We start from the raw sequence: 121,896 nt of genomic DNA, 5'->3' as shown, positions 1-121,896 counted from the left end.
AGCGATCCTCCTGCCTCAGCCTCCCAAGTAGCTGGGACTACAGGTACCCTCCACCATGCCTGGCTAATTTTTCTATTTTTTAGTAGAGACGGGGTCTCCTCTTGCTCAGGCTGGTCTCAAACTGCTGGACTCAAGTAATCTTCCTACCTCGGCCTCCCAGAGTGCTAGGATTACAGGCGTGAGCCCAGCCTAGGGTCTGCAATCTTGACTGTGTCCCTGAACCTCAGGAGCAGGTTCTTAGGCTTTAATATCCCTGCGAGTCATCTCCTTCCCATTGCAGTAGGCCAGACAACTACCAACTAACTCCTCTAATAATTTTTTCATTTCCTCCAATAGAAGACTCGTTCCATAAGAGCAAGGACTTTGTCTCCTTGGCTTCTGTGTGCCTGAAGTCTAAAACAGACCTTGACACAAAGTACCTCAGAAAGAAAAGAAACTTTTTATCTGAAGAATTCCAGCCTCCTTAAATAATCGGTCCCAGAGAGGCATTGAAATGTGACAGGAGTTTTCTCACTCCCCCCTGGAGCTAAGCAATCAGCTCTTTTTTTTTTTTTTTTTTTTTTTCTAATTTTTTTTTTTTTTTTTTGCTGTTTATTTGAGCACTTGGGTGCAGAAGGGTGGAGGCTGAAAAAGGCGTCCACTAGTAATCAGCTCTTGAAGCCACTTGCTATGTGAGCTCTAGAGTGACAGATGCCAAGTAGCCATAAATTCACCTAACAATGCCCGCCTCCCCCCCTCCCCACACCATAACTCACCACACTGTAGTTCAAAACTGGCCAATCACCAGTCAATGTTATTTCTGGAAACCAATGAGAATTCCTGTCAAACAACTTTGTATCCGCCCACTCTTGGCTGCCTTTTGCCTTTAAAACCCTGCTTGTAACAAAAGCTGAACGGAGCGCCTCCCAAGGCAACTTGGAAGTGTTTCTGGGCAGCTGTCCTCACTTTGGCTCAAGTTAACTCTTTAAAATTATATTTTGTGCCTCGGCTTCTTGTTTGGATTGATATACCTGCAGAGTAAACCCTGTTGCAGGAATTAACCGCAACGTTGAAATGCATGCAAATACCATCAGTGTGCTCTTGTGCACGTGTGCACACGTGCACAAGCATTTGTAGATGAAGAGTTTTCTGGGCCGTACGGCCATCAGAGCAGCAGTATAAAAAGGGGACATGTAATATCAGCACGGGATGAGACCTCACCTCGGTGGAGCTGCAGGAACAAGAGAAGCCGGGAGGTACTTCTTTGGGTCTGCCCAGCCACACATTAAGATATGGATCTGATGTGTGTCTGATGTTTTTAAAACCAACCAAACAAAAAAGCCTGAGGCCCACTTGTATTCAGCTTGGAGACAAACTGTAAGGCCTCACCTGCTCTCACCTGGCCCTCCCTCTTCTGGTCCGGCTCGCTGGAGTCTCTTTTATGGCTTATTCAGGATGCCCCTGGTGTCATTTGAGCCTAATTTTACCCACACAGTGGTTTAGGAGATGGAGGGGGCGTTGCCTGGGGTTTTCCTCCTGCACTGGCTCTGGGGGTGTCCCCCAGAGCCGGGCTAGGCTGAGAAGGCATCTGTGTCGGTCAGGAGAGCCAGGCAGCAGGGAGAGCCTTTGGTGGCAGCTGAACAACAGTGGCACTGAGGTCTCAGTGACCAGTCGGGGACCAGGAGGGCTTCAGCTCCTTGGACCTAAGCAGTCTTAGGTCTGGGTGTATCAGTCAGGGTCACTCAAGCTGGGTAATTCGAGGAGAGTTTAATAACGGGATGATTTACAGTGGGATGGGCCAAAGGTAGGGAAGCCACACGGGGAACTGCAATATCTGGGCCAGAAACCGGCCCTGAAGGAGCCCGAGGAAGGAAAGGAGAGAGCGAGGGAGCCCCGTGGAGGGGCTCCCTCTGTGCAGCAGTAACCCCGTCAGTCCTGGGCCAGGCATACTCGGGCCTCACTCACCTCCTGCCCTTTCTCTGCTGCCTAATCCAGCCGGAAGCAAAGGACAAGGGAGCTCACCGATGTGTGCCCTTAGGTCACCGTCCTGGGGCACAGAGCAGGGTGGGAAAGTGGACCTAAAGGGGCAACAGAAGATTCTAGCAAAATAGAGTAAAGGAAATAACAGTGTGCAGAGCCATCCGGAGCAAATCCTGGTCCTGAACGTGTATGTGTCTGCATGTGTGTGTGTGTGTGTGTGTGTGTGTAAGAGGGGTGTTGAGTGTCATGATGCATTCTTCTTCCTCTGGAGGTGCGGGCTGTATCCCTGTCCACAGTCCCCTCATGCACAAGGTGAGGAGTCAAGATCCTCATCCTTGAACGTTCTTCCTCATCCTGAATATCTCCTTCACTCACAGGTGGGTGCCTGAAATTCTCTCATTTCAGCTTTTCTCTTTTAGCTAAATGTTCTGAAAACTGCAAACGTGCCCTTGGCATCCGTGACACTGCAAGTGTGAAGGGAAGGAGATGAATGTTGACTGACCTCCTGCCCTGTGCCTGCACTGTGCAGGAGGTTTTACGCAGACGGAACCATTGAAATGTGCCCGACCTTATAAAACAAGTTTTTTTTTTTTTTTAGACAGGGTCTTACTCTGTCACCCAGGCTGGAGTGCAGTGGCACAATCATTGCTCACTGCAGCCTCAAACTCCTGGGCTCAAGCAATTGATCCTCCTGCCTCAGCCTCCCAATTAGCTAGGACTACAGGTGTGCACCACCAAGCCCAGCTAATTTAAAAAATTTTTTAGGGACAGGGTCTTACTCTGTCACCCAGGCTGGAGTGCAGTGGCACAATCATTGCTCACTGCAGCCTCAAACTCCTGGGCTCAAGCAATTGATCCTCCTGCCTCAGCCTCCCAATTAGCTAGGACTACAGGTGTGCACCACCAAGCCCAGCTAATTTAAAAAATTTTTTAGGGACAGGGTCTTACTCTGTCACCCAGGCTGGAGTGCAGTGGCACAATCATTGCTCACTGCAGCCTCAAACTCCTGGGCTCAAGCAATTGATCCTCCTGCCTCAGCCTCCCAATTAGCTAGGACTACAGGTGTGCACCACCAAGCCCAGCTAATTTAAAAAATTTTTTAGGGACAGGGTCTTGCTATGTTGCCCAAGCTGGTCTCAAATTCCTGGCCTCAGCCTCCCCAAATGCTGGGATTATAGGCATGAGCCACTGCTCCCAGCAAGACAAGCATTATTATTCTCATTTCATATGTGAGGAAAATGATATTGGGGGTGGGAGCTAAGTCTGTCCACGCCCAAAGCCTGAATTTGAATACTTGTGTAACGTACTTAGTCCAAAGCCCACCCACTCAACCACTACTCCAGAGAGTCCCACACTTCTGTGTGTGTCTGTGTTTTTTTTTGAGACAGAGTCTCACTCTGTCACCTGGGATAGAGTGCCATGGTGTCAGCCTAGCTCACAGCAATCTCAAACTACTGGGCTCAGCCTCCTGAGTAGCTGGAATTACAGGCGTGTACCACCACACCTGGCTAATTTTTTCTATTTTTCAGTTGCCTGGCTAATTTTTTCTATTTTTAGTAGAGACGGGGTCTCCTTCTTGTTCAGGCTGGTCTCAAACTCCTGAGCTCAAGTGATCCTCCCACCTCAATCTCCCAGAGTGCTAGGATAACAGGCGTGAGCCATGTGCCCGGCCAGAAAAACCATGTTAGGAAGAAAGGACACAGTGGACGCAAGCCTAGTGTGTGAGCCTGATTGGCTGCTATAGCAAAATATTATAGAGTGAGTGGCTTCAACAACGGACATTGATTTTTCACAGCTCTGGAGGCGGGAAAGTCCAGGATAAAGGTGCGGGCAGGCTCGGTTGCTGCGGAGGGTCCTCTTCCTGGCTTGCAGACAGTGGCCTTCTCTCTGTGTCCTCATATGGCTGAGGACACAAAGCTCTGTGTCTCGTTCTCCTTTTATAAGAGCACTAACACCATTGCTGGCCCCGCCCTCATGACCTCATCTATTAACAAATCTAATCACCCCAAAGGCGCCACCTCCCGATACCTTCCCGTTGGGGTTGGGGCTTCAGTGTAATGAATTTGGGGAGGACGCAGACAGCCGGTCCATAGTGGAGATACAGGAACCTCGAGGACTTCAGCCAAGGGCAGGACCCCTTGCTGCCCTGGGTGGTGACAGGGCCCACCTGCCAAGCCCCTAGGAAGGGCTCCAGGATAACTGCGTCCCTTTTCCCTTCCCCTGACGCCACCGGACTGGCATTGAGTCTTCCAGCCTCCCTGGCTGTCACAGAAAGCACCATCAGCAGTGACATACTGGGAAAGACCTCAAAGCGGATGGGGCGGTGTTAACTCCACGTTTTGCGACAAAAGGTCCTGGACTCAAAATCCACTTACGATGCCCGTGCCCTTCACAGATCACTGTGAAATCCAACTTTCTCGCGTGTGCGATGGAGGTCACAGCCCTACATAAAACGTGCAGCACCGCCACGGGGGACCTGCGGTGCAGGTAACAGCCTGCCGCGAGGTTCCGGGCCCGGGCTGCTCCCGCGGCCCCTCCTGGCCTTCCCTGGCGGTGCAAAATGTGACACTTACCGGGGACTAGCCTCTGGCCCTGAGCCCCGGGTCAGGGGTCCGCGTGCACACAGGAGAAAACGCGCGGACAAATAAAAACGAAGAAAGACGTGGGGTGCGATGGGAAGGGGTGGCTGGAGTTTGCTCCTGGGGAGCCGTCCGGGGCGTGGGAAGTGCCGGGTCCCCAAGGTTCGCCCGCGCGGGTGAACGGGTCTCCGCGGCGCCGGCGCGCCCTCCAGTGGCGCCCGCAGGTTTTGCTTCGGGATTTTTTTTCTTTTTGGTGAAACCAGTGCGTTTGGCAACCCGTCGGTCCTTTCATTCGCTCAGTAAGTGTTCACTGAGAGTATTCTTCGCCAGGGGGTCTTCTTAGGCGCTGGGGATACAGCCGTGAACGAAGCGCGCCTAATCCCTGGAGTGTTCTTTCTCTCGACTAACTCTACGCCCCGGTAGTAACTCCCACGTGGACCCCTGAAGACTGGGATTTGCTCCTTCTTTTGTGTTGCCCAAAACGGCAATTGAAACTGTCACGCACAGGGCCCAAATGACATACATCTAGAGCATCTTGTAATACTGGTGCGAATTTGAGGATTGAGGCTTTTGGTTCAATTTTAAGCAACTTACTGTGTCTTAGTGATCTTTACTAGAGATTCTGATTCTGATTTTCATATGACTTTTAGATTTTTTTTTTTTTTTTTTTTTTTTTTTTTGAGACAGAGTCTCATTCTGTTGCCCAGGCTAGAGTGAGTGCCGTGGCGTCAGCCTAGCTCACAGCAACCTCAAACTCCTGAGCTCAAGCGATCCTACTGTCTCAGCCTCCCGAGTAGCTGGGACTACAGGCATGCACCACCATGCCCGGCTAATTTTTTCTCTCTATATATATTTTTTAGCTGTCCATATAATTTCTTTCTATTTTTAGTAGAGATGGGGTCTCGCTCTTGCTCAGGCTGGTCTCGAACTCCTGAGCTCAAACGATCCGCCCACCTCGGCCTCCCAGAGTGCTAGGATTACAGGCGTGAGCCACCGCGCCCGGCCATGACTTTTAGATTTGTTGGTGAGTGCATTTACCACTTCCAGGGGTTCCTCTAGTGCTGTGCTGTCCAATACAGCAGCCAAAAGGGACTTATACCTATTTTCATTTAAACTCATTACAATTAAATCAAATTTAAAACTCAGTTCCTTGGTCAGACTATTCATATTTCCAGTGTCCGATACCCACATGACTAGTGGGTATCTCATTGCACAGCACAGATATATACACACTATTTCCATCACAGAACGCTCTATGGGACAAGGCTGTGAGCTGGGGTGAGGACCCGGCGGGGGGGGGGGGGGGGGAGTCCTGGTAGGTCAGTGTGGAGGTGTAATTCATCCGCTCTGTTCTTCTCACCTGCAGTTTGGAAAGTGGCCTCTAGCCGGGGCCATAAGGAAAACAGAACTTCCTAGTCTGTTAGTCCTGTTGGGAGTCTGCTGTCTCTGCGTTCCCCTTTAGCCTAATCTCTCATCCAAGTGCCCATCAGAACCACACAGGGAGCTGGTCCCCAAGCTAATGGCCCTGTGGTTGCTTCTTCCTTGGGGGATTTTGAAGCCAAAGCTTTGCCCCTCTGTCCCCTTGGCCCTGGGTTGCCAGCTCTGCTCTTGCTTTCTGCCCTTGCTGGTTCTGATTTTGGGCTAGAAGGGACATGGGGTGATCTTCTTATCTGATTGAGGCCTTGTCCACAGAGGAGCATTTTATCTCTTATGAGACAGCGAGTGGGCAATGAATGCATCTTCCTGACGGTGTCTGAAAAGTTGGGAGTTTCCATATCTTAAGCCACTACCTTTTACTTCAGCAGCAGAGAAAGCCGGACTGAGCAACCTTCCCATCTCTGCTGCTGACTAGCTCTGGGACCTCGGGCAAGCCATTAATTGCATTCCCAGGCCTCAGTTTCTTCGTATGTGTTGAGGGATGTGGGACCTGGTGATTTCCAAGGTCTTTTGTAATTCTAGTTTCTGTAACTTGGCCCAAAGCCTTTGTGACCTGGGGGACAAAAAGGTTGAGATGAAGATAAAATAGATATTCTCCCCAAAGAGAAATTTCCAAGCTTGGATGGTTTCACTGGAGAATTCAAATACTCAAAGAAAAATAAACACCAATTTTACACAAACTCTTCCAGAAGAGAGAGGAGGGAACATTTCTCAACTCATTCTATGAGGCCAATATTATCTTGATACCAAAACCAGACAAAGACAGTACGAAAAAAGAAAACTATAGACCAATATCTTTCATGAACTTAGATGCAAAATCCTCGATAAAATATTAGCAAGTTGAACCATTAATATCAAATAATTATAAATATAATATAAACACAAAAAGACTTATATAGCATGACCAAGTAAGATTTATTTCAGGCTGGGTGTGGTGGCTCATGCCTATAATCCCAGCACTCTGGGAGGCCAAGACAAGAGGATTGTTTGAGCTCAGGAGTTCAAGACCAGCCTGAGTAAGAGCAAGACCCCAACTCTATTCAAAAAACAAACAAACAAACAACAACAAAAAAGATTTATTTCAGATATATAGTTTGGCTCAACATTCAAAAGTCCATCATATCCAGTGGTCAATAAAGCTTAGATATGAAAAAAAAAAAAAGCCCACTGTATCACGTTAAAGAAGAAAAATCATGTAATCCTATCAATTGGTACAAAAAAGCATTTGACAAATATAGCACACATTCACAGTAAAAACTCTCAGCAAGTTAGGAATAGCTGAGCACGGTGGTGCATACTTGTCTCAGCTACTTGGGAGGCTGAGGCTGGAGGATCACTTGGGCCCAGGAGTTTGAGGCCAGCCTGGGCAACATAGCCAGACCCTGTCTCTAAAACAACAACAACAACAAGAACAAAAACACTATAGCTAACATCAAAATTAATGGTGAAAACCTGAATGCTTTCTCCCTAAGATTGGGAAGAAGGCAAGGAGACCTGCTCTCTCCACTCTTATTCACCCTACTACTGGAAGTTCTAGCCACTGCAATAAGGCAAGAAAAATAAAAGACACAAATAAAGTAGAAAGGAAGAAATAAAACTGCCCTGATTTGTAGATGACATGATTGTTTCTAGAGAAAATGCCAAGAATATACCAAAAACCTCCTTCTATAACTAATATGTGAGTTCAATCAATCAGGTTACAAGATATAAGATCAACACACAAAAGTCAATCACATTTCTGTATACTAAAAACAAGCTTGTGGAAACTGAAATTTTCCATTTCAATTGGTTCAAAGAAAATGAAATACTTAAGTGGAAACGTAACAAAATGTGCATAGGATCTGTATCCTGAAAATTACAAAAATGCTGATGAAATAAATCAAAGAAGATCTAAGTAAATGGAGAGATATACTGTGGTCATGGATTGGAAGCCTCAATGCAGTAAAGATGTCAATTCTCCCCAAATTGATCTATAAGTTTAAAGTAATTCCTATCAGAATCCTGCAAGGTATTTTGTAGGCATTGACAAACTTATTATAAAATTTATATAGAAAAGTACAGGCTCTAGAAACACTAAAACAATCTTGGGGGAAAAAGAAAGATAAGAGTGGGAGAAGGCCGGGCAGGGTGGCTCAGACCTGTAATCCTAGCACTCTGGGAGGCCGAGGTGGGCAGATCGTTTGAGCTCAGGAGTTCGAGACCAGCCTGAGCAAGAGCGAGACCCCATCTCTACTAAAAATAGAAAGAAATTATATGGACAGCTAAAAATATATATAGAAAAAATTAGCCGGGCATGGTGGCGCATGCCTGTAGTCCCAGCTACTCGGGAGGCTGAGACAGTAGGATCGCTTGAGCTCAGGAGTTTGAGGTTGCTGTGAGCTAGGCTGATGCCACGGCACTCACTCTAGCCTGGGCAACAGAGTGAGACTCTGTCTCAAAAAAAAAAAAAAAAAAAAAAAGAGTGGGAGGAATTACCCTACTTTATTTATTTACTTATTTTTTGAGACAGAGTCTCACTCTGTTGCCCTGGCTAGAGTGCCATGATGTCAGCCTAGCTCACAGCAACCTCAAATTCCTGGGCTCAAGCAATCCTCCTGCCTCAGCCTCCCGAGTAGCTGGAACTACAGGCATGTGCCACCATGCCCGGCTAATTTTTCTATATATATCTTTAGCTGTCCATATACTTTCTTTCTATTTTTAGTAGAGACAAGGTCTCACTCTTGCTCAGGCTGGTCTCAAACTCCTGAGCTCAAACGATCCGCCCGCCTCGGCCTCCCAGAGTGCTAGGATTAAGGACATGAGCCACCCCGCCCGGCGTTGCCTTTAGTATGAATAAGATGAGTTAATGAGTGTTCTCACTTTTTGGACAGGGACTCAATTATCTACCACAACATGGGGGGTTGGTGGGGGCATTATTCCATCTTCTACTTGCTTGCGTATCTCACCAGGCCCAGGAAGGGGTTCTGTAGCCAGTGTATTGGGTTCTTTGGCCGACAGGCAACAGACTGGGATGAATGTCCTTGTCCTACCCTTCTCCCGGCCTCTTGTTCCCACCAGGCATCTTGTCTCCCAGCAACTCAACATCCCAGCTGGCGGCCTCAGTAGCTTTGCTTCCCTGAGCGTCCAGCTGTTGAGCCCATTACCCAGGGCTGGACAGGAAGAGCCCGAAGCCTCTTGAATAGCGATGACATCAGGAGGGCCCTCCTTCCCCCAGCCAAGCTCTGCTCTGGAGCCAGCGGGGGCCACCAGACATCCCCATCCTGCCGGCATTTCCTCTTCCAGTGCTCCAGGGCTCATTACAGGGTGGAGGGCTTGGGTGGGGTTAGGAGAAATGGAAGCAGTGGCCGGAATGAAAAGCGGGTACCAGTGACCGTTTGGTCCAGGCTGGAGGCATTTCATCTTTGTATTGGGGAGGTGGAAGAGGTCCTGGCAAGATTACATGGGAGGGATTTCCCTCCTTCAGCCTATGGAGAGGCCCTCAGACACTAGAAGTGGCTACAAAGACAGCCCCTTGGCCTGTGGGGTGGAGGGTTCCCCATTCCTTGGGCCCCACTGTATCTCCCTGGTGGCCATGCATGACGTCTGAGGACTCTCCCTGCAGGCTCAGAGATCCCTCGCTCCCACCACCGCATCCTGGAATGCCTTCCTGGCTCCCGGGGTCTCAAATGGCATCGTGACATTGGAATCACTTTCTGATCTGGGGGCAGATGTGAGCCCAGGCATGGGAGGGGAGGGCAAGGTAAGCCAAGCCAAGCGAAGAAGCCCAGGGAGGAAGGGAGCCCTGATGAAGTGTGACAGGTCAAGCAAGGCCTGGGTGGCCATGGGTGCTGTCCTGGCCCGGCACAGCACGGGAGCCAAGCGGGCGTCTCCTCACAGCTCTGCCCTCTGCCCGTGTTCTCCATGGCTTCACTGCCACTGCCCTATGGGGTCCCTGGTCTATGCCTCCAGGGCACCGTCCCCATTGGGCAGCCTAGAGAAGAGGCCCAGTAAACATCTGAGCAGTTGGTGGCATCCAGGCAGCCGTCCCTCCAGCTCTCTCACAGCCCTCACTGGGGCCCCAGAAGACGGCCCTGGGACAGCTCGTACCTCGATCTACCATCCCCTCTCCCCTGCCAGGCCCTCGTCCCTCCTGCTCAGGGGACAGTCCCTGGAGATGATGTCCCCCAGCAGGAGAGGGTTGCATAAATTGTCCACCAGCATGAATTATGGGAAGCATGGGGCTGGCTCTGGGGCTGTCAGGAGGGAAGTTTCTATTTCTTGCCCTTTTTTTAAATGAAAAAAACAAATACTTAGGACACTAAGAAAAATGGGGGGAGGGTTGCAGAGAGGAAGGGGGAGTTTGGAAGGAAGCCAAGAAGTATCAACTCTCCTCTTGGCTGCTGCATTCCTAAGGCTGGACTCATCCTAGTCACTCCCAATGGCAAACAGCAGATGTGGAGCACTGTGGGCAGCCTCGGAGACTCCAGATGGACCACTCCACGCGAGTGGACCTCTTGGAGGTTCTGGCTGCAGCCACGCTAAGGAACTTGGGCACACTCCACTCATTCCCTGAGAACCCTGAAACTCCCCAGGAGGCCTCCAATAGGCCCAGGTTTCCCTGGCGAGACTGGCCAACCACAAACAGGTCCCCCACTGGCCTCCAAGGCATTGGACATATAAACACCAACGTAGCTGATAAAGGTTTAACGTTCTGTAAACAACCCTGGCGGAATGAGTAGGTTAGTCTGCCGCGTTCAGATCCATCCTGGGAACCTCCCAGCCTTAAGAGGCTGTTTGGCCACAAGCTCCGCCTGTGCCTCAGCCGTGGTGGTGACAAAGCAGCCACAGTACGAGTGTGGCTGCGTTCCAACAAAACTTCATGTATGCACACTTAAATTTGAATTTCATGTAATTTTTATGTGTCATGAAATACTACTTTTTATTTATTTATTTATTTATTTTACTTTTTTTTAGAGACGGGGTCTCGCTCTTGCTCAGGCTGGTCTTGAACTCCTGACCTCAAACAATCCACTAGCCTTGGCCTCCCAGAGTGCTAGGATTACAGGTGTGAGCCACTTTGCCCAGCCCCAGATGATATTTTTAATTTGGTTTTTTTTTTTTCAACTCTTTAAAACTGTAAAAACTGGGCCGGGCACGGTAGCTCATGCCTGTAATCCTAGCACTTGGGAGGCTGAGGCGGGTGGATCATTTGAGCTCAGGAGTTCGAGACCAACCTGAGCAAGAGCGAGACCCCATCTTTACTAAAATAGAAAGAAATTAGCTGGCCAACTAAAAATATGTAGAAAAAATTAGCCGGGCATGGTGGCACATGCCTGTAGTCCCAGCTACTCGGGAGGCTGAGGCAGGAGGGTCACTTGAGCCCAGGAGTTTGAAGTTGCTGTGAGCTAGGCTGACGCCACGGCACTCTAGCCTGGGCAACAGAGTGAGACTCTGTCTCAAGAAAATAAATAAATAAATAAATAAAACATAAAAGCCTTGCCAATCTGCTTATCCTCTCCATGATGTCTTTTTTTTTTTTTTTTTTTTTTTTTTGAGACAGAGTCTCACTCTGTTGCCCAGGCTAGAGTGAGTGCCGTGGCGTGAGCCTAGCTCACAGCAACCTCAAACTCCTGAGCTCAAGCGATCCTCCTGTCTCAGCCTCCCGAGTAGCTGGGACTACAGGCATGCACCACCATGCCCGGCTAATTTTTTCTATATATATATTTTTAGCTGTCCATATAATTTCTTTCTATTTTTAGTAGAGATGGGGTCTCGCTCTTGCTCAGGCTGGTCTCGAACTCCTGAGCTCAAACGATCCGCCCACCTCGGCCTCCCAGAGTGCTAGGATTACAGGCGTGAGCCACCGCGCCCGGCCTCCATGATGTCTTTGTTAGAAAAGTAAAAGTGCTGAAGCAGCCCAGGTTTGAAACGGGAAAACTCGTGGAGTTACGGTGAAGGTGATGGTTCTGGAAAAGCTATTGGGGACGAGACAGGCGCTAAAGTTGAAAGAGCTGATGGATATGAACCACCAGTTCAAGAATGTGCTTAAAATTCAGACTTTTAATAATGACAAAGAAAGAGTCATACGTGTAAAAAAATGCATAACTAAAAAATAAACTGCACTTGCAGCTACGACAGGTCAGCCGAGCGTTCAGGACACCCGGCCTTACGTTCCTTCCCCTCATTTTTCCAAAAATGGTTTTTGTTTCAAAATTTCATGCAAGAATCCTGGTCCAGTTAGTCGCATTTCAATGGTTCTGCTTATCGCACAAGGCATCACCCCGCAAGCTTCTCTGAGGGACTGTCCCTCCCCTCTGTCAGCGGGCTCATTTTCCCAAACACACCCCACACTTGGCTGCAGAAGGAAGTTTCTCCCATTCTCCTCGAGAGCATCTGGGGTCCTCAAATGTTGTATCCACTGGACAAACCCTTCTCAGGAAAGGTTTCTGTAAAGCCACTCACCGGAAGGTGTGACTGACCGAGGGACATTCCCTTTCAGAATCTTTTCATTGTAATATGAGATCAAATCTTCAGTAAAAAGCATGGATTTATAATGATGAAATTTATAAGGAGGGAGGTGCTGGTGGGCCTGGATCCTGGGGCAGGTCCAGTGGGGACAGAGGACGTGGTTCCAGGAAGCCCGTCGGGGGGTAGCTGGCCTTGGGAACGAGAAACCTTTCCAGACGGAGATGATGTGAGCTGGAGGAAGGGGTCAATTTTGTCAAATTCAAAATGAGAGGTGAACACCAAAGTGTAATGAGGACCAATGGGCCAGGCATGGTGGCTCACGCCTGTAATCTTAGCCCTTTTGGGGGCTAAGGTGGGAAGATCACTGCTGGGCAGGAGTTCGAGACCAGCCTGGGCAACATAGAGAGATCCCTTCGCTACAAAAAAAAAAAAAAAAAAAAAAAACAAAAAAGCTGGGCATGGTGGCATGTACCTGTAGTCCCAGCTACTTGGGAGGCTCAAGTAGGAGGATCACTTGAGCCCACACGTTCAAGGCTGCAGTGAGCTCTGATTGTGAGCCTGCATTCCAGCCTGGGTGACAGATCGAGACCCTGTCTCCAAAACCAACCAACCAATTACAAAGGTAACGAGGATCAAGTCTGTGAGTCTGGATGCTGAGTGGACGAAGGTGAGGCACCCACGACCGCGGCTGAGGGCGGTGAGTAAGTATCGCGGGGCCCGTCTGCCGAGGTGCCTGGCATACGGCACAAGGCAGGCGAGGCAGCCGAAGAAACCCCCCCATCTAGAGCGCCTGCATTACTGAGCACACCGGTCCTACCATCTGGGATGGCATTTCACCTTCTGTGCCTTTCCAAGTCCTACTCGAGTGTTAACACCCAACTCCAGTTCCCCCGATTTTCTGACCCTCCCCTCTGGCAGTGACTTCTCCTTCCTTGGACTCCTACTGTCCCTGACACTCACCTCCTTCCTCCTGCCCTAGTGGCTTGGCAGTTATTTCCCTGTGTTTAGGTCTCATCTTCTGGAGTGGAATCTGTTTGAAGGTGGCCGCAGTGTCTGACACCCCTTGGGACTCCCAGCACCTAGCCTGGTGCCAGCACACAGCTGTGTCCAGCAAGCGCTGACCGGTGAGTGAATCACTGACACAACGGGACAACGGGGCAGGCATTCTTTCTCAGTCCTTTTTTTCTTCCAAAAAAAGGACTCGCCTGAGGAGTTTCCCCGGGACGAAGGACAGTCCAACGGCACGGACAGCTGGCTAGCAGTGACTGGCTCCCTCTGAGCGAGCAGGGGGTGCGCTGGGTTTAATTTTAAGCTGTTGTGCCTTTCAGGCTTTAAAAGGACTTTCCCACGACAGACTCGAGACCTGCAGTTCTGTGCCATTAGCGCCACGACTCGGAGATGAGTGGTGAGAGACGCAGCCAAGTGTGCCGGCCCCTGACCTGGTTCTGCTTCTGCAGCGGGGCTGGAGCTCTCTGCAGCCACGTGGTCCGTGCCTCACTCTCAGCTCAGCAGCTGGAGTGTGCCCCCGTGGGGGACAGTCGCTGGCCTTTTGCATGGAGGTGTGGGCTTGCATCTGTGCGTGGGTGGGCTCGGGCTGGGTGTGCTTGACTGTGCGGGTGGCCGTGATGACTGTCTTGGTGGGGAGGAAGGGTGTACCTCTGAGTGTCTGAGTTTCTGTTGTGTGTGTGCACACCTCTCTGAGTCTGTGGGACTCTGATCGTGTGTGTACTTACATGCAGGCGTGTACGTGTTATGTGTGTGTCACACGTGTGCTCATCTGTGTGTGTGTGCCCAAATGTGAGAGCTCTCTCATATGAGTTTCTGCCTTGCTGGACACGTACATCTTCCACCCAACGTGAATGGAAGCAGCTCTGCATTGGTTCCCAAGGACAATGGCTCCTTCTTGTCCCCTGACCCCAACCCTGGCACCACATGAAACAGACTCCAGTGGGTTCATTGGTTCCTCCTTCTCCCTCCTGAGAAGGGGATGATGGACTAGGGGAGGGGCACACTGTCCCCAGCTGGGACTCTTCTCCATAATGTCATTTCTTCTTGATGCTCTGTGGTCCTGGTAGGGCCTCTGGGAACCACAGGAGCCCTGAGCCTTGAATGTCCATGGCATCATTTGAAATATTTTAATGGGGTCTGAATGGCAAAAATGGAAGCCCCTTCTCAGAAAGCCAGGGCCGCCTTCTGCTGCCCACCGCCCCCCGCCCGCCCCCAGCCTCCCAAGAGAGAGCTGGCATTCCCAGCACTGTTTACAACCTTCCCTGCTTGACTCCTGTCCCCACCCCTTCCAGGACCTGCCCACTCTGGGCCTGCAGATAAACTGTGCCCCATAAACAAAATCATCCTTCCTGCTCACGGCCCCAGCTCTGAATCCCACCCCCTCTTCACTCTCCGGCACTGCTGGACTAACCCTTTCACGTCCTTCAGGGGACCCGGAGGCCGGAGGCCATTCGAATTCCAGGAAGTGGAGGCCAATGTTGATGACTTGCTCTCTGTCTCCAGCCCTCCCTGCACCTCCTCCTCCCGCCCCTCCACTCCCAAACTCCTCTCCAGCAGAGAAGGTAGAACAAACCTCCAGTAAAGGCCAGAGAAGAAAAGGGCCAGGCTGGGGACCCGGGAGAAATGGCTTTTCTTCCTGGCCTCATCACTCCCTGTCTTCTGTGACCCTGAACAAGTGTCCTCGCTAAATCTTAATAGCCCTATTTGTAGTAGAGAAATGGTAACCTTCATCGACTCCTGCTGCTAATGTCTTGCAGAGCACCCACGAAGCGACATTTTCACAGGGACTGCTGGGGACAGACTCAGCAGGAGAGAGGCAGGAGGTGTGACTCAGGCCACTGCTGTCTCCTTCGGGCTCTGAGGGCCGGGGTTGGGAAGACAGAACTAGGGGTGAGAAATGGCCTGTCTGTTCATGGGGGCTGGGTTGAAGGTACAGCAGGCTCTCCTCAAAGATGTCACCTTGGCATCCCCAAGAGATGCCCTTCTTTGCTTTCTTTCCCTTCTCTGTGATGGGATAAACCCACCTGCCCAATATCTGTGCCTAAAGCTGCCAACCCCAGGATGTGTGGGGCTCCCATGGGGGAACAGAGCCAACCCTCTTTATGGGGCTGGGAGCTCCCTACGGAGGGGCAGGGACTGGGTCCTTGTCACCTCTCTATGAGCATGCCCAACGTGGGGCTGGCCCAAGGCTGGGGGCCCCAGGGTGCCGTGCCCCCACAGGCCAGGTCCCCCGTGATGGTTGGGACTGAGTGGCAGACCAGAGGGTGGCACCTCCTCCTCTTCCTCCTGTGTCCTCTTCATCACGAGAGGGGAAGACAGTCCCATCCTGACCAGAAAGCACGATGCCCTGCCTCCTCTTGGGGTTGGAAAACAAAAGTGGCATTTTTCCCATGACTTCTTCAAAAACAGGAAACGCTTCCCCTCTCCCCCACTGTGGCCTCTCCTGCTGGCATCTGGCCCTTGCCCGCGTCATTCACTCATTCTTTCCTGAGGGGCTTGTGGCCATCCCCAAGCGTTTGTGGGGCTCCGCTGCCCTCCTCTTGGCAGCCCGGAAAGCTCCTCGCTCCTTCTTTTTTTTTTTTTTTTAGACTTTATTTTATTTATTTATTTTTTTATTTCAGCATATTATGGGACTACAAATGTTTCTTGATTGGTGCCGTCTCACCGGCCAGGCCCTGGCGTCCCTGCTGGGGCAGGACCATCCTCCCTGCCTTGCCTGCTTTCTCTCCCTGTCCCCGCACCCGCTTGTGCATCCCAGGGGAGGAGGCTGGAGTTGCTCCAGCTCAAGTGCCAGCCTCTTTCTGAGCCAGTGGCTGCAACCAAATCAGCGAGCAGTGTCCCGGGGTGACTCGAAAAGTGATGCTGGGCACTTATCTGTGGGTTGGGGGGTCCCCTTCCTGCTTCCCCCACCGCTTGATCCCTACCCTGCCTCCTGGGACAGGGCGCCTGGCTGGACAGAGGGCTGAGCGTCCTGTCTGGGCTGTTGGTGGGACGCGAGCCCTTTCCCAGCCCCTTGGAGTAGCGTCTCCGCTAGTGAAGGATTTCAATGATCATTCAGAGACGAGAACAAGGATTTCTCTTTCTGCTGCAGGAGGGAAGGAAACTTTTCTTGGTCCCTTTTCTTCCATTTATGAACAGGAACTGAAAGAGAAGGCACAGCTAGAAAACGCCCCCTGCCCATCTCGTCTCTCCCAGGACAAGGCTCTTTCTTGTCCCAGGCCAACCCTTATGCATCAAGGTACCTTTGGTTTCCCCTTCAAGTCCTCTGGGTCTGGCCGTGGGAAGCAGATGAGATGTGGGTGGAGTTTGCTCTGCCACGTTATAGGAGACCAGGAGAGTCTTAGGGGCTTCTTGTCAGCTCTGATAGGTTTCTCCTCTCTGCCCGCTGGGGAGATGGTGGTCCATGCTGGGCACCCCTAGGAGGACAGACCAGACGGCAGCAGCAGCCCCAGCCTGGCTAGGAGTGCGGGAGTGTTCTGGAATGGGAGCCGGCTCCTGGACACCGGTGTTCCTGTTAGAAATGAACCTTTACTGCGTGATCGTGGACAAGCCTCCGTCTCCTCTCCGGGTGGCAGGTTAATCTGTAGAATGTTGGTGCTGGATCTGGTCTTTAAGGCCCTTGTTAGCTGGTGTGGTATGCCCCTGCCACCCTGTCCCCCTAGACTGATTGGGACAAAAGGAGAAACAGCAAACATCAAACCAGCTGTTTGGAGGCTACACATATACACACAATTTCAAAAAACTGAACGGATGGTTACCGTGGGCAACAGGGAAGACAGATGGGGTAAAGGGGCAGGAAAAACTTCCACCTAGTTTCTGCTCCCTTCAAGAACTTAATTTTTTTAGAGATAGAGTCTTCTTCTGTTGCCCAGGCAGTGGGCACGATCATAGCTCCCTGCAATCTTGAACTTACGAGCTCAGGTGATCCTCCTGCCTCAGCCTCCTGATAGCTGGGACTACAGACACGCACTGCCACACCTGGCAAATTTTTCTTATTTTTTGTAGAGATGGAGTCTCACTATGTTGCCCAGGCTAGTCTTGAACTCCTGATCTCAAGTGGTCCTCCTGCCTCAGCTTCCCAAAGTGCTGGGATTACACGTGTGTGCCACTGCACCAGGCTTCCTTCAAGAACTCTGAAGCAGGAGGGGTGACGGAATATAACCACCTCTAACACATGTAGTCTTGGACAAGGTACCACAAGGCCATGGTCATCTGAACTCCCCCAGGCTTCTTCATGCCATGTCACGTAAACACATACACAGACACACACACACATATGCACCCTGTCATGATGCTCGTAGGACCACAAGCTGCACCCAGCAAGGGAGGGAGAACTCTTCCCTGCTATTAGAACTGCCCATCAGGCTCTGTGGCCACGTATTCTACATGACAGCCCGCTTTCTCCCTGACACATAACCCTTGGAGGCCCCAACACATAAACAGCAGCCTGGGGGCCTGAACTTGGTAGATTCAGAGGCCCACATTCACTGCCGGTTTCCAAGGGCACAGACAGAGGTCATCTGGGGACAAGGGGCCAGTGTGGTGCTCTCTCTGGGCAGCGCATACGTCTGTCCAGACTTGGATGACCTCCACAGACAGCGGTATTAATTCCCCCTAGGCTGGTCACCAGGACGACTTCCCAGAGCAGTAGGCCACTTGCCTCCGCCCTGCTGCTGGCCACCAAGAATGATGGTGACAGTGTAAATGGGTACATCACCCAGGGAGGGCCATTGGGCAATATCTTTCAAATCTGCAAATGCATATACCTTATAATGTGGAATTCTATTTGTAGAATATACTTACACACACGTGAATGACATGTGTCCACAAGTTATTCATCGCAATATCATCTGTTAGTAAGGAAGGGAAGTAAGCTAGACATTCATCCTTAGCTGATTGGTTTCATAGACTGTGATATATGCATATGATGGAATACTAAAAACGGGACGTTTTTGTGTATTGATCTGGTAGAATCACAGATATGCATTAATAGTTAAAATAAGCAAGGTGCAGAATTTGGGTGTATTTTACTATTATTTATGTAGAAAGAAAGGACAAAAGAATATATATTTTTTATTGACTTGTATGTACCTAAAATATGACTAGAAGGATAAATAAAAGACTAATGGTAGTTACCTGTTCCCAGAGGAAATTTGGGATGAAAGCAACTGTCTGTTACATGCATTTTATATATTTTGATGAACAATGTGAATGTATTATATTATATTTATTTATTTATGTTTTGAGACAGAGTCTCCCTCTGTTGCCCAGGCTAAAGTGCTGTGGCATCAGCCTAGCTCACAGCAACCTCAAACTCCTGGGCTCAAGTGATCCTCCAGCCTCAGCCTCCCGAGTAGCTGGGACTACAGGTGTGCACCACCATGCCTGGCTAATTTTTTCTATTTTTGGTTGCCTGGTGGTTTTTTTTTCCCTATTGTTAGTAGAGACGGGGTCTCACTCTTGCTTAGGCTGGTCTCGAACTCTTGAGCTCAAGAGATCCTCCTGGCTCAGCCTCCCAGAATGCTAGGATTACAAGCGTGAGCAACCACACCCAACCTGAATGTATTATCTACTCAGAAAATTAGGTTAGGCTGGGTGTAGTGGCTCATACCTATAATACCAACATTTTGGGGGGCTAAGGAGGGAAGATCGCTTGAGGCCGGAGTTCAAGATCAGCCTAGGCAACACAGTGAGACCCGTCTCTACAAAAAAAATTGTTAAAAATTAGCCAGGTGTGGTGACATGGGCCTGTAGTCCCAGCTACTCAGCAGGCTGGGGTGGGAGGATCCCTTGAGTCCAGGAGTTTGAGGTTTCAGTGAGCTAAGATCGGGCCACTGCACTCCAGCTTGAGCAACAGAACAAGATCATGTCTTTGAAAAAAAAAATTAAGTTAAAAAAGCACAAAATCACAAAAAAAGGAAGAATAATCCCATAGACCAAGTGGCAAAAGAGAGAGCCCTTCATCCTGTCAGCTGGGCAGGGGACAACCAGACCGAGGAAGGAGAGGAGGAGTTGGGGGCGCAGAGGAGGAAGGAAAGAAGGAAGCCAGGTGCCTCCAGCTCTGCGTGCTCATAAAAGCCTTCGCGAGCCGGTGTCTGGAATTTCTCTTCCCACGGTGTCATTTGGTTACGGGCCTAATCATTCCCTACACTTAGGCATGCTTATGTGGTTTGGGAAATCTTGTCTTTTTTGAAATGTAAACATTTTTACACATGTCCTTCAAAAAACTAGGTCACCCCTAAAGCAACGACATCCTTTGAAGTTGCTTGATTTCCCGGCACCTCTTCCCTTCTCCAGCCAACTCTGATATCCTGGAAGAAGACTGCTCAGTCCCATGTATTTGTTTTAAAGATTGATTTTTGAGAATCTTATGACACTGCTTTAAGAGAACTGGCAACACCCTAGGGTGTTACAAAACCCAACTTGGGAGAGACTGCCTTTGATCAGCAAGGAGCCACAGCCAAGACTCGGGCCCAGTGGGGGCCTGCACCACTTTGGCATGACTTGAGGGGGACAGGGGTGGGGGAGAGGCCAGAGGCTGCCTCTTTACCTCCACCCACCTGGCATTTCCACGGATCTGAAGGCCTGCTCGGGGTACTTCCTGGGCATGGGAGGCATCTGCTTGAGAGCCCCTGACACACCCTGCTCATGGCTGAGTGGCTGGGTCCCTGGGAGATGGAGCTGGTTCTTTTTCCTCAGGGATAATTTTAGGTTCTTACTTCTCCAGTCTTCCTAACTCCCAACCCCTGGCTCAGCCTCCCAGAGGGATTGCTTAGACCAGTGACTATACAGCGTTCTTTTGAAATATGGAGCTGTTCAAAAGCGGCTTGCTAGGGCATGGCCCTGGAGGCATTTTCCATGAGCATTTTTTTCCCCCCTTTGGTCCCCTCGTTTCAGGGGAGGAGGCGAGACAGCTCAAGGACCAGGTCCTGATGGGCCCTAATGAAGGTATCATACCTTCCTGCCCCTCACCTTGAACCCTGGGCTTATTTCCCAGCTTCACACCCAATCTGAGAGGAGCTGGGTTAGCCATTGGGAGGGCTTGGGTTGGCAGAACTAAGCCTGTTAGGTGTGGGTGAGGAAAGGGAGAAGGGAAGGGGGCTCTGGCTTGTCAGGTGAGGGGGGCCTCTGACCAGGCTGTGGAGAGGCTTCAGCAGAGTTAGAACACCAGGCCTGGCAGTCCACACACTCAAGATGAACCTGTGAGTTCCTCAACTCAGTGCCTTCTAGCTTTTAAAGGTTCACCAATAAAATCTTTGAGGAAGTGGAGAAACTTTACCATGGTGGGGGGGATGGTGATGGAAGATTCGTGGGCAGGTGACGGTGGGCAAGTCTCAACCTCAAATCCGCTCATCCATTTTTAACGTCTTTATGACAGAAGAACTTTAAGGGAAGGGGTCTGTCCAAAAAACTGGTAGGCCGGCAGGTGGGGGAAGGGGTTGTGCAGGGCGGGGGAAGATGGAGGAATCCATTCGCTCTGGCATCACAGGTGACCTAAGGCAAGATCCAAACGCAAATGGACAAGCAAGGAAAAAAACTCCCGAAACGTGGGAAATTTCTTCCATAGCTGTTCTTAAAAAGAACAGAAAACTGGAGGAGAAAAGAGGGTAAGTGAAATGGAAGAAGGGAAAGGGAGGAATCTCACTGGGAGGAGGTCTTGGAAGGGGAGGGGGGTCAGTCTGCCCACCACTATTTTGTTTAAAATACCTTAGCCCAGGGCCAGGGCAGATGAGGGGCGACTACCACTACGGTGCACGGTTCTGCTTGAGCCGGGAGCGTCACCTTTTCCTCTGACTTGATAAAGGGTGGGGTGCAAGTGTTCGCTCTTCCCCTTGCCCCAGTGTTGCTGCTGGACCTTCTGAGAAAGCAGGCGCAGGGCTCCAGGAAACCAGTGCCAAGGGAGTGCTGTGCTGAGCCCACAGGCCTGGCCGTGGGAGGGGTGGACAGATCGCGGCAGAGGAGTCGGGGCATCTGCTACTCCAGCTTTGGCTAAAGGAAAAGTCGAGCATCCATCCTGCCTCCCTCTCCAACCTCCGATTCCCCTCCCGAGGCCTCTCCATTGGGACTATTGGCCGCTGCCCCTTTAAGCACGGCCACTCCTCCCCCCCCCAGAGCGGTGGCAGCAAGGGAGTGGGGAGGGGGTAGGCTGAGCGTCCGCATCCCTTCAACCGGGGAAGATGGCCCAGGCTGGGGGATTCGCTCCCACGCCCCGACACCCCCTCCCCTGAGCCCGGTGATCTGGGAGACTCCCTCCCTCTGTCCCTCCCGCCCCACGCGCGACACGGGGATGGCTCCGTGGCCTCACGGGAACAGGTCTCTGGCCTCGTGGCCAGACGCCCCTACCCTGGCGCCCAATACCGCCAACACGAGTGGGCTGCCAGGGGTGCCGTGGGCGGTGGCGCTGGCCGGGGCGCTGCTGGCGCTGGCGGTGCTGGCCACCGTGGGAGGCAACCTGCTGGTAATCGTGGCCATTGCCCGGACGCCGAGACTCCAGACCATGACCAACGTGTTCGTGACTTCGCTGGCTGCAGCCGACCTGGTAGTGGGACTCCTGGTAGTGCCACCGGGGGCCACCTTAGCGCTGACTGGCCACTGGCTGTTGGGCGCCACTGGTTGCGAGTTGTGGACCTCGGTGGACGTGCTGTGTGTGACCGCTAGCATCGAAACCCTGTGCGCTCTGGCCGTGGACCGCTATCTGGCCGTGACCAACCCGCTGCGCTACGGCGCGCTGGTCACCAAGCGCCGCGCCCGAGCAGCAGTGCTCCTGGTGTGGCTCGTATCCGCCGCGGTGTCGTTTGCGCCCATCATGAGCCAGTGGTGGCGCGTAGGGGCCGACGCCGAGGCGCAGCGTTGCCACTCCAACCCGCGCTGCTGCGCCTTCGCCTCCAACATGCCCTACGTGCTGCTCTCCTCCTCCGTGTCCTTCTACCTTCCACTTCTGGTGATGCTCTTCGTCTATGCGAAAGTGTTCGTCGTGGCTACGCGCCAGCTGCGCGTGCTGCGCGGGGAGCTGGGCCGCTTTCCGCCAGAGGAGTCTCCGCCGGCTGCGTCGCGCTGTGGGTCCCCCGCCCCGGCGGGGACGTGCGCCTCGCCCGAGGGAGTGCCCTCCTGCGGCCGGCGGTCCGCGCGCCTGCTGCCTCTCCGGGAACACCGGGCCCTGCGCACCCTGGGGCTCATCATGGGCACATTCACTCTCTGCTGGTTGCCCTTCTTCCTGGCCAACGTGCTGCGCGCCCTCGGGGGCCCCTCTCTAGTCCCCAGCCCGGCATTCCTTGCCCTTAACTGGCTAGGCTATGCCAACTCCGCCTTCAACCCGCTCATCTACTGCCGCAGCCCGGACTTTCGCAGCGCCTTCCGCCGTCTCCTGTGTCGCCGCCGGCGGGAGGAGCCCCGCGCCGCCGCCTCCCCGGCCCGCGTCCCCTCTCGCGCCCCCGCAGCCCTGAGCAGCCCCGCGCAGTCCAGGCAGTGCCCGCCGCTCGACGGGTAGGTCACCCGGGCGAAGGGACCGGCGGCGCAGGGTCGGGAAGCATTCCGTGTCTCCCTGGGTTGACTTTTTGAATTTGGGGGTTGCTAGGAGAAGGTGAGGGACGGCCCTGCCTGGAGAGAACAGGGAACGGGGGTATGGAACCCAAACGGGATCCGTCCACCGGGGTTCAAACAAAGGAGGGCGGCAGGCTGTGCTTCACCCTCGGACCCAAAGGTGCCCCGCGGGAAGGAACGTGCTGCCGCGCCCCAGGCCTGTGTCCTGCCGGATCGGCTGTAGTTTTGGTTTTCTGGCTCAGTTCTTTGGTCGCCTAGATTTCTTGCGGTCACTAGACCCGGCTCTCGCACTGGAAGAGAAGGCTAGTGGCTATCCTACCCCTTCGGCCTCGGTTCTGGTTTCTCTCCAAGGTTTGATGGCTATGAAGGTGACAATCCACTTCGGGTGTGAAGGACAGACAAGAGCAGGGGCCCCTGTGAGTGCGAATTTGTGCCCCGCCCGGGCTGGGTTGGAGTCGGGAGGTGGGATTTTTGTGGCTGGGTGGTGCCCCGATGAGTTCCAGGGTCCTTGATCCCTGCCCTTCTGGCCAGCTTTCCTGTTCTCACCCTCTGCTCCTTCACCCCAAGGTATGTTCTCTCCATTTTCAGGGCTTCCCGGGGAGTCTCTTAGGCCTGAAGGACAAGAAGCAACAAGCTCCATTGACCCAGAACCTTCGGAAAGCCTCGGGCCTCTGTACAGAATGAGCCCGGAATTCCCCAGCTGTAAACTCCGGCCTCCAGAGCTTGACGGATGGACGGTGGCATGCGAAGGGCATCCCTACCAAGTGGGTTTCACCACCCTCTCCCTCTCTCTTTCTGAGAAGAGTTTTCTACCCCTGGACTTCACTGCTACCTTGGAAGTAGTGCTCAGCTGCCCTGGAGCAGCCGGGCTGGCTTTGGTAGGGGCACCTGTCACCTTGTGCACTTGTGTGCTTCATGCTCAGGGCAGAAAGAGCACCCTGGTTCCTTACTGCTGCTGCCCAGACCCTGATGAGCCACTCGGGGTTCGCTAGGCGCTGTGGCCCAGGCGGAGAGCAGCAGGCTAGAGAAGGTCAAGGTCTGGGGTTTGTCCTGGGCTCCCTCTGCAAAACCAGCCCCTCTCACTCTAGCCACGGAACAGCTCCGATCTACCTCACAGCAGTGCCAGGAAGACGTCTTCAGGGTTTGGGGGGACTCCAGGGTTCATAGGAAGGTGAACCATTAGAACGGATCCCTTATTTTCCTTTTAAAATCAAATTAATAAATATTGCTGAATGCAGTTTATCCTTTGCCCTCTTTTCTCTCCATTTGTTTTCTTTTCATAATCCACTTATTCCCTTCCCTTCGGTTTAGAGCTGGCTTTTGACAGAGGCCATAAATTATGACTAATCTTTGCCCCTTTCTTCCTAATCCTCATCAAACAAAAAATGGACAGTCTGTTTGGATGGAAGCGAGTGAGCTTGGGCCTTTGACCCTCCTGCTTCCCCACCCTTTCTGCAACTCCTGGACACCAGTTGCAAGTGAGCAGAAAAGCCGTGCCACCCGCAGGACGTCAGCAGGGTTCCCACGGTGGCCAGACTCAGGGCACGGGGCATTTGCCATCTCCCATGCTATAAACCAGTGGTGGATTCGTAAGGGCCCATTGCCACCAGGAACTAGTTTTGTTCAATGCCTTATGTGTGTGTGTGTGTGTGTGTGTGTGCGTGTAGGCACAGAGTATTGTTTGTATTGGGCAAATGTCTCATGTTATAAATATATTCTGATGTTTCCCAGCCTCTGCATAACTTCTACCGTTCCACTCAGGCTTCCTGTGCTGCCGAAATCCGCATTATCCTCTTGAAGTAAAACTGGAGTTACAGGTTTGAGCCTGTCGATACTTTTTTCCCCTTATTTTAATTTTTTTTATGAACCTTGTTTCTTTCCTATGGAAAGAAAATTTCTATGGAAATTACTGGATCATTTTGTGGGTTCTTGTCTACACTCCATGAGCAAAGACCATTGTCCAGGCTGATTTACGGGATACCTGGTAAATCGCAAAGGTTGCACTATATCACTCCTGTGATACAGTACACAAAGCATTGGCGAGGTTCCGGAGCTCCGGAATTACAGACCTTTGATCTGCTCTCAGGACAGGCTTGGTGGATTTCCACATATGGGTGTTCCCTGTGAATTGGACCTGTCTGTGCTGCCCTCTTTACTCCAGGAGCCCAGGTTTTATTTCTTAGGATGTTTGCGTACCATAGATGACTCTCTCTTTTTCAACCCTAAGCCAGTGCAAGATCTCCCGTGTTTGAGGTGTGGAAGTTTTCTTGGCAAGGACTCGATCTTTGAACTGTGGCTCTTAGTAGAGGAGGGAGTTCTTGCTTGATAATAAAGAGAGCCTCCTCTCCCTATTTCTGGAAGTTTTCCCAACATCACTGAGCAAAGTTGGCCAGTAAGTCCTCTGGTTTGTACGATTGTCCTTGAACGTTGTCCAGAGCTCATACTGCCGGGGTCTTGCTCCACGCGCTCCCGTGTGCCAGCTGTCAGACTCCTTTGGAATGTTTAGACTTGTACCGGGGTTGTGGATTCCATCTGCGGATTGTCACCCGTGCCTCTGACAGATGGAGAGGCAGTCCCTGTGTCATTGCTCCAGCAGCTTGCGGCCAGGTGTCAAGCTGAGGGAGATTTACACCCGTGGATGGGAGCTTTTGCTAGCACAGGGCTGAGTGCTCCAACTGCGCAAGACAAACAGCCATCCTTTGCACCCCAGGGTGTGAAGACGCACAGACCAGTGAGAACAGAACCCCTGGCCTCCCCGAGTCCGCTAGGGGGAGCTGGGCATGCAGCACATGACAGGGAAAAGGGGGCTGAGTTGGAGAGAGACCGGGTTTTTCAGAGATCTACCCTCCGCACCAGGTGGGCTAAGGAGGAGGTTGCCGGACTCTCCGGGGTCGGTTCCACTGGGACTGGAGGTGAGTCCGGGCCGTGATCCTCGCGGGCCACCCCTGGCTGTAATTCCACACCGGCCCCATCCCTCGACCCGTACGGAGTAGGGACAGCTTCTGCCCTCTGTGCTGTCAGGGTGCCCACGTGGTCCTGGGGCCCCGGGAGAGGCTAGGAAATAGGGCTCCTCTCTGTTTCTCCCCTAAAAGCCAAAGACCCAGGCCCCTCTCAGGCCTCTCGGCGGACTGTGTCTGCGCGCGTGCCCGTCGGAGGCGGGAAGCCGGAGCCGCTGGGGACCCCGCCGGGCACGGGGACCCCGCCGGGCGCCGAGCCCCGGGCGCCGCCCGCTCCGCGCGGTCGGAGCCGCCGGGCACGACGCGCACCGGCTTAATTCGCAGAAACCGCCGGAGGCCATCTGGTCTGGCATCGCTCGTCCCTTTTTGAGATCAAAGGAAATCAAACCGCTTCTCTCAGTTTCCTGGTCTGTAAGATAAACAGACAATAAACCTGTCGGTCCTTTCTCCCCGTGGAAGGGGCGGGGGCGGGGCTTCGCGTCTTCGGCGCCAGCGCGCCCCCTGGTGGCCGTGCGAGGCGCGGCAGGCGTGTCGTCAGTATTGTCGCTAGACCGGCAGCCAGAACTGCAGTTTCCGTGAGGCCCGGGCTGTCAGGGCTGGAAGAGACCACAGAAAAAATTTGCTCCAATCCTTTGATAAAATGGACGAAGAAACTGATTTCTAGAGAGGCGTAATGAGTACTCAAAATGACTTCAGTCATTGAAAGGCAGCAGTGTGCTAAATTTAGAGCACAGAATTCAGGGAGGGAAACACAAGTAAAAAGGAAGGAAGGAAATGACCATTTATGGAGCACTTGCTGTATGCCAAGCACTGTAAGAGGTGCTCGACAAATGCTGTGATATGTAATAGTGACAACAAATAAAAAACAGAGCCTCATAGAGATCAGATAGCTTGCTGGTGTTGATTCAAACCTGGTCTACCAGCATCCAAAGTTCATTTTCTTTTCTCTAAAGCACTGCTGATAATCAGTTATGTGACACTGAGCAAGTTATTTAGCCTCTCTGGCCTTTTGTTTGCCTGAGAATCAAATGGAGGTTATGTTATTGCTCTATGTAGCTCATGCGACTGGTTTTGAAGACCCAGAGAGATAGTGTGTGTGAAGGTGGTTTGCAAACTGAAAGGGCTCCTTCAGTGCAAACGGTGGCATCAGAGTCTGGGGCTAGAATGAGTCCCCGGTCTCCTGGTGTTGATCCCTGGGTGGCCCTTCTTCTGTGGACAGCTTGGGTCTTGGATTCACATGTCTTTGGTCACTGTGGGCATGTCCTGCCTGGTCCTTCTTCTGCAGGTCTGTACCCACCTCAAACTAACCCCTTTGGTTTTCTGTCCCTGTCACTATACTCCTCTGCCTCTGCTCTATTAATATTTCCATGCTCAGACTCTGGGCTGGCCTGTGCCCCATATTTTGGTCCTGGTTTGGATCACCCCACCATTGCTGATGCAGCATTTGCAATGAGATAAGTTTTGAGGTTGGGTAGAATGTTTATAACAGAGAGCACTTCTAGGTGCCAGGACCTTATGGTCCATCACTGTAGGGGTTCATGGGAACAGAGCCCTAAGGAACCAGAAAGGGGAGGGAGGGCATATAAATTTGCTAGGGCTGCCATGACAAATTACCACAAACCGAATAGTTTAAAGTAATCAACATTTATTCTGTCATAGTTCTTTGGACTAGAAGTCCAAAAGGAAGGTGTTGGCAGGGTGGTGCTCTCTCTGAAGGCTCTAGGGGAGGATTCCTTCCTTGCCTCTCCCAGTTCTCTGGTGGTTGCTGGCAATCCTTGGCACTGTTTGGCTTGTAGCTATATCTCTCCAACTTTTCCCCCTGCCTGTGTCCAGATTTCTGTCTTCTTATAAGGGCATCAGTCATCGGATAGGGCCCAACCTAATCCAGTATGACCTCACTTTAACTTGATTACATTTGCAAAGACCCCATTTCCAAATAAGGTCACATTCACAAGTTCTGGGGGTTAAGATTTCAACATATCTTTCAGGGAAACACAGTTCAACCCCTAACAGAGAGTACAACGGGGAGGGGGCACCATTACTCCTGTCCTTTCCCTCTTATTCCTGCTGCTTCAAACTGACATTTTCAAGGCTCTATTTCATCCTATCATGAGCCAGGAGAATGCTGGGGGTCTTTCCATTCCTGGGTTTCCATTTCTGGGCCTTTCTTCCCAACTCCCTGGGTCTAGATTTGAGAGGCCATGAAAAAGTCAGACCTTGTAATTTTTGTCCCCTGGGAGTAGAAGTTGCTATCCACTCTCCATTCTTCCCATCTTCTTTTGGTAATAGGACCCTTAAATTTCAGCTGGACACATGACCTCCTGGTTGAAAACACTTTGCAGCCTCGCTTGCAGTTAGGTGTGGCCGTACAACTAAGTGCCAGCCAACTCCAGCGTGCTGCTTCCAGGCCTGCTGCGAAAGGGAAAGGGGATATCTTTCCCATCAACTTCCACTCTTCCCATGGGCAGGAATGCAGGTGTGATGGTGAGAACTGAAGCAGCCACTTTAGGTCATGAGACAGCAACCATGTGTTGGAGATGGCAGAAAAACTAGATAGAAGAAGTCTGGATCTCTGGTGGCCACCATTGCATCCCTGGACTGCTTATGTCTGAGACCCTTAAATGAAAGAGAAATAAACTTCTATCTTGTTTAAGCCACAGTTATAATATTTTGGCCTTATTTATTTATTTACAGTAGCTGACCCAAACAAATACATCAGCAAAGGGACGGTAAAGAAGGCTATACCTTCTTTAGGGAGATGCACAGACATCTCCTGGGTTCTGTGATCAATGTAGTTTGGGTTAATCCAGCCGTAAAACTGCCATACTCTGGTACCTCTCAGGGTACCTCTGATGTATGGGAACGGACATCTCTGTAGAGTCTGAGCTCTTGCTGCACCTGAGACCACCAAGTCCATCTCCTTGACGTTGATTCTCATGGGGATAATTATCAGTGAGGTTCCCGAGGTTGCCAAAACAAATCACCACAATCTTGGTGGATTAAAACAACAGAAATTTTTTCCCCGCACAGTTCTGGAGGCCAGAGTTCTGAAATCAAGGTGTCAACAGGGCTGGTTTGTTCCGGAGGCTCTGAAGGAGACTGTCTCCTGCCTCTTTCCTGGCTTCTGGGGGCTCTGGCAATCCTTGACGTTCCTGGGCTCATAGACATGTCACTCCAGTCTTTACTCTGCTTTCACATGGCTTCCCGTCCTCCACCGTGTCCCTGTGTGTCTTTTCCTTTCTGTCTCTTGTAAAGATACCTGTCATTGGATTTGGAGCCCTCTGTAATCCAGGATGATCTCCTCTCGAGATCCTTACCTTAATTACATCTGCAAAGACCTTTCTTGCAAATAAGGTCACATTATATATTTTTTTCTTTTTTATGAGACAGGGTCTCACTCTGTCTCCTTGGCTAGAGTGCAGTGGTGTCATCATAGCTCACAGCAACCTCAAACTCCTGGGCTCAAGCGATCCTCCTGCCTCAGCCTCTCAAGTAGCTGGGACTACAGGTGTGCACCACCATGCCTGGCTAATCTTTCTATTTTTGGTAGAGACGCAGTGTCACTCTTGCTCAGGCTGGTCTTGAACTCCTGACCTCAAAGGATCCTCCTGCCTTGGCCTCCCAGAGTGCTGGGATTACAGGTGTGAGCCACTGCACCCAGCCCCAAATAAGGTCACATTCTGAGATTCCAGGTGGACATATCCTTTTTGGGGGGCGGGAGGTGCCATTCAACCCCCTATAGTGAGAGACACTTGTGAGCCTTTTAAATGAGAGTTCTGGTCTCCTAAGTTTATCATCCACTCCAATCACCGCTCAGAGAAGGCATGGTCTCTCTAGAAGCTCTTGGACTCTGTGGTGGGCAGAATTCTGAGAGGACCTCCAATGACCCATGTCCTTGCATAGTCTCTACCTGTTGAATGTGGGTGGGACCTGTAACTCGTGTCTAACCAGTAGAATATAACAAAGGGTTGGAATGCTACTCCTGCAATTATTATATACGGCAGAAAGGCAGGGATGCTGAAGATGTTATTAAGGTTCCTAATCAGTTGACTTTAGGTTAACAAAAAGGGAGATTATCCTGAGTGGGCTGGCTTTAATCAGCTGAGCCCTTTAAAAGAGAATCTAGAAGTCAGAGACAGGAGTCAGAAGACACTCCTGCTGGCCTAGAGGAAGCTGGCCATCATGACTTGTACAACTACAAGGAAATGGATTCTGCCAACAACCATGGGACCTTTGGAGAAGACCCTGAGCCTCAGGTGAGACCACAGCCCTGGCCAACATTTTTTTTTATTTTTTTGAGACAGAGTCTCACTCTGTTGCCCGGGCTAGAGTGCCGTGGCATCTGCCTAGCTCACAGCAACCTCAAACTCCTGGGCTCAAGCAATCCTACTGCCTCAGCCTCCCGAGTAGCTGGGACTACAGGCATGCGCCACCATGCCTGGCTAATATTTTCTCTCTATATATATTTTTAGATGGCCAAATCATTTCTTTCTATTTTTAGTAGAGACGGGGGGGGTGTCACTTTTGCTCAGGCTGGTGTCGAACTCCTGACCTTGAGTGATCCTCCTGCCTCGGCCTCCCAGAGTGCTAGGATTACAGGCGTGAGCCACTGCGCCCGGCCTATGCTGCATTTAATCATAGAACTCTTTACTAAAATAACCATGGAAGAAAACAGTGCTTTCTTTCTATTCCTTTTTAAATCCAGGGCACTTTGCACAATGAAAATTTATCCCTGGACCTGCGTTGCCGTGTGATCTGGGGATATCACTTCTGCAGGGGAAGCCCCACCTGGCCATGGCTGCCTGGCCCGCCCTGTCTTCCAAGCCGCCGCTGGTTGTTTGGGACTGAGCCACTTGGGGCTAGAGAAACGGGGAAGTGCCTGGGAATTCCTTGTCCTCCCCTGCCCCTGCCCCCTCCTCCTGCCCACTCTCTCAGGGCATTGTCTTCAAGTACCATGGAATGTCCCCTTGAGGATGGCCACCACAAAGACTGGGATTTGTGAGGTTCTGTTGCTGTGGCAACCGGTTATCCAGAGTCTCTGCATTGGAGCTGCCAAGGTCCTGGGAAGAGGCAGGACTGTGTGGCCGAGGCTTGGAGGAGGACGTCCAGGCGGAAGTGGGGACGAACACAAGCCTGGGGACATCATCTTAACTCTGCTTTCAGCTTAGTTATGCCCACACTTTCAGTGTTCATGGATGTGCCCCTCGCCCACAAGCTGGAAGGCAGCTTGTTAAAGACGTACAAACAAGACGATTGCCCTGACAAGCTGTTCCTGGCCTATAGAGGTAGATGCCTCGCAGTTCTGGGGGATAAGACTGAAGCTATCATGGTAACTGCGCGGGGACGACAGTGTCCCCCTGCTGCGAGGGAACGGGGCAGCCCAGGCCTCTGCAGGTGGAGAGATGTTTTCCTGTTAAAGAATAGCCCAGTGGGGAAAAGAGCAGAGACGGTCCTAGGTCATTCCCTGCCCTCTGCCCTTTTCTGGGGGCTCTCAGAGATTTGGTAAGAGCTTTGCCCTCTTCTACAGGTCCATGCTTGGGGGCCTGCACGGGCACCCCACTTTCTTCAGCCTCTTCCCCTCTCTCTCTCTTCATGTTCCTGAACCCAGAATAGTTCCCCAAACTGACTCTTCTGATACGCGACCAGCCTCATCCCCGTGAAAGTCACTGTTACCTTTACTTAGTTTCATCTTTCTATAAACTCCCATTTTGTCTATAATTTTTAACCTATAAAGTGGCATAGGTTTCCATTATCTTTTTATTTATTTATTTATTTATTTATTTTTTTGAGACAGAGTCTTGCTTTGTTGCCCAGGCTAGAGTGAGTGCTGTGGCGTCAGCCTAGCTCACAGCAACCTCAAACTCCTGGGCTTAAGTGATCCTACTGCCTCAACCTGCTGAGTAGCTGGGACTACAGGCATGTGCCACCATGCCTGTCTAATTTTTTCTATATATATTTTTAGTTGTCCATATAATTTCTTTCTATTTTTAGTAGAGACGGGGCTCTTGCTCTTGCTCAGGCTGGTCTGGAACTCCTGACCTCGAGCGATCCACCTGCCTTTGGCCTCCCAGAGTGCTGGGATTACAGGCGTGAGCCACCGCGCCTGGCCTGCATTATCTTTTAAAAAAAGACAAAAATTATATGCGTTCACTAATAGCACATTGTTTTTATAAAGGAAAAAAAAGAACAGGAGAGTTGTCTTTTCATAGGCAACTTTCCTAAAGCCCCAAGGAACCCAGGACAGACTTGGGCAGTCTGCAGGGCCCAGACGCGGGGGCCCCAAGGCCTGGCATCTGGAGCTCCTTCTGTGGCTTCCCTCACAGCGTGCATGACCAGAGAAGGCTGCCCCTGGGTTTCTGTCGTGGTGCGCAAGACCCAGCTGCAGATTTCACAGGATCCCTCCTTGAACTATGAGTACTTGCCCACGATGGGCATGAAATCATTCATCCAGGCATCTTTGGAACTCCTCTTTGGAAAACACAGCCCAGCCATTATGGAGAACAGGGTGAGAGGAAGGCCCCTCCCCCTTTCACCCCAACACAGGGAGTCGAGGTTCGAGTCTGCACAGCCTTAAGGGACCTCGGAGGGCCCCCTGGCATTGACAAAAGGGACACCTGAGGCCGAGAGAGTCCACAGCTTTAGCCCTTGAAGGGCAGAACCAGGACCAGAACCCAAATCCAGTTCCATTTGCACCAGTAGCTCACCCGACGGATTTAAAAGCTCTTTCAAGAAAAGAATGATCTGAATGAAAGGTGGTGTATTACCATTACTCTTCTAAAGCGTCATTATTTCTGTCTGTTGCTGATAGGCAGGGGGTGTGCACACTGTTGGTGACAATGGCGCCTTCCAGCTCGGGGCTCGGTTTCTCAGAACTTGGCGCAGGGACGCTAATGTAGTCTACATCATCTCTTCTCAGCCAGGTGCGTGACACACAAGACGAGGGCAGCCCCGGCCCCTGTTCCTAATTCCCACTCCACATGCCGTCTTCCCTGCTGTCCCTCAAGCCCTGTCATGAGAGGAATGGCAGACAAGCCGAGCTCTGCTGTCCTTTTCCTCTTGTTGTCCCAGTGGCTCTCACCCCCATGCCAGTATCTCTGTCTCCGTCTCTCATCTGTCCTCTTTCCGTGTACCAGCTGCGGGAGGCTTTGTTCCTACAGAGCCGCATGGACTCGTCTTCCAGGACATGGGCTTCACGGTTTATGAATGCTCCGTCTGGGACCCCAAGAAGCTGTGCATGGACCCCAACATACTCTTCAGTGTGGTGGAGGTAGAGGGCCCCGCTCAGGTCGTCTCCCCAGACCTCAGTCTGATTTTCCTTTCCTCCCTGGCACCTCTCTGGTCATCCGAGGCCTTTCCTGCGTTCGGGTTTCCCTTTTGTAGGAGCCAACATGGAGAAGCACGTCTCCCCCAAATCCCCCAGTGCCCCTACCACGTGGCAGGGGAGGTTTCCCTGATGAGACAGTCTCTACCTGCAGCAGATCCCACGCGGCTGTGTCCTTGTGATTGGGAACATTGTCGACTGCAAGTTGACGCTAAGTCAGTGGGCAAAGCTCATGTCCGCCCTGAAGGTGCGCCCAGCCTCCCTCCTGACTGGCCTGCCTCTCCCGCCAACTCTCCCTCCGACCGGCCTCAGACCTTTCTCGTTCTCTTTTCTCCCCCAGAGCAAGCAGATATTCCCATTTTTTGACATTCCCTGTCAAGGTTTACACAATGGCGACTTGGAAGAAGACACTAGAATCTTACGCTACTTTGCGTCTGGAGGTTTTGAGTTCTTCTGCAGCCAGTCTCTGTCCAGGAGTTTTGGCATTTATGGTATGGTATGGGCAGATGGAGAAGGGAGGCGGTCCACGGCCAGGCCCAGATGACGCTTTTGATGTCTCTTAGCTTCTGGAGGGAGCTGAGGGCCCCAAAGAGAGCACAGCGTAGGAGGAGGAGCACTGAGCTAGGAGCTGGGTTCTCTAACCAAAATTAGCCACCAAACCAACTCTGCTTAAATTGTGCCACCCCTTGGGCCTCTGTTTCCCCAAGTATAAAGTGAGAGGGAGCTGGGCAGGGTGGCGTGCACCTGCAGTTGGGAGGGTGAGGTGGGAGGATCCCTTGAGGAGTTCAAGGCCAGCCTGGGGACGTAGAACATAGTGAGACCCTGTCTCTAAAAATAAAGGGTGAGAGAGTAGGATTTAGTGACCTTTTTGGTTCCTTCTTCAAGACTCTTACTTATGGGTACGTTTTCTGGAAGAAGAGCCTCTGGCAGCTTCCTGGGGCTGCCCCGGCTGGGACGGGGTGAGGCCCCCAGTTCAATGCCCTCTCCTGTAAGGTTGGAGGTAGCGGTCCAGGTGAAGGAGGCCCTGGTAATGGAGGAGGAGGAGGAGGAGGCTGAGGCCGTGTCCCCAATGCTGCAGATGAAGGAGTGAGCATCCTAGTGGTGGTGGCACTCAACAACCAGCACCTGCTGTGCGTCCTCTCCCAGCTGATGAGTTTCGCCCAGGCCCTGTGGCTAAACCCTCCCACCAGGGGTGCCCGCATCATCACCTCCATCCTCTGCAACTGTGCTCTGCTGGAAGAATGGTGAGGGTGAAGGCTGGCACAGGACGGGAGGGGCAGAGTCCCTGGACTCCCGCCAACTTGCTGATTGGCGGGATTCAGCTGGGCGCTTCTCTACCCGCCCACGTAGCCTCCGCTCCATTCAGTCATGGATTCATTCATCCACATTTGCTGAGGACCTACTGTGTCCCAGTGGCAGTGGCCATGCCAAGGGTTGCTCTACCCTGGGGGCAAGAGTGATGGGACGTTGGTTTTGGACACAGGCCAGTGAGTGATCTGAACTCTTCCAGATTGCGGGAGGAGGCTAGAAAGCGTAGGGGCTGCTACTCCGGTACAAGCTGCCTGGGAGCCTGCTTGGCTGGCTTTACTCAATAGGGATCAAACCTCCCTCCCACTCACAACCATCCCAGAGCCTGGGTTCCACTGGGTGCCAGCAGGCACTCTGCTGGGAGCCTCCAAAGCTGACAAGGGTAGGGCGGCAGTGAGGGAGGTGTGAGAGCAGGGGCACCCTGCACCCTCATTTCTTTCTGTCCTTCTTCGTAGGAAGCAGAGTCTAAAGGAAGTTGTGGAGAACATCATGCTCACCAAGGAGAAGGTGAAGGAGAAGCTCCGGCTCCTGGGAACCCCTGGCTCCTGGGATCACATCACCGAGCACAACGGCACCCATGGCTACCTTGGGCTCACCTGTAAGTGTCTGACCCTTGACTTCTCCGACTAGGGATCAACCCTAAGCTTAGCTCCAGGTTTTGCTTATTTCCTCTGTTTTAAAGAAAAACCCTTCTGAACCCCCTGAAGTGCTGACACTCCCCGTCCCTCACAAACCTGCCTGGGCTGGAGGGGAATCAGAGGAGGCCGTCCCAGGACCTGAGACCCTGGGATGATCACAGCCCAACAGGTGGAATACATGGTCAAGAAGAAGCACATCTACCTCCCCAAGAATGGCCGGATTAACTTCACCTGTATCAATGCCAGCAACATAGATTATATCACCCAGGGCATCAGCGAAGCTGTCTTCTTCACAAGGGGTCAGGAGAACAGTCTTCCGAAAGAAAAAAAACCCTGATTGGAATAAAAGTTTTAGTCTTTGTGAAAATCCTGTTTTGATTATTCATTGCTACAATTCATTTCTTTACAAAACACTCTTTCCATTTATTATGAAGCCATGGTCTGGCCTCAGTAAAGAGAAAGAGAAAAAAACGCCCATAGAAGGAGGCAGCGTCTACCTTTATTGGCCGTGTCATGTTTATTGAGCATGTACTACGTTAAGGCCCTGAACTGGGCATGGAAGGGAGTTCAAAACCAGTCCAGTCCAGTCCTTTTTCCCCAGATACTTATAGTCTCGCTGGGAGACAAGCCTTAAGTCACATTGAAACAATTAAGTAACATTTCAAGACCTAATGTGATAAAATTCACAATGGATTATGTAGTCAGAAATGTTTCAGGAATGTAGACAAGAAATAGCTCAAAGTGGGCCAGAATAGCTTGGGAAAGGTAGGAGGAGGTAGGACTTGATTCGGACGTTGCTGGATGGCCGGGATTGGGATAAGAGCTGGAAGGGACGTGGAAGGACATCCTAGAGCAGAGAGCAACCTGAGCAAGTGTCACTGGCACAAGAATAGAAAACAAATATTTGTGGGGTATCTGCTAATACGTGGAACGCTGTCAACCGAGAGGCATAAGACACTCCTGCTGCCCCAGCGGTGCCTCCACCCCTGCTGCGGAGACACAACTGGTAGGGGGGAAGGAAACACTCGCTCTTCCCTCTCTACTGCGACTCGCAATTCTGACGCCAGGTGTGTGGGGTTTTCCCACAACTCAATTCAGTTCTCCAGGGGACACCAGCTGGGTGTCCCACAGTTCAATAAATTCTGACACTAACTTCCTGGAGTTAGTGTCAAATCCCCAAAATTAAGGGCTCAGTCCCACAAGACTGTCCCTATTTCAATGCTAGTCCCAAGCCCAGGTTGTCACCTGTGCTGCTGACTGACTGGCTATATTTTATATTTTTAATTTTACAAATTAATTTTTTTTTGAGACAGGATCTTGCTTTGTCACCTAGGCTGGAGTGCAGTGGTGTCATCACAACTCACTGCAACCTCAAACTCCGATCCTCCTGCCTCAGCCTCCCAAGTAGCTGGGACTACAGGTGTGCACAACCACTCTTGGCTAATTTTTTCTATTTTTAGTAGAGATGGGGTCTCGCTCTTGCTCAGGCTGGTCTCGAACTCCTGACCTCAAGTGATCATCCTGCCTCGGCCTCCCAGAGTGCTAGGATTATAGGCGGGAGCCACTTGGCCCAGCCCACTCATTAGCACTTTTTACATGTCACCTTGTATTGTTATCTACATTTTTATCATTGTGATATTGTGAGTTATAATAAGAAATATATATTTGGTCTCTGTCCAGTTCTTCCTGGTGCAGGCTCCTAAATCTCTTGGAATTACCTAAGTGATAAGAGGTGTAAAGGTGGCTGGGCGCATGGCTCACACCTATAATCCTAGCTCTCTGGGAGGCTGAGGAGGGAGGATCACTTGAGGTCAAGAGTTCGAGACCAGCCTGAGGAAGAGCAAGAACCTGCTTCTACTGAAAAAACAGAAAAATTAGCTGGGCGTGGTGCTACATGCCTGTAGTCCCATCTACTCAGGGGGCTAAGCCAGGAGGATTGCATAGTGTAGGAGTTTGAGGTTGCTGTGAGCTAGGCTGATGCCCTGGCACTCTAGCCCTGGCAACAGAGGGAGACCCTATCTCGAAAAAAAATTGCGAATGAGTATTTCAGTAAAGGGTTGACCCAAGAAGACTTGGTTGCCCAAACCCTGCATATTCCAAGGGATTATAGGCATGAGCCATTGTGCCAGGCCCCTGAAGGTAAAATTTAATTCTCCTTGCCTTAGTGGAATTTCTAATAAATAAGGTATAGCAGAGGTAATTCTGTGTGACTTCTGCAGCTAAGTCATAAAAGGTGGTATAGCTTCTCCTGGCATGCTCTCTCTCTCAATTCTCTTGCTCTTCCTTTGTGAGCAAAGATGCCTCACAGAGAGCCCATGTGTGTGTATTCTGGCCCCAGCCCCAGAGGAGGTCCCAGCTGACAGCGGCATCCACTGTAGACACCTGATTATGTCTGGCCCCAGCCTTCAAGCCCCTCCCAGCTCACCGAGTGGGACAGAGATGAATTGTCCCTGCTGATCCTTCCCAAATTACACATTCATGAGCAAATTAAATGTTGCTGCTGTTTTAAGACACTAATTTTGGGGTGATTTCTTATACAAATATAGATAGAACAATTATTTTGTCTTTTATGTTTCTTTTAATCTATAGTTTCCTCCTTCATCTTTTATTTTTTTCTTGCAATTTTTTTTTAAAATTGAAGAACTGGGTCTTTTGTCTTATCAGGTTTCCCACAGACTGAAATTTGCTGATTTCATGCCCATGATATCATTTAACATGTTCCTCTGTCCCACTGTATTTCTTTCTCTTTTTCTTTCTTTTTTTTTTTGAGATAGAGTCTCACTCTGTTGCCCAGGCTAGAGTGCCGTGGCGTCAGCCTAGCTCACAGCAACCTCAAACTCCCGGGCTCAAGCAATCCTCCTGCCTCAGCCTCCCGAATAGCTGGGACTACAGGCATGCGCCACCATGCCCAGCTAATTTTTTTCTGTATATTTTTAGTTGTCCAGATAATTTCTTAATTTTTTAGTAGAGACGGGGTCTCCCCCTTGCTCAGAGCTGGTCTCAAACTCCTGACCTTGAGCGATCCTCCCGCCTTGGCCTCCCAGAGAGCCAGGATTACAGGCGTGAGCCACCGTGCCCGGCCCCACTGTATTTCTTGAAAATAGGAATTTAAATCCAGAGACTTTTTTTTTTTTGAAGACTAAGGTTTTTACTTTTTTATTTTTATTTTTTTGGGTTTTTTTTTAAATTTAATTTTACAGAATCAAAGAGTCTAACAGTATATCTTGTTAGATACAGTATGTCCTCATAATGTATACATTATTTCTTGTACAATGATATGAAATAATATGGGAAATATTCATGATAAATTATTAAGTGAACAGTGCAAGTTAAAAACAATAGTTTCATATTTTTTCCCCACCCCCCCTTTCCCGAGTCAGCACCTTCAAGTGTTACCACTCCCCAAACGGTGCGCAATGCACTCATTGTGTAGGCATACCCCCATCCCCTCCCCCACCCCCCACCTCAGTCTGATGTCCAATTGGTGTCGTTTCCAGATTTGTATTTAGGTGATGATCAAGGAAACCAATTTTCTGGTGAGTACATGTGATGCTTGTTTTTCCATTCTTGGGATACTTCACTTAATATAATGGGTTCCAACTCTCTCCAGGAGAACCATAGAGATGTCGTATCTTCATCATTCCTTATAGCTGAGTAATATTCCATGGTATACATATACCACAGTTTACTAATCCAATCATGTATTGATGGGCATTTGGGTTGTTTCCACATCTTTGCTATTGTGAATTGTGCTGCTATAAACATTTGGGTACACGTGCCTTTGTTACAGAATGACCTTTTTTCCTTTGGGTATATGCCCAGTAATGGGATTGCTGGGTCAAATGGCAGGTCTACTTGAATCTGTTTAAGATACCTCCATAATGCTTTCCACAGGGGTTGCACTAGTTTGCAGTCCCACCAGCAGTGTATTAGTGTTCCTGTCTCTCCACACCCACGCCAACATGTGTTGTTTTGGGTTTTTTTGATAAAGGCCATTCTCACTGGGGTTAAGTGATATCTCATTGTGGTTTTGATTTGCTAAATCCAGAGACTTGATCAGCTTCTATATCCCATTCAAGTACTAACCAGGCCTGATCTTGTTTAGCTTCCAAGATCAGATGAGATCGGGGCGTTCATGGTAGTATGGCCATGGATACGGCATTTTAAATCTCAGCAGGGCCACATGATAAACGGCGTTGCTGTCTTTCATTAGGAGGCACACGATGCCACTTGTTTTATTGTGATGTTTGCAGTCACTGACGATCGGTGCGTAGCTCCCCTAATTCATTACCGTTGCAGAATAGTCCTGCGCAGAAGCAAGAGCTGCGGCCCGCCAGGCAGGCATTGTCCAGGCAGATGTCCCCCACGCAGGAGGAAATGGGCCTGGCCCAGCCGTGGAGATGAGCGGACGGGCGGAGGGAGGAGCGGGTCTGCGGCCTGTCTTAGCAGGGAGGAATCCCCACGAGATGACTGGGGCGCCCGCAGTGCTCACCCGCTGCCGCGCCCAGTTGGCTGCAGAAAGGCCCGGGCTCCAGGCAATTCTGGTGGCAGATTCCTCGCTGGCATTGCCGACGTGGACCCGGCTGGCCCAGGCTTCTTCAAGCCTGGGGGGTGGGGGTGGAGGAGCCGGGCGCCAGGGGAAGTGTCCCCAAGCGCGGTCATGAACGCCCCTGCCGTCGGGGATGTTGGTCTTCAAGTGAATCCAGCTCTGAAAGTGCCTGGTAATTTCGAGGTTTTCTCCGCCGGCTTCCCGAGGGTTCCCGATGATCCCGGGGACGTGCGTCCAGGTGTCACTTGGGTACGGGCGCCCGAGCCGGCGCTTTGCGGGCGCGCACGCTGACCTTACCCGGCGCTTCTCCTGCTGCCTTCGAGGAAGTCCCTGAATCCTCCCCTAGAGAGGGAAGTCAGTCGCCTCTGGCGGCGGTGTCCCTGGGCCCTCGCATGGGGTGTGGCGCTCAGGAGACCCACAAATACGCAGCGCCGGGCGGGGTGGGCGGGGTGGCCCTCCCACCCGCAGCCCGGGCTCCTCCCTACCCGCTCTTTGCAGCGACTCAGCACGTCGTGTCGCCGCGTTCCTCCAAAACCAATCCCGCGCCACAGAGCTGAAGCTGTCACCGGGGCGTGGAGAAGAGAATGTCCCCCACATGGAGAACTTACTGAATCCCCATTAGATGTCCCTGTTCTTCCTCCAAGTCCCTGGCTGGCCCCCAGCGGCCTCATTTTCCTCCCCTTCCTCTTGCTGGTTCGCAACCTCCTGCACCGCTTAGTGCCTGGAGCAGAGCAGTTGGGTGCAGACTCCAGCTGACGCCCTCCCGCAGCACCACGCGGCCAGCCCCCCCCCCGTACTGGAGCCCCCCGTGGCTGTGCTGCCTTCCCCCCACCCCCCACAGCGGAACGACTGATTCAGTATTTATTCCTCCAACAGAAGTGGATTTCCTGGAGAAGTGGTGGTGCTGGTGGGGTACTCTGTACTTAAGAAAAATTACCTTGACTCCATTTTCTTACAAAAAGAAATAAAGAAAGGAAAGAGAGAGACAGACAGACTAGCCTAGTGGTTAGGAGAGACTGCACCTTGAAATGACACAGACCTAGGTTCAAGTCCGAATTCTGCATCGTCTGTGGAAGCTTAGGCAAATTACCTATTATCCCTAACTCTCTGCTTTCTCCTCCGTAAAATGGGGATAAAAATACCCACTTTTATGGGTTGTGGTGAGGGGATAAGATCATTTATGTAAAAAGCTTGGCATATAGTAAGTGCTCAATAAGAGTTATTATTAGCAGAAGACTTCCAGAAGCTTCTATCACCACTAAAGCCCCAGGAGGGAACTGGAGAAGCCTCCAAGGCCTGGGTGGGTTAGGATTACCCCTGTAATCCTAGCACTCTGGAAGGCTGAGGCAGGAGGATCACTTGATCTTAGGAGTTTGAGACCAGTCTGAGCAAGAGTGAGACCCCGTCTCTACTAAAATTAGAAAAAATTAGCTGGGCTTGGTGGTGCGTGCCTGCAGTCCCAGCTCCTCGGTTAGGAAAGGCCTCTGTGTAGCCTCCTTATTCTCGCCTTATTATTGCACTTCAATCTTTCTTCCTAGCTCTTTGCTCAAATTCCCCTTTTGTGATGTCCTTGCACTCTCTGATGTCCTCACTCACTCTGTCCACACCTGGGGTCACACATGGAGCAGAGATACCACTGGGGATCCCTTGATTGCTCAGGGAAGGAGCTGGACACAGGAAAGCCCCGGATGCTAATCTCCAAGGGTGACTGTCACTGGCTCTTAACCTTTTCTGGGTCAGGGACCCTTTGAAAATCTGATGAAAGGTAGGGACTGTCTCCCTAGAAAAATATTTTTTTTTTTTTTTTTTTTTTTTTTTTTGAGACAGAGTCTGACTTTGTTGCCCAGGCTAGAGTGAGTGCCATGGCGTCAGCCTAGCTCACAGCAACCTCAAACTCCTGAGCTCAAGGGATCCTCCTGTCTCAGCCTCCCGAGTAGTTGGGACTACAGGCATGCACCACCATGCCCGGCTAATTTTTTCTATATATATTTTTAGCTGTCCATATAATTTCTTTCTATTTTTAGTAGAGATGGGGTCTCGCTCTTGCTCAGGCTGGTCTCGAACTCCTGAGCTCAAACGATCCGCCCACCTCGGCCTCCCAGAGTGCTAGGATTACAGGCGTGAGCCACCGCGCCCGGCCTAGAAAAATATATAATGTCACATGCACCTGACATTTGCATACAATTCCAGCGTTCTCGGATTCAGTGAAGTCCATCCAATGCCCCCTAAGTGTCCTGGAGACCCAGGCAGCCCACATGAAATATTCGGTACCTCCCTGGTCAGTCTCTCACGGAGTTGCAGCAGCAGCAAAACAAGCAAATCTCAAAACTCTTCTCCCTTTTCCTGCCTTTCTTTTGTCAGGAGGTGCCAATATAGGAAAATAATAACTGCTTTATGGGAGTTGGGGAGATGAAAATGAAATAAGTCAGTGCTTAAAGCCAGCGTATAGCAATTGAGAAACGGCTAGGCTGGTAGGAGCGTATTTTGTGAGCTTCGAGAGGATTCACAGCATCAATGAAACGTGTGGCAATCAAGAACTTCACAGATGGCAGGGGAAACGGAGGATGAGAGTGGAGGCAGGTGGCGTTGGAAATGTTACTGGGGCTAAGATGAAAAGCGCTCTGGAGATTAGTTGCACAACAATGCAAGTGCACTTAAGACTCCTGAACTGCACACTTAAAATGTAAATTTTATGTTATGTGTATTTTACCACAGTTTAACAAAAAGTTATGAGGCAACACGTGCTCCGTGAGAACTTTTAGGGTCTACCCTAAAAGTGCAGTTAACCACCCCTTCCTCCTAGGAAGTGCAGAAGCTTCCATGGCAGAGTGTGGGTCTAGGACCTGTGTCACCTATGGGAATTGATGATGGAGGGATCGTTGATGGTGCCAGTGGTGGACTCGCCATGAAGCTGTTGGTGGGTTTTATTGGAGGAGGGAGAGGAGCGAGTTTAAAGCCGGTGGCCCTGCCCTCCCTCTGCCTTTTTCTGAGTCTCACAGGTGACCCTAAGCATGACTCTGTAAGGCTCACACCTGCGCTGGCACTTTCTGTTTTGTGACTTTTCAGACAGCAGGTGGCGCTGTTCCACAAACTTGAGCGCCGAGAGGACGAAACCTGAAATTTCACCTTAAGGAATCGGCCCCCGCAACTGATGATTCCCTCCCTTCCACCTGCCAGGGCAGAGTCGCGTACAGGGACGTGGGAATCTTCTTCCGCTTCAGGCCCCTTAGGGCTCCTCAGCTGGTCCCAGGGAGGAGGAGGGCTGGGATCTGTTCTCAGGGTGACTCCCACGTGTGTTGGCATCCCAAATGTCTTTGGAATGCGGCTCAGGAGAAGTCCTGGGTGGTGGCACCTGCAGCCTTTCAGGGAGGGGTGAAGAAATTCCAAGGCGACCTCACACACCCTTCCATCGAGGGCAGATCCGGGCTCCGCCCTAGCTCAGGGTCGCTTCGATGGCTTTGCCAACTCCTCTTGGTCCTGGGATTGCCTCCTTTGCTCAGAAAGCTTGAGCTGCTCTGAGGACTGTGGGACTCCACAGCAAAACAGACCAAATGCTTGAAAAAACATCGCGTTAGTGTATTTTTGGATTTCAGGTTTTTATCTGGTGAACTCGGCTTCCAGAAAGCATCCGTGGCGCACTCGTCGGTGCTTTCTGTGTGGGTGAGAGCGTTGCACTAGGTCGGAGGTCTCCCTCTACCCCGGGAGTGAGTATTTGATTGTTTCACTGGGCTTTGCCCCCAGCAATGGCAGGATTCTGGGGAATGAGGACACAACCTGGGTTGACAGCTTCAGCCAGTTTTAAAAAGCCCAGCTCTCCAAAGCCGTTGGAACCTCACGGGCGCCGGCGTCACTCTCAGCGCACTTCTAAGTCTGTACCCTCGTTCTCCCTCGGCCTCCCCTTTGCCATGGCTTCCCAATTGCTTCACTTCGCTTATGTGGTTTTGTAAACAGCCTTAAATCTTTTTTGAAACAAGGCAGGGTACCAATAAACAGGAAGAGAAACACGGCTCTAAAAGGTGAAATGTTCTGATATTGGCTGAACTTTGTGCGATGTAGGAAAATGGCCACATCCCTCGGGGACCATGATGTCCAGAAGCCGCCAGGACTGGCAGGGAGAGAGAAACTCCTTATGGACAAAGGCGGAAGAACCCTACAGCCTTGGCTTTGTCCCCTGCGATTCCTGATGCTGTCCCCTTGGCATCTGTCTTGGGTGCTGCTTTAGGGTGGGGTGGAGGCTCTGTGCTCCTTTTTATCCATTTTGTCAACATGGACCCATGACCTTTCCCTTGATGTCCCCAGAAGAGCTTCTAAAGCTCTAAACTCACAAGGTTAGAACATTTAAAATGCCTTTTAAAAAGACTATGACAAGGATAAGGGCTGGGCGAGGTGGCTCATGCCTGTAATCCTAGCACTCTGGGAGGTCGAGGCAGGTGGATCCTTTGAGCTCAGGAGTTGGAGACCAGCCTGAGCAAGAGTGAGACCCCCGTCTCTACTAAAAATAGAAAGAAATTATATGGACAGCTAAAAATATATATAGAAAAAATTATCCAGGCATGGTGGCGCATGCCTGTAGTCCCAGCTACTCATCAGGTTGAGGCAGGAGGATTGCTTAAGCCCAGGAGTTTGAGGTTGCTGTGAGCTAGGCTGATGCCATGGCACTCTAGCCAGGGGCAACAGAGTGAGACTCTGTCTCAAAAAAAAAAAACAACAAAAGGGACTATGACAAGGATAAGAAGCAAAATGTAAACAAAAATTAACATGAAAGTAGGTCATCCAAGTTATAACAATTTTTTATTTTATTTTCCCTAGTCTCCAGCCTGCCTCACGACAGTGGTACCATCTTAGGATACACCCATCATACACCTCTTCCAAGTCCAGAGGGAGGACAGCAAGGCCTAGACAGAAATAGGGACGCCCTTGTCTGCCAACATCCCCAAGGCTCCCCTCTCAGTTTTCTTTGCTCTCTGAAAATCTGTTACTTTTCTAGCTTAGGGACATTTGGAACGACCCCCCTGTCAGGGCTGTCCGTATCAGAATGATGTATCACATGGTGATCTCAACTTTTATACAGAAGCCCACGGGGGCAGTGATCCCTTTATTTTTTTATTGAACTACTTACAGCCCTTAGCAATTCTCAGACTGCAGGACATCACGTGCCCCTTCCTCAACAAGGTGGTTCTTGTAACATCTCCCCAGCATCACTTTCAAACCAGATAACATTTATTTCGTAACTTCCAGCACCAACCTTGGCTTTCAGTTTAGACCCCCACATTTTCCTCCCATTAAAAGATGAGCATAGCCATCCCACACACTTGGAAGCATTTCTCTGCCTTCTCTGCAGTGTTTCAACCAAAGGCTGTGGTCAGAGGTACCTAAGAGTTGAAAAGTCACTCTTGCCATCAAACTGGATTTCAAAAGATTTTAGAGATGAAAGAGATCGTAGAGCTCATTTAATGCCATTCCTGCTGGAAGTGATCAAATGACTTGCTGAACGTCCCAGAGCTAAAGAGTCTAAACTAAAATTTAGACCTATAGATTCCCAGACCTCTCCTTTTCTCACTGTACTACATAGATGGACCCCTTTCACATCTAAATGTAAGTGTAATAAACTGCAACTGACACTCTCGTTACAGAAGTAGATGTTATATATATATGCACGTATATGCAAGATAATAGAATTAAGAATTAGAGTAATAGAGCAATGATTATTTGTGTCATGTATATAATTTTAGCTGTCCGTAATGGGTGCCTTAAGGCATGCGCTGGAGCAAGTCTGGACTCCTAATACACGGAAGGAATGAATGAATCTGAGGGAGAAGAGAATTGAACTCCATCTGCTGAATGCAGAGCTCTGCAGGAAACATGTAATTTAGAGATGGTCCTACCCTTCAGAAGTTCAAGAAGGGTAGACACATGCTGAAATAATTCTCATAAAAAGCAGACTTTGACCAACACTGTCACAGTTTAGTAAGGAGTTCAAGATGGCAATATGTGGAATAAAATAGTAACACAAACAATGAAACTTACCAGTAAGTACAAGCAAATTACATGTGTGTAGATGTGTAGTGGGCAAGTATATACAGTAAGCTCTTTTATTGGCTGCCCGTTCACACATGTTATTTTTTCACTGTATGGTACGTGTCCAGTAAACAAGGATGGCATCATTTGGGATTAATTCTTGTACAACTTCCAGCTCAGCTTTATGTGCACAAAGATACTTAGTGGTATCTCTCTTTTTTCTTGGTTTGGTTCTATGATATGATGAAGCATCAACACCTGTTTCCAGACTGGATCTCTCCCCTGAGCTCCAGATCCATGCACCCAACAGTTTGCCACCTCCTTTTGGGTGTCTCAAAGGTACCTGAAGCTCCACATGTCCAAAATGCAACTTGATCCTTCTTCTAGCGCTCCCAGTCTCAGCCGGTGGCATCACTGTCCACACGGTTACGCAAACCAGAAAGCTGGAGCCAGGACATCAGCTCCCAAAGGGCAGGGACCTGGCCTGTCTTGCTTTCTGCTGTATCTGCAAGACCTAGAGCAGTGGGTGGCACAGAGTGGGTGCTTATTAGTAATAATCTATGATTTGCTGCCTGATAATCTCTAGATTGTGTTCATTTCCCTCCATTTCCCCATTAGCATTCAGTCCAAGCTGCCATAACCTCTCACTGACACTACTAAAATAGCCCCCAACTTGTCCTTTCACCCACGCTCAGCCCCGTTTCCATCTGTGTTCCACACTTTGCCTAGTGATGTATTGAAGACATACATCTGATCCTAAGACAAGCGTTCTTGCCATAGCCTCTGAGGCCTTGCATGGTCTATATCCTTCCAACCCGCCGGCCTCATTGAGTCCACGATCGCCCTTGCTCTCCAGATCCAGTCAAGGTAGCCTTTTCTGTGATGCCTCCCATGACTTGCTCTCTTCTGCCACAGGGCCTTTGCACATATCGCATTCTCTAATTGCACCAGCCTTCCCCTCTTCGTCCACTTCCTTCCAGATGTCTACTCACCTTCCAGATGTCACACTCAGAGAAGCTTAAAGTACCAGGTATTTGACTGAGAAGTCATAGTCAAAGCAACTTGAAAAATGTGGACAAGAAATACCTCCATCATATTTGTAAACTGATTGCATTTTTACATTTCTTTGAATAATTATTTTCTGCATAAAACTTTTCAAAACTTGTAAAAAGTTTTTGTCTGTCTCCTTGTATAGGGGTTCAAGGATCTAGTGAAACACCATTAAAACACAACTCACCATTTCTCTTTTGGAAGTTACTGTCAAATATATTTACCTGTATTCTTTTTTGTTTTTTTACTGGATATAAATCCTTAGAAGAGAGATCCTATTCTGGTTTTGGATTAAAGTTTATAAAGATCCTCCCCTAGTACAATAGGAATACTTAATAAAAATATCTCATGATGATAGATTGTGAGAGTCTCCTTAGTTCACAGAAGGCTACGCAATGATTTCAGTGTAGTTCAACATGGAAACAGGCAGTGGTCCTTTGGAAGTCTTTTCTAACCCTCTGATATCAGGATGCAATGACACTGAGCACACAGAGGCCTTTCTAGGTCATCTTCCACCACAGATGGCTCCCCTTTTTTTGTGGGGTACAGAGAATGGGGTAAGTTCACTGAATCTTACAGAATAAGATGGTTAGAAGCATTCAGATAGACTACATATTTCAAACAGACCCTGTAAATATAAGACTTTATTATATGATAAAGAAGAGTCATAAATCCATAGCGGAAGAGTTATGTTGTTCAATAAATTATGTTTTAATAGCACTTTGGGGAAAAAGTAAAACCTATTTTTTTTTTTTTTGGACAGGAGCTCACTCTGGGAAAATGGCTTGGAACTGGTTTCTTAAGTTTTTTTTATTGAGATGAAATTTGTAGAACATAAAATTAAACATACTCGCTATTTTAAAGTTTACAATTCAGTGCTTTTTGGTGTATTCACAGTGTTTTACCATCACAATCACTATTTAATTCTGGAACAGTATAATCACCCCAAAATGAAACCCTGGACCCACTGAGCAGTCACTTCCTATTCACTCCTCCTGCCCCTGGCAGCAACTGGTCTACTTTGGGTTTCTGTGTGTTTGCTGATTGTAGGCATTTTATAAAATAGATTCATAAAATATGTGGCCCTTTATGTGTGGCTTCTTTCCCTGAGTATAACGTCTTCCATGTCCATCCGTGCTGTGACCCACATCAGTACTTCAGTGCTTTTCATGGCTGAATAATATTTCATTGTGTGTACGCACCACAGTTGTTCACCTAGTCTTCCATGGATGGACATTTGGATTGTTTCCACTTTTTGGCTACAATGAATAATGCTTCCATGAATATTAATACACAAGTTTTTGTGTTACTATATGTTTTCATTCCTGTGTATACTCAGCATTGTATTTGCTGGGCTATATGGTAACTGTATGTTAAAATTTGGGTTGCTTCATTTTATCATCCTACCAACACTATATGAGGTTCCATTTCTCCATGTCCTCACCCACACATACCTATTTTCTTAACTGTGCCCATACTAGAAGGTGTCAAGCGATACACCATTGTGTTTTTGATTTTCATTTTACTAACAAATGAGGATGTTGACCATCTTATGTTCCTTGGACATGTGTGTCATTTATTCTCATATCTTACTGTGTTGTCATCACTAATAACTGAAAAATTCTCTGAAAGAATGTTTTTTCTAAATAAACTTACTTCTGAAGAATGTTCAAGGGTTTTAAATGATTTACTCAGTGAATGTAGTTGCCTCATTTAAATTTTAGTGTGTTGAATATATGACTTGATTCTGTTATTTTTAGATCCTGCATTTCTGAAATAAACTATTTGTGGTCATATTGTATACTTATATTAATTTTATATCCAAATTCATAACTTACATTGGCTTAGATTTCTAGTTTTCATATAATGTACATAATAGACACAAAGTTTTCCACGGCAATTTTTTCTGATTAATAAAATAGATTTCAAAGAGAAATACCTAAACCTTAAAAGCATGGAGAAAAGAGTCATTTCAAAGAATGAGAATGTTGGTTAATGTTTCCCAATACTTAAAATCTATTTGGTTTTGAGCTTCTAATAATTTTTTACTCCACTTTTGTGAGACTATACTTTACAAATGTCATTTTTTTTCTCTCAGTTTCCTAATTTATTACTGTATGGTTATTCATATTAATATGTAGGGCTTTAGAATCCCTACCATCACTTTTAATGTTATTCATTATTAATGATATTTAAGTGTGTCTTTTCACATTTTTCTTTACATTTCACTGGCTTTGTGTACTTCATTATTAATTTTAGTCATTTTTCATGTTCCATGTAATAATTATTCTAAATTTTATTGTCTACGTTATACTTTCTTATTACACATTCCTTGCATTTAGCCTATGCTTATTTTTTTAAATTCCAGAGATTGATACCTAGCACACATATTGTCAGGGATCTTCTATTCTGATAATGGAATATGCAGCTATTTCATTTCATGTAAATAGTCTTGAATCAAATACAAATAAAAACAACTTTGATGGGGAGAATTTCCACTGTTGTTTAGTATAAAAACTATCATTATTCATCAGTAATATTGCGTAGTTTTAGTTTTTAGTATTTTAAAATTTCTTAATATACTATTTCAAAAATTTTATAATGTAATGGGTACCAAAGATAACCATTTTGATTAAAATATTTTATATTTGTTAAAAATTTTTGAGATCAAATTGTTTAAATTGATCCATATGTGTCAAAAAATGTGGTATAAAGCCAGGGTTCAGTATCTGGCAATTAAATCAAGCCTGTTTGTTGTATAGTTGGAATTTTTGAATAATTAATAAATTTCATCTATGTTTTCTAATGATAACCACAAAAAGTTGGTTTAATTTTTCACTTTCATCGAAGACTTGGCCAGGTTATTTTATAACTCTCTCACAAATTCTCCCTTGAATATTTCTATCCAGCAGTCACACCTTTACAAAAACAGGACCATGACCTTCATGCCCAGAGACACTGTCCTCAGCTCCTCTGTGAACAGGTTCCTCTAGACTCACTTCCCCAACTTCAGGACACGGGATCCATCCAGTCTCTTTCCTCAGAACAGGCTAATTTAGATCATTGTTGACACAAAATAGTTCACCTTCAAAGGGTTCCAGTTTCTTTCCTGTATGAGTCTCATATTTATTAGCTGTGAATTGAACTAATTCTAACTAAGACCTCTTAATAAGATTCCTGTGCTCACTTTGCCCCATCCAGGTTGTTCTGTCTATTTTTACCTGAAAATATTTGAAAAAATATGCTACTTTCCTCCCACAAAAAAATTACGTATTTCAAATCACTAACTTTCTTTTTGGGATTTAAGGGAAAATGACAAAACCTGGTCTTTGATATCATGCAGTGTCTGATACATTGTGTCCCTCCAGCTCCATCCCTGGCCACTAGCTCTGGAGTTACTGCTCTTTCTTCTCACTTTCATGATAGGATGATGCCTACCCTTTTCCATTTCATCAAACCCTTGTTATGTTTCTGTGCCCAGTTAATGCAGGACATTTTTTTTTTTTTTTTTTTTTGAGACAGAGTCTCACTCTGTTGCCTGGGCTAGAGTGCCGTGGCGTCAGCCTAGCTCACAGCAACCTCAGACTCCTGGGCTCAGGGATCCGCCCGCCTCGGCCTCCCAGAGTGCTAGGATTACAGGCGTGAGCCACCGTGCCTGGCCTAGAGGTCTACTTTTAAAAGAATTCTTAGCTTTAAGGTTTTCCATTGAGATGATTAATAAAATGGAAATTATACAATAATTTTAGAATATTTGGTCTGTACCTGCCATTCTTAGCGCATAATAAATCCGGAGTCTGGGTTCCAACACTATCTGTTATTTGACAGATCATAGTGGCGGTTTAACCTCTTCAAGGGAAGAAGAAATGAGTGCACAGTGTAAAATGAACCAAGACAACCCATCTAAAGCTTAGAGGCATCTTATTAGCTTTGAGAATTTTGTATTCCACCCACAGCAAGCAGAGTGGATTTTGGGTATCCTGGGGTCACGGCCCATGAGAACAAAGGGGCTGACTGTACCAAAACAGGCAGCAATTAGTGCAGAGGTGTCCATCAGCCATAAACCTGGACTAGGAACAACAGTCAAAAATAATGTAAAGACACAGGAGAGGGTGTAAAATGACACAAAGGTGCTCACTAGGACAAGGATGCTTTGGGTGACTCTGGACTCAGGGGAGGATCTGGGGGAGAGCTGGGTCCTATGAATGTGTTGCACCTGCTGCTTGTGCCTGTGCAGGATGCAAACCATGGAGCCACTGGCCCAGGTCATGAGTCCCAAACACAAAACATCATAGAATGATAACAACATAATATGTAGGAATTGTATAAGGCTGTTATCAAAATATACTGCAGAACAGTATCCCATATCCTTTTCCTTTGTGTTGTTTTTCCTGTTCCACCAGCCAGTCACATTCTGAAGAATAATTGTATTTACCAGCATGTTTAGGATCCAGCACAGGATACTGAGGGGCCCAATGCATTGAGGAGCTTGTGGTTTCAGCTCTGCCCACCTGGAGCCTGTGGGGCTGATGGTGATGGCCTGGAAGACACTCAAGAGACAGGTGGTGCCAATGCACACACCCCTGGCCACTCTGTGTACATAGAAAACAAGTTTGCACTCAAAATTGTTCAGGAAAAGTTTCATCCCAAAAGCAGCCAGTGTCTGTGGGACTCCTTTGGAGACTATGACCAAGGAGTTGGCTACAGTCAGGTGCTGGAGAATCGAATCTGTGGACCTTAAAGTGCCTCTGCTGTAATGAAAGAAACTGTAATGGTAAAACAGAATGAAATTCCCCAGGAATCCAACTGTGGTCTGCGATAAAAAGATCATTCCTATTGCCACATCCCTGGAGGCCATTTGTCATTTTCTGGTGACTGACAAGTCCATTCAGAGTGAGAGAATCCTGCGTGGAAACATGAGGTCCGTTTTATTGTGGCAACTAAAATTCACCATTGTACACTTACCATTATTTTCAACTAATAACATTCTTGATAAATTCTATTTTCATTTCAGTAAGAGTTTTGCTATTGTATGAAATTATATATAAAAAATCTCCCCACTGCAAGAGCACCATGTTAATGTGTTGCATACAACTTTAACAACAATTCTATGAAGTGCTTTATTATTCCCATTTTACAGGTGAGAATATCTTAGGCACAGGAAGGCTAAATGACATTTTTCAAGTCGACTCCTGTTAAAAGACAGTGTCAGAAATTGACTATAAAAGTAACAACTATGCTGTCTGAAATCTGACATATTTGTATTTTAAACGATCCATATATTTTCTTAATATTCTTGCTTATCTTGTTAGTTTTTAAAGGAATGATCCTATGTCTTTTTTTTTTGAATTATGATTGTGGGAATTTTTTATTCAAACACAATTTTTTATTTCATGGGCATACATTACCTATGGTAATTCAGAGATCCAAGTAGACTATACATGCTCTGATTTTAGTATATAATCCAAAAATATTAATCATACAAGATCAAGTGGAATTTATTGAATGCACAAATGAGTCCACATTGTTTTTAAAAAGGGAGACTTTCTTCATCTCATTCAGGAAGGAGCGGGAAGGAACAGTGGAATCGCTGTGTGCTGAGCAAGGGGCCATGAGACGTAAGGAGAAAATAAAATATTGCAGAAGGCCACCCATGAAAAAATAACCAGTAATTTATATGAAAAATTAGTATTTGTGAATTCAAAGGTATGAAATAAAATTACTTCAATATCAGAAAGGTTGGAATATATTAACACATAAGTCCATTATGCAAAAGGAATACTGGAGGTAGGGAAATTATCAATTTATTAATCAAATTAAACAGTACTAGAATGAGTATAAAGCATAGGAATGGCATTGGAAATTTTTTACATAACAGAAAAATTATGAATAATTCAATTCTGAAAACTACTGAAAATCATAACATTTTGAAAATACAAAAACCTAAGGTTGCGTTACCTTTCCCTGCTGACTTCATGAAGGAAAACAGTCATTCCATAATGAATAGACAACAGTTGTTTTCTGTCACCACAAAGTTATCATCTCCATTAAATATATTAATATGTCCCAAACGGGCAAAAACCCTATATTTACTCTTACTGAACAGAATACGGTAATTCAATCAGCTATACCCCATACATTATCACAGCCATGAAAGTATTGTAGAAACTTCTCTACTGATCCTAGAAATGTTGTCCCTGACTCCTGTAGGGAAGGTGGAGCATGTGAGAAATTAAATTTCAAATTATACTAAAGAACATAATAAATCCAATAATCTTTAATGTTACCAAAATCAACAATGATGATTTGGGAGGATTACATTAAAGTAAATTAGAAACAGGGACTGTTAGGGACCATAAACCATTATGGTTTTGAGCTGTATCTTTTTCCACAAGTTCAACCCATAACTCAGTCATTATTTCCTCCTTCTTCCGTGAATGCTGTACTGGCTCAGTTTCCAGCCTTAAAGAATCCCCTTTTCAGGCAAGAACACTGACCCCAGCTCCTGATACACTCACTTCCCTTGCAGACTATGCCTCACAGACCAAAATATAAAACGCTCACCTGAGTTTCTTCCACTGCTGATGGGCTCAGGGATCACAATCAGGTCAGCACAGCCATGAGTGTGGGAGGGGGCAGCCAGATCTGAGAGATATGATTTGTGATCCTGTGACCTCACCTCCCCACAGAGCTGCAATTATCATTTCACCTGTAGTAACAGTGACAGTGCACACTTGTGAAACTAATGATGTTTTGAATAACTTTCCCAGTTACAAATTATCAAAAACAATGATGAGTTTCTGGTGAGCATCTCTGGGGAGATTAGAGTGTTTGGGAGAGGCTCTTGTTTTCCATGATCCCTGGAGGCAGACAGGGGCTCCCGTGGAGAAATCACAAAATGACAAAGTCTGAGACATGAGGGGCTGACAGCAAAGCACATGTATCTTACTGGATTCTGTGCTTCCCTGAGATATTGCCCTGTAGAAAATCTAATTTCATATTAATCCTCAATTTCCTAAGCCAAAATGTTATTTAATCATGGCTAGAGAAATGGAATCATATGAAGAATTAAGGAGGATTTGTCAATAGGTTATAGTGTAAATAACCTATTGCACTGTTACAGCTTGTTTTCATTGTAAGAACTTCAAGTAATATATTGATATAAAAAATAAGTAGGTACAAAGTTGTGCAAGTCAATGTAAATTAATGTGCAAATGTAGATGATATATATTCTGGAAACATATACTGTTTCAACAGTTACTCCCATAGAGATAGAGATTCTAACCTGTGTAATAAAATAGAAGAAAGAGAAATTTTTATTGAGTCCCTCAGACACAAACCCCTACAACTTTATATAATCCAAAGAAATTCTGCTAATGAACTAATTGATAAACTGATGCTACCTACCAATTCCAGAGTTTTAAAGTCTTCAATCTTCCCGGTAGTTTTTAGCACGTGTGCATAAGGGTAATATGAGAATTTTGCCTCAGTTGCGGCATATGGATTATTACAGACATATGGGACATATTCCTATGTAAATGTGAAAAATTTTAAATATTAGAATGCATTGTGGTAGCACTTTAAAACAATGCATCATGATCTAGTGCCCTTAATGCCAGGAATGCAACTGATATTCACCATTTGTAAATCCATCACTACAATTAATCACAATAAGAGAATCAATAAATGTGTCATGTACTTACTTCACAGATTAATAAAAGATAGTTCCCTAAATCCATAGAAAATCATATTCAAAAATATTCAAGAAAAATTACTATAAAATATTTCTGACAAACAGAAAAAATAGATCTGTTCAAATGAAAACTGATACCACATGTTTGGCAGGGAATATTGAATAGTATCAATATGTCAACGATCTTTTAATTAGTTTATAAATTGAGTTTGAATCCAATGGAGATACCATCATATTGTGTTCTGTAGATAGAAATATTGTTTTAAAGAAGAATAAACAGGCCGGGCGCGGTGGCTCACGCCTGTAATCCTAGCACTCTGGGAGGCGGAGGCGGGTGGATCGCTCGAGGTCAGGAGTTTGAGACCAGCCTGAGCAAGAGTGAGACCCCGTCTCTACTAAAAATAGAAAGAAATTATATGGACAACTAAAATATATATATACAAAAAATTAGCTGGGCATGGTGGCGCATGCCTGTAGTCCCAGCTACTCGGGAGGGTGAGGCAGTAGGATCGCTTAAGCCCAGGAGTTTGAGGTTGCTGTGAGCTAGACTGACGCCACGGCACTCACTCTAGCCCAGGCAAAAGAGTGAGACTCTGTCTCAAAAAAAATAAATAAATAAATAAATAAAGAAGAATAAACAAATAAAAATATCCATGAAAAGTCTGCAAAGAAAAACAGTGACTCCCTCTATCATATATTGTAAGCAATTGTAAAGGAAAATAACGTGGTGTTGATTCATGAACAGATTGACAGACCAGTGCAGTACAAAATTCAAAAACGAAATAAAGCACATAAGGAAATGTACTGTACAATAAATGCAGCAGTGGCGTAAGTGGGAAGGTGAGTTTAGTGTGTCTCACTGGAGACAGAAACTCAACAATACGCAGTGAAGATTTTCCTCCAAATGTGTTTGTTTCCTGCAGGTCTGAGGTTTCCACATGTGCAGGCAGGACATTCAATATTTGAGCAAGAGCATCTTTTCCTATGGTCTATTGCGTGAGATTTCTCCTGACTCAATACACATTGTAACCAATTCTCTGTGTTCATAGTGTGTATCCTGGTGAGTTGATATGTTGCTACTGTCAGCAGAGATTTATCACCTGCCACTGAACCCCTTGCTCTGTTGGGGAATCCTGGGAACAGTCACACAAAGTTTTAGTAATTTTGTTGTTGTTGTGTGACTTTTCTTTCTCCCTGCCCTGGGACCACAGGTGGGAAGAGTGAGTTGGCAAACAGTCCAAGGAGAGACTAACAGTGTAGGCACACTGGGAGGGGCTTCCTCAAAGTGGAAAATTCTTAATCTCTAGCCCAAGATGAAACAACCAGAACACACTATTTTTTTCCTTTAGAAATGAAATTGGGAAAAACTAAACAAAATTGGTTATGAGAAACAAAAACAATTTTCTTAAGATGTCCTATAATAAAAGCAAATAGGTATTGCTGCCCTAAAACTTTTATTCAGGATAAAATTTTCTCCAAGGTAGAGATGGACTGTCTGGCTAACCCCAAGAGACACACACCCAAAAGCCAGTGACAGGTAGGGCCCAGGAAGGAGAGAAGCAAAAGCATCCTTGGCATAAAGTAGGAAGTCTTGGTGGGAATGAGCTGTGTATGTGAAGGGCGTTGCTACAGACACTGTTGGTGGTTCGTTTGTTTGTTTGTTTTTGGGGCTTTGGTTTTCTTTTTTGAGACAAAGTCTTGCTCTGTCACCCTGGGTAGAGTACAGTGGCATCATCATATCTCACTGTAACCTAAAACTCCTGTACTGAAGTGATCCTCTTTCCTCAGCTTCCCAAGTAGCTGGGACTACAGGCCTGTACCATGATCCCAGCTAATTTTTCTGTTTTATGTAGAGACAGGGGTTTGCTCTCTCTCAGGCTGGTCTTGAACTCCTGAGCTCCAGCAATCCTCCAACCTCGGCCTCTCAGAGTGCTAGGATAACAGGCATGAGCCACCCCTCCTGGCCTGTTACTGTTCTTTGAATTTCACAATGTTTTGGAGGGTGTATCTTTCCCTCAATGTCCTATCTGTGATCAGGTATCTGGGCCTCAGAGATGACTTGTTATCAGAATGTGGCTATCATCATTTTCCATTGCTTAACAGGGAGTTCTGTTAAGGAGTCCTGCAGTCTGAGAAATATTCTTATCTGATACAAAAAAATCATAGAAGAACTAAACAAATATATATATATATATATATATATATATATATATAGCATATTCATGGATAGGAAGAAACAATATCGTCAAGTCATCAGTTCTTCCCAAATTGATCTATAAATTCAATGCAATTCCAATAAAAATTCCAGCAACTTATTTTCTGGATATTGAAAAACTGATTCTAAAGTTTATAGGTAGAGACAAAAGACATAGAATACCTAACATAATATTATAGAAGATCAAAATTAGAACATTGAGACACTCCTTGGCTACAAGTCTTACTTTAAAGCTACAGCAAGCAGTGTGGTATTGGTTAAAGAATAGACAAATCAATAGAAGGAAAAAAATAGCCCAGAAGCAGGACTACCTAAATATAGTTAATAGGTTTTTGACAAATGAGTGAAGGCAATACAATGCAGTGAAAAAAAAAAATAGCCTTTTCAAAAAATGGTGCTAGAGGAACTGGGCTTGCATATACAAAAATATAAACCATAGACACTAAATCCTCACAAACTTTCACACAGAATAGATCATGGACCTAAACGTAAACTGTAAAACTATAGAATTCCTAGAAGATAACAGGAGAAAATCTAGATGATCTTGAGTTTAAAAGGGTGCAATGGGATTGGCTACTGTCAGTGTAAAATCCTTTTACCCACATTGGAGAAACAGGGGAGGTTTGAAGGGAGTGGCTGTCAGGCTAAGTCTCCCTCGAGTCCATTATTAAGTTCAATTTTGTATGTCTGTTCCTTGGTCATTTGTTATCACCTCAAGGTGTTGGACTTGCATTATTTTGTTAGGAGTTGTACTTCTGAAAAACAAATAAGCAAGCAAGCAAACAAACAAACAAAAAAACCCAAAGAATTAAAAGATTACAGATACAAAGTTTAAGAAAAGAAAATACAAAGCAAAGTAAATTTAATTGTAATGTGACATGTCCAGTTTGCATTATGCTTTTGAACCGTGAACCTAGAGTTCAAGAAAATCAATGGAATAAATCAAATGACCAACAGGGAGTTAGGTGAGGCCTGTCGTAATCATGTATTCTGTTTTCTTACTTTGTATATATGGGATTTATCTAGGCACAGCATGTAGTAATAGCAATATTACATACATTTTCTTTTTAGTGAATGTAAACTAAATAATTCCTTAGGTTAAGTTCTGTTAAGTTACCAGCAGAAGCTGATTGTGAAAATCTAATGACGGTATTATGGTGTCAGGTGGAAAAGGCAGCATTAAGAGGGGCAAAAGTCTTATGATGTGGAGTCCTGTTCTGATGTCTTGGGAAAAGCTGTCTGCAGCATAAAAGCATCTTCTCCTCCTGATTTGTAGTTTGAACATCTCTAATTATGATATTGTCCAGTTTAGTGAAAGTTCTGTGTGCTCCAAACATCGTGTGTGAGGCTTGCTCCTTTAAATTTGTCTAGTTTCAGCTTATAAGAGCTTTCGTGACAAAGCTGATTTTGTTTTTCTGTTAGAGGGTGGCAGCAAAGTATTGGAGGAAATTATGGAAATTTAGAATCTAGTGCAGTCCACAGGTAGATAACAATATGTTGAAGAGTGCATACTGTTACATTCTAATAAGAGGTATTTTTATAGTTTTTCTTTGGAAATATAACTTTTTTCTCTAGATTGATTCTATAGAATTTACAAACCTCTTGAGCTAGAAAGTTTAACCAAATAGAATTTAGATTTTTTTTTACAATATTAAGTTTTTCGGGCCTGCCAAGACATGACAAGATTTACTCACTCACTGTAGGGCTGGCAACTGTTGAAGCCAGGTGTTTTATGGATGACTTTATATGTGATATTTTAGTACAACTTTGGTAGTATAACTAATGCTTTCAATTGTATCCTGCCTATAAAGAGAGAGCATCTTTTTTATTAAACCTAAGTAAATAAAAATAAGAATGCCAATGAATAGTTTCTGAATTTTGGAGGAATCAAGTAGGGAGAAAAAGCAAGTGATTCCACCTTTCCTCTCAAAAGGACACTTTACCAAATTGTTGTACACTGTAGATAGCATATGAGAGAAAACTTCCTTGAATCTGAAAAATAAAACATTTAAGGAAGTATCAACAATGTTTTAAATAAAAGCTATAAAACATTACTTTCTTCAATTACTCAGTTTCATGTTATTTATTTCATTGTTTTAATTAAACTTGACTCTCAGTTTCATTGACCCATCAATTTCTTTCTTAGAGTTCTGAAAATTTTTTATCTAGTTCATTGATCTGAAAGTTACCAGAAATCTGTGTTTAAGAGTACTTGTTGGAGTCTTTTCCATGTAAAGAAATTAGACATTCTATAACAAAGACATCTGCACCCGAATGTTTATAGCAGCACAATTCACAATTGTGAAGATGTGAAAACAACCCAAGTGCCCATCAATACATGAGTGGATTAATAAAATGTGGTATATGTCTACCATGGAGCACTACTCAGCTATAAGAAACAATGGTGATATAGCACCTCTTGTATTTTCCTGGAAAGAGTTGGAACCCATTCTACTAAGTGAAGTATCCCAAGAATGGAAAAATAAGCACCACATGTACTCACCATCAAATTGGTTTCACTGATCATCACCTAAGAGCACATTTAGGAATAACATTGATAGGGTGTTGGGCAGATCTGGGTGGGGAAGGGGATGGGTGTATACCTACATAATGAGTGTGATGCTCACTGTCTAGGGGATGGACACGTTTGAAGCTAACTCGGGCGGGGGAGGGGGGAAGGGCAATATACGTAACCTAAACTTTTGTACCCCCACAATATCCTGAAATAAGAATTAAAAAAAACACAATTAAAATATAGACTGTAATATCTTAAAAAAAAAAAAAAAGAAATTTTGGACCATAGCTGATTGCACATGCTGATAGAGAAGACTTAAAGTAATAACTGTATAACAATAGCTTAGAATAGCCATGGTTAAAAATCTGTCGAAATTCCCAAAGCACAAAGAAGCTTGGTGACTTCTATTACATGCAACATAATAATGTAACAACCAGAATCATCAGACTTTTATAAATTTATTATAATTTTTAGTATGGTCACATTATAAATATATTCATACAAACTTAACTTTAGAAAATATTTAACATAACAATCAAAATTATGACTAAACAAATAGAAGATATATAAATTTGTATAATTTTTTGAAACATTGATATCAATAACATACCCATAAATGTCATTGAAAAACCTAGTATCACTTATCATATGAAAATGCCTCTCATAAAATTTAACAAATAAGCCTAATTGTGTAATATCTCTACAAGTTCTGAGCTACATTACTTGAGGCTCTCGAGAGGCCCAAGTTGAAAATCCCAAAGTTCATTTTAGGTCAAATATACTTAATTTTTGAGTCCTCCTCAGTGCTTCATCATTAGAACAGGCCTCCCTCATATCCTCTCCTTCAATGCTGTTGTGACTGTCATGAAATCAACAACCCCTGTATCTGGGGCCACTGCTCATCGAAATTCCTTAAAATCCCTGCCCTGAACTCCTCAGGGAGGCAGATCTGAGTTTTCTTCCCACCTCCTCGTTTGGCTGTAGATCTTGTGACTAAACCTCTTTCTCTGCTGCAACTTGGTGTCTTGGTGGATTAATGTGCTGTGCAATCCTGGTACAGTTGCACTGGCAGGGCCCTTTCAGCTGCCTCTTTCCTTGGTCCTCCCAGGAAAATTTCCTGCTGTCTACTGTTTCACTTCATCTTAATCGCTCACCATCTAAATCCTTATTGTTTTTGACAATGCTCTGAGGTGCAAACCTTTGCAAGCTCTGTTCCAAGTACAGGCAGTCTCTTTAGGAAGACCCGCACAGCTCTCTGTTATGGCCTGCCCCTCCTCCTGGGCAAAACCTGCCCCAAAGCACTAGAGCTGAGAGCAGGGACCATGGCCTGGTCTCCCAGTGTGACACCCCTGCCCTATAAGTGGGCATTAGGTGGGATGGTAGACCCTGGTCAGCTCGGTTTGACTCTCATAGACCCTCTACTCTATAAGCAAACTGGGATAGGAGTGATGGGAATACAGTGTGCTCAGCCACCACACCTGGAGTAGAGCTTCTGCCCTACAAGTGATGTGAACTACAATAAAATCCTAAACTCCTTGCTCAGTGAGAGGACCCCGTCGTGGCCAAGGGGACCCCATAGAAACTCTAAAACTGAGTTTCCAGCCCTGGCGGGTTTGGAGGTCAGACATGCCTCATTATACCTTCTACTTGCTAAAGACCACTGGGGTTTTCTGTAAGGGCTACACAGAAACCAATCTCATGGTCCAGACCAGCATTCTTTCCTGACAAGGGCCCACCAACCATGCAGTGGTTTTACCAGTCTGCAGAGCAGGCACAGAGAGGGGTTGTGCGTCCCTGCTTCACCTTTTGGACATAAAAGTGTGGCCATTTCTGAACATGGACCCCATAAAAAAGCATAAAACTTGATTGTGCAGGCACAGGTTTCTCTTTCATCAATATTCATGACTCATCCTATCGCTTGTCGAATAAATACATCTGGCCGTTCCACTCAGAATACAATCCTGTTCCCTTTGTCACTGCCTCAAACGTGTTCCTGGCATCTGGCTGGGGCCCAGTTTTCTGGTCTGTTGGAATGGCCACACGGAGGCTGCAGCCCTTTCTGAGGAAGAAAGCTCTCCTTTCCAAATTATGAACCTCATTGTTTCTCCACTCAGTGCTGGGGGCCTAGTGACGGGAAGGAAGCTGGGTTTGCTCAGCCACTCCTGCCTGGAATAGTGCTCCTGCGACACAGAGCTGGGCTGGCAACAGACGCTGCTGTCCTGCCCCTCACAGGGTGAAAGCGCAGCCCAGACCAGGCGCTGTGGGAAAAGGAGCCCTGTCTGCTCCGCCCAAGCCTCGCAGAGCAGATCTTCTCTTGCCCGAGCTGGGTGAGGACGGAAGCAGATCACGGCTCAAATGCCACAAACTCTCTGCTTTGAACAAAAGATTCTTGATTTCGTGTGTGCCCTTAAGAAAATTTCTGGGGGGTTTAACTGGTTTGTTGTTGTGTTTTAAAATGTCACCAATTAAATTATGGTTTTACTGGGAAGAGAAGGGTGCAGGAAGGCCTTGAAGGAGAGAAAGAGCTTTAGTTGAAGGAGATGAAGGAAAGGGAGCATTTCAGGCGGGGGGACTAAGCCAACCACAGCAGTGAGGAAGTGGGGACCTCGGAGATGCCACCTGGACTGATTCGGCTACTGCACTGGGAAGTGGAGGCGCCACTGCATGGACGGCCCAGAGGCTGGTTTTGGAGGACCCTCGGCGTCAGCCTAACAGAGCTGGTCTTTGGATAACAGGGAACCTTGGTTGAGTGAGGGAATAACATGGTGGAAACTATTTTAAGAACAAAAACCTCCACCTTATGCTGTGTTTGCTTAGATGTATCAATTTTTTGTTTTTAAATAATTTATAAATATTTTCTCTAGAATATTTTGAAGAATTCAGCAGAATTAAATTCCGGTTAGTTGATTCACTTCAGATCACTCACTTTTTTTTTTTTTTTTTTTTTTTTTGCTGTCATTGATGTTTTTAATTGACACTTGTACATATCGATGGGGTACAGGGTGATATTTTGACACATGTACACAATGTCCAATGAGCAAATCAGTGTAATCAGCATATCCATCGCCTTAGATATTATTTCTTTGTGTTGGGACCATTTCAAAATCCAGACTTATAAGTCTTTCAAAATATACCTTAAAGTATTAATCTTGGTCACCCTACAGCGCCACAGGCCACTGTGCTCCCAGGCAGGACCCGCGATTGGTGGGAGCCCCGCCCCCGCCGGCGTTGCCTAGCAACCCGCATTGTGTCATCACATCCTGAGCGACTCAGTCTCTCTGAGACCGCGGTTGGAGGACAGTTGGCGGGATCCTCCGATGGCCACGGGCGCTTTTCTGGGAGCGACTAGGTCGTTCTCCAACCCCGCCGCGACGTCGTCCTGGCTCGGGGGCCTCGGCCTGGGCCGGTCTCTGGGTCCAGCGAGGGGCAGCCTGGCGTCCCTCCCGGCCACGTTTCAAACTCCGTCAGGGATGTGCTGAGGGCGGCAGGGAGGACGTGGGAGCGGAATGACCCCCCTCCGGGAGAAAGGACCCTGGCGCCCGCGTGCTGTCTGGGATGGGAGATGGAAGACTCGAGAGACTCCGCCCTGATCTGGAAGAGACGCAGCGAGCATCACAGCGTCACATAAAGCAGCCATCTACGAGTTACCGACGTCAGCCAGGACAGAAAGAGGGAGGAATCAGCCGCCTTGGAGCGAGACAGGTGGCCCTGCAGGGTCCGCTGCGAAACTGCAGTCAGCCGCCCCCTCTGCGCGGCCGGGGCTGCAGCAGCAACCACGGCGCCAGCTGCCCTGGGCTGTGGGCCCAGTCATCGTACTTCAGCTCTCCGCGACGATGGAGAGGAATTAGCACAAGTTCAACACGGCACAGGGCAGCTTTGTGACACCAAGGATCTTCTTTTAGGAAATCTGGATGTTTCCCCCCAGCTCTCTTCTGGATCATCGCTTCTTCCGCAGCCAGCAGAGTGTCTTGGAGCAAGTAAGTCTGAGGTCTCGATTGAGTTTTCTCAGTTTCTTCAGCAAGAGATAGAAGAGCTCAGGGAATCACTGTAAGGAAAAGATGCAACAACTAGAACTCTTCAGGAAAATAATGTCAGATCGTCCAACTCAATTGATGCCCCCCCAGAGCTGTAACAAAAAAAATATGAGCAAACCGATGCAGACATTAAGCAGCTAACGGACAAAGAAGATATTTTACAAAGATTACTTAAGGAAAAAGATCTTAGTCAAAGCACAAAGTGATCAGTTACTTTCTTCAAATGGAAATTTCACTAAACAATTAAATGAAAATGAACTTTGTGGCAAGAAGTAACAAACTTCAAGGAGAGAATATTAATTTTAGGAACAGACACTAGTAAACTAGAAGTGGACAATGCAATGGAAAATTCAGGCCATCAAGCCAGGGTGCGGGTACAGTGACTGTAAAAACAACTGAATGTGGTCTCCAACCAAAGGGATGAATTTGCACTGCAGTTTTCTGTGTCTCAGGAGCAAGCGAAGCAGCATGCTCTGTCACCGGCCAACCTGCAGATCGTATTAGAGCATTTCCAACAAGAGGGAAAAGCCATGCATTGGGCTGAGCTAGAAAAGCAAAAACAACTCATAGCTGAAGGGGAGAAAAAGGCAGAAAATCTGGAGGGAAAGGTGACAGTATCACAGGAACGTTTGGACGAAGCAAATGGTACACTGGATTCAGCATCACGACTTACAGGACAGGTAGAGCTAAAGGAAGAACAAATTGAAGAACTTAAAAATCAAAATGAGCTCCAACAAGGAGTGCTTGATGGCCTACAAGAGAAGCTGAAGAAGTGAGTAAACAGCACAGACAGGAAAGTGGACAAAGTTCTAATGAGAAACCTCTTCATTGGACATTTCCACACCCCCAGAAATCAGCATCATGAAGTGCTACGACTGATGGGAGCATCCTGGGTGTCAGGGGGGAGGAAATGGAGCAGTTGTTTGAGGAAGATCGAGGTGGTGTTACCAGGTAGATGACCGGGTGGCTTGCAGGAGGATCAAAGTGTCCCCAATACACCTTTGAGGCCAAATCAGCAATCTGTGCTTAATAGTTCTTTCTCAGAACTTTTTGCTAGATTTCTGGAAACAGAATCTCATCCAACTGTTCCACCACCAAAGCTTTCTGTCCACAATATGCAACCTCTAGATTCACCAGGAAGGAGAAAACTAGATACAAACGTGCCAGGAGGTTTTAAAGATACAACTGAATCCAGGTGTGGGAGGAGAGCAGATGTACATCCATTCTTGGCTCCCCTCTCTGCAGCTGTGTCCCTTAGTAACCTGCCTGGACTGGGACCTGGTGGCCTGGGCGTCTCCCTTTGAAACCCATCCCAGATGTTTGGCCCATGTTTTCCAGACCCCCATCTCTCACCAGATTCAAATATCTAATCAAAATAGATTAATGACTTGAATTTAAGACTGAAAACTCTAAAACTACTGGAAAAAAACATTGGAAAACGCCCAGGAATTGATTTGGGCAAAGACTTTTTTTGGATAAGACCTCAAAAGTATAGGCAGTGAATGCAAAAATAGACAAATGGGATTACATCAAGCTAAGAAGCTTCTGCACAGCAAAGGAAACAAACAACAATAAGAAGAGACAACCCGTAGAATGGGAAAACATATTTCCAAACTATACATCTGACAAGAGACTGATAACCAGAATATATAAGGAGCTCCAACAACTCAGTAGCAAAATAATCATTCAATTAAAAATGGGCAAAAGATCTGAATAGAAATTTCTCAAAGGAAGACATACAAATGGCCCACAAGATATGAGAAAAACATGCTCAACATTACTAATCATCAGAGAAATGCAAATCAAAACCACAATGGGATAAATTCTGAGCAGCAGGTGAGGACCTGGTGGGTGGGGTGAACTTTGGGGAAGTGCCCAGGAAGGTGGGGACATGGAAGGTGTCGCTGCTCTGGGAGGCAGGCCCCAGGGCCTCCTCCAGGGTCTCCAGCCTGCCTGCCCTGATGGTGCCACCTGGAGGTCCCATCCGGGCTCAGCTCACATTCACACTGGTGGGACAATGGCAGGATGGTTACAGCAATGTGAATGCTAGCTAAATGCAAGGCTGTCACATGAAGTGACAACAGAATATAGAGTTTCTTCACATATTCCTATAAATATGGGAAAACCGATTTGTGACTGGTCAATTTGGGCCTCGACAATGGGAGTAGAGGAACGGAGGAGCCCCAGATTCCTGGGACTGAGCCTGAGTCACTCAAGAGGGAAATGCCTGGGAGGGAGCCCTGGGCAGTTACCTGTGTAGGGTTTGGGCAGGAGGATTTCCTAGACATCTCTGGGCCCCAGTAGTGGAGACCCCTCCATGCCTGCACTCTCCCTGATGCAGAGCTACCCTTTTGGGTGGCATGGCCCACCTGCCTGTCACCCAACGGCTCCCAGCAGCCCCCCACCTCCTGGTCTACAAGGTCCTATGTAATTGTCACCTCTTGGTGGATTGGGCTTAGTGAATGGCTTCTACCCAAGAGAATATAGCAAAAGCGATAAGATGTCACTTCCAAGATTGAGTTATGAAAAGTCTGTGACATCTGTCTTGCTCCTTCTCCTCTTTGTTCTCTCTCTCCCTCTGTCTGTCTCTCTGTCTGTGTCTCTTCCCCCAACCCTCACTGTAGGGAAGCTGAGGTATTATTAGTTGCCCTACAGAGAGACCCCAGCAAGAAAGACCCAATGGAGGACCTGGCCTACAGACAGAAAAAACTGAGTCCCTCGGTCCAAAGTGAAACCTGCTGATTACTGATGAGTGAGCTGGGAGGAAGATCCTGCCCAGCTGATCCTGAGTTGAGACCACAGCCCCAGCCTCCCAGGAGGCCTTGAGGCAGAGACCCCCAGCTGAGCCATGCCAGGATCCTAAAACACACAAACTTTCAGATAATTATAATGCTTGTTACAAGCTGTAAGTTAGAGTATTGTCACCAGCAATAACTACTATTACACAGTAGAGTCTTCCAGGCCCTGGGGTGTGGCCCTGCCCTCCTCCTTCCCTTCCCTCCTCTCCTCCCGGGCTCCCTCCAGCCACACCGATGCCTTTCTCACCTCCTCTGTGGCCAAATTCAGTTATGCCACCAAGTCTCTGAGGAACAGACCCTCCCTCTTAGTACACTGTCCCCAGACTTGTGAGGGGCTGCCTCCTCTTGTCTTTCTGGTCACAGCACAAATGTCTCCGCGTTTGAGGCTTTTCACACCTGCACACCCAGTGGCCGCAGCTCTCTGTCCCGGCCCCTGCTGTGTTTCACTGGAGCACTTGCTATTCTCTCCCATACGCATTCGCTCTCATGAAGTTGCCCATCTCCCCGTCCAGACCACGAGCTCTTTCAGGACAGGGACCATGTTGGTTACTTTCATCATTGCGCCCAGGCCTAATGTGGCCCCTGCATAGGGTGACAGCTTGGGGCCCAGTTGCTGTGTGAGTAAATGAGGTGATCTTGGGCCCCTTCTTGCCTCTGAGCAGCTCACACTGTGGAGAGGATGCTGGTAATGAAGGTGCATGTTGAGTCCCAGGCCAGGGGACACAGCAAGTGAGCCCCCATGTTGCCAGCTCCAGTTGATCCAACAGAGCACAATAGGCACTGTCTGCCCCTGGTGTCCCCTCATGGTCACTGCAGCGCCAGGATGGGGGGTGGAGTAAACAAAGCACACTTTTGTTCTGGTGTCCTCAAGGTAGTGTCTGTCTCTGAACACTGCAGGGCGAGTGAGTGAGGCCTACAGGCTCCAGGGTGTCGGGAGGGACCTCAGAAGCCTCCCCTTCTCCCTGTTTGCCTCCACCATTCTGGGGTGTCCAGTTCTCTCCCAAGGCCTCCTCGCCCCAGCCAGGGCACTGACTCAGGCCCCACTCACAAATGAGGACACTGAGGCTCTGACAGGGACAGTCTTGTGCCTGGACCTTAGAGATGTGGTCCAAAGCTTTGCCACATTTTGCACTACTCTGAGCACTTGGTTTTACAAGCCCACAGGCTGCTCTCTGCTCTGAAGGATCTCCAGGGAGGAGAAACCATTTTCCCAGGGCCTGGGAGCACAGTGGGTAACTGATGAAGAACTAAAGTGAACAGACACTTCTCCAAGCCTTTGGGACCTGTGAGGTCACCCAGGCCAAGTGCCTAAATTTACAGGGGAGGTGTTTCAGGCCTTTTCCCATGCAGCCCCCTCCACATTAAGTAGGGGGTCATCCTAGTTCCACGTACCAAGAGCTGGAACCTCAATACCCCAGACCCTGTCATCTTGAGGCTACTCTGGGGATGGCCGAGCCCAGGAAGACTCTGGGAACCTTGGGGGACCCCACCCCCAGCATCTATTATATATATTTGCTAAAGGGATATGTTTCTTTTGTCACCAAGAACAGAGAGATGTCAATAAATGAACACATATAAGAACACTGGAAACCTAGGAAGGTCCCATTTTGGTACACCTTAGAACTGCAGGGTGTGTATATTTCAGTTCATGTAACCACAAAGATTTTCCTCGTAAATATTCACCTGTAGCCTTTCCCTCCAAATTTACTCCCTTTCCTCTGGATGAAACCAGCCTAAATAAGAAGGATAAGACAGAAAGAAAGAGCTGCCTGGAAGAATGTTGATCTTGTAAGTTCCACCGTCCTGGGGGCTGGCTGGGGACAGGACAGGAGCTGCGTGCTGAATGCTGGCCTTGCTGCAGTTCTGCTGTTTTTATTTATTTTTTTAAATATAAAATACTAAGGAGGTACAGATGTTTTTATTACATGGATAGCTTGTATAGTGCTTAAGTCAGGGCTTTCAGTGTGGCTGTCACCAGAATAGTGTTTTTGTACCCAAAAGGTAGGTTTTTATCCCACATGCCCCCTCCCAGACTACCCCCTTTTTGGTTTCCAATATCCTATATACCTCTCCGTGCCTGTGTGTGCCCATAATTCAGCTCCCACTTATGAGTGAGAACATATGGTGTTTGGTTTTGCATTTTGAGATAGTTCACATAGAATAATGGTCTCCAGTTCCATCCAAGTTGCTGCAAAAGACTTTTTCTGATTCTTTTTTTATGGCTGAGTAGTGCGCCACAGTGTGTGTATTCACCACATTTCCTGTATCCACTCATGAGTTGGTGGGCCCTTACATTGGTTCCTCATCTTTGCACCTGTGTATTGTACTGTGATAAACATTTTAGTACAAGTGTATTTTTCTTTTTAAATAAAATGACTTCCTTTCGTTTGGGTAGATCCCCAGCAGTGGGATTGCGGGGCCAACTGGTAGGTCTACGTTTAGTTCTTTGAGGAATCTCCACACTGTTTCCCGTAGCGCTGTACTAGTTTGCAGTCTCACTGAGAGTGTGTGGCGTTCCTTTCTCTCTGCTTCCTCGCCAGCATCTTATTGTCTGACTTTTTAATAATGGCCATTCTGATAGGGGCCATATGGTATCTCATTGTAGTTTTAATTTGCATTTCTCTCATAATCAGTGGTGTTGAGCATTTTTTCATGTTTTTTGCCCATTTATGTATTTTCTTTTGGAAAACTTCTGTTGGTGTCTTTTGTCCACTTTTTTTTTTTTTTTTTAATTGAGGATACTATGGAAGTACAAACCTTTTGGTTACATGTCATGTGTATGCACCGCGCAAGCCAGGGCTACAAGCACTTCCCTCCCCCATACAGTGCGTTCTGCTTCCATTAGTTGTGGGTTTACCCTCCCCACCCCCTCCGACTGGCACCCAGTGAGTATTACCACCATGTGAGCACCTTAGTGTTGGTCAGTTAGTAACAGTTTGATGGTGAGTACATGTGGTGTGTGTTTTCTCATCCTCGTGATACCTCACGTCAAAGGATGGGCTCATTCTCTATCCCGGATAATAAAAGAGGTGCTAGATCAGCCTTGTTTTTTTGTAGCTGAGTAGTATTGCATGGCATACATATACCACATTTTATTAATCCACTCATGGATTGATGGGCACCTGGGTTGTTTACACGTCTTTGCAATTGTAATTTGTGCTGCTATAAACATTTGAGTGCAGATGTCTTTATTATAGAATGTCCTTTTTTCCTTTGGATAGATGCCTAATAGTGGGATTGCTGGATCAAATATTATTTCTATTTTTAGCTCTTTTGGGTATCTCCAAATTACTTTCCACAGGGTTTGTACTAATTTGCAGTCCCACCAACAGTGTAAGAGTGTTCCAGTCTCTCCCCATCCACTCCAATATTTGTTGTTTGGGTACTTTTTTTTTTTTTTTTTGAGACAAAGCTCGCTTTGTTGCCCGGGCTAGAGTGAGTGCCGTGGCATCAGCCTAGGTCACAGCAACCTCAAACTCCTGGGCTTAAACGATCCTACTGCCTCAGCCTCCCGAGTAGCTGGGATGACAGGCATGCGCCACCATGCCCAGCTAATTTTTTTCTAAATATATTTTAGTTGGCCAGGTAATTTCTTTCTATTTTTAGTAGAGATGGGATCTCGCTCTTGCTCAGGCTGGCGGGAACTTTTTGACAAGGATTTGCCTACTTTTTGATGGGACTGAATAATATGAATTGATTTTTATTATTGTTTGATCCTGAGTTTCTGTAGTGAATTATTTGTGGTCATCTTTTGTACCTATATATTATTTTGTTTTATTTCAGCTTGTTATGGGGGTACAAAAGTTTAGGTTATGTATATTCCCATGCCCCCCCCATTCCCCCAAGTCAGAGCTTCAAGCGTGTCCATTCCCCAGACAGTGCGCATCGCACTCATTATGTAGGTATACATTCATCCCCTCCCCCCACCCCCCACATCTGCCTGACATCCCATTGGTGTTATTCCCAAAAGTGCACTTAGGTGATGATCAGGGAAACCAATATGGTGGTGAGTACATGTGGTGCTTATTTTTCCATTCTTGGGATACTTCACTTAGTAGAATGGGTTCCAACTCTTTCCAGGAGTACAAAAGAGATTCTATATCACCATTATTTCTTATAGCTGAGTAATACTTCATGGTATACATATACCACATTTTACTAATCCACTCATGTATTGGTGGGCGTTTGGGTTGTTTCCACATCTTTGCGATTGTGAATTGTGCTGCTATAAACATTCGGGTGCAGATGTCTTTGTAATAGAATGTCTTTTGTTCTTTTGGGTAGATGTCCAATAATGGGATTCCTGGATCGAATGGTAGGTCTACTTGTATCTGTTTAAAATATCTCCATATTGCTTTCCACAGGGGTTGCACTAGTTTGCAGTCCCACCAGCAGTGTATGAGTGTTCCTGTCTCTCCGCATCCATGCCAACATGTATTGTTTGGGACTTTTTGATAAAGGCCATTCTCATCAAACTTCACTACAAGGCTGTGGTTATTAAAACTGCATGGTATTGGCACAAGTGGAGGGACACAGACCAGTGGAATAGAATTGAGAATCCAGATATAAAACCATCCTGACATAGCCATCTAATCTTTGACAAAGCAGACAAAAACATACTCTGGGGAAAAGAATCCTTATTCAATAAATGGTGCTGGGAAAACTGGATAGCCACATGTAGAAGACTGAAACAGGACCCACAGCTTTCACCTCTCATGAAAATCAAATCACGGTGGATAACAGACTTAAACCTTAGGTGTGAAACTATTAGAATTCTAGAAGAAAATCTGGGAAAGACTCTTATAGACATTGGCCTAGGCAAAGAATTTATGAGGAAGACCCCTAAGGCAATCACAGCAACAACAAAAATAAATAAATGGGACCTGATTAAATTAAAAAGCTTCTGCACAGCCAAAGAAACAGTCACGAGAGCAAACAGATAACCTACAGAATGGGAAAAAATGTTCGCATGCTACACATCTGATAAAGGACTGATAAGTAGAATCGATTTAGAACTCAGGATTTCAGTAAGAAAAAATCAAACAGCCCTATCAAAAAGTGGGCACAGGACATGAATAGAAATTTTTCAAAAGAAGATATAAGAATGGCTAACAAACATATGAAAAAATGCTCAACATCTCTAGTCATCAGGGAAATGCAGATCAAAACCACAATGAGATATCGCTTAACTCCAGTGAGAATGGCCTTTATATATTAATGTTATACTCAAATTCTTAATTTATATTTGCTGTTTTCAAGTTTCAGTATTATGTATGTAATGGCCACAGAAAAGCTTTCGATGGCTTTTTTTTCCTGTTTAATAAATTAGATTTTAAAGGAAAATACGTGAACCTTAAAAATGCGGGGAAAGGGTCATTTAAAACAATTGGAATTTCGGTTAATGATTCCAGATACTTAAAATTTATTTGTTTTTGAGTTTCTAATTATCGTTTCACTTCAAGTTTGGTAGCCAATACTTTATAAATACCATTTTTCTCTCAGTTTTCTAATTTATTACCATACAGTTGTTTATATTAGTCCCTAGGGGTTTAAAAACTCCATCACCAGTTTTTTTTTTTTCTCATTTTCTTTTCTGTGTAGTTTTTATTTATTTTCTTAAATAAAACTTTTTTAGTTTTTCTAGTTATTTCCTACTTTTAATATTGTTCATTTTTAGTAATATTTCAGTGTGTCTTCTCACATTTTTCTTAACATTGCACTGGCTCTGTATATGTTATTCTTAATTTTATACCTATTTATTATAGTCCATGTAATAATTATTCTGAATTTCATTGCCTATATTATAGTTTGTTATTGCACATCACTTTTGCATTTAGCTTATGCTTACTTTTATGAATTCCAGAGACTGACATCTAGCACACATATTGTAAGGCATCTTCTATTATGGTAATTGAATTTTCAGCTATGTTATTTCACCTAAATACTCTTGAATCAAACAGAGTAAGCAACTTAGATTTGGAGAATTTCCATTGTCTTTTAGTCTAAACAATATCAATATTCATTAGTAATATGGCCTAGTTTTAGTTTTAATATTTTAAAAATTTTAATATACAATCTCCAAAATGTTATAACCTAATTAATGGGTACCAAAGATAACCTCTTTGAGTAAAACATTTTATATTTGTTAAAACATTTCTTGAGATAAAATTATTTCAATTGTTCCAAAAGTGCTGAAAAATGTGGTATAAAACCCAGGTTCAATATTTGTCAATTAAGTCAAGCTTGCTTGTCGTATGCTTGGAATTTTTGAATAATTAATAAATTTCATATGTGTTATCTAGCGATAACCACAAACAGTTTGTTTAATTTTTCACTTTGGTCAAGGAATTGCTCAGTTTATTTTACAATTCTCTCCACAATTCTCCCTTGACTATTTCAAACCAGCAGTTGTCACTCTATAAAAATGGGACCATGACCTTCGTGCCCTTAGGCCTGGTCCTCTGCTCCTCCAAGGTCAGCTTTCACCAGAGATTCACTTTCCACAGTTCAGGACGTGGAATCCATCCAGCCTGTCTCTCCAGAACAGGCTAATATAGGTCATTGCTTGAGACAAAATAGTTCACCTTCAAAGGATTCCAGAAACCAGTTTCTTTCCTTTATGAGTCTCATAGTTATTAGCTGTCAATTAAATTCTTACTAAGACCTCTTTTTGTGTGTGTGTGTGTGTGTGTGTGTGTGTGTGAGTGGAGATACATATGTGTCTGTATGGCCTCAAAGGAAGTACAGCCTGGAATGAATCCTGATATACGAATTCATGCTAAGTGAGGAGTGAACAACACTGGTGTAGATTAGTGTTATTCATGGGTGAGGACAAAGTTTTAGAGAATTTTGACAGACATATATTCCTAACATAGATATCTTAAAATACTAGCAAAAGAGTTGTTCAGTTATTTTTGTTTGCATGAATATCAGTCCAATTAGCAAAAGAGATTGGATAATTTTACTGTTTAGAATAAAGTAAAACACTCAATAGCTATTTTCTAGATAAATATTTGCCAATTGCTAAACATTATGTATATTAATATGACTATTGCCAAACTTCAGCATTTTAAATGAGCAACATAGTTTGAGAAAATGTTGTTCTCTTGATGTTTTGCATAGAATGATTTGAGAATTCACCAAATACAATTATAAAAATCTACCATATACAAATAGAAACTAAAAGTTTGCTTATATGTTATATTTTGTGTGTGTGTGTGTGCATTGACCTATAGTTATTATTTTGAAGGTTAAATGGATGCTCCTGGGGTCATGAAACTCTTGATGTATAGGAATTGAATATTGCACTATTTATTATAAAGTCTTACAATTTTTCAGAGGCAGATGATACTACATTATGTAGAGAAAATTAAATTTGTCAGGTACATGAATCAAGGCCTTAAGGTGAGATTGCAAATAAAGATTAGATAGTACAAAAAGGTATTTTATTTCCAATCATTGGTGATTTTGGAAATCCAGGACAGTAGAGATGGTGTCTGGATGCAAGTTAAAAGAGAAGTCCAGAGCAGTTAAAGTGAGGATAGTATGTCCAAATTCTATGGCTTCTCTCATGTTGCTGAACAACCCTCTTCTTGTTAAAAGATAGGGTGGTGATCAGCCTTAAGTTTCTCTCTCTCTCTCTCTTTTCTTTATTTCAGCATATTATGGGGGTACAAAAGTTTAGGTTACGTATATTGCCCTTGCCCACCCCAAATCAGAGCTTCCAGTGTGTCCATCCCACACTCATTATGTAGGTATACACCCATCCCCTCCCCCACCCACATCTGCCTGACACCCGATTAATGTTATTCCTAAATGTGCTCTTAGGTGATGATCAGTGAAACCAATTTGATGGTGAGTGCATGTGGTGCTTATTTTTCCACTCTTGGAATACTTCCAGATATAAAACCATCCTCATATGGGCATCTGATCTTTGACAAAGCAGACAAAAACATACACTGGGGAAAAGAATCCTTATTCAGTAAATGGTGCTGGGAAAACTGGATAGCCACATATGAAGACTAAATAGTATCCTCACTTTTCACCTCTCAGAAAAATCAGCTCACAGTGGATAACAGACTTAAACCTAAGGCATGAAACTATAAGAATTCTAGAAGAAAATCTGGGAAAAACTCTTATAGACATTGGCCGAGGCCAAAAATTTATGACGAAGACCCCAAAGGCAATCACAGCAACAACGAAAATAAATAAATGGGATCTGATTAAATTAAAAAGCTTCTGCACAGCCAAAGAAACGGTCACGAGAGCAAACAGACACCCTACAGAATGGGAAAAAATTTTCTCATGCTACACATCCCATAAAGGACTGATAACTAGAATCTATTTAGAACTCAGGAAAATCAGCAAGGAAAAATCAAGTAACCCCATCAAAAAGTGGGCAAAGGACATGAATAGAAACTTTTCAAAAGAAGACAGAAGAATGGCCAACAAACATATGAAAAAATGCTCAACATCTCTAATCATCAGGGAAATGCAAATCAAAACCACATTTGCATATTTCGAATGACTAACTTTCCTTTTGGGATTTAAGGTAAAAATGACAAAACGTGGTTTGATATCATGCAGTGTCTGATACATTATTTCCCTCAGGCTCTGTCCTGGACACTTGCTGTGGAGTTACTGCTTTTTCTTCCCACTCTTATTATAGGATAATGCCCACTCTTTTCCATTTCATTAAACTCTTATTATGCTTCTGTTCCTAGACACTTTCAGGGCATTTAATATTAATTGGTTTAAAGTCATACACTCTTATAAGCTCCCTCATTTTCCAAATTGGCAGCGGTCCAGTATTAAAATAATTCTTACCTTTAAGCTTTTCCATTGAAGTAATTAATGAAATAGGAATTATGAAAGCATTTTCAATATATTCACTGTGTACCTGCCATTCAACCAATGTCATAAATCCTATGAGGGCAGAGTCTGGCTCTGGGGTTCACACACTCTCATATGTGACTGATCACAGTGGTGGTTAAACCTCTGCAAGAAAGGAATAAATGACGGCACAGTGCATAATGAATCATGACAAACCTCCTAAAATTTAGACGCATCGTGTTAGCTTTGAGAATTTTCAATTTCTTCGACAGCAGGCGGAGTGGATTTTGGGTTTCCTGGGGTCACGGCCCATGAGAACAAAGGGGCTGACTGTAGAAAACCAAGCAGCCATTAGCACAGAGGTGTTCACCAGCCACAGACCTGGATTGGGTAAAATAGCCACCAATAATGTAAAGATAAAGGAGAGGGTGTAAAATGATGCAAAGATGCTCACTAGGACAAGGATGTTTTGGGTGACTCTGGACTCAGGGGAGGATCTGGGGGAGAGCTGGGTCCTATGAATGTGTTGCACCTGCTGCTTGTGCCTGTGCAGGATGCAAACCATGGAGCCACTGGCCCAGGTCATGAGTCCCAAACACAAAATATCATAGGATGTTAACAACATAACAGGTAGGAAACTTAAAATGCTGTCGTGAGTATATACTAAAACACAGTATCCCAAGTCCTTGTCCTTTGTGTTGTTTTTCCTGTTCTGCTGGCCAGTCATAATCTGAAGAAGAATGGTATTTACCAGTATGTTCAGCATCCAGCACAGGATACTGAGGGGCCCAACGCACTGAGGAGCTTGTGGTTTCAGCTCTGCCCACCTGGAGCCTGTGGGGCTGATGGTGATGGCCTGGAAGACACTCAAGAGACAGGTGGTGCCAATGCACACACCCCTGGCCACTCTGTGAACATAGAAAACAAGTTTGCACTCAACATAATTCAGGAAACATTTCATCCCAAAAGCAGCCAGTGTCTGTGGGACTCCTTTGGAGAGCATGACCAAGGAGTTGGCTACAGTCAGCAGCATGAGAATCGAATCTGTGAACCTTAATGTGGAGCTGGTGTAATACAGGAAGCTGTAATGGTAAAGAAGAAAGAAATTTCCCAGGAATCCAACTGTGGTCTGCGATAAAAAGATCATTCCTATTGCCACATTCTGGGAGGCCATCTGTCATTTTCTGGTGACTGACAACTCCATTCAGAGTGAGAGAATCCTGTGTAGAAACATGAGGTCTGTTTTATTTGGTGACAACTAAAATTCACCATTGTACACTTACCATTACTTTCAACTAATCACGTTCTTAATAAATTCTATTTTCCTTTCAGTAAGAGCTTTGCTGTTGTATGAAATTATAGTTATATATATATTTTCTATCTATACTGAAAATCTGCCCACTACAAGAGCACTATATTAATGTGTTGCATTCATCTTTTCCAACTCTGGCAGTGCTTTATTATTCCCATTTTGCAGATGAGAAGATCTTAGGCATGGGAAGGATAAATGGCATTTCTCAAGTAAACTTGTTAAGAAGAGTGTCAGAAGTTGACAGTTTACTTAATCACTGTGCTCTCTCAAATCAGACATATATATATATATATATATATATTCAACAATCCACATATTTTCCTCATATTTTTGCTTATTCTGTTATTTTTAAAAAGAATGACCATGTGCCTTTCCCCCCAATTTTGTTTTTGGTAATTTTTTTACTGAAATACAGTTATTTATTTCATAGGCATATATCATCTATGTTATTTCAGAGATCCAAGTAGAGTATACGTGCCCTGATTTTCCCATATAATCTTACAATGGTAATCATATAAGATCCAGTTGAATTTATTGAATGCAGAAATGATTGCATGTTGGTTTTAAAAGAGGAGACTCTTTTTCATCTTAAGAAGGAGCACAGGTGGAAATGGCTGTGCGCTGAGCAAGGGGACATGAGACCTAAGTAGGAGATAAAATACTGCAGAGGACAGGCTGTTAATAAATTACCTGTAACATATACAGAAAATTAGTATTTGTGAATGCAAAAGTATGAAAGAAAATCACTTCAGTGTCAGAAGAGTTAAATATATTAAAACACAAATGCATTCTGTAAAAGGAAAACTGGAGGTAGAAAAAATTATTGTCTTACTCAATTTAAATAGTAGTAGCGTGAGTATGAAGCTTGGGAATGGCATTAGAAATTTTTTGTACAACAGTAAATATCATAAACAATTCAATTCTTTAAAAAACTGAAATCATAATTTTAAAAAATACAAAAAGCTAAGGTTAAGTTACCTTTCCTGTTGACTTTGTGAAGGAAAACTGTCATATACCAGAATGGTTGGACAACAGGTGTTCTCTGTCACCAGAAAGTTATGGTCTCCATTAGGTATATTAATATCCTTAGAATTGGCAAAAACCCTATATTTACTATTTCTAAACAGACTAAAGTAATTCAATTAGCCATACCTTATACATTATCTCAGCCATGAAGGTATTATAGAAATGCCTCCACCCATGCTAGAAATGGTGTCCCCCACTCCTGTCTGGAAGGTAGAGCATCTGGGAAATTAATTCTCAAATTATACTAGAGAACCCTAAAGAACTCCAGGAATCTATGACTTTATCAAAATCAACACTGATGAACAGTGAGGATTACATTAAATTAGAAGCAATTAGGGACTGGTTCATGGTCTTGACCTCCATCCTTTTCCACAAGTTCAACCCATAACTCAGTCATTATTTCCTCCTCCTTGCATGAATGTTGTATTGGCTCAGTTTCCAGCCTTAAAGAATTACTTTTTCAGACAAGAACACTGACCCCACCTCCTGATACACTCACTTCCCTTGCAGACTATGCCTCACAGACCAAAAGATAAAACGCTCACCTGAGTTTCTTCCACTGCTGATGGGCTCAGGGATCACAATCAGGTCAGCACAGCCATAGGTGTGGGAGGGGGCAGCCAGGTCTGAGAAATATGGTTTGTGATCCTGTGACCTCACCCTCCACAGAGCTGCAATTATCATGTCACCTGTAGTAACAGTGACAGTGCACACTGGGGAGCTAATCACAGTTTGAAAAACTTTGTCCCAGTTGCCAGTTACCAAAAACAATGATGCCTTTCTAGGGAGCATCTCCAGGGAGATGAGTGTGTTTGGGAGAGGACCTTGATTTCCACTTCTGAACCCTAACCCTAACCCTGGAGAAATCACAAATTGATGAGGCCTGAGACATGAGGGGCTGACAGCAAAGCACATGTGTCTTACTGGACTCTGTGCTTCCCTGAGATGTTCCCCTGGGGAAAATCTAATTTTTCTGTTAATGCTCAAACCCCTAAGCCAATGTAACATTTAATTATGGCTAAGGAAAGGGAATCATACAAAGAATTTGAAAAGGATTTGTCAACAAGTTACTGTGTAAATTACCTGTTGCGCTGTGACAGCTTATTTGTATTGTAGGAATGTGAAATCAAATAATGATATGAAAAATAAATGGGGAGAAATTTGTGCAGATCAAAGCAAATTAATAGGCAAGTATAGATGAAATATTTTGGAAATATATACTTTTTCATCATTCACTCCCATAGAGATATGGATTCAAAGGTTCAAAGATTCAGTTTTGGTGGGTCAGTAATTGGGAAATCTCATGTACAGCATGGTGGGGATAGTTAATAATGAATGCTGCAATGTATACTTTCACCACACACACACACACACACACACACAGAGTTATAACTATGTGAATGATGAGTGTGTTAATTAATTAATAATTGTAATTATTTTATAGTGTATGTGTATCAAAACATCACATTGTACACCATAGATATGTATATCCAATTTTTTTTGTCAAATATACTTCAGTAAATCTGTGAAGAAAGCATTTGTTTTTGGATAAGCAGTGTGGCTTTTAAAAAAATCTTTGCATTGCATTTATTTTGCATAGCAAACTCAATGTGCTATAGTAAGCCAAAGATCAGAAAACACTGCTATAACACTAGGTAAAAGAATGTGTTTTATAAAATGTCTTTCAATTAAAAAAAACAAATAGAAGAATGGAACACTTTAAGAGACCATCATACACAAAACCCACAACATAATAAAATCCACAGAGACATTCTACTAATGAAATAATTGATAAACTGATGCTACCTAACTATTCAGGAGTTTTAAAGTCTTTAATCTTCCCAATAATTTTTGGCATATTTGCATAAGGGTAATATGAGAACTTTGCCTGATTGGAGCCATATAGATCATTACAGACATATAGAACATATGAATGTGAATGTGAAAAAGTTTACATATTAGAAGCCATTGTGTTAGCACTGAAAACATTGTATCATGATCTAATGCCCTATATGCCAGGAATGCAAGTGACATTCACCACTTGTAAATCCATTACTACAATTAATCACGTTAATAGAAACAATAAAAGTATCATACACTTATTTCACACTTTAAAAAAAACATTCCTAGGAATCTATAGCAAATCATATTTCAACATAAATTAATAAGAAATTAGCATGATATATTTCTGAAAAACATGAAAAATAGATTTGTATGAATAACATATGATATTACATATTTGGCAAGAAAGATTCAACAGTAGCAAGATGTCAATGATCTTTAAATTAGTTTATAAATCGAGTTTGATTCCAAATTAGATACCGTCTTATTGTTTTCTGGAGATATAAATTTTATTTCAATAAAGAAAAATATACCTGAGAAGTCTGAAAAGAAAAACAGTGATACCCTCATCATGTACTGAAAGGCTTGGAGAATAAAATAACGTGGTGTGGATTCATGAACAGATTGAGAGACCAATGCAATACAAAATTCAGAAATGAAATAAAGCACATATGGAATGTTCTGGAGAATAAATGCAGCGGTGGTGTAAGAGGGACGGAGAGCTTAGTGTGTCTCACTGGAGACAGAAGCTCCAAAAGATGCAGTGAAGATTTTGTCTCCCAGTGTGTTTTCTTCCTGCAGGTCTGAAGTTTCCACATGTGCAGGCAGGACATTCAATACTGGAGCAGGAGCATCTTTCCCTGTGGTCTGTCCCATGACATTACCCCTGAATAAACACACATTGTTCCTGATTCTGTGTGTTCATAGGGCGTTTCCTGGTGAGCTGATATGTTACTACTCTCAGCAGAGGTTTATCATCTGCAAATGACCCCACTGCTCAGGAACCTGGAAACATTCACATATTGTTTCAGTAACTTTTTTTTACTTGTGTGATGATTGTTTCTCCCTGCCCTAGGCCCACAGGTGGTAGGAGTCTACAAAGAGTCCAGGGAGGGCTGGCAGGCAGGGAGCTCACAATGCAAACACCCCTAAGTGTGCAGCAGGACCCCAAAAGGAAAGCTCTGAGCCCAGTTCCCTGTGGAAGCCTTTGTGTGGTGGCTAAATTGTATTTCTTGGAACCTGCGCTGGGGGAAGGGGAAGAGGAGAAAAAGAGTACAGGTGGAAGAAAGCCCACCCTCTGGTCACCTCCAACCCTCTGTCCAGGAGGCAGTCCACTCAGAATGATGGAGCTCTGGAGTCACACAGATGACTGGGGACCCACTGTACCCTTGTGGCTCCTACAGTCTGCACTAGAGTTGGGAAATGTCTGTGTGGGGATGAGCAAGATGGAATCTGAGGGGTTGAGCCCCCTGGGGAGGACAAAGGCTCTGGGTTGGTAGAGAAGCAATATGGCACCTGCTATCTGGCTTGAGTCTGTGAATCAGTAGGCATGGGTGGGGGGCTGGGAAACTTGTGCCCTGTCCGTAAGAAGCTCTCTGCTCATTGGTGGCAGCAGTCTCTGGGGTCACATTGGCAGAAGGTCTCTTGAGCAAGCCCACCAAAAGCCCTGGATGCAAAGGAAGAGGGTGTTAACCAATCCACCTACCCTTGTTTCTGGTCTCCAAGCCTCTTGGGCTTAATCCCCGCTTATGCATTTCTCCTTCCAGTTCTGCTCCACAGCCTCTTCCCATGGAATCTCCTGTGGGTTCAGGCACCATTCCTTCAGACCCTCTTCTGATCTATGTTTGCCTGTCTGTTTGTTTTTTCTCTCAACTTCTCTTTCTTACAGAGGCTCTCTGACTGGTGGTGTCTTTGGTCCACTATCTTGCCCTAAATAGCTATAACCAATACTTATGGTAGATTTATTTCTGTTAGCCAAAATATTGGAAAAAACATAAATAGCCACCAATAGGAGAATCCATAAACTTGTTAGACTGTAGACATAAAATGGATTAAATTGACACTCTCAGGATTAAAACAGAACACATTTTCATAAACACAACAAAATGGTTAAATCTCATTAAAAGTATGCTAAGGACTCAGGTGAAGTAGGGGGATAAGGTGACTGCTGAGAACAAGATCTTAAATGGTGGAAACAACCCAAATGCCCATCAATACATGATTGGATTAGTAAGCTGTGGTATATGTATACCATGGAATATTACTCAGCTATAAGAAATAATGAAGATACAACATCTCTATGGTTCTCCTGGAGAGAGTTGGAGCCCATTATATTAAGTGGAGTATCCCAAGAATGGAAAAACAAGCATCACATGTACTCACCAGAAAATTGGTTTCCCTGATCATCACCTAAATACACATCTGGGAACGATACCAATCGGATATCAGACTGAGGTGGGGGGTGGGGGGAGGGGATGGGTGTATGCCTACATAATGAGTGCATTGCGCACCGTTTGGGGGATGGTCACGCTGGAAGGTGCTGACTCGGGAAAGGGGGGTGGGGAGGGGAGGGATATATACCTACAAGATGGGTGCAACGCACACTGTCTGGGGAACGGACACTCCTGGAGCTTTGACTTGGGGGGACAGGGGGTACATGGGCAACGTATGTAACCGGAAATTCTGTATCCCCCATAATAATAAGATGAAATAAAAAAAAATAAAATAAAGATAAACAAAGAAAAAAAAAAGAACACAGTTTTAACAACATAAAAAAAAAGATCTTAAATGAAGTTTGTAAACTGAGCCCACTGGGTAGGTGTATGCTAAAATATTATCATTATTTTTGCAATAGATTTATTAAAGTATAATTTACATGTTCTAAAATTATATTTCAATGTAAAGATAAAATTCATTGATTAATTGATTTTGGGAATGTGTAAAGTTGTGCAACCATCACCACTACCTAATTTCAAACATTTCCTTCTCCCCAAAATAGCTCTCTACCATTACTCTATTGGCTGCACTGACACAGTTCATCCCTCTCCCTTCATGACATGATTCTATGATTTATCTTCCAGTTCACCATTTTCTCTGTACATATTTTTTTCTTTTTGATCTCACTAGCCTTTTCTTCTATTCCAAACTTTTCCAAAGAGTTGAGATTTACACAAAAAGCTGCCTCCATGACATCTCCATACTGATGTGCAATGAGCCAGATCCAAACTGTAGACCTCTCTCCTGAACCTGATCTCCCAGCATCTCCCCGTTTTCCTTGAGAGCAACTCCATCCTGCCAGGTGCTCTGGCTCCATCTCTGTGGTCTACCTTGACTTCTCCAAATCTCTTCCCCTCATCTCCATCAGATCAGCAAAACCTTCACCCCCAGCTTCTGGATGTCCCCATCTCACCACTTCTGAGCAAGCTTCTAACTATTCTACCTGCTCAGAGCCACCATCCCCTCCTGAAAGGATGACTGTGGAGCCTCCTCACCGAGCTCCTTCCCCTGCCTTCACCCCTGCAGTCTGTTTCCCACCCAGCACCACCATCACCAGGCAGCTCACTCCACAGCTCCAGCCATGACAGCTCCCACTCTTCGGAGACCAAGCCCCAATTTGCACGTCGGCATGAGGCCCTCCATGATCTGGGTCCTGGTGCCCTCTCTGGTCCAGTCCACAGCTGGGCCCTCGCTCATTCCCTCCAGTCCCTCAGCCTCCTTGATGCTCCCCCAGTAACCAAGATGTTCCTGCCCCAGGGCTTTGCAATGCTGTTCCCTCTGCCGGAAAACCCACCCCTGATACCCATGGAGTAGTCTCCCTTCTCTCTTCAGGTCGCTGCTCAAATGTCGTCTTGTCAGGAACATCTTCCCAGAAACCTTGCAGTGATCACCCAGCAGGAACTGCCATGGCCACTCCACATGCCCCCATGGCCACCTTCCTGCCTCATTTCGCGCTACAGTCTTGTTATCACTGGACATGCAGAGAACTGTTGTTTGTGTGTCTTTCCTCACTGGATTATAAATCTTATTATGGTAAAAATTCTTTACTGTGTTTTCCCTGTTGTATCTTTTCAATATCCACTACTTAGTAGTCACACAAAGAACATTTATTGAAAGGATGACTAAATCACACAAGGACAAATAAGCTGTATTTTATTTTATTTAATACCTTCATAACTTGCTCCAAAACTGCATGTGTACCTACATGTCAGCATTTTAAATCACATTTTAGTCTTCTGTTGTAAAATTAATTTTTTTTCAAGAACTCCCTGGTAAAAATCTGTTGGCTCATGGAAATTTAATAATAAATAGTGGAGCAAAAGCCAAACAAAAAAATCTCACTGTATGTTTACACAATCACTGCCCACACCCACAGTATCCTACCTTAGGACAATGTCCACCTCCCAAATACCGGTCCCAATCTCTACTCATTTTTACAGTTGTGTTGCCCACATGTAAATATAGAAACAGCAGGAACAACGTTATCATGTCCCTCCAGCCTTTCACCATATCGAATCATCAAGATCCCAATCACAGATGACTCCAAATGTCACCTTCCCATGGCTGTATCTGGCCCTGCACATAATTGGAATATTGACCCAGTCTAATTACAGTGTCACCAACCTCTCAGTTTTATTTACACACTAGGCATATCACCATGCCTTGACAATGCATTATGAGATGCTTCATAGTTCAGACCTTCCCCAAGCCTGTTGAATCTCACAAATACTCACATCCCTCCTCACTTTTCATAAATTTGATCACCTGCTATTACACTGATGCATTAGATAATTTGAAGAAATATTTGGGTTCACTGCCATGAAGTCTACAGTGAATTGTATTAAAGTTACACACTCATATAAACTTCCTTGTTTTCTGAATTATTAGAGTTCTACTTTTAAAAGAATTCTTAACTTTAAAGTGTTCCATTGAAATGATTAATAAAATGGAAATTATAAAATAATTTTAATATATTTAGTCCATAAATGCCATCCTTACCACATGATAAATCCCATGAAGGCAGAATCTGGGTCTGAGTTCAAACATTCTCTGTTATGTGAGTGACTATAGATGTGCATTAACCTCTTTGAGGAAAGAATAAATGATGACACAGTGTAAAATGAATCAAGACACCATACATGAAATTTAGAGGCATCCTATTAGCTTAGAGAATTTTCTATTCCACTCATAGCAGGCATAGTAGATTTTGGATATCCTGGGGTCACGGCCCATGAGAACAAAGGGGCTGACTGTAGAAAAACAAGCAGTGATTAGTGCAGAGGTGTTCACCAGCCACAAATCTGGGTTAGGAAAAATAGTCAAAAATAAAATAAAGATAGAGGAGAGGGTATAAAATGACACAAAGGTGCTCACTAGGACAAGGATGCTTTGGGTGACTCTGGACTCAGGGGAGGATCTAGGGGAGAGGTGGGTCCTATGAATGTGTTGTACCTGTTGCTTGTGCCTGTGCAGGATGCAAACCATGGAGCCACTGGCCCAGGTCATGAGTCCCAAACACAAAACATCATAGGATGAAAACAACAACACATATAATGGTGTCATAATGCCGTTGTTAATATATACTGCAGAACAGTATCCCAAATCCTTTTCCTTTGTGTTGTTTATCCTGTTCTGCTGGCCAGTGACAATCTGAAGAATGATGGTATTTACCAGCATGTTCAGGATCCAGCACAGGATACTGAGGGGCCCAATGCACTGAGGAGCTTGTGGTTTCAGCTCTGCCCACCTGGAGCCTGTGGGGCTGATGGTGATGGCCTGGAAGACACTCAAGAGACAGGTGGTGCCAATGCACACACCCCTGCCCACTCTGTGAACATAGAAAACAAGTTTGCACAAAAAGTCATTCAGGAATTGTTTCATCCCAAAAGCAGCCACTGTCTGGGGGACTCCTTTGGAGACTATGACCAAGGAGTTGGCTACACTCAGGTGCTGGAGAACCAAATCTGTCAACCTTATCGTGCACCTAGTGTAATAAAGGAAACTATAATAGTAAAGAAGAAAGAAATTTCCCAGGAATCCAACTGTGGTCTGAGATAAAAAGATCATTCCCATTGCCACATCCCTGGAGGCCATTTGTCATTTTCCAGTGACTGGCAATCCCATTCAGAGTGAGAGAATCCTGCATGGAAACATGAGGTCTGTTTTATTGTGGGAACTAAAATTCACTATTGGACACTTACCATTATTTTCAATGCACAACTTTCTTAATAACTTTGATTTTTGTTTCAATAAGAGTTTTGCTATTGTATGAATTTATATATAGAAAATCTGTCCACTGCAAGAGTGCTATGTTAATGTGCTTCATACAACTTTTACAACAATTCTATGCAGAGCTTTATTATTCCCATTTTACAGGTGAGAAGATGTTAGGCACAGGAAGGGTAAATGACCTTTCTCAAGTCAACTCCTGCTAAAAGACGGTGTCAGAATTTGACAATATACATAATCACTATGCTGTCTCAAATCTGACACGTTTATATTTGAAATGATCTATTTATTTTCTAATATTCTTGCTTATCTTGTTAGTTTTTAAAAGAATAATCACATATCTTTTTTTTCAATTATGATTGTGGGAATTTTTTATTCAAACACAATTTTTTATTGTAGAGGCACACATCATATATAGTAATTCAGAGATGCAAGTAGACTATACATGCTCTGATTTTAGCATATAATCCAAAAATATCAGTCATGCAAGATCAAATGGAATTTATTGAATGCACAAATGGTTCCAGATTGTTTTTAAAAAGGGAGACTTTCTTCATCTCATTCAGGAAGGAGCGGGAAGGAACAGTGGAATCGCTGTGTGCTGAGCAAGGGGCCATGAGACATAAGGAGAAAATAAAATATTGCAGAAGGCCACCCATGAATAAATTGCCAGTAATTTATATGAAAAATTAGTATTTGTGAATTCAAAGGTATGAAATAAAATTACTTCAATATCAGAATGGTTGGAATATATTAACACATGAGTCCATTATGCAAAAGGAATACTGGAGTTAGGGGAAATTATTCACTTAATCAATTTAAATAGTACAAGAATGAGTATTAAGCGTAGGAATGGCATTGGAAATTTTTTACACAACAGAAAAATTATAAATAATTCAATTGTGAAAACTGAAAATCACAACATTTTTGAAAATTCAAAAACCTAAGGTTGCGTTACCTTTCCCTGCTGACTTCATGAAGGAAAACTGTCATTCCATAATGAATAGGCAACAGTTGTTTTCTGTCACCACAAAGTTATCATCTTCACTAAATATATTAATATGCCCAGAATGGGCAAAACCCCTATATTTACTCTTACTGAACAGAATACGGTAATTCAATCAGCTGTACCCCATACATTATCACAGCCATGAAAGTATTGTGGAAACTCCTCTACTGATCCTAGAAATGTTGTCCCCAACTCCTGCAGGGAAGGTGGAGCATATGAGAAATTAAATTTCAAATTATACTGAAGAACATGATAAATCCAATAATCTTTAATGTTATCAAAATCCACAATGATGAACAGTGAGGATTACATTAAAGTAAATTAGAAACAGTTAGGGACTGTTAGGGACCATAAACCATTATGGTTTTGAGCTGTATCTTTTTCCACAAGTTCAACCCATAACTCAGTCATTATTTCCTCCTTCATCCGTGAATGCTGTACTGGCTCAGTTTCCAGCCTTAAAGAATCCCCTTTTCAGGCAAGAACACTGACACCAGCTCCTGATACACTCTCTTCCCTTGCAGACTATGCCTCACAGACCAAAAGATAAAATGCTCACCTGAGTTTCTTCCACTGCTGATGGGCTCAGGGATCACAATCAGGTCAGCACAGCCATGGGTGTGGGAGGGGGCAGCCAGGTCTGAGAGATATGATTTGTGATCCTGTGACCTCACCTCCCCACAGAGCTGCAATTATCACTTCACCTGTAGTAACAGTGACAGTGCATACTTGTGAAACTAATGATGTTTTGAATAACTTTCCCAGTTACCAATTACCAAAAACAATGGTGAGTGTCTAGTGAGTATCTCTGGGGAGATTAGAGTGTTTGGGAGGGGCTCTTGTTTTCCATGATCCCTGGAGGCAGACAGGGACTCCCATGGAGAAATCACAAAATGAAACATCTGAGACATGAGGGGCTGACAGCAAAGCACATGTGTCTTACTGGATTCTGTGCTTCCCTCAGATGTTGCCCTGCAGAAAATCTAATCTTATATTAATCCTCAATTTCCTAAGCCAAAATATCATTTAATCATGGCTAGAGAAAGGGAATGATATGAAGAATTTAAGAAATATTTATCAACAAGTTCTGTTACAGCTTATTTTCATTGTAAGAACTTCAAGTCATATATTGATATGAAAAATAAGTAGGTACAAATTTGTGCAAGTCAATGTACATTAATGTGCAAATGTAGATGATATATATTCTGAAAACATATACTTTTTCAACATTTACTCCCATTGAGATAGAGATTCTAAACTGTCTAATATTATAGAAAAAAGAGAAATTTTATCGAGTCCCTCATACAGAAACCCCCACAACTTTATATAATCCAGAGAAATTCTACTAATCAACTAATTGATAAACTGATGCTACCCAACTATTCCAGAGTTTTAAAGTCTTCAATCTTCCCAGTAGTTTTTAGCACGTGTATTTAAGGGTAATATGAGAACTTTGCCTCAATTGAGGCATATAGATTATTACAAACATATAGGACATATAAGCATATGTAAATGTGAAAAATTTTAAATCTTAGAATGCATTGTGGTAGCACTTTAAAAAATTACATGATGTTCTAGTGCCCTTAATACCGGGAACGCAACTGACATTCACTATTGGTAAAACCATCACTACAATTAATCACAGTAAGAAAATCAATAAACGTGTCATGTATTTACTTCCCAGATTAACAAAAGGTAGTTCCCTAAATCTATAGAAAATCATATTCCAAAATATTCAACAAAAATTAATATGAAATATTTCTGACAAACACAAAAAATAGATTTGTTCAAATGAAAAATGATACCACATGTTTGGCAGGGAATATTGAACAGTATCAATATTTCAATGATCTTTTAATTAGTTTATAAATTGAGTTTGGAGATACCATCATCTTCTGTCTGTAGATAGAAATATTGTTTTAAAGAAGAATAAACAAATAGAAATATCCATGAAACGTCTGGAAAGAAAAACAGTGACTTCCTCTATCATATATCGTAAGCAGTTGTAAAGTAAAATAATGTGGTGTTGATTCAGGAACAGATTGACAGATCAGTGCAGTACAAAATTCAAAAACAAAATAAAGCACATAAGGAAATGTACTGTACAATAAATGCAGCAGTGGCGTAAGTGGGAAGGTGAGTTTAGTGTGTCTCACTGGAGACAGAAACTCAACAATATGCAGTGAAGATTTTCCTCCAAATGTGTTTGTTTCCTGCAGGTCTGAGGTTTCCACATGTGCAGGCAGGACATTCAATATTTGAGCAAGAGCATCTTTTCCTATGGTCTATTGCATGAGATTTCTCCTGACTCAATACACATTGTAACCTATTGTCTGTGTTCATAGTGTGTACCCTGGTGAGTTGATATGTTGCTACTGTCAGCAGAGATTTATCACCTGCCACTGACCCCCTTGCTCTGTTGGGGAATCCAGGGAACAGTCACACAAAGTTTTAGTAATTTTGTTGTTGTTGTTGTGTGACTTTTCTTTCTCCCTGCCCTGGGACCACAGGTGGGAAGAGTGAGTTGGCAAACAGTCCAAGGAGAGACTAACAGTGTAGGCACACTGGGAGGGGCTTCCTCAAAGTGGAAAATTCTTAATCTATAGCCCAATATGAAACAACCAGAACACACTACTTTTTTTTCCTTTAGAAATGAAATTGGGAAAAACTAAACATAATTGGTTATGAGAAACAAAAACAATTGTCTTAAGATGTCCTATAATAAAAGCAAATAGGTATTGCTGCCCTAAAACTTTTTATTCAGGATAAAATTTTCTCCAAGGTAGAGATGGACTGTCTGGCTAACCTTAAGAGAGACACATCCAAAAGCCAGTGACAGGTAGGGCCCAGGAAGGAGAGAAGCACCAGAATGCATGGCATAAAGTGGGAAATCTTGGCAGGAATGACCTGTGTATGTGAAGGGAGTTGCTACAGACACTGTTGGTGTTTTTTTTTTTTTTATTTCCACATATTATGGGGGTACAAAAGTTTAAGTTATGTATATTGCCCTTGCTGCCCCCTCCCCCCTGAATCAGAGCTTCAAGTGTGTTCATCCCCTATACGGTGTGCATCGCACTCATTATGTATGTATACACCCATCCCCTCCCCCCCCACATCTGCCCAACACCCAATTAATGTTATTCCTAAATGTGCTCTCAGGTGATGATCAGTGAGACCAATTTGATGTTGAATACATGTGGTGCTTATTTTTCCACTCTTGGGATGCTTCCTTAATAGAATGGGTTCCAGCTCTACACAGGAAAATATAAGAGGTGCTATATCACCACTGTTTCTTATAGCTGACTAGTACTCCATGGTATACATATACCACATTTATGAATCCACTCATGTACTGATGGGCACTTGGGTTGTTCCCTCATCTTTGCAATTGTGAATTGTGCTGCTATAAACATTCGGGTATAGGTGTCTTTTTTATAGAATGACTTTTGTTCTTTTGGGTAGATGCTCAGTAATGGGATTGCTGGATCAAATGGTAGGTCTACTTGTATCTATTTAAGGTATCTCCATATTGCTTTCCACAGAGGTTGCACTAGTTTGCAGTCCCACCAGCAGTGTATGAGTGCTCCTGTCTCTCCGCATCCACGCCAACATTTATTGTTTTGGGAATTTTTGATAAAGGCCATTCTCACTGGAGTTTAGTGATATCTCATTGTGGTTTTGATTTGCATTTCCCTGATGATTAGAGATGTTGAGCATTTTTCATATGGTTGTTGTCCATACTTCTGTCTTGTTTTGAAAAATTTCTATTCATGTCCTTTGCCCACTTTTTGAGGGGAGGTATTAATTTTCCAGACTTCAAACTATACTACAAGGCTGTGATTATAAAAACTGCTTGGTACTGGCACAAGTGCAGGGACACAGACCAGTGGAACACAACAGAAAATCCAAATATAAAACCATCCTCATATAGCCATCTAATCTTTGACAAAGCAGACAAAAACATACTCCGGGGAAAAGAATACTTATTCAATAAATGGTGCTCGGAAAATTGGATAGCCACATATAGAAGACTGAAACAGGACCCACAGCTTTCACCTCTCACAAAAATCAAATGGTGGTGGATAACAGACTTAAACCTTCGGTGTGAAACGATTAGAATTCTAGAAGAGAATGTAGGAAAGACTCTTGCAGACATTGGCCTAGGCAAAGAATTTATGAAGAAGACCCCTAAGGCAATCACAGCAACAACAAAAATAAATGAATGGGACCTGATTAAATTTAAAAGCTTCTGCACAGCCAAAGAAACAGTCACGAGACTAAACAGACAACCTACAGAAAGGAAAAAAATTTTCGCATACTACACATCAGATATAGTTATTATTTTAAGTCTTTTCTAACAGCATGTGCAATGAGATATGGTCCAAAATTTCTTTACACGGAAAAGACTCCAACAAGTACTCTTGAACACAGATTTCTGATAACTTTCAGATCAATGAACTAGATAAAATATTTCCAGAACTCTAATAAAGAAATTGATGGGTTAATGAAACTGAGAGTCAAGTGTAATTAAAAGAATGAAATAAATAACATGAAAGTGAGTAATTGAAGCAAGTGATGTTTTATAGCTTTTATTTAAAACATTGTTGATACTTCCTTAAATGTTTTATTTTGCAGATTCAAGGAAGTTTTCTCTCCTATGCTATCTACAGTGTACAACAATTTGGTAAAGTGTCCTTTTGAGAGGAAAGGTGGAATCACTTGCTTTTTCTCCCTACTTGATTCCTCCAAAATTCAGAAACTATTCATGAGCATTCTTATTTTTCTTTACTTAAGTTTAATAAAAAAAAATGTTTTCTCTTTATAGGCAGAATACAATTGAAAGCATTAGTTATATTACCAAAGTTGTACTAAAATGTCATATGTAAAAGTGCATAAAACAGCTGGCTTCAACAATTGCCAGCCCTACAGTGAGTGAGTAAATCTTGTCATGTCTTGGCAGGCCCCAAAGACTTAATATTGTAAAAAAAAATCTAAATTCTATCTTGGTTAAGCTTTCTAGCCTCAAGACGTTTGTAAATTCTATATAATCAATGTAGAGAAAAAAGTTATGCTTCTAAAGAGAAACTATTAAATACCTATTACTAGAATGTAGCAGTATGCACTCTTCAACTTATTGTTATCTACCTGTGCATTGCACTAGATTCTGTATTTCCATAATTTCCTCCAGTATTTTGCTACCATTCTCTAACAGAAAAACAAAAGCAGCTTTGTTCCGAAGCTCTCATAAGGTGAAACTAGGCAAATTTTAAGGAGCAAGCCTCACTCAGGATGTTTCGAGCACACAGAAATTTCACTAAACTGGACGATATCATAATTAGAGATGTTCAAACTAGAACTCAGGAGGAGAATAGATTTTTATGTTGCAGACAGCTTTTCCCAAGACATCAGAACAAGACTCCACATCCTAAGACTTTTGCCCCTCTTAATGCTGCCTTTTTCACCTGACACGATAATACTGTCATTACATTTTCACAATCAATAGCTTCTAATGCTAACTTAACAGAATCTAACCTAAGCAGTTATTTAGTTTACATTCACCAAATAAGAAAATGTATGTAACATTGCTATTACTACATGCTGTACCTAGATAAATCCCATATATACAAAGTAAGAAAACAGAAGACATGATTACAACAGGCCTCACCTAACTCCCTGGTGATCATTTGATTTATTCCATTGATTTTCTTGAACTCTAGGTTCACCGTTCAAAAGCATAATGCAAACTGGACATGTCACATTACAATTAAATTTACTTTGCTTTGCATTTTCTTTCCTTAAACTTTGTATCTGTATCTGCTATCTGTTAATTTCTTTGTTTTCTCTTTTTGTTTCTTTGTTTGATTTTCAGAAGTACAATTCCTAACAAAATAATGCAAGTCCAACACCTTGAGGTGATAACAAATGACCAGGGAACAGAAGCAATCACAAAATTGAACTTAATAATGAACTCTAGCTAGACTTATCCTGACAGCCACTCCCTTCAAACCTCCCCTGTTTATCCAGTGTGGTTAAAAGCATTTTACGCTATACTTAGTAGCCAATCCCACCCCACCCTTTAAACTCAAGCTCATCCAGATTTTCTCCTGTTATCTTCTGGGAACTCTATGGTTTTACAGTTTATGTTTAGGTCCATGATCTATTTTGTGTGAAAGTTTGTGAGGATGTAGTGTCTATCATTTATATTTTTGTATTTGCAAGCCCAGTTCCTCTTGCACCATTTTTTGAAAAGGTTATTATTTTTTTTTCACTGCATTGTATTGCCTTCACTCATTTGTCAAAAACCTATTGACTATATTTAGGTAGTTCTATTTCTGGGCTATTTTTTTCCCTTTGGTTGATTTGTCTATGATTTCACCAATACCACACTGCTTACTATAGCTTTAAAGTAAGCTTGTAGCCAAGGAGTGTCTCAATATTCTAATTTTGTTCTCCTATAATATTATATTAGCTATTCCATGTCTTTGCCTATCCATATAAACTTTAGAATCAGTTTTTTAATATCCTGAAAATAAGTTGCTGGAATTTTTATTGGAATTGCCTTGAATCTACAGATCACATTGGGAAGAACTGAGGTCTTGACAATATTGAGTCTTCCCATCCATGAACATGGCATATCTCTTCATTTGTTTAGTTCTTCTGTGATTTTTTTGTATCAGATAGGAATATTTCTCAGACTAAAGGACTCCCTATGATGTTAAGCAATGGATAATGATGATAGCCACATTCTGACAACAAGTTATCTCTGAGCCTCAAATGTCTGAGCACAGATAGGACAGTAGAGAAAGATACAACCACTCACAACAATCATAAAACTAAAAGAACAGCAACAGTGATCCCCCTCATTATCCCAGGGTGCCCGTCCTCCCACCAAGATTTCCCAGTGTATGCCGAGGATGCTGGTGCTCCCAGTCTTCCTGGGTCCTGCCTCTCATTGGCTTTTGGGTGTCTGTCCTCTTCAGGTTTGCCAGAAAGTCCATTTCTACACTGGAGAAACGATTTTCCCTAACAAAAATTTCAGACCAAGCATAGAACATCTATAAGCTTTTATTGTAGAACAACTTCTGAAGAAAATTGTGTTTGTTTCTCAAAACCAATTATGTTTACTTTTTCCCAATTTTATTTCTAAAGGAGGATGGTGTCTTCTGTTTGTTTCAGATTGGCTTATACATGAAGAGTATTCCACTTTGAGGTATCCACTCCCACAGCTCCTACACTGTTGGTCCCTCCCTGGACCGTTTGTAGACTCTCACCACCTGTGGGCCCAGGACAGGGAGAAACAAATGTCACACAACTAAAAAAGTGTTACTGAAACAAGATGTGAATGTTTCCAGGTTCCTGAGCAATGGGGTCATTTGCAGATGATAAACCTCTGCTGAGAGTAGTAACATATCAGCTCACCAGGAAACGCCCTCTGAACACACAGAATCGGGAACAATGTGTGTTTATTCAGGGGTAATGTCATGGGACAGACCACAGGGAAAGATGCTCCTGCTCCAGTATTGAATGTCCTGCCTGCACATGTGGAAACTTCAGACCTGCAGGAAGCAAACACACTGGGAGACAAAATCTTCACCGCATCTTTTGGAGCTTCTGTCTCCAGTGAGACACACTAAGCTCTCCGTCCCTCTTACGCCACTGCTGCCTTTATTCTCCAGAACATTCCATATGTGCTTTATTTCATTTCTGAATTTTGTATTGCATTGGTCTCTCAATCTGTTCATGAATCAACACCATGTTATTTTACTCTCCAAGTCCTTTCAATACATGATGAGGGTGTCACTGGTTTTCTTTTCAGACATTTCAGGGATATTTTTCTTTATTCTTTTTTGAAATTAAATTATATCTCCAGAAAACAATAAGATGGTATCTAAATTGGAATCAAACTTGATTTATAAACTAATTTAAAGATCACTGACATCTTGCTACTGTTGAATCTTTCTTGCCATATATGTAATATCACATTTTATTCATACAAATCTATTTTTCGTGTTTTTCAGAAATATGTCATGGTAATTTCTTATTAATATATTTTTAAATGTGATTAGCTATAGATTTCTAGGAATATACTTTTTAATCTGTGAAATAAGTGCATGATACTTTTATTGTTTCCATTAATGTGATTAGTTGTAGTAACGAATTTCCAAATGGTGAATGTCTCTTGCATTCCTGGGACAAAGAGCATGAGATCATGAGATAATATTCTAAAGTGCTAACACAATGGCTTCTAGTATTTAAACTTTTTCACATTCACATTTATATGTTCTATATGTCTGCAGTAATGTATATGGCTTCATTCTGGCAAAGTTCTCATATTACCCTTATGAAATGTGCCAAAAGCTACTGGGAAGATTAAAGACTTTAAAACTCTTGAATAGTTAGGTAGCACCAGTTTATCAATTATTTCATTAGAACAATGTCTCTGTGGATTTTGTTATGTTCTGAGGTTTTGTGTATAATGGTCTCTTTGATAAAAGTATCCCATTCTTCTATAATATTAAATAGTTTAGAATCCCTATCCCTATGGGTGTAAATGATGAAAAAGTATATATTTCCAAAATATGTCATCTATACTTGCCTATTAATTTGCATTGATTTGCACAAATTTCTCCCTATTTATTTTTCATATCAATATTTGATTTCACGTTCTTACAATACAAATAAGCTGTCACACCACAACAGGTTATTTGCACTGTAACATGTTGACAAATCTTTTTCAAATTCTTTGTATGATTCCTTTTCCTTAGCCATAATTAAATGTTACATTGGCTTAGGGTTTTGAGCATTAACACAAAATTAGATTTTCCCCAGGGCAACATCTCAGGGAAGCACAGAATCCAGTAAGACACATGGGCTTTGCCGTCGGCCCCTCCTGTCTCAGACTTCATAACATTCTGATTTCTCCATGGGAGCCCCTGTCTGCCTCCAGGGATCATGGAAAACAAGAGCCTCTCCCAAACACTCTAATCTCCCCAGAGATACTCACTAGACACTCACCATTGTTTTTGGTAATTGGTAACTGGGAAAGTTATTCAAAACATCGTTAGTTCCACGAGTGTGCACTGTCACTGTTACTACAGGTGAAATGATAATTGCAGCTCTGTGGGGAGGTGAGGTCACAGGATCACAAATCATATCTCTCAGACCTGGCTGCCCCCTCCCACACCCATGGCTGTGCTGACCTGATTGTGATCCCTGAGCCCATCAGCAGTGGAAGAAACTCAGGTGAGCGTTTTATCTTTTGGTCTGTGAGGCATAGTCTGCAAGGGAAGTGAGTGTATCAGGAGCTGGGGTAAGTGTTTTTGCCTGAAAAGGGGATTCTTTAAGGCTGGAAACTGAGCCGGTACAACATTTATGCAAGGAGGAGGAAATAATGACTGAGTTATGGGTTGGACTTCTGGAAAAGGATGGAGGTCAAGACCATGAACCAGTCCCTAATTGCTTCTAATTTAATTTAATGTAATCCTCACTGTTCATCAGTGTTGATTTTGATAAAGTCATAGATTCCTGGAGTTCTTTAGGGTTCTCTAGTATAATTTGAGAATTAATTTCCCAGATGCTCTACCTTCCAGACAGGAGTGGGGGACACCATTTCTAGCATGGGTGGAGGCATTTCTATAATACCTTCATGGCTGTGATAATGTATAAGGTATGGCTGATTGAATTACTTTATTCTGTTTAGAAATAGTAAATATAGGGTTTTTGCCAATTCTAAGGATATTAATATACCTAATGGAGACCATAACTTTCTGGTGACAGAGAACACCTGTTGTCCAATCGTTGTGGTATATGACAGTTTTCCATCACAAAGTCAACAGGAAAGGTAACTTAACCTTAGCTTTTTGTATTTTTAAAAATTATGATTTCAGTTTTTTAAAGAATTGAAATGTTTATGATATTTTCTGTTGTAGAAAAAATTTCTAATGCATTCCCACGCTTCATACTCACGCTACTGCTATTTAAATTGATTAAGACAATAATTTTTCCTACCTCCAGTTTTCCTTTTATATAATGCACTTATGTTTTAATACATTTGACTATTCTGACACTGAAGTGATTTTCTTTCATACTTCTGCATTCACAAATACTAATTTTCTGCATACATTATAGGTAATTTATTAACAGCCTGTCCTCTGCAGCATTTTATCTCCTACTTAGGTCTCATGTCCCCTTGCTCAGCGCACAGCCATTTCCACCTGTGCTCCTTCTAGATTAAGATGAAGAAGAGTTTCCTCTTTTAAAAACAACATGGGGCCGGGCGCGGTGGCTCACGCCTGTAATCCTAGCACTCTGGGAGGCCGAGGCGGGTGGATCGCTCGAGGTCAGGAGTTCGAGACCAGCCTGAGCAAGAGTGAGACCCCCCCGTCTCTACTAAAAATAGAAAGACATTATATGGACAACTAAAAATCTATATAGAAAAAATTAGCCGGGCATAGTGGCGCATGCCTGTAGTCCCAGCTACTCGAGAGGCTGAGGCAGTAGGATCGCTTAAGCCGAGGAGTCTGAGATTGCTGTGAGCTAAGCTGACGCCACGGCACTCACTCTAGCCTGGGCAACAAAGTGAGACTCTGTCTCAACAACAACAAAAAAAATAAATAAAAAATAAAAAAAAATAAAAACAACATGGAATCATTTCTGCATTCAATAAATTCAATTGGATCTTGTATGATTACCTTTGTAAGATTATATAGGAAAACCAGGGCACGTATATTCTACTTGGATCTCTGAAATAACATCGATGATATATGCCTATGAAATAAATAACTGTATTTCAATAAAAATTTACCAAAAACAAAATTTGGGGAAAAGCCACATGATCATTCTTTTTAAAAATAACAGAATAAGCAAAAATATGAAGAAAATATGTGGATTATTGAAAAATATATATATGTCTGATTTGAGAGAGCACAATGATTAAGTAAACTGTCAAATTCTGACACTCTTCTTAACAAGGAGTTTACCTGAGAAATGCCATTTACCCTTTCGATGCCTAAGATCTTCTCACCTGCAAAATGGAAAAGATGAATGCAACACATTAATATAGTGCTCTTGTAGTGGGGAGATTTTCCGTATAGATAGATAGAAAATATATATATAATTATAATTTCATACAACAGCAAAGCTCTTACTGAAAGGAAAATAGAATTTATTAAGAACGTGATTAGTTGAAAGTAATGGTAAGTGTACAATGGTGAATTTTAGTTATCACCAAATAAAACAGACCTCATGTTTCTACACAGGATTCTCTCACTCTGAATGGAACTGTCAGTCACCAGAAAATGACAAATGGCCTCCCAGGATGTGGCCATAGGAATGATCTTTTTATCACAAACCACAGTTGGATTCCTGGGAAATTTCTTTCTTCTTTATCATTACAGCTTCCTGTATTACACCAGCTGCACATTGAGGTCCACAGATTCGATTCTCATGCAGCTGACTGTAGCCAACTCCTTGGTCATACTCTCCAAAGGAGTCCCACAGACACTGGCTGCTTTTGGGAGGAAATGTTTCCTGAATGAGGCTGAGTGCAAACTTGTTTTCTATGTTCACAGAGTGGCGCGAGGTGTGTGCATTGGCACCACCTGTCTCTTGAGTGTCTTCCAGGCCATCACCATCAGCCCCACAGGCTCCAGGTGGGCAGAGCTGAAACCACAAGCTCCTCCGTGCGTTGGGCCCCTCAGTATCCTGTGCTGGATGCTGAACATGCTGGTAAATACCATTCTTCTTCAAATTATGACTGGCCAGCAGAACAGGAAAAACAACACAAAGGAGAAGGACTTGGGATACTGTGTTGTAGTACATACTCACGACAGCATTTTAAGTTTCCTACCTGTTATGTTGTTAACATCCTATGATGTTTTGTGTTTGGGACTCATGACCTGGGCCAGTGGCTCCATGGTTTGCATCCTGCACAGGCACAAGCAGCAGGTGCAACACATTCATAGGACCCAGCTCTCCCCCAGATCCTCCCCTGAGTCCAGAGTCACCCAAAGCATCCTTGTCCTAGTGAGCACCTTTGCATCATTTTACACCCTCTCCTTTATCTTTACATTATTGGTGGCTATTTTACCCAATCCAGGTCTGTGGCTGGTGAACACCTCTGTACTAATGGCTGCTTGGTTTTCTACAGTCAGCCCCTTTGTTCTCATGGGCTGTGACCCCAGGAAACCCAAAATCCACTCCGCCTGCTGTCGAAGAAATTGAAAATTCTCAAAGCTAACACGATGCGTCTAAATTTTAGAAGGTTTGTCATGATTCATTGTGCACTGTGCCGTCATTTATTCCTTTCTTGCAGAGGTTTAACCACCACTATGATCAGTCACATACGAGAGTGTGTGAACCCCAGAGCCAGACTCTGCCCTCATAGGATTTATGACATTGGTTGAATGGCAGGTACACAGTGAATATATTGAAAATGCTTTCATAATTCCTATTTCATTAATTACTTCAATGGAAAAGCTTAAAGGTAAGAATTATTTTAATACTGGACCGCTGCCAATTTGGAAAATAAGGGAGCTTATAAGAGTGTGTGACTTTAAACCAATTAATATTAAATGCCCTGAAAGTGTCTAGGAACAGAAGCATAATAAGAGTTTAATGAAATGGAAAAGAGTGGGCATTATCCTATAATAAGAGTGGGAAGAAAAAGCAGTAACTCCACAGCAAGTGTCCAGGACAGAGCCTGAGGGAAATAATGTTTCAGACACTGCACGATATCAAACCACGTTTTGTCATTTTACCTTAAATCCCAAAAGGAAAGTTAGTCATTCGAAATATGCGAATGTGGTTTTGATCCGCATTTCCCTGATGATTAGAGATGTTGAGCATTTTTTCATATGTTTGTTGGCCATTCTTCTGTCTTCTTTTGAAAAGTTTCTATTCATGTCCTTTGCCCACTTTTTGATAGGGTTGCTTGATTTTTCCTTGCTGATTTTCCTGAGTTCTAAATAGATTCTAGTTATCAGTCCTTTATCACATGTGTAGCATGTGAAAAAATTTCCCACTCTGAAGGTTGTCTGTTTGGTCTCGTGACAGTTTTTTTGGATGTGCAGAAGCTTTTTGATTTCATCAGGTCCCATTTATTTATTTTTGTTGTTGCTGTGATTGCCTTTGGGGTCTTCTTCATAAATTCTTTGCCTCTGCCAATGTCTATTAGAGTTTTTCCCAGATTTTCTTCTAGAATTCTTATAGTTTCATGCCTTAGGTTTAAGTCTGTTATCCACTGTGAGTTGATTTTTCTGAGAGGTTAAAGGTGAGGATCCTGTTTAGTCTTCTACATGTGGCTGTCCAGTTTTCCCAGCACCATTTACTGAATAAGGATTCTTTTCCCCAGTGTATGTTTTTGTCTGCTTTGTCATAGATCAGATGGCTATATGAGGATGGTCTTATATGTGGAAGTATCCCAAGAGTGGAAAAATAAGCATCACACGTACTCACCATCAAATTGATTTCAATGATCATCACCTAAGAGCACATTTAGGAATAACATTAATGGGGTGTCTGGCAGATGTGGGTGGGGGAGGGGATGGGTGTATACATACATAATGAGTGTGATGCGTACCGTCTAGGGGATGGACACGCTTGAAGCTCTGATTTGGGGTGGGCAAGGGCAATATAAACTATATACCTAATAATATATATTTGTATGAATATATTTATAATGTGACCATACTAAAAATTATAATAAATTTGTAAAAGTCTGATGATTCTCGTTGTTATATTATTATGCTGCATGTGATAGAAGTCACTAAGTTTCTTTGTCCTTTGGGAACTTTCAATAGATTTTTAACCATGGCTATTCTGAGTTATTGTTATACAGTTATTATTTTAAGTCTTCTCTAACAGCATGTGCAATCAGCTATGGTCCAAAATTTCTTTACATGGAAAAGACTCCAACAAGTACTCTTGAACACAGATTTCTGATAACTTTCAGATCAATGAACTAGATAAAAATTTTTCAGAACTCTAATAAAGAAATTGATGGGTTAATGAAACTGAGAGTCAAGTGTAATAAAAAGAATGAAATAAATAACATGAAAGTGAGTAATTGAAGCAAGTAATGTTTTATAGCTTTAATTTAAAACATTGTTGATACTTCCTTAAATGTTTTATTTTGCAGATTCAAGGAAGTTTTCTCTCCTATGCTATCTACAGTGTACAACAATTTGGTAAAGTGTCCTTTTGAGAGGAAAGGTGGAATCACTTGCTTTTTCTCCTTACTGATTCCTCCAAAATTCAGAAACTATTCATTGGCATTCTTTTTTTTTTTTTTTTTTACCTTTTTTTTTTTTTTTTTTTTTTTTTTGAGACAGAGTCTTACTCTGTTGCCCAGGCTAGAGTGAGTGCCGTGGCATCAGCCTAGCTCACAGCAACCTCAAACTCCTGAGCTCAAGGGATCCTCCTGTCTCAGCCTCCCAAGTAGCTGGGACTACAGGCATGCGCCACCATGCCCGGCTAATTTTTTCTATATATATTTTTAGCTGTCCATATAATTTCTTTCTATTTTTAGTAGAGATGGGGTCTCGCTCTTGCTCAGGCTGGTCTCGAACTCCTGAGCTCAAACGATCCGCCCACCTCGGCCTCCCAGAGTGCTAGGATTACAGGCGTGAGCCACCGCGCCCGGCCGGCATTCTTATTTTTATTTACTTAGGTTTAATAAAAAAGATGCTCTCTCTTTATAGGCAGGATACAATTGAAAGCATTAGTTATATTACCAAAGTTGTACTAAAATGTCATACATAAAGATGTGCATAAAACACCTGGCTTCAACAGTGGCCAGCCCTACAGTGAGTAAGTAAATCTTGTCATGTCTTGGCAGGCCCGAAAAACTTAATGTTGTAAGAAAAATCTAAATTCTATTTTGGTTAAGCTTCCTAGCTGCCAGAGGCTTGTAAATTCTATAGAATCAATGTAGAGAAAAAAAGTTATGCTGCTAAAGAGAAACTATAAAATACCTATTACTAGAATGTAGCAGTATGCACTCTTCAACTTATTGTTATCTACCTGTGGACTGCACTAGATTCTAAATTTCCATAATTGCCTCCAATACTTTGCTACAATTCTCTAACAGAAAAACAAAATCAGCTTTGTCACGAAAGCTCTTATAAGCTGAAACTAGACAAATTTTAAGGAGCAAGCCTCACACATGATGTTTGGAGCACACAGAACTTTCACTTAACTGGACAATATCATAATTCGAGACGTTCAAACTGCAAATCAGGAGGAGAAGATGCTTTTACGCTGCAGACAGCTTTTCCCAGACATCAGAACAGGACTCCACATCATAAGACTTTTGCCCCTCTTAATGCTGCCCTTTTCACCTGACAGGATAACACCGTCATTAAATTTTCACAATCAGTAGCTTTTGCTGGTAACTTAACAGAACCTAACCTAAGGAACGATTTAGTTTACATTCACTAAATAAGAAAATGTATGTAATATTGCTATTACCACATGCTGAACCTAGGTAATTCCATATATACAAAATAATAAAACAGAATACATGATTACAGTAGGCCTCACCTAACTCCCTATTCGTCATTTGATTTATTCCATTGGTTTTCTTGAACTCTAGGTTCACGGTTCAAAACCATAATGCAAACCGGACATGTCACATTACAATTAAATTTACTTTGCATTTTCTTTTCTTAAACTTTGTACCTGTATCTGCTGTTAATTTCTTTGGTTTTTTTTGTTTGTTTCTTTGTTTGTTTGTTTTTCAGAAGTACAACTCTTAACAAAATAATACAAGTCCAAAACCTTGAGGTGATAACAAATGGCCAAGGAACAGACGCAATCACAAAATTGAACTTAGTAATGAACTCTAGCTAGACTTAGCCTGAGAGCCACACCCTTCAAACCTCCCCTATTTCTCCAGTGTGGTCAAAAGGATTTTACACTGACACTTAGTAGCCAATCCCACCCCACCCTTTTAAACTCAAGCTCATCCAGATTTTCTCCTGTTATCTTCTAGGAATTCTATAGTTTTACAGTTTATGTTTAGGTCCATGATCTATTTTGTGTGAAAGTTTGTGAGGATTTAGTGTCTATGGTTTATATTTTTGTATGTGCAAGCCCAGTTCCTTTAGCACCATTTGTTGAAAAGGCTGTTTTTTTTTTCACTGCATTGTATTGCCTTCACTCATTTGTCAAAAAACCTATTAACTATATTTAGGTAGTCCTGATTCTGGGCTATTTTTTTTCCTTTGGTTGATTTGTCTATGATTTCACCAATACCACACTGTTGCTGTAGCTTTAAAGTAAGCCTGGTAGCCAAGCAGTGTCTCAATATTCTAATTTTGTTCTCCTATAATATTATATTAGCTATTCTATGTCTTTTGCCTCTCCATATAAACTTTAGAATCAGTTTTTTAATGTCCTAAAAATAAGTTGCAGGAATTTTTATTGGAATTGCCTTGAATCTACAGATCACGTTGGGAAGAACTGAGGTCTTGACAATATTGGGTTTTCCCATCCATGAACATGGCATATCTCTTCATTTGTTTAGTGCTTCTATGATTTTTTTGTAGCAGATAACAATATTTCTCATACTAAAGGACTCCCTATGATGTTAAGCAATGGATAATGATGATAGCCACATTCTGACAAGTCATCTCTGAGCCCCAGATGTCTGATCATGGATAGGACAATCAGACAAAGATACAAACACCCACGAAAATCATAAAATTAAAAAACCAGCAACAGTGCCCCCCCTCATTATCCCAGGGTGCCCGTCCTCCCACCAAGATTTCCCAGTTTATGCCGAGGATGCCGGTGCTTCCAGTCTTCCTGGGTCCTACCTCTCATTGGCTTTCGGGTGTGTATCTCCTCATGTTTGCCAGAAAGTCCATTTCTACCCTGGAGAAACGATTTTCCCTAACAAAAATTTGAGGCAAGGCATAGAACATCTATATGCTTTTTTTTTTTTACACATCTTCTGAAGAACATTGTGTTTGTTTCTCAAATCCAACTATGTTTACTTTTTTCCCAACTTTATTTCTAAAAGAGGATGGTGTCTTCTGTTTGTTTCAGATTGGCATATACATGAAGAGTATTCCACTTTGAGGTATCCACTCCCACAGCTCCTACACTGTTGGTCCCTCCCTGGACGGTTTGTAGACTCTCACCACCTGTGGGCCCAGGACAGGGAGAAACAAATTTCACACAACTAAAAAAAAGTGTTACTGAAACAAGATGTGAATGTTTCCAGGTTCCTGAGCAGTGGGGTCATTTGCAGATGATAAACCTCTGCTGAGAGTAGTAACATATCAGCTCACCAGGAAACGCCCTATGAACACACAGAATCGGGAACAATGTGTGTTTATTCTGGGGTAATGTCATGGGACAGACCACAGGGAAAGATGCTCCTGCTCCAGTATTGAATGTCCTGCCTGCACAAGTGGAAACTTCAGACCTGCAGGAAGAAAACACACTGGGAGACAAAATCTTCACCGCATCTTTTGGAGCTTCTGTCTCCAGTGAGACACACTAAGCTCTCCATCCCTCTTACACCACCGCTGCCTTTATTCTCCAGAACATTCCATATGTGCTTTATTTCATTTCTGAATTTTGTATTGCATTGGTCTCTCAATCTGTTCATGAATCCACACCACGTTATTTTACTCTCCAAGTCCTTTCAATACATGATGAGGGTGTCACTGTTTTTCTTTTCAGACTTCTCAGGTATATTTTTGTTTATTGAAATAAAATTTATATCTCCAGAAAACAATAAGACAGCATCTAATTTGGAATCAAACTCGATTTATAAACTAATTTAAAGATCATTGACATCTTGCTACTGTTGAATCTTTCTTGCCAGATATGTAATATTACATGTTATTCATACAAATCTATTTTTCATGTTTTTCAGAAATATATCATGCTAATTTCTTATTAATTTATGTTTAAATATGATTTGCTATAGATTCCTAGTAATATATTTTTTAAAGTGTGAAATATGTGCATGATACTTTTATTGTTTCTATTAATGTGATTAACTGTAGTAACAGATTTACAAGTGGTGAATGTCACTTGCATTACTGGCATATAGGGCATTAGATCATGATACAATGTTTTCAGTGCTAACACAATGGCTTCTAATATGTAAACTTTTTCACATTCACATTCATATGTTCTATATGTCTGTAATGATCTATATGGCTCCAATCAGGAAAAGTTCTCATATTACCCTTATGCAAATATGCCAAAAATTATTGGGAAGATTAAAGTCTTTTTTTTTTTTTATTTCATCTTGTTATGGGGGATACAGAATTGCAGGTTACATACGTTGCTCCTGTACCGCCTTTCCCCCCAAGTCAGAGCTCCAGGCGTGTCTGTTCCCCAGGTCATGCGCATTGCACCCATCATGTAGGTATATATCCCTCCCTTCCCCACCCCCCCCCTTCCCGAGTCAGCATCTTCAAGTGTTACCACTCCCCAAACGGTGCGCAATGCACTCGTTGTGTAGGCATACCCCCATCCCCTCCCCCACCCCCCACCTCAGTTGATATCCAATTGGTGTCGTTCCCAGATTTGTATTTAGGTGATGATCAGGGAAACCAATTTTCTGGTGAGTACATGTGATGCTTGTTTTTCCATTCTTGGGATACTTCACTTAATATAATGGGCTCCAACTCTCTCCAGGAGAACCATAGAGATGTCGTATCTTCATCATTCCTTATAGCTGAGTAATATTCCATGGTATACATATACCACAGCTTACTAATCCAATCATGTATTGATGGGCATTTGGGTTGTTTCCACATCTTTGGTATTGTGAATTGTGCTGCTATAAACATTCGAGTACATGTGTCTTTGTTAAAGAATGACCTTTTTTCCTTTGGGTATATGCCCAGTAATGGGATTGCTGGGTCAAATGGCAGGTCTACTTGAATCTGTTTAAGATACCTCCATAATGCTTTCCACAGAGGTTGCACTAGTTTGCAGTCCCACCAGCAGTGTATGAGTGTTCCTGTCTCTCCACACCCACGCCAACATGTGTTGTTTTGGGTTTTTTTGATAAAGGCCATTCTCACTGGGGTTAAGTGATATCTCATTGTGGTTTTGATTTGCATTTCTCTGATGATTAGGGATGTTGAGCATTTTTTCATATGTTTGTTAGCCATTCTTATAGGGAAGATTAAAGTCTTTAAAACTTCTGAATAGTTAGGTAGCATCAGTTTATCAATTATTTCATTAGAACAATGTCTCTGTGGATTTTATTATGTCGTGGAGTTTTGTGTATAATGGTCTCTTTGAGAAAAGTGTCCCATTCTTCTATAATATTAAACTGTTTAGAATCCATATCTCTATGGGAGTGAATGATGAAAAAGTATATATTTCCAAAATATGTCATCTATACTTGCCTATTAATTGGCATCGATCTGCACAAATTTCTCCCCATTTATTTTTCATATCATTATTTGATTTCACATTCCTACAATACAAATAAGCTGTCACAGCGCAACAGATAATTTGCACAGTAACTTGTTGACAAATCCTTTTCAAATTCTTTGTATGATTCCCTTTCCTTAGCCATAATTAAATGTTACATTGGCTTAGGGGTTTGAGCATTGACAGAAAAATTAGATTTTCCCCAGGGGAACATCTCAGGGAAGCACAGAGTCCAGTAAGACACATGGGCTTTGCTGTCAGCCCCTCATGTCTCAAGCCTCATCATTTTGTGATTTCTCCAGGGGAGCCCCTGTCTGCCTCCAGGGATCACGGAAGTGGAAATCAAGGTCCTCTCCCAAACACACTCATCTCCCTGGAGATGCTCCCTAGAAAGGCATCATTGTTTTTGGTAACTGGCAACTGGGACAAAGTTTTTCAAACTGTGATTAGCTCCCCAGTGTGCACTGTCACTGTTACTACAGGTGACATGAAAATTGCAGCTCTGTGGGGAGGTGAGGTCACAATATCCCAAATCATATCTCTCAGACCTGGCTGCCCCCTCCCACACACTCATGGCTGTGCTGACCTGATTGTGATCCCTGAGCCCGTCAGCAGTGGAAGAAACTCAGGTGAGCGTTTTATCTTTTGGTCTGTGAGGCACAGTCTGAAAGAAAATTGAGTGTATTAGGAGCTGGGGTAAGTGTTCTTGTCTGAAAAGGGGATTCTTTAAGGCTGGAAACTGAGCCAGTACAACATTCATGGAAGGAGGAAGAAAGAATGACGAAGTTATGAAAAATGATGGAGGTCAAGACCATGAACCAGTCCCTAACTGGTTTAATGTAATGCACACTGTGTACATCATTGTTGATTTTGATAAAGTCATAGATTCTTGGATGTTTTAACTTCTCCAGTATAATTTGGGAAGTAATTTCCCACATGCTCTGTCTTCTCTACAGGTTCAGGGACACCATTTCTAGGATGGGTAGAAGTGTTTCTACATTACCTTCATGGCCGTGATAATGTATAAGGTTTAGCTGACTGAATTACCTTATTCTGTTCAGAAATAGTAAATACAGGGTTTTTGCAAATGCTGAGCCTATGAAAATACTTAATGAAGACCATAACTTTATGGTGACAGAAAACATCTGTTGTCTATTCATAGTGGGATGACTTTGCCTTCATGAAGTGAGCAAGGAAAGTTAAATTAGCCTTAGGTTTTTGAATTTTTGAAAAGATAGGAATTTCAGTAGTTTTCAGAATTGACTTATGATATTTTCTGTTGTATAAAACATTTCTAATGCCATTCCCAGCCTTAATACTTATGCTCCTACTATTTAAATTGATTAAGGGAATAATTTTCCCTACCTCTAGTATTCCTTTTTGCATACTGGAATTATGTATTAACATATTTAGCTATTGTGACATTGAAGTAATTTTATATCATACCTTTGCATTCACAAATACTGATTTTCTGTATACATTACAGGTAATTTATTAATAGCTTGTCCTCTGCAATATTTTATCTCCTGATTATGCCTCATGGCCCCTTGCTCAGCACACAGCCATTTCCACCTGTGCTCCTTCTTGAATAAGATGAAAAAGAGTCTCCTCTATTCAAACCGAGAAGGAATCATTTGTGCATTCAATAAATTCCACTGGATTTTATGTGATCCATATTTTATGATTATATACTAAAATCAGAGCATTTATATTCTACCTGGATCTGTGAATTACCATAGATGATATATGTCCATTAAAAAATCGTTTTTGAATGTAAAATTAACACAATCACAACTGGGAAAAAAAGACATACGATCATCCTTTTAAAAACAAAATAAGAAAGAATATTAAGAAAATATATGGATCATTTAAGATATAAATATGCGAGCTTTAAGACAGCATAGTGGCTATGTATATGTCAACTTCTGACACTGCCTGTTAACAAGCAGTTAGTTGACTCGAGAAAGGTCATTTATGCTTCCTGTGCCCAGGATCTTCTCACCTGTGAAACAGGAATGGTAAATGTCAGCATAGAACTGTTGTATACAGTTCTATGCAACACATTAACATAGCACTCTTGTAGTGGGGAGATTTTCTGTATGTAACTTCATTTATAATAGTAAAACTCTCAGTGAAACAAAAATCAAATTTATTAAGATAGTCATGGGTTCAAAATAATGGTAAGAGTACAACAGTCAATTTTAGTTGCCACAATAAAACAGACCTCGTGTTTCTACACAGGATTATCTCATTCTCAATGGGATTGTCAGTCACCAGAAAATGACATATGGCCTTCGGGGATGTGACAACAGGATTGATCTTTTTATCTCAGACCACAGTTGGACTCCTTGGGAATTTCTTTCTTCTTTACCATTACAGTTTCCATTACTACAGCAGAGGCACTTTAAGGTCCACAGATTTGGTTCTCAAGCACCTGACTGTAGCCAACTCCTTGGTCATAGTCTCCAAAGGAATCCCCCAGACAGTGGTCACATTGGGGTTGAAACACTTCCTGAATGAGGCTGAGTGCAAACTTGTTTTCTATGTTCACAGAGTGGGCAGGGGTGTGTGCATTGGCACCACCTGTCTCTTGAGTGTCTTCCAGGCCATCACCATCAGCCCCACAGGCTCCAGGTGGGCAGAGCTGAAACCACAAGCTCCTCAATGCATTGGGCCCCTCAGTATCCTGTGCTGGATCCTGAACATGCTGGTAAATACCATCATTCTTCAGATTGTCACTGGCCAGCAGAACAGGATAAACAACACAAAGGAAAAGGATTTGGGATACTGTTCTGCAGTAGATACTGGCAATGGCATTGTAAAATTCGTACATTTTATATTGTTATCATCCTATGATGTTTTGTGTTTGGGACTCATGACCTGGGCCAGTGGCTCCATGGTTTGCATCCTGCACAGGCACAAGCAGCAGGTGCAACACATTCATAGGGCCCACCTCTCCCCCAGATCCTCCCCCGAGTCCAGAGTCACCCAAAGTATCCTTGTCCTAGTGAGCACATTTGTGTCATTTTACACCCTCTCCTGTGTCTTTATTTTATTTTTGACTATTTTTCCTAATCCAGGTTTGTGGCTGGTGAACACCTCTGTGCTAACCGCTGCCTGTTTTCCTACAGTCAGCCCCTTTGTCCTCATGGGCCGTGACCCCAGGATACCCAAAATCCACTCTGCTTGCAGTGGAAGGAATACAAAATTCTCTAAGCTAATAAGATGCCTCTAAATTTTAGGTGGGTTGTCTTGGTTCATTTTACACTGTGTACTCATTTCACTCATTTATTCTTCCCTTGAAGAGGTTAAACCGCCACTATGATCGGTCAAATAACAGATAGTGTTGGAACCCAGACCCAGTCTCAGCCCTGATAGGATTTACCGTGTGATAAGAATGGCAGGTACAAACTAAATATATTGAAAATGCTTTCATAATTTCCCTTTTATTAAACATTTCAATGAAACCGCTTAAAGGTAAGAATTCTTTTAAAACTGGACCTCTAATAATCTGGAGAAAAAGCAGTCTTATACGAGTGTGTAACTTTAAAGTAATTAAAGTGCCTTGCAGTTAACTGGGCACAGACACATAATACGAGTTTAATGAAATGGGAAAGAGTGGGTATTATCCTACCATGAAATTGCAATAAAAAGCAGTAATTCTACATCAAGTGGCCCTGGAATGAACCTTGAGGAAAATAACGTACCAGACACTGCCGGATATCAAAGACCAGGTTTTGTCATTTTCCCTAAATCCCAAAAAGAAAGTCATTTGAAATATGCAATTTTTTGTGGGAAGAGAGTAGCATATTTGTACACATATTACCATGTAAAAATTTAGAGAATAACCTGGGCAGGCAAAGTGAACACAAATCATGTTAAGAGGTCTTAGTTAGGATTCAGTTCACAGCTAATAAATATGAGACTCATGCAGGCAAGAAACCGATTTTTGGAACCCTTTAAAGGTGAACTAGGCCGGGCGCGGTGGCTCACGCCTGTAATCCTAGCACTCTGGGAGGCCGAGGCGGGTGGATCGCTCGAGGTCAGGAGTTCGAGACCAGCCTGAGCAAGAGCGAGACCCCGTCTCTACTAAAAATAGAAAGAAATTATATGGACAACTAAAAATATATATATAGAAAAATTAGCCGGGCATAGTGGCGCATGCCTGTAGTCCCAGCTACTCGGGAGGCTGAGGCAGGAGGATCGCTTGAGCCCAGGAGTTTGAGGTTGCTGTGAGCTAGGCTGACGCCACAGCACTCACTCTAGCCTGGGCAACAAAGTGAGACTCTGTCTCAAAAAAAAAAAAAAAAAAAAAAAAAAAAGGTGAACTATTTTGTGTCAAGCAATGATCTAAATTAGCCTGTTCTGATGAACGAGGCTGGATGGATCCCCTGTCCTGAACTTTGGGAAGTGAATCTAGTGTAACCTTTTCACGGAGGAGCTGAGGACAGTGTCTCTGGGCATGAAGGTCCTGGTTCCATTTTGGTAAAGGTGTAACTGCTGGATGAGAATATTTAAGGGAGAATTTTTGGCAAAATTATAAAATAAAGTGGACAATTCTTTGACCACAGTGAGAAATTAAAGAAACTGTTTAACATGTGGTTATCAGTAGATAACTCAGATGAAACTTATCAATTATTCAAAAATTCCAACAATACAACCAACAAGTTTGACTTAATTGCCAGATAGTGAACGTTGGCTTTATACCACATTTTTCAGCACATGTGGATCAATTTAAATAATTTGATCTCTAAAAATGTTTTAACAAATATAAAATATTTTAATCAAAGAGATTGGCTTTGCTATCCATTAGATTATAATATTTTTGAAGTACTATATTAAGAAATTTTAAAATATTAAAAACTAAAACTAGGCAATATTACTATTGAAAAGTAATACTTTTTAGACTGAAACACAATGGAAATTCTCCATATCAAGGTTGGTTACTGTATTTGATTTAAGAGTATTTAGGTGAAATAAGATAGCTGAAAATTCATTCTTCCGATCCACGAGCATGGTATGTTTTTCCACCTATTTACATGCTCTGCAATTTCCTTCCTCAGTGTTTCGTAGTTCTCCCTATAGAGGTCCTTTACCTCCTTAGTTAAATGTACTCCTAGGTACTTCATTTTGTTTGTTGCTATTTTGAAGGGTATAGAGTCCTTAATTTGGTTCTCCGTTTAACTGTTATTGGCATATATGAATGCCTCTGATTTGTGTGTATTGATTTTGTATCCTGAGACATTACTGAATTCATTGATCAATTCCAGGAGTCTCTTGGTTGCATCCTTAGGGTTTTCCAGATATAACATCATATCATCAGCAAAGAGTGAGAGTTTGACCTCTTCTTTCCCTCTTTGGACTCCCTTGATTCTGCTCTCCTGCCTGATAGCTCTCGCAAGGACTTCCAATACTATGTTGAAAAGTAATGGGGACAGTGGGCAAACTTGTCTGGTTCCAGTTCTAAGTGGGAGTGCTTTCAACTTTTCCCCATTCAGTATGATGTTGGCTGTGGGTTTGTCATGTATGATTTGTATCATTTTTAGGTAGGTCCCGTCTATGCCTATTTTGTTAAGCATTTTTATCATAAAAGGGTGTTGAATTTTGTCAAATGCTTTTTCTGCATCTATTGAGAGGATCAGATGGTCTTTATTTTTGCTTCTATTTGTGTGGTGAATTGCATTTATAGATTTGCATATGTTAAACCATCTCTGCATCTCTGGGATGAAGCCCACTTGGTTGTGATGGATTATTTTTTTGATAAGCATTGGATTCGATTTCCTAGGATTTTATTGAGAATTTTTGCATCTATATTCACTTTCAGATATTCATTTTCTGTGTTTACTTTCAGAATGTAGGAATTGTGCAACCATCACCACTACCTAATCTCAAACATGTTCATCTCCCAAAAGTGCCCCTCTAGTGTTACTCAACTGATGAACTTGACACAATCCGTCCCTCTCCCTTCATGACATGATTCTAATATTTAGCTGCTAGTTCAGCACTTTCTACTGTACATGGTTTTCTCTTTTTGATCTCCCTAGCATTTCTTCTATTCCAGACCTTCTCAGTGAGTTGAGTTTTGCACGACAGCTATTCCCATGACATCTCCATGGTGACACCCAAGGGGCCAAATCCAAACTCAAGACTTCTCTCCTGAACCTACTCTCTCGGCAGCTCCCCCGTTTCCATGACAGCAGCTCCACCCTGCCAGGTGCTCAGCCTCCAGCTCTGTGGTCTTCCTTGATTTCCCCTTCTCTGGCCCTCATTTCCATCCCATCAGCAAACCCTCAACCCCAGCTCCCGAATATGTCTCCATCTCACCACTTGTGAGTCTCCACCTACCCTACCTGCTCAGAGCCACCAGCTCCTCCTGACATGATGACTGTGGAGCCTCCTCACCCTGCTCCTCACCTGCCCTCACCCCTGTCTGTTCTCCACCCAGCATCAGAGTCACCAGTCAGCTCACTCTCCAGCTCCAACGAGGACAGCTCCTGCTCATTGGAGTCCAAGCCCCAGTTTGCACGTCGGCATGAGGCCCTCCATGATCTGAGTCCTGGTGCCCTCTCTGGTCCAGTCCACAGCTGGGCCCTCACTCAATCCCTCCCGCCCGTCAGCCTCCTTGGTGCTCCTCCAGTGACCAAGGTGCTCCTGCCCCAGGGCTTTGCACTGCTGTTCCTTCTGCCTTGAACCCCCAACCCTGACACCCACAGGATGGTCTTCCTCCTCCCTTCAGGTCTCTGCTCAAATGTCACCTTGTCAGGGACATTTTCCCAGAAACCTTGCAGTGATCGCCCAGCAGAATAGTCGTGATCCCTCCACATGCCCCCTCCCCCAGCCACCTTCCTGCCTCATTTCTCTCTACAGCCTTGTTGTCACTCGACTTGCAGAGTATGTTGTTTGTGTCTCTTTCCTCACTGGACTGTAAATCTTATTATGGCAAAAATTCTTTGCTATACATTCCCTGCTGTATCTTTTCAATACCCATTACCTTGTAGTCATGCAAAGAACATATAATAAAGAATGATTAAATCACATGAGGAAAAATATACTGTATTTTATTATAATACCTCCATAACTTGCTCCAAAACCTACATGTGTACCTATGTGTCAGCATTTTAAAGTCACTTTTTGGTCTTCTAATGTAAAATTAATCTTTCAAGAACCCCCTGGGAAAAATCTGTAGGCTGGTGGAAATTTAATGATAAATAGTGGAGCAAAAACTTAAACAGAAACGTCACTGTATGTTTACACAATCACGGCCCACACTCAGGTTCTCCTGGGTTAGGAGAGTCTTCACCTCCCAAACACCAGCCCCCACCTCTACTCAGTTTTACAAAAGTGTCACCCACAGGCAAACACAGGCACAGCAGGAGCAAAATTGTCACGTTCCTCCAGCCTTTATCCGTATCCTGTGATCAAGATCCCAATCACAGTTGATTCCAAATATCACCCTTCCCATGGCTACATCTGTCACTACATATAAGTGGAATATTGACCAGATCTAATTACAGTGTCACAAATATCTCAATGACTTTCAAAATGATCTGGTATATTACCAGGCCTTGACAATTGATTCCTTCTTCCATGCTTCATATTTCAGACCTTCCTAAGCCTTTTGAATCTCACAAACACTCGTATTCTGCTCAGTTTCCACAAATTGGATCACCTGCTATTACACTGATGCTCTAGGAAATTTGAAGAAATATTTTGGCTCACTGACATGAAGTCTACAATGTCCCTGTTTTCTTACCCATTAGTGACTAATCTGTTTAAATTGGAGAGCCATGTCTACCCTTGAGTCACCTAATTATATCTTATTTCCTGCTCTCCGCAGAATATTTTATTGATTATAAAGGTAACCTCGTTTAATCACAACCACTCTATCCTTTCCCACTGAACCTCTTTAATTCATGAAGTCTCTTCATTATTGAAACAAAATCTCCTCTGAATAAATCTTTCTGTGGTTTCTATCTCAACCCTTTCTTCCCCTTCAAAATGAACCTATAAACAGCAGCACATGTTGAATTACAATTTTCATTCATTTTCCACACCTTAGACTTTCTACGATCACCAGTGGTTTCCATTTTAATAAATCCTGATTAAATGGATGTTATCTCTGCATGATTAAATTCGGTGAGTGTTTCTGTGATTTTAGCTCACTTCTAATAAAAGCAAAATTGGACCATGACCTCCTTGTGGGATTATCACTTTTCCTCAGCTTCTTTGACATCCCAGGGTCCTGACTGCCTTTAATCTACCTGCTCACTCCGTCCCAGTGTCCTCCCTCACACGGCACTCTTGGGACAGCTTAAAACCCTGTCCTACACCTTGTTTTCTGCTTTCACTATACAGTGGTCTGGAAATTTCATGCATGTCTTCAATTGCTTCAGTCTCTCCTATAGTGATCTCTCTGACGACAATGTCTAATAAACATGTTCAGATTTCACTATGGAGGTTCAATTCCCACTCACATTTAAGCACCTAAAATGAAACACATCTCAAAGTGAAGACATTAACTCCCACCTGCCAGACAAATATTTCTTTTTCTCTGGTCTCCAATCTTATACATGGCTCCATTAGATATCCAGAGATTCGTCTTTAACACAGAACCTCAGAACCATATAAACACAATCAAGCACTGCTGTTATCTGTACCTTGAGAACTATTAGCATCCTTCAGTTTCACACCACAGCCAAACGTTTATTTCCACTCTATATACATTATGCTTCCATTTCAGTTTAAATTGTCAATTCATTAGAGATTCTTTCTATAAACTACTACTGTGTTCCCTTTGTTTCTCAATATTTTAAGTTGTTACTTTTTTTTTTTTTTTTTTTTTTGACATGTGGTCTTGCTATGTTATCCTGGCTAGAGTGCAGTGGCGTCATCATACCTCACAGCAACCTCAAACCCCTGGGCTCAAGAGATCCTCCTGCTTCAGTCTGCCGAGTAGCTGGGACAACAGGTGCACACCACCACACCTGGATAATTTGTCCATTTGTAGTAGAGACAGAGTGTCACTCTTGCCCAGGCTGGTCTCCAAACCCTGGCCTCAGGCGATCCTCATGCCTGGGCCTCCCAAAATGCTTGGATTACAGGTGTGAGCTTCCACACACCCTGTTTCTCATTATTTTCAATAGAACTCTACTTTAACTTCAAGCCACTGATGTACTTTGTCACTACACACTTACTTGTTTGTTTATTGCCTGTGTCCCCCATCAGACCAACTGCAGAATAGTCAGCTTCAGAGATATACGTCAAGTTTCCCGAAGATGATTACTCATGATCTATAAATCCACAGAGATTCCATGTGCTCGGCCATCCAACCTGCCCTCATATATCCTGCTACAAAATGTCTTCTGTTAGATTAAAAATCATCTACAGATAAAAAATTATTGATAAGATAATGAGAATTGGAGCTTACTCTTAAAAATTTTGTCCATTGCTCACCAAAACTGAAATAAATATATTTCTTTCTGGACTTTTTTCTATTCCACTGTTATATGTCTATTTGTATCCAGTACTATGCTGTTTGATTACTGTAGCTTTATAATATATTTTGGTACAATTAGTGTGATATTTTTCAGCTTTCTCTTTTTGATCAAGACCAGATTGTTTTGGCTATTGATGGTCTTTTGCGGTTCCCTACAGATTTTAAAATTTGTTTTTTTAGAGATGGGCATCTTTATGGTGCCCCGGCAGGAATCAAACTCCTGGGCTCAAACCATTTTCTCACCAGGTCTCCCAGGATCGCTTTTTTCTTTTTCTTTTTTATTACAGCATATTATAGGGGTACAAATGTTTAGATTACGTATATTGCCCTTGCCCCACCCAAGACAGACCTTCAAGTGTGTCCATCCCCCAGACGGTGCGCATCACACTCATTATATATGTATACACCCATCCCCTTCTCCCCCCTCCCATCTTCCCAACACCCGATGAATGTTATTCCTATATGTGCTCTTAGGTGTAGATCAGTTAAAACCAATTTGATGGTAAGTACATGTGGTGCTCATTTTTCTATATGATTATTTATAGCAGCACAATTCACAATTGCAAAGACGTGGAAACAAACCAAGTCCCTATCAATACATGAGTGGATTAATAAAATGTGGTATATGTATACCATGGAGTACTATTCAGCCACAGGATTGCTTTTTTAATTCTGTGAAAAATATAACTAAAATTTTTATAAGCATTACATTAAATCTGTAGATCACTTTATGTAGTAGGAACATATTCACAATATTAATTCTTCCTATCCATGAACCTGAAATATCTTTCCATTTATTTGCCTCTTTTTCAATTTTCCTTATCAATGCCTTATAGTTTTCAGTATAGAGACGTTTCATCCCCTTGGTTAAATTTATCCCTAAGTATTTTACTCTTTTTGATGCTTTTGTAAGTGGGACTGTTAATCTTAATTCCACTCTCTCCCACATTCAACTTCAACAACTTCAAACATTAAGCTGAATATGTATGGGAATAAGGGGGACAGTGGCAATGCCAGTATTTAGGGTTGTGTTGGATACAGTGCCCAATTCAGCACCCCCGTGCAGTCCCTAGCGTGCATGGGGAGCACGAGGTGCATGGGTGTGTGGGGACGCTTAGGACTGTAAGGTTGGCAGTGGTTGCAGGTGGACAGAAAGAAAGAAATTCCTGATCCTATGTGGTCTCCAAATGCTGGGACATACAAAGGGGAGAAGGAAGCCCAGACCTTACAGAAAAAGTGTCCACTACCCCAAACCTCTCCTGCAGTCCTGCCCATGGGAATGTGTCATTCTACTTCAGCCCCTGACTCGGTGTATTCACAGTGTTTTATAGTCATCATCACTAGGTTATTCCAGATCAGTATAATCGCTGCAAAAGGTAACCCCACACCCATTGAGTAGTCAGTTCCCATTCACCCCCTTCCACCGCCAGCAGCAACTGATCCACTGCTGGGCTATGTGATAATGCTGTGAAAAATTTGGACTGTATCACTTTATCATCCTACTGGCACTGTATGCGGTTCTGTTTCTCCACACCCTCATCCACACTCATCTATTTTCTTAACTATGCCCATAATAGCAAGTGTGAAATGATATATCATTGTATTTTTAATTTTCATTTTACTAATAAATACGGATGTTGAGCATCTTTTCATGAGTTCCTTAAATACACATATCATTTGTTCTGATATCTTGAAGTGTTATCATCACTAATAATTGAAATGTTCTCTGAAAGAATGTTTTATCTAAGTTAATTTGCTTATGAAAAATATTCAAGGGTATTAGATGATTTAGACAAGGAATGTAGTTGTCTCATTTATTTATTTTTATTTCAGCATACTCTGGGGGTACAAATGTTTTGGTTATATACATTGCCTTTGCCCCACCCAAGTCAGAGCTACAAGTGTGTCCATCCCCCAGCTGGTGCACCCTGCATCCATTAGGTGTGAATATACCCATCCACGCCTCCCCATTCCTACCTGCCTGGCACCTGATCAATGTTACTGCTATACTTTAAATGTGTTCAGTAATATGACTTGATTCAATTATTGTTTGATCCTGCATTGCTGAAATAAACTATCTGTGGTCATTTTGCATACTGATATATTAATTTTTTTCCAGAGTTATAATTTACATTGGCTTAGATCCTAAGTTTTGGTATAATGTACGTAATGCCTACACTAAAAATTTCCATTTCCATGGCTTTTTCTGATTAATAACATACATTTCAAAGAGAAATACTTAAATTTTAAACATATGGGGAAAGGGTCATTTATTACAATGAGAACTGTGGTAAATGTTTTCACGTATTTAAAAGTTATTTTTTTAGTATCGAATGATTTTTTAATGCAATTGTGGTAGCCTATACTTTACAAATATCATTATATTCACTCAGATTTCTAATGTATTACTGTATGGTTGTTATTTTTATCTCTAGGGCTTTAAAAACGCTATCATCACTTTTAATGCTATTCATAATTAACAACATGTAAGTGTGCCTTTTCCCATTTTCCTTGAACTTGCCCTGGCTCTGTATATTTTATTATTAATTTTATTTATTTTTATTATATTCCATGTCATAGTTATTCTAAATTTTCTCACCTACATTATACTTTCTTACTATACATTACTTGCCTATGTTTACTTTTATAAATTCCAGAGATTGACATCTAGCACAATATTGTCAGCCATCTTCTATTCTGATAATTGAGATTTCAGCTATGTTATTTCACCTAAATACTCTTGAGTCAAATATAGTAAGCAACTTGGATATGGAGAATTTCCAATGTCTTTTAGTCTGAAAAATATTATTATTCATTAGTAATATTGCCAAGTTTTAGTTTTTAATATTTTAAAATTTCTTTTTTTGAGCCAAATTTCATGATTTGTTAAAAAATATGAATTAGGCCGGGCGCGGTGGCTCACGCCTGTAATCCTAGCACTCTGGGAGGCCGAGGTGGGCGGATCGTTTGAGCTCAGGAGTTCGAGACCAGCCTGAGCAAGAGCGAGACCCCATCTCTACTAAAAATAGAAAGAAATTATATGGATAGCTAAAAATATATATAGAAAAAATTAGCCGGGCATGGTGGCGCATGCCTGTAGTCCCAGCTACTCGGGAGGCTGAGACAGGAGGATCCCTTGAGCTCAGGAGTTTGAGGTTGCTGTGAGCTAGGCTAACGCCACGGCACTCACTCTAGCCTGGGCAACAGAGTGAGACTCTGTCTCAAAAAAAAAAAAAAAAAAAAAAATGAATTAGAGCAGTTGCTGTCATTAATCATTTGCATTCCAATGTTTTCTTTTCTTTTTTCTTTTTTATTTCAGTATATAATGGGGGTACAAATGTTTAGGTTACATATTTTGCCCTTGCCCCACCCTAGTCAGAACTTCAAGCATGTCCATCCCCCAGATGGTCCGCATTGCACTCATTATGTGTGTATATTCCCATCCCCTCCTCCCCCGTCCCATCTGTGTGACACCTGATGAATGTTATTCCTATATGTGCAATTAGTGTTGATCAGTTAAAACCAATTTGCTGGTGAGTACATGTGCTGCTTATTTTTCCATTCTTGGGATACTTCACTTAGTAGAATGGGTTCCAGCTCTAACCAGGATAATATAAGTGGTGTTAGTTCACCATTGTTTTTTGTAGTTGAGTAGTATTCCATGGTATACATATATGACATTTTATTAATCCACTTATGTATTGATGGGCACTTGGGTTGTTTCCACATCTATGCAATTGTGAATTATGTTACTATAAACATTCGAGTGCAGATGACTTCTTCATAGAATGTCTTTTGTTCTTTTGGGTAGAGCCCAATAATGGGATTGCTGCATCAAATGGTAGATCTACTTGTATTTCTTTGAGGTATCACCATATTGCTTTCAACAGAGGTTGTCCTAGTTTGCAATCCCACCAGCAGTGTATGAGTTTTCCTATTTCTCTGCAGCCATGCCAACATTTATAGTTTTGGGATTTTTTGATAAGGCCATTCTCACTGGAGATAAATGATATCTCGTTGTGGTTTTGATTTGCATTTCCCTGATGATTAGAGATGTTGAGGATTTTTTCATATGTTTGTTGGCCATTAGACTATCTTCTTTCGAAAAGATTCTGTTCAGGTCCTTTGCCCACATTTTGATAGGGTTGTTTGATTTTATCTTGCTTATTTTCCTGAGTTCTACATACATTCTAGTTATCAGCCCTTTATCAGATGTGTAACATGAAAATATTTTCTTACATTCTGTAGTTTGTCTGTTTGGGTCTCTTGATAGTTTCTTTGGCTGTGCAGAAACTTTTTAATTTGATCGCGTCCATTTATTTATTTTTGTTGTTACTGTGATTGCCTTGGGGTCTGCTTCATAAATTCTTTGCCTAGGCCAATGTCTATAAGAGTTTTTCCAACATTTTCGTCTAGAATTCTTACAGTTTCATGCCTTAGACTTAAGTCTGTTATCCACCGTGAGTTGATTTTGTAAGAGGCGAAAGGTGTGGATCCTGTTTCAGTCTTCTACATATGGCTATCCAGTTTTCCCAGCACCGTTTATTGAATGATTCTTTTCCCCAGTGTATGTTTTTGTCTGTTTTGTCAAAGATTAGGTGACTATATGAGGATTGTTTTGTATCTGGGTTCTCAGTTCTGTTCCATTGGTCTATGTCCCTGTTCTAGTGCCAGTACCATGCTGTTTTAGTTACTATAGCCTTGTAGTATAGTTTGAAGTCTGGTAAATTGATGCCTCCCAATTTGTTCTTTTTGCATAAGATTGCTTTAGCTATATGGGGTCTTCTCTGGTTCTATATGAACAGTGTGTAACAAACACAGTGTGTAACACTGTTTTGAGTACTTCCTGGAGGGCAGGTCTTGTCTTAATGAATTCGCTCAGTCTTTGCTTATCTGAGAAGGTCTTTATTTTTCCCTCATGTACAAAACTTACTTTTCCAGGGTACAAGATCCCAGGCTGGCCATCATTCTGTTTGAGAAGAGTGAGAATGGGGCCCCAGTCTCCTCTTGCTTGCAGGGTCTCAGTTGAGAAGTCTGATGTTATTCTGATGGGTTTTCCTTTGTAGGTTACCTGCTTCTTTCATGTTATCGCTTGTAGAGGGCCTCTTTGCTGATTATTGTGGTCAGTCTGATGACTGTGTGTCATGGTGTCTTCCTGTTTGCGATGAATCTCCCAGGAGTCCATTGAGCTTCTTGTGTCTGCATACCTAGTTTTTATCAAGGCCTGGGAAATTTTCCTCTATTATATCCTCAAATAGTTTATCCAACACTTGTGTATTTTTTTCTTCACCCTCAGGGATGATTATTATTCTCACATTATGCCTCTTCACATAATCCAACATTTCTTGGAGGCTTTGCTCTTTTCTCTTATTTTTCTGCCCTATCTCTGTGACTGACTTATTTAATTGAAAGGTGTTATCTTCAATCCCTGATATTCTTTCTTCTGTTTATTCTAGTCTGTTTTTGAGGCTTTCTAGTGTGTTTTGTAATCCTTTGAATAAATTCTTTATTTCCAGAAGTTCAGTTTGATTTTTCTTTAATATTTCTATTTCTTTAGTGAATATTTCTTCCAAGTCCTGGATTTTTTTCTGTGGTTCCTTTGGGTTGGTTATCCATTTTTTCTTACATATATTGAATTTTCTTATAATCCATGTTCAAAATTCTTCTTCTGGGCCGGGCGTGGTGGCTCACGCCTGTAATCCTAGCACTCTGGGAGGCCGAGGCGGGTGGATCGCTCAAGGTCAGGAGTTCGAGACCAGCCTGAGCAAGAGCGAGACCCTGTCTCTACTCAAAATAGAAAAAAATTATATGGACAACTAAAAATATATATAGAAAAATTAGCCGGGCATAGTGGTGCATGCCTGTAGTCCCAGCTACTCGGGAGGCTGAGGCAGTAGGATCGCTTAAGCCGAGGAGTCTGAGATTGCTGTGAGCTAAGCTGATGCCATGGCACTCACTCTAGCCTGGGCAACAAAGTGAGACTCTGTCTCAAAAAAAAAAACAAAAACAAAACCAAAATTCTTCTTCTGTTATTTCAGTGTTCTGAATTTGGTTGATGTCCACTGCTAGAGAGCTGGTGTTCCCCTTTGGGGGTGTGCTTTCTGTTTGATTCTTCATACTTCCAGAGTTCTTTTACTGATTCCTTCCCATCTGGATCAGCTGTTGCTTCTTATGTTTAGATTTTCATTTGGGTAATGACATGCCTGTTTAGTCTCTGAGCCAATAAGTGGTGTTTGTGGGTTAGATTCGACCACACCCTGTATGATGAGTCAGTAGATGCACTTAAAGGGTGTGCAGGATGGCCTCCCCATCAGTAGGTGGCGCTTGCTGGGTGAAGCAGGCTACAGTGTTATTTTTGAGATCTGTAATCTGCTCTTGTTCCTCTGGGGAGGCCCCATAGTGCCTCGGGTGGTGGGTGGGATCCTGGGACTTCGAGGTGTGTCCTTATTCTCCATCTCAGCAGCAGTAGGTGGGGAGTGAGTCCTGGCAGAGCTGGGTTGGGTGGTCCTGCCCTCAAACACCACAAATGCTGTCAGCAGGGGTCAAAGGTCTATTCTCTGCTTCTGGGCAAAGCTGCCAGGGAGGGGCTGAAATGGCCCCATTCAGCCGAAAAGTCTGCATATGGGGGTGGGGCTGTCTGAGACCTGCAGTCTGGAGCAGGCCTTGCTCCCTTCCACCGTC

At 43.7% G+C, this 121,896-nt stretch overlaps 3 protein-coding genes and 1 pseudogene across 3 annotated transcripts; 3 read left to right on the top strand and 1 right to left on the bottom strand.

The window, feature by feature from the left end:
• The first annotated feature begins 21,717 nt into the window (after positions 1-21,717).
• On the top strand, positions 21,718-22,917 carry ADRB3 (adrenoceptor beta 3). Its single transcript, XM_069485265.1, has one exon. It carries the CDS (start codon positions 21,718-21,720, stop codon positions 22,915-22,917), a length of 1,200 nt encoding a protein of 399 aa, XP_069341366.1.
• Positions 22,918-30,999: 8,082 nt separating this feature from the next.
• Positions 31,000-35,555, top strand: GOT1L1 (glutamic-oxaloacetic transaminase 1 like 1). The gene is made up of 9 exons (XM_069485263.1): positions 31,000-31,212; positions 32,251-32,432; positions 32,736-32,847; positions 33,085-33,194; positions 33,403-33,495; positions 33,589-33,739; positions 34,327-34,492; positions 35,012-35,154; positions 35,356-35,555. Exons 1-9 carry the CDS (start codon positions 31,098-31,100, stop codon positions 35,529-35,531), a joined length of 1,248 nt encoding a protein of 415 aa, XP_069341364.1. The 5' UTR covers positions 31,000-31,097; the 3' UTR covers positions 35,532-35,555.
• A 4,105-nt stretch (positions 35,556-39,660) lies between these two features.
• Positions 39,661-64,569, top strand: LOC138393668 (thyroid receptor-interacting protein 11 pseudogene; annotated as a pseudogene).
• Positions 64,570-84,217: 19,648 nt separating this feature from the next.
• Positions 84,218-85,165, bottom strand: LOC138393667 (vomeronasal type-1 receptor 3-like). Its single transcript, XM_069485047.1, has one exon. The coding sequence runs from the start codon at positions 85,163-85,165 to the stop codon at positions 84,218-84,220; it is 948 nt and encodes a 315-aa protein (XP_069341148.1).
• Positions 85,166-121,896: the final 36,731 nt, after the last annotated feature.

The sequence above is a fragment of the Eulemur rufifrons genome, chromosome 12 (assembly GCF_041146395.1).
Source record: "Eulemur rufifrons isolate Redbay chromosome 12, OSU_ERuf_1, whole genome shotgun sequence".
Classification (NCBI taxonomy): domain Eukaryota; kingdom Metazoa; phylum Chordata; class Mammalia; order Primates; family Lemuridae; genus Eulemur; species Eulemur rufifrons.
Note: the sequence above shows the minus strand (reverse complement) of the source record. Positions and strands in the feature narration are given on the sequence as shown.

What these genes read in the sequence shown, in the direction of transcription:
- ADRB3 (XM_069485265.1), top strand. Translation starts at nt 21,718, where the DNA reads ATGGCTCCGTGGCCTCACGGGAACAGGTCTCTGGCCTCGTGGCCAGAC.
- GOT1L1 (XM_069485263.1), top strand. Translation starts at nt 31,098, where the DNA reads ATGCCCACACTTTCAGTGTTCATGGATGTGCCCCTCGCCCACAAGCTG. An exon ending in GCTGTTCCTGGCCTATAGAG is followed by an intron (nt 31,213 to 32,250) that starts GTAGATGCCTCG and finishes CTTCCCTCACAG; the next exon opens with CGTGCATGACCAGAGAAGGC. An exon ending in TGTGCTCTGCTGGAAGAATG is followed by an intron (nt 34,493 to 35,011) that starts GTGAGGGTGAAG and finishes CCTTCTTCGTAG; the next exon opens with GAAGCAGAGTCTAAAGGAAG.
- LOC138393667 (XM_069485047.1), bottom strand. Translation starts at nt 85,165, where the DNA reads ATGGCCTCCAGGGATGTGGCAATGGGAATGATCTTTTTATCTCAGACC.